The sequence below is a fragment of the Cydia amplana genome, chromosome 13 (assembly GCF_948474715.1).
Source record: "Cydia amplana chromosome 13, ilCydAmpl1.1, whole genome shotgun sequence".
Lineage (NCBI taxonomy): Eukaryota > Metazoa > Arthropoda > Insecta > Lepidoptera > Tortricidae > Cydia > Cydia amplana.
Window position 1 is genome coordinate 10,609,420 of NC_086081.1, and position 121,896 is coordinate 10,731,315.

Genomic DNA, 121,896 nt, shown 5'->3' on the forward strand with positions numbered 1-121,896 from the left:
TCTTTGTTCTGTCATTTTCAAAAAGAAATAAAGAAATTGAGAAGCATTGGAACGGCATTAGATCGAACCAACATTCTTTTTCATTCGCCTAGGCCCCGCAGGTCAGCCGGGGCCAGGCCGGGCACAGACCACTACGTTCGTGAATAAATTCGAGCAATTCCGCCGCTTTTACGATCTGAATGAAGTATGAACCCGGAACGTGCACGGGGGTTTACTACGCGGAAAATAAAAAAATCTAATGAATCCCACTTTATTGGCGTTAATAAAAACGTTATGGTTCTTAGACGCACTAGCACACCTCGTTGGAGCTTCGTTTGTAACGAGCTCAGCAAGGATATTTTTTCGACGATTCTGATGTTTGGATGTTCTATGCATGTATCGGTAGAAAGTTCTGGTTCAGCTTATATCGAGAAAAGTAAATATTTTTACCGTTCGACACTATCTTGATATATGTAAACACACAAATTAAAAAGCTTTTATGAATTTCTTTTTTACAAGGAGAAAATATGAGCATAATTTTTAACATACTTATGGCCATTTTGACCATTCCACTAACCCGGGGTTAACCGGTTAAACCTGGAGTTACCATGGGTACTAGTACAATTTGAGACTGGGTTAACGGTTTAACCGCTTTACCCCGGGTTAGTAGAATGGTGCAAGTAGCGCTTACTTAATAAGTAAATTCATCATGCCCGATTTGTTTTAGTGATGTTTTATAAAATTATATCGCTGATTCCACATATTGTGGTTTTCCTACCATATTAAATAAGTAGTTACTTCTAATGAATGAATGCTCAGATCTGTCCTAAATCACTGCTTTTTTTTTCAGTGCCAACTTATTTTCTAACAGCGTCATACGAAATTTAAATAGGGCAACGGGTTCAAGTAACGTTCCATCGAGATTGCCTTTAAAAAAGCTAGATTTGACTTAGTTTAAAATTCAAATAGCTATTGCGCATCTCAATGATTTCTCGCCTCTAGATCGTTTCTTTTCATTTGTAATTCTATCGTCTCCAAAGTAAACACAGATGTTAACTTATTCATTCGCGACACGTAACTCCGAAACTTCTCCATTAACTAAATCTCTTTTGTAATGTGCATCTAAATTGTTTTAATTTGTCATCGCATTCAATTCATCTACGTTATGTGAGCTTATTATGTAGATTTTAGTACGTTTTGCACGCACGGGGTCATAATGACGCATAGTTACGAATTATAGCAATGAACGATAATTAATATGCGGCTTTCTAGCTCGCGTTTACGTCATTAACCGAGTTAATTAAATTATGATCTAATAACAAACATTATTATTTTATTAATGGTTCATAAGTGGTAAACCAGGTATGTACTTAGGTTATTGTTTCATGCACAAAATATATACAACAATGTACAAATGGCAAGTTAATGCCAAATGGCATTCTCTACCAGTCATCCATAGGGCCAAATGGTGCAATGTACAATTGGTGCAGACTGCAGATAGAGAACAATAAGATGAATGAATTTAAAAAGGTAAACTATACTTATAGATAAACTACACAAATATATATAACCTACCTAGACACATATTTATAGAATACATATAATATATACAGGGTGCCCGGTAATTAGTGGATAACCTTCTAACCACCGACAGAGCACCTTAGGCTGGTCCAGAAAATGCACTTATAGGTCTAGTAAAAGTTTCGTGGTTTTCGAGATAATCGAACTTTTCTGTCTTTTTTAATGGCTAGCTCCAATTAAAAAAGACAGAAAAGTTCGATTATCTCGAAAACCACGAAACTTTTAGTAGACCTATAAGTGCATTTTCTAGACCAGCCTAAGGTGCTCTGTCGGTGGTTAGAAGGTTATCCACTAATTACCGGGCACCCTGTATAATATTGATTTTCTTAATTAAGTACCCGTATATTAAAGTCGTTCATCAGTTTTGAACCAAGGAAGATTAGAATTTACAAGTCAAAGAATATTTATTAAACCTAAACCAAACCAAGTACCTATATATAATTGGCCGGTCGGTGTGAAACATTATTTGTAGATACAGGCAAGCCCTAGTGTAGGAACCAGCTCTGTATGTAATGTGAATATGTTGGGTAAATAAATATTCTTATTCTTATTCTTATTCTTATTCTTATTCTTAATTACTATGAAATTGGGCTGAACAAGGCATTCATTTTGCAACGTAGCAAGAACATTGTGCGTCTCGGCCAATATCATTGTACGAACAACCAAATCGCCCTTACGGCACAACGTGCATTGCAGGATTTGCAGGCAACATCAAACTTTTTGCCATTTTACAGTTCTAAAGAAAACTAGACCGAGCAAGAAAGCGATAGCTTGAGAAACAATTTCCGCCGGCGCTGTAGTGTAGCAAGATGGATTGGCGTATAAATCTCCTATGTGTCTAATTGACGGGTGGGAAACCCCTGCACCCGTCCGGCAGACTTACTGATTTACTAACTTCATTCGGAAAGTCTTTACTTCACTTACTAACTTTTCGAGGGTGGGAACTTACACGCTTCAGCGTTCCAGGCCATATATGGATGGATGGTAATACTGCCTTTTTATTTGCTAGATTTTACTTTGCAAAAATGTCGTGTCTAATCCTAACACTAGGTTTTATTTCTCACTAAGTAAAAAATAACACGTCAGAAGCTTTAGATTTGCTGTTGAAATAAAAACAAATCAGAAAAATATCTTATGATTTTTTATACAAACATCGACTAACCAAATAAATGGATCATTTGTTATCTGACAATAAAGAAATTTGTATTTGTAAGGACCAACCCAGACATAACAGCTGCAACCTATTAACTAAAAGGGATGGAACACGTATGGAAACATGCGCCTATGAGTTGTCAATTCATTTGTCATATCCTGTATGAAATCGATCGACAATCTGACACTACACGGAAAACCAAAATCACTACAGGTAGGTATGTCTGTAAAAAATCAGCGCGTAGGGGTCACGTTCGGGGTAACGCCTCGCGAACAGATCGCTTACCTTTAGATGGAGCATATAAAACTATTCGCGGCCACTGCACATGTAGGAGCTCCTAAACTAACTCGGATCATATACAAACTCACAAAGTTGTATTGCGCACATTACATAATATTACGTACATAATGTGGACCCTTTAAAGGTACAGAAACCTCGTGATTGAATGACAAACTATGTATGCTACGATATTACAATATTATGCAACCTCATTTCATTTGCATTTACGGCCGAAATGAACTTCAGCATTTTATCAACACTTGTTATTTTTAATCCAAGTGGAAACCTCTTTTGAACTCCAGGATTTATTACAATTCCACTTACAAGATACTTTTACGTACAAGATAAAGTTTTCATAAAATTGACTCTATTTGTAGTATAAATTAGTGAAGGATTTAGATTTGTGCTCGGCTCGCGGCAAGACAAATTAACAACAAAAAGAGTGTCGATATGTGGTCAGCAAATTGATGTATCCACATGAGGTAGTCTCAGGGCTCACGTCACCGCGCGACTAACGAAGAGCGGGACGTGCCGATAATGCTGTCCCGCGGGAGGCCTTTGTGCAATCAGTGCGGTTTCTTCGGACCAAGCTTTTTTCGATACGTGCGTTTGGCTGATATTTTCCGTAGAATTGGGTGTTTTGTGATATACGGTTTATTTAAGAAGTTTGATCTAAAAAATTGTCCGATAGTGTTTTCGTTGGATAAAAATAATTCCGGGAATCCAAGAAATTTTTAAAATGTAATTAGATTTATTCTGCTCTTTCATTTCCACCCTTAGTCCGATAAATGAACTATACATGACCATACCAGCTTACCTGTAGTGAGAAATAGTTAACTGATATTTAATTTAACCGCTTATTAGACTTCTGTTATAATATTTAATAGCTTATTGTTACCCTAAAAGGTGGTAGGTTAGAATAAAACAGTCGGAACAATCGTGCTGCCCCTGGCGACAGAGGAGTTGCGAACCAATATTTTACTAGAACCGTATTGTCCTGCCGGCGCCCGCGTCACATCTTGAGGCCGTCTCGAAATAATAAGCCGTGTAATTAGGATTTATGGGCCTTTTACGATGATTAAATAGCAGGGCCGCTCATTAAAGAGCAAGAGTAATGGATAGCTTCGGGAACACACGAATTACAGATGAGATTTGTAATCGGTAAGCGCGTGAGTGATGCCGATGCGACTGACAATGTGAAATGGTAATTGGGTATGGAGAAAGGGATTAGAATTACTATTGTAGGATTTGTAGGTGATCGAAAATGGAAACTTTTCTAAGGCTATTTCAGCATAGCACTATTATATAGCGATTAGCAATTTTATTAGTAGGTACCTACCTACCTAATTCGTGTAGACCTTTTCGACTAAACTAATATAGCTCAAAAACAGTGAGATCACTTAACTGGTAGTTATTTTTACCACTTATTGGACTTTAGTTTATTTAATATTGTACAATATCCTAAAAGGTAACGGGTTAGAATAAATCCTGTACCTACTAGATGCAGCCAAAATGATCGTCTTGTGCAGCAAATTCTTGTTTTTATATTTTTAATTACCAACTTTTGCAAACGGAAATGATACGGTCATATTATCGTCAAAATACCATACTGGCATAAATATAAGTATTAAATAATATACCTATTGCATTACGAATAACTTATGAACGTCTTTTATTTTTACAAATAAACGTACAGAGTTACAATTATTTTGTCCACAGGATTATTACGAATTTATTCGCACTACATTTTCGTCGCTACATTATTCGTCTTGTATAATAATTACAAAAGTCTACTACATTTTCGTCTCGACATTATTCGTCTTGTATAATAAATACAAAAATCTAGCTACACATATCCGTTCCCCGAACCGCCAACATCACTCAATTACCGTGAGCAAGGAACAAGCGACAACCCAATTCTCCCACGATATCTCAACACTAACTTAATGATCCCTCCCATTGATCGTACCGAACTTCTCAATTTTATACAGAATCAGGCCTCCTTGCGGAGTCTCCGGGCTTTAACGAAATTCGGAGATTAATATGCCGCTGCAATAAGGAGTTCGTGCTCGTATGCTGAATTTACGCAAAATGTGTAGTTCATTAATAGTTAATTAGATCTTGCGAAGATGGGTGTTTTGCGACTACTGAAAGTTAAAAAAATTTAATGAATAAAATAAATAAATATAATAGGATTTTTTTTTACACAAATTGACTAAGCCCTACGGTAAGCTCAAGAAGCTTGTGTTGTAATACTTACTTATAATAACTAGTACCTATAAAGATGTAATATAAATTGTAACTCCCTACAATATTTTTTCACATAAGAGTTTTTTTTTTATTGTTGTACGGAAAAAAATCAGGAGATCAGAATACCGTAGTCCTTGGAAATAAGTGAAAAAAAAAATGTAATCTATGGAGGTGTCAAATACAGGCCTACCCATGTACTCCAAGTGCCGAACCAAATATTTGATTGTTATCATCAAATCTTGAACACGTAAACATTCGATCATTCTCAGTAAAAACACATTTACCGTACGTGTTTCGTTTCTACACCAAAGTACACGAAAAATTATAAAATAAATCACGACAAGCGCTCCGGATATGAACAGGAAATGAAGCTCATCGCAACGTTCGTTTATTTTTACAACAACGGACTTATACCTAATACTGCACCTGAAGATATCGATATAGGAAAAATAGTCTCTTGATGAATTCGAGGATACATAAGAAAGATTATGTTAAATCAATTATACCTGAACGAACTAGCATAAAACTTACCATAAAAGCAGCAAAAACATGAAATAATTCAATCAAGTGCACGACGGTGCCTTTTAAGAGTCTTTATAAAATAGGTTATCCCCAAGTTATCCCTAAATTACTACGCTGCGTGGAGTAAAGATTTCTAATACGGTTTCATATTTACAATATTTACGAAAGGTATTTTGAGACAAGTATTTATTTATGACTTTCCCTATTAGTTACGTTTTCCACTATCGTCCTGGCTGCTTATGATAATTATATTTGTAAAACTATTGGTTAACGTTTTTGTCTTATCGAATTGTATTTCAGTTGACTGTACTGACTGTATATTTTATCGCCATTGTAGAAGCTGCTATAAGAAGTGCTACGCCCGATCAACTCCAATTAATGCTTAATCACCTGATAATTACATTTTCCTGGTACGTATATTAAAGAACTTACCTAGGTATATATATATAAAACAATTACGTTAAATAAATGACATAAACCACGTTTTACCGCGGTTGAGCATACGCGAAAGAAAACAATTTGTTAATTATCGTTTAATTACCAACACAAAATGCTATTCAGATACATCAAACAACCAGTGCTAATTAAATTCAGAAAATTAATTACCAACCCTTTAAAGGAGTAAATTGTCTAACTGTAAAACCGTGGGGTACTTAGGTAGTAAGTAAACATCTAAAGAATTTTCTCCACACGCTTCAAGGGGTACTCGCGCGTGGGGTTAAGCAACTCTAGTAAATATTTTAAGTATCCCTAATTAAAGAGATTTAAAAATTATGTACCTACGGTAAAGCTCTCGCCCGCGGCGGCGGCAGTGCAAAAAATTAGTCCGCCGTAATCCGTTTGCACATTCGCTTTGTGATAATGAGAACAGAAACATGTATGCCTCGAGCTTGTATCTATTTCAAGTAGGTATTAAGCAAGTTAAACAACAACAAAATACGCATGCACTCGCCATATTTACTGATTATTTATATTTAGTTCCGCCGTGAATGTTTCGTTAAGTTTCTCTAAAGTGAAATGTATAATTTCTTTGAGAAAAATAAAGTTCTATAAACCTAAATATTTTCTTCACATATTTTTTTTATAAAATATATTCGTACGCTTTATGTTTATCCATGCCATATTTACGTACTATCATGATAATTATCAATGCATTCGCTAACGATAGCTTTTAGCCGAGTTTATGATAATCAAGATTTCAAAGCTGGCGGTCCCAGAAGGCCTTAAATCTGGTAAGTGGTAAGGGTAAATATGATATTAGTGAGACGAACGAATACTCAAATAATCTAAGCACTTACTAGTATATAGGTACTTATGTAGTATTTAATAACTGTGCCCGAGGCTCTGCCAACGTGAAATTTAGTCTATTAGACTGTCTCTTTCCAAAGGGTGTATTAAAAAAAAAGTAAATAGCATTAAAGTATAGTATTTAGGATTAGGTCGAGTTGTAGCTTAGACGATTTTTATATTATTTTGACACCTCATTGACCCCATTATCTACCTATTATTACGCTCAGAATAATAACACATGACATGTTACATTCAATATACTCTATTAAACAAGCTTCATACAGAATGTTCACTTAGCAAAACAGTAGATCACCAATTCCCCAAAACTTTGGTGCTGTTAGCGCCGAAAACCAAAAATCCAAGTTATATACAGACACTTCCTAGTTCCCAGATCGTAACTATTATTACACCGGTAGTACCTAAGCGCCGTCGCAAATTGCATTCCATCATTTGTCTGTTATTAAGAACGTTATACAAAGGAGCGGACAATGCAGCGATAACGAAATGAGAGGGGCTCCCGTAGCTTTGTGCAATCATCGCGATTCATTCGAAGGCGGCACCCTGCACCCTTGCTATAATTGTAACGAAAGCACGAGACTGCTGCGCTATTCGTGGAAACGTGATCGCAATCGTGAAGTGGCGACTGTGGCGGAATTGTAGATATTTTAATATTGATCATTTCTTAGTAGGCACTTTGTTACCGCTAGTTGTTTACTTAGATTGGAAGAATACAATTATTGTGGTAGAAATGGCAGATATGTATTTTAATAGTAATAATTTATTGGCAGGCTCCTGTTACCGCAGAGCTGTTTACTTTAGAAGAATCAGGCTCTCTCCAGATACTCACTATGCTGTACCTACCTAGTTATATACTACCTAAATAAAAAAAGGATGTGAACAATGAAATTCGTGCCTTTCATATTATAACAGTATTGTATTGTAAAACCACTTTTTTTAATAAGAGTAAGTACATAAGTATGTAGTTTTAACACTACAAGATAAACTCATTAAGAATGCTAAAAAACCTGAATTAATGAAGTTAATAATATGAATTTAACTATACTTCGTTTTTTTTTGCATTAGAAATAAGGTAAACAATCTTGATGTGTCTTTTAATTGAAAAACAGATTTTAAAAATAAGTTACGGTAAATATGTAAGAATTATGAATCTAATACGATCTTTTATAGTCTTCTGCTTTCATAAGTAATAGTTATTGATTTTTAAAAAGTGTTTTTCAATTAAAAGACATATCAAAATCGCTTACCTTTGTTCAGGTTCTTTCTAATGCTAAAAAAACGTACTATATAGGTACATTTGATTTCAAGAAAAAGCAACGTTATTTTTCGCAATCACTACAAAATATCTCAAACCTGAAGGTTTTGTATGACGTTAATTTCCGCTACACTTCCGTTAATGTAGCTCTTTAACGGGGAAAGAAGGCTACCCCAGTACGCGTAAAACAGACTACTTAACTTAGAACAACGACCGGCCACTAATGCACCTAACGTCCTTTATCCACTACTACGCCGATAAACACAGCTACCATCCAATGACCTCAGTAACTATTCTGTTTAAGTATCCACAGAGTCCGCTTAAAGTGCACGAACAGAGTGACAGCTGAATAATTAATTTGACCTGCAATAGTGGAGGAATGAAGTGAAGTAGTTAAAAACATCATTAAGCACATTGTCGGAGGCGTTTAAGTCGGCTAAAGCGAAAGTTTTCACGTTAGGAATACTTGAAAAGTCCATTACACGCTCGGCGGCGCTGACGGCGACCTTACGACGTTGTTTGTAATTACGCAGACATGGGCCCGAGATTTCATTTAAACTTTGTTACAGCACTCAGATCTGACAGATCTTTTTGAAATTGTCGGCCAAATAAATGGAAGAAACTCAGAGATTCAGAATACTGCGACGCAAGAGGACTATCTTATAATTATAAAAGCTTTCATAGAGAAGTTATATTTTAGACTACCCCTTGAACACACAATAGAATAAACCTCACACCGATAACTACTCAACATCTTATTCGGCTTTGTTTTTATTTCAGGTCTTGTTTAAAAAACTTATACACCCATATGATTTTTCAAATGATAGCATGCACAGCCTACTAACAACGTGTTACGCGCTGGTTATTCAAGCAAATCCATTTCCTCAGCAATTTTTCAGTCGCCATAATGTTGCCACAAAGAATCTGTGGAAAATAAATCGAACAAAGTAGGTTTTATTTTATTCAAATGACAAATGCCAGTAAGTAAAGACTGCAATACAAAACATCGACACAGTCGCCCGCAATGCAGATGTGTTCACATAAAGCACGGAATAAAAGTGCATTTGCCTGTTACACCGCAAAATGGTACTATTACTTAGGTACATACTATAAAGTGTCGGCGGCATAAGCGAATTCCCATGCCTACACCATAGTTGTGTAGAGAATTAATAAGTTAGCAGTTCATGCATATTAAGGCCGGAGCGACAACCGCGGCTTTCCATATTCATATGCACATAGACAGTTCCAGAGGTTCGTGTAGCTAACCGACTTACGTATACCGAGCTAAGAATTAGCCTCCACGAGTACATGTAGCCACTTATGTACAGCGAGTACACAGTTACGAGACAACGGTCCCTATCCTCTTGCCACTGACGAAGTGCCGAAACGGTATAGAAATTTTGAAACGTATTATGAAGTCAGAGATGTTGAACGAAAACTCCGGAACACATTAGCAGCCGGAATCACAATTCCCGCAGGGAAACCCTCCTAATCGCATACGCAGGGCGTCAAACGCCATTACGTGGATTCTATACATATGTTTAATCATAATGCGTTCATGCTAAATAATTCGATTAATTTCATTTCGGTAAGTTAATTACGTGGGAATAACTTGAGTGTCGCGCGTAAGTTTCTTGGCAGTTAGCTAGTTGCCTCGCTAAATATCTCATAACGCAACGTGACCTGACTTCGTGGAACTTCTCGAAACTATCATGACTGTGAGGTAATTCTTTTGTAATGGGTTTGCAGTGGTTGCACGCGACACCATGCCTTAGAAACTTTGATTGTATGATATCGTGTCACAATAAGTAGGTGGAAATTCTAACGAGCTATATATTGCTGTTCAAATATAACAAGAATTTCATTTTATTATAAGTTTTGTCAGGTAAATAGATAGCCAAAGAGAATGAATAATTACCTAGAAAAAGTTAAATAAAGGCTTTATAGGTATTCATGTCCGTGAAAGACAATTTGTCTCCTTTGATTAAAAGTCATACTTTAGTAATAAGCTTTAACATTTTCGTAGAGACGAAATACCTGAAGAAAATTAGTTACCTAATTTCCAATGATACCTGACGAAATCGAATTCACTTAAATAACTCCTGTCAACTTAGAGCTTCGGAATCTAGACTAATAATTCTTTCATGGCGGACTAAGAAATTCTTCTTGTACAAATAAGTTGGATAGGTATTTGGTATAATAAATCACATTTTCGGTAATATATTCCAACGGTACCGGTAATAAATTTCGTAGTACCTAGACTTCGTGAATAGGTTTTATTTTAAGGTAAAGGTACAGCCAAACGACAAAAAAAATTGGTCCCAATTAAAATTTATACGGAATAAGTGGCACTGTAGCGGCGGCCGATAAAAATCTAGCCATAATTGCTAAGCCTAGAATTGCCTGAGCGCTTCAACATTGAGAATTCTATGCGCCCGCGTGTTTTACAGCGAATTTCACATGGCACGCCAAAAAAGAAGCAACGAACAACTGTCGGAGTGGTTGGCACACGTGCCTATGTATATACATATAAATACTAGAATATAGGCGCGTGAAACCGATAACGAGGGATCCGTTCTAGCGTGGACTGTCATGTGGACCTCTAGTTCTCCACTTTTACTTTATTTTCTAGAAATACCATACAGTATCCATAGTTTAAAAGATCACATTTTAGCAGCAGGATTAACAGAATTATATGGAGTTATAATATATGTGACCGTGGGGAGAGTCACGCCAAGTAGGAAAACCAAAAATGCGTTGGTATGACGACATCAAAAGAACATTAAGATTAAACAATATTTTGTATACGGAAATCTCGCCTCGCCTTATTTTACAGCACAATGTCGCACCTTTTATTGTACCTACATATTTTTGCACATCTACCTGCATACTTACGATTTTAATCTATAAATTAATTTAACAATTCCAGTGTCTTGCGTCATTAGAATGATGGATGGATTCCGTCCTAATTACGACAGATGACGTCACTCAACGAAATTTGAACGGGAAATTGAAACGGCACTGTCGTTCTACAATTGAGTAATCAATCTACCGACTGTACGTTCTGAATCGACGGATACATTCAAGTTTGCTTTAGAACGCTCGCTGGATAGATCGGTGCAGGCAAGTTTGCTTAGCGGCACGGTAGTGGAAGCTAAATTGTGTCGTAAAGAGGGTTAGGTGTAAAGTGAATTAGTGCCCCAGTTGGCGAGGTCCAGCGGCTCGGCCAAGTAATCGTTTTTCCTCTGAACTGGGTTTAAATTGTGGACGTTGATTTACAACCGTTCTCGATAAAATGAAAATGATGGTGTACTTTTGAATAAAGTAAGTATTAATTACACAAATAAATTTGACAAATACCTAGCACCATTCTAATTCAAGACGATCAATTTGCTCATTCATTTTTCATGATATACTTTACAATCGTTTACAATACGTGGAGTTGATACTTAGGTATTTCTTTTAGTAATATCAAAGTAAGAATTTTTTTCACGGCTGCCTACAAAAAGGAGTGTATAGGGTTTATCGCGATCGTTACTTAACATTTTTAATTACATATTAAAATATATTCATCATTATGGTGCCACTACTTAGGTGGTAGGTGCAGTCGAGTTCACAAATATGTATACATTTCTTCATTATAATCCATGGAAATAAGGTGAAAAAGTTTAGTACACATAGGTACGTCAACGAGAGTCCTAGCTAAGAGTGCGAGTACCCTAATTACAAATTCAGATATACATATATGAGCCCATCATCGTAACATTACACATACAGACTAATCCTGGAGATCTCCTTCGCTCAACCAATATCTGCAGTGCTCCAATACCGAGTTCTGAGATGTACAGCCTCGACTTATACGTACCTATAGGTGATGCTGATTCAATTAAGGCTGTCTAGGCGATTGATCCCGGCCGCAGTCAGCTTTGCCTGCATTAATTTCGCTTTGAGACCAATAAGGGTGTTTGTAAACAAACATGCTTTGTACATGGTGGTCGACGCACAAACAACCGCGTCGTGTTATTGCTGGTCGAGTCTGGAATTGTTGGGAATGTCGGGAGGGTTTCGGGAGAACTCTGGGAAATGTCTGTTCAAAGGCTCTCAAGTTGTAATCAAAGATCTGAGTAGAAATTATTTCGGTTAACAGTTAACTAGGTACCTAGGTAAGTACATAACTTCTCCAGTTCTTTAACTTTTGTTAGTAATGAGCACCAACCTTTACAATCTTGTTATGAAATGGTTATGGACAATGGATATCCAGCCCTAGTAGCACGGTCGCATTTTTATCGTTTATCACCATGCCTGTCACGTTCTAACAAGTAAGTAAGTGCGAAAGTGACGGGCATAGTGATAGTCGATAAAAATGGAACCGTGCTGAGCCCGCAGGTGTCAACAGTGATATTTCTGGTTGAAGAATTTCTGGTTATCTGACAGATTGCCCTCCTGGGTGCCGATTTTTGAATTTCGATCGCTCGATTTCGTCACTCGAAAATCGGTGGAAAACGGCGAAATGCTAATTTTTGAAATACGAGCGATCGAAATTTGGAATCTATTGGTATTGACCACTCGATTTTAATTCTATTAGTAGAATTTAAATGCCTAGTAGTGGAGATATTATTTAAAGAAATACACGAAATCGAGTGGTCGAAATTCAAAAATCGGCCCCCTGAGGTATCGCAGAATCATGTAGAATGTAGATTATTATTCATGATAATGACACCCTTTCTAACTTATAGGTTACAACATATAAGTAAAATTTCAGAATCAGTACGAAATCAAGGAAATAATATAGCAATTGAGAGTTTTAGGGGTGTCGTAGCCAACCAGGAACCCTTCTTTCGCCATATCAGACTATCCGTCTATCCGTCTGTGACGTGACGTAGTACAGTATATACTTGTATAGCCATTTTAGTTATAAAGGGTGGAATTTGGTATGCCTATACAATACATAACACTCAAACCGAAAATACTCAAATCAACATTTTATAGAATTATCTTCAATATCCCATCACGTTGGGTGTTGCTGATTACTTTTTGATTTGTGTATAGTTTGATCTATCGGAAGAACATTTGGAAAATAATTCCTATAAATAATGGATATAAATAATCTAAGCCTTCTTGCATTGATGCAGCGTGACATCTAACGGTTTGCTGTCTATATACCTAGATTTTCGTTATTAATTTGACGATCTAGGACGAGTAATAGATTTGAGTGGAATGCCTGTGTGTATAACACTAATATAGACAACAGATTGAGTTTGTGTGTGGGGAGTGTGTGGTACACCCTACCTACCTATATCTATATTGTACATGCGCTAACTACCCCGTAATAACTTGTAGATATGCCTAACGTAACTACATGACGTGTATCTGCCAGTACTTCTAATGGGTGATTTCTGCCACATACGTCTATTTGTCTGTCCTTTATGAAAACTGTATCTTCGTACTTAACAGTCAAAGACAAACAGTTGAAAAATTTACAAAATACTAATCTTAATCTCTACCTAAAGTCTATTTTTTTATTCGGTAGACTGAAATGACAGTATAAACATGAAATGTCATTCCATACTATTAACTGTCATTTCAGTTTACCGAATAAAAAAATAGACTTTATGTCGACTTTATTTTTCGTTTCTCTTAAGGTGACAGTCCATTTCCAACCGCAGCTGCACTACTGTTCATTTTACTATGGAAATTGACAGTAACAGCGACGCGTTCAGTACCAGTAGTGCAGCTGCGGTCAGAAATGGAATGTTACCCTTAAGCGTTACAACCACTTACTTGTGAACATAAAAAAAACAACATGGCGCTGTAAAACTTTACTGTCATAGGTTTACCAATAAAAAAACTGTCAATCGTCTCACGAAACAAAATATGAGTAGGGTACGTATTAACAAAAAAAAGCCTAATGCCTGCGGAACTCTTGGCCAAATTTTGAATCAACTCGCACTTGACTGAATTAATTAACATTTTAATATTAATACAACTAGGTATCAGGTCACAGTTAGGTTTCTTCTTCTTTGTCGTTATACTCTTGGTAGAGTGTGGTGATCAACTGCTGATATCAGGCACAGAATGTTGCTTGGCGTACTATACACAATTAGAAAGAAAGAAAGAAAGAAAATACATTTATTTATGACAAACACAGATGACAAAAACTTGTTGACAAATATACAATGTATATTTGTCAACAAGACTACTACTAAGTATAATGTTATACATACAGGGTGCCCAGTAATTAGTGGATAACCTTCTAACCACCGACAGAGCACCTTAGGCTGGTCCAGAAAATGCACTTATAGGTCTAGTAAAAGTTTCGTGGTTTTCGAGATAATCGAACTTTTCTGTCTTTTTAGGGTTCCGTAGCCAAATGGCAAAAAACGGAACCCTTATAGATTCGTCATTTCTGTCTGTCTGTCTGTCCGTCTGTCCGTCTGTCCGTCTGTCTGTCCGTCCGTATGTCACAGCCACTTTTCTCCGAAACTATAAGAACTATACTGTTGAAACTTGGTAAGTAGATGTATTCTGTGAACCGCATTAAGATTTTCACACAAAAATAGAAAAAAAACAATACATTTTTGGGGTTCCCCATACTTCGAACTGAAACTCAAAAATTTTTTTTTCATCAAACCCATACGTGTGGGATATCTATGGATAGGTATTCAAAAATGATATTGAGGTTTCTAATATAATTTTTTTCTAAACTGAATAGTTTGCGCGAGAGACGCTTCCAAAGTGGTAAAATGTGTGTCCCCCCCCCTGTAACTTCTAAAATAAGAGAATGATAAAAGTAAAAAAAATATATGATGTACATTACCATGTAAACTTCCACCGAAAATTGGTTTGAACGAGATCTAGTAAGTAGTTTTTTTTTATGCGTCATAAATCGCCTAAATACGGAACCCTTCATGGGCGAGTCCGACTCGCACTTGGCCGCTTTTTTAATGGCTAGCTCCATACTTCACTTTAATCACAATCTAGGCCAAATCTTTGTCTGTAAAGATGTAATTAGCGTGTGTGATACCATTTTATAATCAGTATTAGATAAACTATTTATAAGAAAGTTGGCCATTCTGTTCTCCATACATTTTTTTTTTTCACCACAAACGATCAAACTTATTGAAATTTTTTAAGAAAAAATTGATTGGATTTTTTTATGTGGCTACCATAAAGCGACAACCATAGGTGGTAACGAAAGGTCCGATCGCTGTGTATCGCTCCAACCTATGGTTATCGCTGCCGCCGTCGTAAGTCGCTCAATGTCGTGGCCAAGCCGGTATGCGGAGCTCGCGGCCTACGGCCTCGTCCACATATCGCCATTGGTCAATTCCAAGCTCTGCTTTCTTGCAACTCGACCTTTGGCCTCATTCGTCCGCGCCTTCAGCCTTATGAAAAGCTCAGTGTTAGACATTGCCTTTAAAAACACTGATAAACTTTTACATTGCTACACATTATTATTTACGAAATCTGAACTTAATCGCGTTTAATTAAGTTTAAAAATTACCTCCAGTTGATGATGTAGATTAGGGCTTATTTAGGCTTAGGGCATCAAAATAACTTAATCCGGCATTAAATAAGTTTATGTACATCTGAAAGAATGAGGCGATGATCTATCTGCTAAATAAAACAACAAAGTCTCATAAAATAGTTACGTCTTAATACCTATTATAACAAATGTTCAAATTGCATATCCTGTACACGAATACAGGCTCTGCACCTTTTTACAAAATTTCTTTTCAGCATTTGAGAGTACCTTCTTCTGCTAATTTCTCGAGCAGCAACTTGAATATCGTCACGCAATTCTTGCAATGTATTTATTGGTTTAAAATACACCATTTCTTTCATACAGCCCCAGTAAAAAAATCCAGCGGATTTCATACAATTATTGGCCCTTTTGAATTGCCACAGACTTTAAATGGAGCTAGATATTTGGCGTTTCTTCAAAATGACCTTCCCATTTTATTAGAAGACGTGCCTTTAAACAGACGAAGAACCATGTGGCTGCAAAATGATGGTTGTCCTGCTCATTTTGCAGTTGGAGTTCGCCAGTATCAGAATCAAACATATCCTGGTAGATGGATCGGCCGTGCAGGTTCAATAGCATGGCCTCCACGTTCTCCGGACTTAAATCCGCTGGATTTTTTTTTACTGGGGCTGTATGAAAGAAATGGTGTATTTTAAACCAATAAATACATTGCAAGAATTGCATGACAATATTCAAGTTGCTGCTCGAGAAATTAGCAGAAGAAGGTACTCTCGAATGCTGAAAAGAAATTTTGTAAAAAGGTGCAGAGCCTGTATTCGTGTACAGGATATGCAATTTGAACATTTGTTATAATAGGTATTAAGACGTAACTATTTTATGAGACTTTGTTGTTTTATTTAGCAGATAGATCATCGCCTCATTCTTTCAGATGTACATAAACTTATTTAATGCCGGATTAAGTTATTTTGATGCCCTAAGCCTAAATAAGCCCTAATCTACATCATCATCTGGAGGTAATTTTTAAACTTAATTAAACGCGATTAAGTCCAGATTTCGTAAATAATAATGTGTAGCAATGTAAAAGTTTATCAGTGTTTTTAAAGGCAATGTCTAACGCTGAGCTTTTCATAAGGCTGAAGGCGCGGACGAATGAGGCCAAAGGTCGAGCTGCAAGAAAGCAGAGCTTGGAATTGACAAATGGCGATATGTGGACGAGGCCGTAGGCCGCGAGCTCCGCATACCGGCTTGGCCACGACATTGAGCGACATGCGACGGTGGCAGCGATAACCATAGGTTGGAGCGAGACACAGCGATCGGAGCTTTCGAACCCACCTATGGTTGTCGCTTTATGGTGGCCACACAAAAAATTCCAATCAATTTTTTCTTAAAAAATGTCAATAAGTTTGATCGTTTGTGGTGAAAAAAAAATGTATGGAGAACAGAATGGCCAACTTTCTTAAAAATAGTTTATCTAATACTGATTCTAAAATGGTATCACACACGCTAATTACATCTTTACAGACAAAGATATGGCCTAGATTGTGATTAAAGTGAAGTATGGAGCTAGCCATTAAAAAAGACAGAAAAGTTCGATTATCTCGAAAACCACGAAACTTTTACTAGACCTATAAGTGCATTTTCTGAACCAGCCTAAGGTGCTCTGTCGGTGGTTAGAAGGTTATTCACTAATTACTGGGCACCCTGTATAACCTATAGAGCAAATGCCATAAAAGGGTCACAACTCAGCATGTAGCTGGCAAGCCAGCGCTGTTCTTCCGTTGTTACACACATTAGGCACAGTTAGGTACCAGCATAATAAATATGCAGGTAATTTCAATGTAGCTTTGGATATTACTGGGTCATCACCTAGTAAGCTAAAATATTTCCTACCTATTAAAGGCAATAGTGGATGGATCAATCGCCCGGAGCCGCAAAACCGCGGCGCCCAACTTTCTTAATTAACCCGTTATTGTAGCAACACTTTCCTGGCAACACTCGGCCCGACAAGAATGCTAATAAAGTACACGATTTACTAGAGCTTCTTAAACATACTAGTTTCTAACATAAACTTATTTAAGTACGTGTAATTTCATCTGACAGAACAATGCGTTAACAATTTCTGGCAGGACTCTATTATATTGGTTTTAAGACCTCTTTTATTGGATATGGTGTGTTGTGTGTAGTGCAGTTGCAAACAAACAATGATGTAATTTGTATTTTACTTATGATAAAGATAACAACCATCATTTAACTTATTAGGAATGTAAATAGACTCAAATCTAAATTGGAAATCCCGCATCGAAAAAGTTAACACAAAGCTGTCCCGATTTATATACGCTCTTAGTGTGCTTAAAATAAATACAAACTTTAAAACGGCTTTGTCAGCATATTACGCATACGCGAATTCCTGGCTTAAATACGGTATAATACTGTGGGGTGACAGCACAGAAGTACACCAACTTTTTGTTTTACAGAAAAAATGTATACGCATCCTTACATACCAACATACCACACGCAATACCTACATACGCAACGCAAATGCATACGCGAATACCTAATAGCTGCCGTCCTCACTTTATAAGGCATAAAATTCTAACGTTGGCATGTATATATATTATGGAAGCGGCGATGTTTGTCAGAAATAACGCAAACTTATTCCCCTTACAAAAAATCACCTCAATTAGACGGAACAAGATTCAGTACCATTTGCCAATTTCAAAATTAGCTATGTACAGAAACGGCCCCTATTGTAGATGCGTTATCATAGCAAACAAGCTACCCCAACCACTTTTACGGGAAACAAACGACAAAGTATTTAAAAGTAATTTAAATAAACTACTTCAAGATAAATGCTATTATACCATTGAAGAATATTTAAATGATGACGCTTTGCCAAATTAGTATCAATAGGACATCCAACACACCTATTAAATTTTTATATTTTTATTATATTTCTTTAATTTTATTAATGAGCTTTTATAATGATGAATGGTACAATTATAAAATAATTAAGTAATGCCGCATACATCCTATTTAATTAAGATTTTCTATTATTTAGTATAATGAATTTTGCAATGTATTCTCAAATTATGTTATGACAAGTTTAGTATTATTTGTAAATAGTCACCGTTAATATTTAGTATTAAGATTATTGCCATGCCCTAACAGGGTACCATGTACCGACTTTATAATGTTGTAATACCATCCTATGTAAACATGAACATGGACGCAATAAAGATATTATTATTATTATCCCTTTATTTATTTTTCCTCTTACGTTAGGTTATTTATAATATGAATATAAAAGTAAAATATAAAAACACTTACAAAACAATAAAAAATACATATAAACACATTATAAAAAACCTAACCTAGGATGCCGCCGGCAGCGGGGCAGGGCCCAAGCTACCGGTGGTCAGGGCCGCAGAGAGAGGAACCGGCGGACTATCCGCGCCGTGTCCAAGATCACCGCCTTCTGCATCTGGCCCTTGATCCAACCACCTAGCGAGAGTCTCTCAAGATGTTGGTCGAGACTCTTCGCTATTAGACCGTTCGCTGAAACAACTATCGGGACAATGATCGTCGAATCAACATCCCACATGGCGGTTATCTCGTGAGCCAAGTCTAGGTACTTACTGGACTTGTCCTTCTCGGCTTTCACGAGATTCTCATCATGGGGGATGGTGATGTCAACGAGCACGGCCCGGCGTTGCGCTCGATCTATTATTATTATTATTATCATTTAGATATAATTTGGATGTCAAAAAATTTGTTTTGGACTTCGCGGGTACGATTGAGGGTGGACTGTTTACATATTGCTACTGGACAAAGGCCTCTCAACTATCTCCATAACGATCAGTCGTATGTTGCCATCGTCATCCAATCTACAATGGCTGCAATCTTGACGAAATCTGCACCATTGTAGCTAACGATTGCCTCCCACTGGCTTCGATTATAGTTTCACCGGACTTCCATCAGAAATTCCTCGTGATTTCTTTAAAGAAACGGCCGTTTTTTGCCCCCCGTTGACAATGCTTTAATCTCGCCATTAATGATAAGTGTCTGCACCCCACTCCTTATTAAGAGGCCATCAGTGAGTAGCTTTATTTTAAAAGTGGACAAAAACACACGACGCTCATGCAAGTCAATCGACGTATTACTTATACCTTAACAGGAGACAAGGGAATAAATAGATAACTTTTATTCTTTTGCCATCGGAGTAAGGTTCAAAGTTAGTTTGTTGCTTGTTTTTCAATGTAAAATGTATCTTTGCATTGTAAGCTTCCCTAGCGAAGTGACAACCTTGTCCGTTCACTTATCTCAGATTTATCTTCATTTTTAAATGCTAAGCCAGCCGCTGATTCCACAATGTTGCTGCCCAGTGCCCAGTGGTGGACGTATCGACAAATATTTCAGCGATCTCGATTGTGTAATGATACCAAAAAATACTATTATAATGACTTCGGTTATCTGCTCTCGATGAACCCGGGAGGCGTATTCAGATTGTAAAACATGATACCAACGTAATTCTTGTATCATCAGGAACAGGCGAGCGATATGTATTTTTGATATAATAATCTTAATTAAAATTCGATTAGGCTTACAACCAAAATTTGGCCGACACACTCAGTATCATCAAAAGACTATTTCCCATCCTGACTGTCAGGTAACGAGTATTAGCTCATTATAATCGCGTTAGTATAAGCTGCAATGACAAAAAGGTGAGTAACACAAAAAAAAATATTGGTGAAGTTATATTTTACGGAATCGCTGGGGAATCATATGGAAACAGCAGGATATTTTTCTCCGTACGCCGACCCCACTACATCGTGCGTACACTCCGCTATCAAGGGCTAGGGCACACGCACTAGCCCGCAAAAACACTCCATTAAAACGATAAGTTTTTCAATGAAGGATTTAGTGGACGGTTTTTTCAACCGTCCTCTCCGTTCACCCATAAACGAAGGCTGTCAGCCGTCAGCATTGAAATCGGTCTCCTTTAATTTTGAAGCCAATAAATTTCGTAATCCGCCAACGGAATTTATATCGGCCATTTAATGTCAATAAAGAGCGGAGACGCCAGCGCGAGCTTTTTGCCGTCCCGCCAAATGTCACTGCGCTCATTTTACATACAAAGGTGACGTGTCAATGATCATACTTACTTAAAAGTCTTTTGATACCCGCGCGGTATGTATGGCCGTTGCGGGTCGCTAAGGTATGCATTCGGTTCGCTTTGACATTTGTTTAAGCTTAATTTAAATATCTAATCATTAGTGAGAAGGCTTCTCATTGAAAATTACCTGAGCCATGCATTACTGAGAGTAGACAGCCTGAGACTCTATTCGAAAGGTTTTATGGCAACGTCGTTACATTGCCCTTTTCATAATTGCACACTTCACTCCACTTCTACGTAGATATTGTTAAATACGTGATATGTGGACTTTACTTAAGTCCACCTTTTAATATAAAAATACCAGCCTTAATATTTTTTTTTTACCTAATGTCGTTACCTGTTACTATCAGGCAATTTTTACAGGAATAAGGAAGCTTAAAGTCTATTAAATATACTAGTGGCTCTGTGAGCTGTAGACCTCGCGAGCAGAGCTTAAAACTGAATAAATGTATGGCAAAAATATTTTTTAAAATATAGGTATAGTACATGTTAAAAATTAAAAAGTACATAAAGCTACAAACAAAAATTAAACGAATACGCTTAACCCGCGCTTGATAAATAAAAAATACGAAATTTTTCATTTTTTCAAAATAAAAAAATAAAATAAAAAACAACTATACGAAATTTAAGTATAAAAAAAATACAAAAAGTTATGTAGCAGTATACAATTACTGGGGATGGAACCAGGGACCTCCCGATGCAAACAAAAAAGCGAACGTTTGCAAAATACGCCATTATAGTTCTTACTAAAGCTGACGAAATTTAGCTACTCATTCTCAAAAAAAAACTAAATATCGAAATACCGCCAAAACCAGCGATACAAATTTTCTGAATATTTGGCCATTTAATCTATAAACATATCTCAAAAAGAAAAAAACTCTTATGATACCGATACGACTATTTGTTTAGGCGGGAGCTATCACGACTCCGCCATTTTGAAATATTTCCAAAAACCGGATCGACAAAAAATTTTTATTTAGTCATAGAATTCGGTCACAAAATTTCACGAAAATCGGTTAAGAATTGCGACCTGTAGAGGAGAACATCCGGACATACAAAAGCAAAATGCCCGAGTCAAAACGTAGACCTTCGCTACGCTTCGGTCAATTAAAAACGGGTCACTCGCGTAAAGTCGAAAACGCAGACACCTGCGCCGGTCCGCCACCGTTAACGCAAGCTCCTGATGATATTCCTCGGGGTACGGAGTGAAACATGTTGTAGAGCGTTTTCGATTTAAATACGTGAGTGACCCGTTTATAATATATATGTCGTAGTCAGATCGTATAATCCGCCGTATTACATTACGGCTAGCCGTTTTACAAAACAGGGGCGTTTTGAAATGCGGCGGTTCGACGATTAGCCGGATTGTCATTGCGATACGTTCTTCAATAAGGCGGCCTACGTTTAGCCGCATCGTATCTACTATTTAGATTGTAGAGTGACCAGTTCTTTCGGTCGCCTACGTAACCGGAGTTTGACAATGTTTGCAATTTAATTTATATTTACCATGGTCCCACCGCGCTACATGTGTTTCTTTTCCAAAATATTTCCTTCACAACTTAAATAGACGGAGCCCCGCAAGCGGGGCTCCTATTTCTGGGAGGTTTGCCCTTCGGGCATCTGAAGCTACCTAATGAACCTAACCTACTTACCTACCTACGCTTTTTTCCCCAAAGTGTAATGTTTTCACGGACGTCTCACTACAAAATACACTACCCCGCGAAGCGGGGCTCCGTCTAGTTAAGTTGCGAAGGAAATGTTTTTGAAAAGAAACAGTCCGACGAACTCTAGATTTGATGGACACCCCAGCGTTTTTCATAGTTTGTTTTGTTGTTGTTATGTCAGGCAGTGCCACGAGTGTTAAAAATGGGAACTAAAACTGTCAAAGCGGCGGCTAATGACTCGCTGTATTACATTACGGCTAGCCGTGTTGAAGAACGTATGGCGCCGAATACATTCCGGCGGATTTTCATTCAGCCGCATTCAATATGGCTAATCGTCGAACCGCCGCATTTCAAAACGCCCCTGTTTTGTAAAACGGCTAGCCGTAATGTAATACGGCGGATTATACGATCCGACTGCGACATATATACCTACCTATCTATGTCTCACGGAAGTTTTGTTATTAAACTATATTAAGCTTAATGTCTAAAATGTCATACTTACATCAATTTAAAAATAAAATTGTTTTTATGGTGTGCCGTTAGGTTATATCCGACCCTGCAATGTAGGGTAGGTACCTAGGTACATAATGGATTAGATTGTCACATATCCCGACACGCAAATTGGTTGAATCTACCTACGACGCCTAAGCGTAAGCGCACAAGTATGACTCACTCAATTTTTGTACATCGTTATAAGCTCATGACAATTGATGCCTCTAGATGCCTACGAACATCGAAAATCGAATAAATATCTCTCTCTCTCTGTCTCTCTCAAATTTCGTTATGTCCTGCTCTATCACACTTGCACAATTTGAGTGCAAGAGGTGCATATATGGAAATTGGGATTTTCGCAGTCTTAGCCCCGCTGGCCCTCGCTTTGAATGTTTAAGATTGTTTAATTCTGGAATCCTTCACTTGCTCGAGTATCAATACTCTAGCACGGTTAAATATCTGGGAGACCGAGCTTTGCTCGGAAAACATATAAAAACACAAAAATGAGCGTTTTTCAAGATAAGCCCTACCGAGATCGATTTTTCGCCCCCGAATCGTTAGAGCCGTTTCCGAGATCCCCGAAATATACAGAGTGGTCCAAACAATGACGTCCAAAAATTTTTTTTTGATTCCTCACATCATGGGCTATCAGAATATAACCCATGAATGTTAGCCGATTTTTCGTAGTTTTCGAGTTATGAATTTTTGAACTTTTAACTTTTGTTAAGAAATTCCGGGGTGAACCAATTAATTTATTTAAAATAAAAACCGGCCAAGTGCGAGTCGGACTCGCGTTCCAAGGGTTCCGTACATTAAGTCCGACTCACGCTTGACTGCACATTTCTAATAGGTTTTCCTGTCATCTATAGGTAAAGAACTATTTTGTGTATTTTTTTCATAATTTTAGACCCAGTAGTTTCTGAGATAAGGGGGGGGGGGGGGAATGGTCATTTTTTGCCTATTTTCTTGAATAACTGCTGAACTATTTATCCTAAAATTACAAAAAAAAAATATTTGAGATTCTTACAATGAGCTCTTTCTTTTGATATGTATAGGTGAACCATCTATTGAGGGTGCGCCATGTTGCGGAATTTCACTGGAACTAATTTTTTCATACTACACTGAGTTGTCACCCTATACATGAGAATAACAGCGCCCTCTTGACAATTATCATATATTACTGGTTAGGCTATAACACGATATAGTTTAAAAAAACTTTATTTTTTAATTTTCTCATTTACCCCCCAAAAACGGCCTCGATATTTAAAATTCATTTATTTACGTTACACGTCCATCTTTGGGTCACTAATTTACATATGTGTGCCAAATTTCAACTTAATTGGTCCAGTAATTTCGGAGAAAATAGGCTGTGACAGACGGACGGACGGACAGACAGACGCACAAGTGATCCTATTAGGGTTCCGTTTTTTCCTTTTGAGGTACGGAACCCTAAAAAACTATTGAACTTTTTTGAATGTTTCTTTTTGTAACATATAGACGGTCAACCAAATCTTGTCAGTAGAAAAAGGCGCGAAATTCAAATTTTCTATGAGACGATATCCCTTCGCGCCTACATTTTTCAAATTTGCCGCCTTTTTCTACTGACAAGATCTGGTTGACCAAGTAAGTATAATCCTGTACAAACAGCGCAGTAGCTAAAAAAAATCCGCATCCTCACTTGGCTGCGAGTTGAAAAAAAAAACCAGCCAAGTGCGAGTCGGACTCGCGCAAGGAGGGTTCCGCACCATCAACAAAAAATAGAGCAAAACAAGCAAAAAAACGGTCACCCATCCAAGTACTGACCCCGCCCGACGTTGCTTAACTTCGGTCAAAAATCACGTTTGTTGTATGGGAGCCCCACTTAAATCTTCATTTTATTCTGTTTTTAGTATTTGTTCTTATAGCGGCAACAGAAATACATCATCTGTGAAAATTTCAATTGTCTAGCTATCACGGTTCGTGAGATACAGCCTGGTGACAGACGGACGGACGGACGGACGGACGGACGGACGGACGGATAGCGAAGTCTTAGTAATAGGGTCCCGTTTTTACCCTTTGGGTACGGAACCCTAAAAATACTAAAGTCAAAGTTTTACGTTCAAGCATGTCAAGTTTAGATTTTGCGCTTACCTAATTAAAAATAAATTACAAGCGATTTCAAGAACTTTTGGTTATTTTCTAAACAACATTCAAAAAACTTTAATAGTTTTTTTTAAATAAATTCATGTTTAATATTAAACTGTTCGTACTTTTAATTTTTCTTGCACCTATTACTGCTTGCTCTCTGTTTGGCCCGAGGGTTAACTGGTAGAGAATGCCTTCAGGCATTAAGTTCGCCTTTTGCACATTTTCTACTGTGCAATAAAGTTTAAATAAATAAATTGGTTCACCCCGGAATTTCATAATAAAAGTTAAAAGTTTAAAAATTCATAACTCCAAAACTACGAAAAATCGACTAAGATCACTAAGATGACATGGGGTAGGTATATTCAGATAGCCCACGATGTGAGGAATCAAAAAAATCTTTGGATCAACCTGTATATATATAAATAAATAAACAAGAATTGTACAAAGCCATATAACTCTTTAGGGAATAATCAGGGAGGATACAATTAAAAGTTCTGCGGGATATGATTGTAATGACAATCGGAAATAATAATTGATTTATAGTCTCATGGGACCCACAGGAAACTCGAGGCGGTGTAGATAAATAGGTAAGAATTATCTATCAATACTAGGTATGTACTTATATATAGCTTACTTATGGTTATCACAGCCGAGCAAAGTTTCTTTAGCCTGAAATTATTATAGGTAATAATATTTTACGTGTCATGTCCTTTCTCAGTAGGTAGCTAATAAGTATGTAGGTACCTACCTTACTTAGGCATGTTTCTATGAGGTCGGTATACCTACTTATCTTGTAACTGAGTAGGTACTTCGCAACCATACTGCAAACTTGCAAGCTTTTCATTCGCATTACTATATATGACCAAACAACTGATAACTACATGCTAACATACTTTCCCTTCGTATCTGCACTTTTCATTCATCAATCGCGAGCGCGGACTCGTGCCAACACAGATATGGCAGTGCCAATATCGCAGTTCTTTGTATCGCGCTGGTATTCTATTCACGGCGACTGCTCCGTACGATATCGAATCCAGCCCTTTCAATCCGGAGGTAATGCCTGCCAACAAAGAGCCACGACTACCATTTGCTCAATGGAAATACCATTTGGCTCTGAAATACGCTGGAAGTGATTATTCACATTCTCGATTTTAAGCTTTTTAGGGTAATTGTGTCTGTTTGCCGTCCAGTGCCTGTTTCCGTCCACTTGGCGGAGTTGCTACAAAGAATTGCGGAAAATTTGAATATAAACAAGCCTTCTCACACATGTTTGGATTTGTTGCAATCCATAATGTCTAAGCAATATTTTTACCAAAATAAAAGTGTTATTTGACAAATAGCGGCTTTAAAAAAAATTATGTAAGTGGCGGCATTGCATCCAGAGCTTGAAAACGTCATTTTGCAAGAAAAAAAAAGTGTTGGCGGCAAATGTTCACGGTAAGTTTATTAATTAATTTAACTAGTTTAAGTTACGTTATTGGCACATACTGCAACTTAAAAGTATAGTAAACGCAATTTTAAGTGTTTTTTATAGTTTTTTCATAATAATCTTTGATAAATTTAGTGGACGAGTACTGACATACTAATTTTGAAAAATATTTAGTTTCCGACCACACGGACGGTAACTGGAACAGCTAGGTGAGTATTTGTTATGATCGTTTTACTTCAAAAGACTTATAAACTACTATATATTTTCTCTTAAAATGATGTTTCTTGCTTATAAGATTATACATTTTAGTTTTCGTCCACGATTTTGTCAGTGTTGCTTGATTAAAATCATGTTTAAAATACGTGGTCGAAAACTAAAAATAGCTTTAAATATTGTTTCAGTTTCCGTCCATGTACTATGAGTGGTGTAGACGAGATTTATTATTACATGATTACTGAGGGCGAAAATAGCAATTCGTGGATGAGTTTCGATTTTGTTCGACGAAATGAAAGAATTGAACTGAGTCCGACAATGAGACGATTCCACGAATTGCTATTCCCACCGGAGCATAGTGGTTTACCCCAAATATGCGAGGAAATAAGTTAAAATAGGCAATTAATTATTTAAGCATCAAGCATTACTCGAATCTTAATATAAAAAATGTCAAATCTTACGATTTTCCCTCCTTAATATCTCGCGCACGAGTGTGGAGCGGGCTTTAAAATAATTGAAATGTCTATGATTATTAAGCAGTATTTACACGATGTTACAAAATAGTCCTGCAAGAATGAGACATATAATTGTCTCCCTATCTCGCTCTATATCCTACAGCATGAACTGATAGCTGTACCAGGCCGTGTGGATGCTGGTTTAATAAGTATCTGTTTTTCGCTCTCACTTAAGCCCCGCATTCACACTCCTACCGTGTAGGCCGCCTCGTAGTCCGCCTCGTTGGGTAGGATTGTGTATGGGGGTTGTAGACTACGAGCCGTCCTACCGTTTAGCCGTTTGTAGGACGGCTCGTAGTCCACAACCCCCATACACAATCCTACCCAACGAGGCGGACTACGAGGCGGCCTACACGGTAGGAGTGTGAATGTGGGGCTTTATAAAACTGCGTCCTTAAAAGCCATCTCTTTCTCGCTCTCACTCATGGGTGCGGTTGTCTGTTACACGGCTTTAATGGACGTACATACGGCGGATCACCTTACACACGATCGAACGTGCGCCGGACCGCAAAGTCACGGTCCGGGCGTCTGTAAGGCCAAGCGCGCACCACGATTTTAATTTTTGCGAGACGATTTTAGAATCGCGCTGTAATTTATCGCAGAAAATTCACTGCGCGCACTGCGATGAAAAGTCGACGATTTGTTCATTCTCGACATGGATTTCGTACCAGTCGCCAGGCGTGAAACAATATGCAATCGCTGTATGACTGAGTATTTATACCACAAAGGTGATCTCCTTCTATTTCTATAATTAAACGGTCAACATCTAGCGTCTCATCTTGTGACTCCATTGGAGAAGCAGGTTCCGATATGTTGACTCTTGGAGAGCGAAATGCCGACTGAGGTCCGGGGTACGATTTTATTATCGCAGTGCGCGCGGGGCCATACAACTCCGTATGCTGCAATTCACTTTGTGACAATGGCGTCGCGAGCAGTCGCGGAAAAATGTGACAAATCACAATTTTAAAATCGCTGCGATTTTTTTGTCGCATATGCAAAACAAAACTAAGTCGGTACTAGTAACGTACATAGCTTAAAAATAAATGATTCCTTATTATATTGATATTATATATTATAAATGCGAATGTAACACTGTTTGTCGGTCTGAGTCCTGAGGAAGGAAATATATATAAATATTTATCACGAAAATAACCATTCTACGCGGTCGAAGTCACGGGCAGAAGCTAGTAACTAACTAAGAATTATCTATATAACATAAAAACAAAAAATAAAGATAGGTATAATTGATTTTCAATGCAATAATGCACCCTACAGTACTTTTTCATACAGTGGACGAAAACTGACTCATACGTGGACGAAAAGTAGCTCACAGGCGGACGGAAACTGAAATAACCCTACTTTTTCAAAATATATTTTTTATAAAATAAACCGTAAATATTATTTAAGGTCACGTAATATTAACCTAAAATAGACAATATGAGCAATACAAACAAATATAGCACATTTAAGTAAGACTACTTAAATATTTTTTTTTAGCATTTCAAAGTAGACATCTCCTATAATTGGACGGTATCTGACACAATTACCCTAACTTGTTTTCTATGAGTGGAGTATTTCTAGAATGAAAGTACATTTATAACAGCTAATCATGGAATCGTTATAGGTAGGTACGTATTTATAAAAATACACATTATTTATTTTTCACCAAAAAATGCATGTAAGTAGGTACGCGGAAGGAGGGAAAAAAATCCTGTACAACTTACCATGAACTTACCTATTTATTATTCGCCACAACCAAGGAGATTGAATTTACATAGGTATAATTACAATCGAAGGCGGTACGTCATGTTGAAAATGACGGGGGTGTCAAATTATTTAATTTCACGAAAATGTGACACGTAAAAATTTCGTGTAACAAAGTCACTTACCAGTGATTTTATTTGGCATCAAAATTCTTGTATAAACCCCATCATGTATCTCAGTAGCCGGATATTCAAATGCAGTAATTGCTACAAGCCGATAGAACGACGGTTGGGCTTGTTCCAAGCTCAGGACGATTACGAATGCTATTCCGACAGCTACGTCAAGTGTTTCTGGGGGCTGTGCGATGTGCGGCATGACAGCAAGGAGTGTCTCCGACCAGAGCCTGATTGCCAAGGTTCGTTTAATTAGGTACCTACTCGTGTGATCCGTAACCGCGCCATCTTGGCGCGTATTTTCATAACATGCGAGTAATCGCATGACACTCTTCACTTTTTGCCGTAATGTTATCTTGTGGCCACGGTCTATGCCCAACGGTGTAGGTGTAACACAAGTGTCAACTAAAGCCAATTACTGAGACAAACCACTAAAGTCAATCCAATATTAGCATCTAATTCCCCCTCAGATTTTTTTTTATGTGTGGTCTCCAATCAAGAATTTAACCTTTAAGCACCAGCGGCCATCGGTAAACATACCTACCTATGGCTATAAGTATGTCTTCGGTAGGTACCTATATTTATTATTATGTTTGATTCTATCAATCACTTACGTTCTTGAATATGTTTGAATAGTCACTGAGTTGAGTTGTATAATATTCGGGCCTGTAGGTACGAGTAAGCTGTAGGTGAGATGCTGTGAGGTTTATAGTCCGCCGAATGCACCGTGCGGCCAAGCGAACGTGCATGAAACACTCGAATAGTTAACAGTGATTGCTTGAGCGGAGCTTCCTCGACGATTAAAGGATAACTCCACTTAACCCGTTTCACCGTATTAGCTAGTAGCTACCTGCCAAACGACAATACAATACAATACTTACTCTTTATTGCACACCTCATATACACGTAGTAAATTACAATAAATGTACAATAACATAGACAAAGACAATAGAGGTAACAACAGGCGGTCTTATCGCTTAAGAGCGATCTCTTCCAGATAACCTTTGGGTATCGGAGACAAAAGAATTAGAATTTCGACAAGGAGAATTTCGACTTACCTTTTATTATCTAGCCACTGTTATTGCTACGCTCGTGGTTCAATATTATAATCTTTCGCTTGCTCGGGTATCAATATTAGCAAAACTTTGTAAATAGGTACTTCCTAATTTTTAGATAAATCTGAAACAGGACTCTAATATGATTGAATTTTAGGTGATTTTTGGAATTGCCTGACATTCTAAAGTATTCGGAATTACCTGAATATACCTACCTTACCATAATTCGGTACACGGCGGGAAGAAGTTGATAACTCGCGGGAAAAAATGGAAGAAATTTGAACCTTATGTAATTTAATTTAAAGTTCTAATTTATTCAACACAATATCTCGAGTTATCAGCTTCTTCCCGCCGTGTACGGAATTATACGTAGCCAATATTTGAATAGTAACACTAACTTAGTATTCCTCTCTCTTAATTTCAGTTATAACCATCCAACCAAAATGCAAGGAAGTACCGTGTCAAGCCTAGTCATCTCAGAACATATTGTTTATTCTCTAAATTTTCTAAATAAATACCAATAATATAATTCAAGACTTTATTTCATGTGTCATTAAAATGATAATCCGTTAAACTGCTCTGTCTTTCATTTAGCACTTGCCGTACATTCATATTGATTCGTGATTCTTGTATGTAATCTTGGAAGGGGCTCCATACTGCTTCATCTATATTTTTATTCATATCTGATACCAATTGTTTTTTATCCGATATGTACTTGAAATTGGCATCACTGTAGCTGATCTTGTTTAGATCTTCCTTGTCTGCCCAGGGAGACGTTTGTGCTGGTAGGATTTTTGGAACTGCGTGGTAACAGAGCCTTGCCTCCTTTGACATTATCATGACATCTCCGCTGTCAAGTAGTATTGCTGAGGGCTCTACAGACTTGTCTTTACCTCCAATAAGGAAGATTGCTGATTGACCAAAACTGTAAGAGAAATATGTGTAAATTTAATTCCCAGATAATCTTTTAAATTGCTCATTGCAACAGGACAGGGGACACGGTATGGTCAGTTCTTAATCTGAGACTGAAATCTGGCAAATCAGCAGATCATTGTATAACATGACAACCTTTTTTAGGGTTCCGTACCGAAAGGGTAAAAAACGGGACCCTATTACTAAGACTTCGCTGTCCGTCCATCCGTCCGTCTGTCACCAGGCTGTATCTAATGAACCGCGATAGCTAGACAGCTGAAATTTTCACAAATGATGTATCTCTGTTGCCGTTATAACAACAAATACTTAAAATAAAATAAAATAAATATTTAAGGGGGGCGCTAGGCCGGGAAAACGCTAGGTTGAAGAAGAAGAAGAGATTACATCTCCCATACAACAAACACGATTTTTTTCCTCTATTTTTTGTTGATGGTGCGGAGGAACCCTCCGTGCGCGAGTCCGACTCGCACTTGGACGGTTTTTTTTATTCTACAATAAAAACATGTAATAATTATGGTAATAATTTTAAATCTATGCATACTGATTTATATTATTTATAATGGAATCCAGTCGCTATGTGGTTCACGCACATAGTCTGAGGAAGTAGAAGGGTGTATTGCGCGTTGCACTGATTGCAGGCGCATGGGGGCAAGCAGTGTTGCCCTACGAATTCTTGGACTATATGAGCTGATTGTATATGTAAGGTACAGCATTATACATATGAGTTAGTAAATTAGGCGCAGTTGCAGTTATTTTTGGAGAAATATTCTACAGGCACCACAACTGATGCCTATAGAGTATTTCTACAAAAACAACTGCCATTAATAGTATACCTCTCTTTGGCTACTTAACATTGTCTTATTTACGGTATTGTTTTACATAAATACAAACCTAAATGAAAACAGTGGAGCCTCTAAATTAACTTCCGAATGGTCTGTATGAGCAGACAGTGTTGAATCCATGTGGTAATAGTTGACTATGGCAGCCTCGGCCCTAAAGCCCGTGTAGCCAACATACTGTGCCACTACATCTGACAACTCCGCCAACTCCTCGGGAAATGGGGATCTGTTGTCATCTGTGTATACCTGGAATTTATTAAACAAATAATAAATTATTTGAAATTATTTACTTAAGATTTAACTGATTGTTAGAAATGTAAAGATGCAAATAAATAATTTTAGACTAAAACATTCCATCAAGTTCTTGATTGTTGCTACATGAAGAGACAGATTAAACAACCCCAATTCTTCACAAGGTAATTTTCAGGAAATACTTTCAAGTAATATGGAAGTACTTTCTTGTGTTCCGTACTTTATGGAAGTACTTAAATTGGAAATACTTTCAAGTAATAAGCAGCAGTCATACAAATAAAACTAACTAAAAGACAGACAAAAAGCACACGGAAAAAATATTAACATTTTACTTTTGTATCCCAGTTGTGCTGATATCCCAATGTAGTCCATCTCAACTTCTTCTGAAGCGGTCTATTACATGCTCCATTATCAAAACACTCCGCCCACCAATCTGGCAACAACACTTCAATATCAATATTCAACTTATTTGGCTTTCTAGGGTATTTCTCCAAACACTTTCTAATCCAATACCTTTGTCCTAGGGATGTAAATGGATTTTTTAATATAAATAATCCAGGGTGACTGTAAAATGAGTATAGTTCCCATTCTTTAGTATTCCTTAAACCTAGCAAGTCCGTTCTGCTGTCTTCACTGACTTTGTAGGGATTAACATTAGTGGCCTGAAAAAAGTAAAATAATAAAGGCTTTCACGAAAAAAAAACGGATAATACGTAGTTCTGGAGAAGAAAATGTAGAATTTACCTACCTTATCGGTATGGTTACTAATATTGACTAGAGATATTACTTCACTCAGCGACGGCTTTGGTTTATTCAATTTGTAGTATTTAAATTTTGACTTAAAATTATCAACGGATTCCATTTTTATTACGTACACGTATTCTATTTTACTGCAAAAACTTAAAATAATTAAATAATAATGCTTCCCAAGTCCCAAGTTTTGGTTAAATTAGTTCCAGTTGCCATTAGGAATATTTAAAAAACCAACAATCATTAATTCGACGGTTGCATACATTTATTGTATATAAACTGGCTGATATATTTAGTTATATGCAGACAGATTTAAGGTATAAGTGAAATGTGTTTTCAATATCTAATAACAATGTTTTTATACATTACATTTATAGAAGAAAACCTGATTTTTATAAGAATCTAGGAAAATATTATAGCTATGGCAACATTGTAATTAACTGTCACTTGTATTGTTTGAGCAATATTTCAAAACGCTACTGTAAACCACGCACTTGAAAATAAAAACGAGCAGTTTTACTTGCTAAACCTAGTATCAGCGATAATAACATTATCCGAAACAACATAACACATTGTCAATACTGTCAATGTCATGTATGTCATATGTCATGTCATCTCAGCAGTCAGTAGCAAGTCCAGTGATATACAAAATATTATTTAATACAAAAATATAACATATAGACATTTTATTATTACAACTTTCGAGCTAATAAAATAACCTTCATACAAAAACTATACTTCTTTTCACTAGTGATATCATAATATGAGCCAATCAAATACTGCCGCTCATATACCAGAATGTTTGAGGGTAAATTTAGTAATTTTACAAATTCTCAATCATAGTGGATTATATTTGTTTAGAAATCCTTGTGTAGTTTTTGAAGAATATTTTCATTTTTAATAACTAAACTCCCCGACTTTGATTTTTCAGGACGACTCTGAAGATGGTAAATCCAAACTTAGAAAATGGTTGAACATGAACTTCCGAATTGAAATGACTGATGGAAGAGTCCTCATTGGTGTGTTTCTCTGTACAGATCGGGATGCCAACGTTATTTTAGGTACATATTTTATTTTTATATTAAAAAGTTAAATAAATAAAATAAAATAAAAATAGCCTTTAATACTGAAGTTTTGTAACATTAAAACTCTATCTACTTAAAAAAATATATCTTATCACTATACAATTATATATTACTATTTTCTAGTTTCCATCGACAACTTCAGCTTGTCCTCCGACATAGCCCTCTTCCAAGTCCTTCCAGGTACCGCGGTCTCTTGGTTTCCTGGGCCAGATCACTCCGCCTATCCTTTTAATGTCATCTGACCACCGAAGAGTAGGCCTTCCTCTCTTCCTTTTGTGCCCCCTTGGGTACCACTCTATAAGGTCTTTTGTCCATTTATCTCCCTTCTCTGATGATGTGGCCAGTCCACCGCCACTTCTGTTGCTTGACCTTTTTAACCTGAACTTTAGTACATGCTGGAAGAACTAGACACACAAAGCAAACTGGTCGGCCTGTCCATGAACATGTCACAAACTAAATTAATGACAAATAACTCCGAAGACCTAATCAAAATAAACGGAAATAAAATAGAATATGTATCTGAGTATGTATATCTCGGACAAATAATATCACCATCAGATCAGTCTAAGGGCCACCCCACATCTGGCGTCTTTCGAGCGTCGGCGTCGGTCAGCGCTATGGAAAATGACGTCGCTGCGCAGTTGCGTCGACGTTGCGTCGAGCAGGGCCATAGAGTTGTAGACGCCGACGAGACGCCGACGCTCGAAAGACGCTAGATGTGGGGTGGCCCTAACAAGGAAATTGAAAAACGAATATCAAATGCATGGAAGAAATTTTGGTCACTAAAAGAGGTTATGAAGGCGAAAGAAATACCAACAAGCCAGAAATTTAAAGTTTTTAATATGTGCATTGTACCTGATTAAAAAGTTACATGTTAATTAGTTCTGGTATGGTAATTCTGGTAAATGGTAATAATTCTTATTTTGATGTATGTGTAGCATGTAGGCACTAACTTCTAAATGTAAGTACTTTACTTGTAATACTTAGTGTTCGAAGCGGAGCGTTCGGCGGGGCGTGCAGCGTGGCGTCGAGCTCCCAAGGGATTTGAGCAGCGTGCACTAAGGCCGCTCCTATACGTTTGCATTTGTTTAACATGCACGCCCCGCCCCGCTGCACGCCCAACTCGAGCGTCCACTCAGGCCTTACACTAACAGTCTCAAATTAATATATTGAAATTGAAATTTATGGTAATTATGATCTTAATTCTAATTTAATTTTAGTACCTGTAGATTGGTGAAAAATACCATCAACTTCCTGAACTCAAAAGAGTCACCATTTTTTTAAGCCAGTCAATATTAGGCATGGTAGGCAATATTGTTGGAAGTTTTCATAATTATGTAGTACGAAAATAATCATAATCTCGACATTACCACATTTTAATGCTTAGAAAAGTAAATATTATTTATTTATTTGTTAACCTGTTGTGTCCCACTGCTGGAAAAAGGGCCTCCCTCTCTTTCTTCCAAGCGTCTCGTTCTATGACAATATTAGGCCAATTCCAAAGCCAAATTCTGGCCTAAGAAAAGTAAATATAAGTACAATATAAAAATAATAATTTAATAAATATTATTGTAACATCAGTTGTTTTTTTTTCTGTGATTCCAGGAGCTTGTTCCGAGTACCTGAAGAGTACTGATGGTGAAACAGAAGAGCCCAGAGTACTGGGTCTAGTCATGGTGCCCGGCCGGCACATTGTCTCCATACAGATTGACGACATGGCCGCACAGCGCAGAACTGCTCCCATCATGAATGATTCTATGTGGTTATAATTGTGAGTGTAATATTTTTATTTATTTCAATAGGAGAATAAAATTTCAAACCCGTCAAAATCATTTATTTAGTACCAAAGTATTAAGTTACTGACATACTAACATTTAAATTGTGGAGTAGTTGTTGCAAAATCTCTACTTCTAAATAGATATTCTTAGAATCATTAGCAAAAGGATTGTAGCTGTCACTTGCATTTATATTATTAGTTTTAGTGAGAAGTGCTGGTAAATCTTGACAGATTGTGTTTATTCCTCCTTGAGGATTTGATAAAACATTATTCAAAAGTTTAGATTCCAATAATTTTTTCAAACATATGTATGGATGAGGTAGTATTTTTGATTGGCTAACATTTTTATAGAAAATGGTGCTCAATATCCTTACATCCTCATCTTCGTCTTGTAAAAGGATAATGGCTGACTTGATCATGGTAACTTTTACGGAATCTGGTAGTCTATGGAATGCAATTGACAATTCATTATTTGCTAATGTTGCAATGTATCTCATTTCTACATCAACAGCCTCCGGGTTGCATAATTTTAAAATTTCGGTTGTCAAATATACAACACCTTTTTCATCATTTTTGCCTAACAAAATCCTCACAGTAAATGGCAGTAAGTAGCGCAATTTATATGTATGACCATTTGTTTGTATTGCTTGCAGTAAATGTTCAGTACAACAATTTATTTCTACTGATTGAGATATCTTATAGAGTATTTTCCATATTTCGCTACTGCTAAATTTATTATTACATGCCAACAATAATTCTGCAATCTTTTTTAACACATCTTCAGGAATTTCTTCATTCTCACATTTTATTTTGTCTAACAGAGCTTTACAACAGTTCTCAAATCCAGTTCTATTTGCGAATATTTCTATCACATGTGATATTTCATACCAAGAAATATTTCTAACACATTTTCTTAATCGCGCGTTTGCCCAAGAGTGAATTCCGGGGGCATAACCATTGGCATCTAATTCTGCCATAGTGTCCAGTAATGTATCAACACTTGCATTAAATTCAAAAATGTCTTCATACAGTTCCTTACACAAATAGGAATGTCTGCCTTTGTAAAGTTTACTCTGAATAGCCTGCTTTATCACTTGGAACTGAGCATTTATCCCTTTGTCGTTATAATGTTTATAGCAATGTGCCAACAATATGAGCACTCCATGCAAAAAGTTTTCTGATACCAATCCATGTTTCAACAATGCTTCATAAATTACATCAAATGAGAAAATGTTAAATATGGATTTGGCAGTGAGGCGTCTTACAGTGTAGATGGGGCTATCCAGAAGACAAATTAAGCTTTGTAATAAGTTTGAATTCGTTGACGTTTCCTCAGTAATGTCAGAGGTAAAATTGTACCTCATAGCACTATTCGCCAACATATTCAGTATGGGCACTAAATTGGAATGTGACAGTACTTTGTCAGATGTACTGATGTTTCCGAGTTGATGATTAATGTACATCCATAATTTCGGTGAATGCGTGCGTATTTCATCACATGCTACTGTAGCTATGGTCTCATCTCCTGTCCCTGATGCTTTTTTCTGACCTATTAGTTTTGGAACTAAAGCACCATAGAGTTGGAGAGCAGCATTTCTGAAATAAAATTATATAAAAATATGTTACACGGATCGACTTAGCCCTAAACTAAGTAAAGTATGTACTATTGGTACTAGCCGACAATCTAGGTAGGTATCATCCAATATGAAAATAAATAATACCTAACAATAAAAATATTCGTGATAAACACACTAAAATGGAATTCAAACCCGGAACCTCCTTGTAGGCAGGGTCACTACCAACTAGGCGTTAAAAACAATGAAATTTAAGTTTTTATCCCCTTGTACCCCGTACATAACCAAGTTACATAACTCGTAATGTGAAAGGACAAATAATTCCTATTCCAGAACTGGGTTTTGTAAAAGGAATTTTTATTTCCTGGTAAAAAACTTAGATCACGTGCCGGTAATGTAAAAGGAAAGAAAATTCCTACTACAGTACCCGGTTTTGGATTAGGAACTTTAATTGCCTCGCACATAACCAACAACTACAATATGTTAATAGGAATGGGATTTCCTGACGCATTAAGCGAGTTATGTAACAGGATCTTAGCAATCTCATGTCTGTCCATTTAACTGTTTGGTCCGCATTAGTATAGATAAAACTTGTGCATTAATAAAATATAATATATGTTACACTGGTTTTCCTTTTTAATTTTAAATCTAATAAAAACCTAATAAAAAAAATCAGTATAAAATTGTATATTAAGTACGTATTATTTACGGGTACCTACCTTACCTAAAAATATGTACACAAATATATGTACATATTAGTAAAATTTTTCTTGTAACCAATATTTGACGGCTGTCATTTCGATACTTATAACCTAAAACGCGAAAATTGTATTTAGATGATAGCTGTCAAATATTGGTTGTAAGAAAAACTGTACTGTAGTATATGTATGTTCTATTGGTCAGTTACTTAAACATATTGTAGTAATTATCCTGACTTGTGCGTCAGGAAATCCCATTCCTATTAACATTGCCAATTATTTTGTAGTTGTTGGTTATGTGCGAGGCAACTAAAGTTCCTACTCCAAAACCGGGTACTGTAGTAGGAATTTTCTTTCCTTTTACATTACCGGCACGTGACCTAAGTTTTGTACCAGGAAATAAAAATTCCTTTTACAAAACCCAGTTCTGGAATAGGAATTATTTGTCCTTTCACATTACTAGTTATGTAACTTGGTTATGTACGGGGTACAAGGGTTTTTATCTCGTAATAGCTATGGTATGGTATGGTAACGTTATAAAATCTAGTGTAGCGTTCATATAAAAATGAAGTATATACCTTATTTGCCAGTGGGGACTCGTCAAGTTATCAAATGCAAGTTTGGCCAATTGTGGAGAGTAGTACATAACATCAGAAGCTATACTGCTATCTACAACTATTCTTGTCAAAAAGTGAATGTAGATGGCTTTTGGCAGATCCTTTTCGTTTTCAATATCTGTATTCCCATGTAATTTCTCAGGTAGGTCTTCGGAATGACTGCAGGTTTCCAATATCATGTTCATAAAGTAATGAAATAAAGGCTGTAAAAAGCAACAAATAATTATTTGTTACATACCTAATCATAATATACTACCAAGATAAGGCACACCAAGAAAATCTATAAGTCAGAAAAATTCAATTATGGTCTTACCTTTCCCTTTTTCATGTCACTAGATACTATTCTATGGACCATAATAGATAACCCAGCTCCTCGCCTGGTTATAGAGGCCATTTTACTTGCCTCCGTTATCAACTCCTTAAGCTTATTTTTGAGCAACACATGAGGAATGCTAGAAATGTCCACTTCATCAGGTAGGGATGTTAAATATTGGATGGCTTGACCTGCAAATGTTATACAAAAGTAATGTAATACAAGAGTAGTTTAAACAATTTGTAAACAAGACCTATACCACCAACAACGAAAAATCGCCTCTATTGCTTTTGCATATTCGAGCGATAAAGGCAGATAACGATTTTAAATTTTTCGATGTTGGTGGTAGACCCTCTGGTGAAGCTGTTTTTTGGCGAAACCATTGTTAATACACTACGCGTCCATACTTTACATCGTCATTAGATAATAACAATAAATAACTTAGGTACCAAGAGCGGCGCCCGCAGCTTCAATAGCTCCTTTGTGGCGTGAACTTTCCAAAACGCGAGTTATTATGATGAGGAACTTTTCTATATACTGTACTTGATCACAGTGCCGAATCATAAGCGATGCCAAATCACAGCATGCCTGCAACAAATGATTTTTTAATAACATAAACTTAAAGTAACCGTTTTAAATTTTATTTAAACGACATAAGGTCACTGTGGTCAGTATGGTTTGTCTTCGTGTGGTCACAGAAAAACAAAGCTCGTCTTATTTGAACCTTGATTTTTTTTTAATAACCTTCGAAAAAATGTATTTACCTACCTTTACATTTAGCCAAATACAGTTGAGGACCATTTGATAAATACCAGATATCTTCGTGTTATCTTTTTCGTCTTTTGACGCGTAGCCCGATTTATTGATGATCTGCTCCACCATATCATTAATTTTAGAAAAGTCTGAACTTGATGAATTTTCCTCCCAGGCAAAGTGGTTTGATATATTGTCCAATGTTTTAAGGAGCCTGATTATTTCTTCATCCGATATCTTAAAGTTATAAGACTTCTGGTCACATACATCTAATACGACTAGCATGATATCCATGAAGGAGTGTAACTGTTTTCCGTTTTCAATTGACTCTAAAATATCCCTATTTAACTCGTTTTCATTTGTAAGCTCATTAAATGCAAAAGTAAAAACATTTTCAACAGTTTTGAAGGTGGCTAGTTCAAGTTTTTCTTTTAGCAGAATACTAACAATTAATTTGAACATGCTCTGACCACAACTTATTTCATAGAAAAATTTGCTCCCAATACTTTTCAATGCTTCATCTATTACATGATTTATCAACAAGTTTGTTTTCTTGAAGGCAGGAGAGTAATAATTTAAAAGTAAATGCACGACATTTTCTCTTATATCATCGGATGGGTCCTGTAGGAAGCTTATTAACTTTTTAACAAATGTTTCGTCTGATAGTAGCCATTTCCCGTCATCATGTAACAATTTATACAAAGTTGTGTCACAGTGTCTAGTTTGATTCTTTTTGTTTTTTGGAATGTCGATCAAGCACTCCCACACAATACTGCATACCTTTACAGATGTAATCTTTCTTTGATAATTGCCCTTTACATTTAAATTAGAGACAACAAGTTCCTGCAAGGCTATCAAAAATTTCTGAAGAGATTGCAAGTCCACAGGGTCATTATTTTTACAGTGTGTCGTGAAAGCAGAATGATTTTGCATCAAGAAATTTTTAAGGCACTTCAACATGCCTAGTCTCAGCACAGTACAGTCAGAGTTTATATTATTTTTTAGATAATTTAACACAAGTTCGAATTCTAATTGACTAGGTATAGTTTTGCCTTGAAATTCGCAAATAATATCAAATGCAGCCATCCTAATATCCACGTTACTATGCTCTATTCCTTGCAACACCATTGATTGAAGTAAACTGTAATCTCTTGAATTCCAATTCTTCTGAACAATTCCAAGCTTATTTGCTTGTTTCAGAATAGACAAGCTGTTGTACAGTTTTCTTTCTAGTTCTTCAGTGTTTTCAAATATAACTTCAAACTGAGTTACTAAAGATGGAAACTTTTTGAAGGTTTGTAAGCACCAGTAGTTGTTAAAATGTTCAATTGGTTTTGTACTTTCACCATTTAAAATTGTGTCAACAATTGGCAAGAACATTTGAATCCAATCATCTTCAGTGGCCATGTTCTTCAAAATTGCGAAATACATATCAGTTCCTGCTGAAACTAAACCTGGTTTTTCTAAGCTGCTTGATAAGCCAGTTAACCAATCACTTTCTTTCATAAGTTTTGAGATGTTCCCTTTGCATTGTCCTATAATTTCTGCAAGCATTAAATACTTAGCTTTATTCCAATAAAATCTATCAATTTCTTTAACAACACTTTGGTATGTTGTATCATCCATTAGAGATATCAATCTCTGGAATATGATTTTATTTAGATCCCTCACCCCTGTGATAGGGTTTTCCCAATTGTGGTTCACTAAATTTAACAATTTAACTTGATTATTATCTGTAAATATGCAATCTTGAAATTTCGTCCCACATACTTTCTTGAGAGAGCTTATTGTTTTGAAAACAATAAAAGTGTTCCTCGAGTAATCATATGCCATCTGAATGAGCAAATCAACAATAGAATTCAGAAGAACCTCTAAAGTTGTATTTGCCTTACGGGATTTAGTTAGAAAGTTGGATTGAAACATTCCATACATCAAAGACACTGTCCATGTTGTCTTTGGATTTATCATTACATCATTATTCCTCTGGTTGATTTCATGATCAATGGCTTGTAATACTTCATTTAAATAGAACTCCTCTTTTCCACTCAAAGGCATGACAGTGTATAAACATGTTGAACACAATAACTGGTCATCTAACTTGAAAAGCCCTGATTGTTGTTGAAACCAAAGAACTTGTGTTATTTTATCCCATGTCTCACTGTTTTGTTGTTCTGTCTGAAGTTTCTTTGCAGATATGAACACTTCCTGAAATCCATCAATAACACTGTGTAAAGATAAGGTGGATTGGGTTGCAATAAATCTAGAACCACATATTTTCTAAAATCATACAGATACAGATTTTTCATAACTTTAAGATTACCTCTACCTTTTAACCGCCAGCAATTTTTGATCGAGCATGCTCGTGTCGCCACCAACAGTAATTGTACCACGCAGAGTAAGGTTGGCATAGTTACGGGAGTTATAAATGTGCTGTAAAAACCAAATCAGATCTTTGTCTTATTTATCAGACTGTGGCGAAATGAGCTGGATATGTAATGTCTTATATATCAGACTCTGGCGGTTAAAGGGTTAAACTGGTGATAATTGTAAATTAAAATTGAAAAACCAATCATTTACATTTCAAGGTACTCAATTTTGTAACTGAAAAATTTTAGGGCCGGTACAGATGGAGGGCAACCCAACTGCAACTTGTATGGGAACTACAAACCAACATTGCAAATTGCAGTCGGGTTGCAGTCCGACTCGTCGCCCCTTAGTCAAGATACCATACACACATTAGGCAACATACACACAACTGCATTTATAACAAGAATACTCTAGACAATATAAAAATAACTTCTACTACTTGCCTGTATCAATGCACTAGTAAGTGTTTTTGCCTGAATCAATTTCTGTATTAAATCCTCCATTATACATTCAATTGCTCATTGCCTGAAATGAAAGTTGGAAAAGGTTTACAATAACAGGTTACATTCCCCATTTCATTTAAGATAAAGTATGGTATAACTTCCCTGTATATTATTGTAAATCCTGAACAAGGTATGTGACAAGGAAGACAAATTAAAAGCCAATTGCAACAAAAAATAATTTACTATTCAAAATCTAACATTTACAATTAAACATTAATCTTTATTGTTCTTTTATAGGTTCATATCCTTCCTTCTGCATTTTCTCTTTAAACACATTAAAATCCCGTTTCCTATCAAAGTGTGAGACCCACTGTGTGGGGCACGACTTTTCGAATAGCTGTCTTAACTCCAAACACTCTTTGGGTTTATAGGAGCTGTCTTTTATATTCTGCTTATCTAAACACTCCCAGTAACGATCCCTGGAGTCCCAACAAGTCTTTCTTTGCTCTTTATCGGGAAAAGACATCGTTCGCGATTGGATATAAACCTAAAATGGAAAATATAAATGCTTTTTATAAAAGATCTGTTACTGCTAAGGACTTACGAATACCACTTAAAAGGACCCTTCAGATATAACATAATCAAGCAATGCATATATTAAAAACTTACGTACTTATTTGGTATTTGCTTAAGAAGTTGTAGTAATATCGCCTGAGAGAGCAAGTCAATCAATTTATTTTAGTTTTTTCGTAACTATCTTCCTTATTCTGTTTAGCAATATCGCATAACCTCAAAACATGACTGATGAACATTGACAGCTGAGCCATATCGACAGCTATTACGTTCGAGACATCGATTAAAACGTCAGTTCGTCCAGAAAAATATTATTTTGTTATAGTATTTTATGCAACCGTTGTTTAAGAGAGGTCAAAAAAGGCGAGTGGCGTGAGTAACAATTTGAGGCGAAATTGTAAATTTAACAAATATTTGTAATTCAAGAAGTAGCAAAAATGGAGGGTACGGGCGGGAAAAGAATGAATGAATGAAATTAAAAAACCATGTCTATGGTTCACTTATTTGTCAGAGTTGACATTTAAAATAAGGTTGACAACACTGTATTTCATTCAATATTTTTTAAGTGGTTATTACACGAAGTATCGTAAAAACGCCAAAAAGATACTGCGTGTAAGCACAAATTCTTTTTTGGGGAATAGACTAAAGACTTGTCTTGACAACTAAAGTAGGGTTTTAAAGGTGTGCGCACGACCCTTTAATTTAAATGACAAATAAAAGTACGGGAGTAGAAAAAAAATATTACAATTGCGGCTGGCGTTTCTATGTAGGATAAAAAAAAATAGTTTTAATTTGGAAATCCGCTCTTTTGTGTATGGCATTCAGTAAAAAATCGTACTAAACGCAGTCTCTTATGCTGGCCTTATTATGGGTCAACGTAGGCCAACCTCGCAGCTATGCGGTAGAACGTGAAAGCAATATCGCTTGCTCCCTTTACCGAATAACACACAGTTATTCGGTAGAGGGAGCAAGCGATATTGCTCCCTCTGAAAAAAGGCACTTTATTAAATATTTCTTTTGGCGCTTCTTTTAATGACTGAATTGGTTGGCTGATTGACTAGATCAGGGCTCTCCAAACCCCGGCCCGCGGGCCAAATGCGGCCCGCGACGCGTTACAATCCGGCCCGCCGACACCCAAAGCGTCCGGCCCGCCAAATAAGTAAAAAGCAAGTAAAAAGTATAGCAGGGTTGGAGTGTAGGAGTGAATATAGACTAGAATATTATTTTTATTTTTTTTTACGAAAAAAACTGAATTTAACAATAGTTGTTCAGTGTTCTAAACATAATTATAGGGTAGGTACTTTCAAGATGACTGGGCTGAAATAAAATATTGAGTAACCATCCGTGCCAGTTATTCAGTGACGATGACCACCGAGATTAGTGCTAATCAGATTCAAGTGGCCAGCTGTAGGTACTAGATTAACCAAATACATTTAATTTATTAAAGTTTCTTAACGAAATCGGACACAATATTCAACTTGTTCAGAGTAAAAAAATGGAAATGTTTTAATTCATTATCGGCAATTAAATCTTGCAGTAACTTCTTTACAATTTCCAGTCCATTTATGCTCGATTCTTCTTTGATTTTTACTTGTTCCAGTAAGTTTTGCGAAACTTTTACCTTGCAAAGATTAATGAAGCCATTAAGCTGTTTTAAATTTTCGAACAGGAATACACCCGGTATTATGGGTACTGTGATCCCGATCTCTTTGCAAGTTTTTGCAAAGTTATTAAAAACATCTGATTCAAAAAATGCCTGTGTGAGTATGAAATCTGCTCCACTGTTGATTTTTTCTTTGAGGTTTAATAGTTTCTCTCCGGTATGGTCGGGAGATCCAGCCACTCCTATGCAAAAATAATTTCCTGCACTCGCCCTTATGTAGGCTACTAATTCTCGGGCGCTTTTAAAATCCGAAGTGGCGGCGTCATATTTTTCTGGAATACGTAAATTATTATTTAGGTACATGGGATATTGCTTGTCTGTTAAACCTTAAGTGGTGATGGTCTATGGACTACTGCACGTAAACGTCACGAGATTTAAATTAAATCCATAAAACTAAAAAGCCATGTTTTGAAATAGAATCACAACAATAAGTCACTTACTTACCTCCTAACATAACAAGCAGGTTGCAAATATTTTGCTCCTGTAGTAGCGCCAGGACTTGGTCCAAGTAATCCTTTTTCAACATATCACAGGTCAAGTGCAATAACACATGATGTTGATTGCTTCTTAAAAATTTAGCCATCCTTAAAGGTGCTATATCTAAATTTTCGCACTTGTGATTTTTGGCGTGCCATGTCACTGAGAAAAACACTGGCTTTACCTTCAGATTGTTTATTTCTTCAACTGTCACATCTGGAGTTACTTCAAAGGAATAGGAAAACTTGTTTGTTTGATTTATCAAGTCAGTGATTTTACCTGAAGTCATGTTTCCGATGCAGACGACAAAGACAACGTACAGTGTCTTGTAAGTTTAACCAAAAAAGATAGGTACCTAACAAACTCTTAGAAGCTTAATGTTACTGTGTTGTTTTACGACTGGCTTATCGATTACACAGTCGGTCTTTATTTTATAAATGATAACGCCCAATTTGAAATGCAAACAGAGCTATTATAGTCAAGTGACGCGATGAATTCGGTATCATAAGTTAAAAGTCTCAATCGAACTGAGTTTGTTATCTCTCGTAACAGTGAAGTCGGGTCGATTATTATTATCCGACATAATATCCATTTATGATATGCCACAGAGCTAAGTTGGTGAGTTGAGTGCTAACCCCACAAAAAAATCGTGACGCCTTAACAGCAGTATCACTAGATGGCGTTCTTAGTCACTTGATTTGTAATTTGTATACCTAACAACCAACTGTTTCAATTTACAAATACAATATTGTACAACGTAACGACTAGGTATGAAGAGTACGACGACACTTTACATATTTACGGTACTGTACTACCCGTAGTTCATATTTTATGAATGGGATACATAGGGATGGTTCAAGGATAATAAAGGAAACAATACACATCCAAATCATGTAGTGTAATTACTGTTTTATACATTGATTACCAATCAGCCATAGGTATAATAGGTATCACAACCAAAATTAATTACTACGAATAACTTAAAAGATCTTCTAGTGTAGGTAATCGTTACATAAAGCTGCCTCGAAGCTGCATGTCGAATACATTTATTGCCGTCTCTACAGTCTACGTTTTCTTTTACACGTATAAAATCAACTACTTATCTATTAGGTACACTAAAAATTGCGATTAACATGAAGTTCTTTCGATAATGACGGAATAGGTATGATACAATGACCTTTTATGTCTATTCGTGTAAAAGCCTCCAAACACCTAATTCTACGAATTGTCTAAATTAATTACTTATTGAAGCCTACTATATTATAAATGCAATATCACTTACGTATGTTAGTTATTGTTACGGTTTAATAAAGCTTCGGATTAATTAACTTATATAAATTTGGTACTAGAAATGTTTATCTTTGATATTTTAATTGTTTTTAGAAACAATTTGACGAGATCTTGAATTACGGAGATTAATGTTAACTTAGATATTAATTAAATACTTATTAACATTATGGTTAAACGTGCCAACATTATCTGCCAAAAGTGATGCTGATGTAACTATAATTATCTAAAAGTCCTTATGATAGATTTTTTAACATAAGACTTAACCCCAGATAAAACGATCGACGGTACCTGAAGGTACTCTATTCTACTTAAAGCAGCATTGACGTGTTTTATGAAACATTCATGGGAATATCTTTGTATGAAACTGGCAACATTGTTTCAATCTGCAAAAGTAGAGGTAATTGTTAATCAGTGGCTTTCCTGCAGTCATAATAAATTACTTACGTGTATTTATCTAATATATTATGTGCAGTAAAAGTACATTGCCACTACAACATGGCGCTGTGATATGTCTACTTCATGTTAAGCTTATATTTTGATAATATTAAAAATCGCTAGTAGTTACTCAATTTGTTCCTGGCAATTATATATCATTAATACCTACGCAGCACAAATCTTTAGTCATTATTTTAAAACAAACTATTTATTATTTTGAGACTGCACCATTAACCTAGGTTCATTCTATAGGACTGGATGAGTGGCACGGTTCATTTTGCCAGGAACAAAACTATGTATTGAGTGAGACACATCCACACTGAAGAAACTTCTGCCAAAGGATAGGGAAGTAAGCTATGCGGTTCCTATCGGTTATACTTATGAGTAGTAAGAGAGTCAACGTACATATGTTTGTTCAGTATGGAGCATCATTACTAGATGTCAACACAAACACTGCAAGATCCCTATTTAATGTTAATTAACTACGCTATACATTTGCAACAACTAACTTTTCCCCACAAATCCTGGCCGTGATCGTGTGGTTTGATTTATGATTTGACGGTTGGTCTGAATTGACACCGAATTCAGTCTTTTTTCAAAAGATGTAACAGAGGTAATTTATATACAAGGGAACTTCTTCTTGACGAATGACTTTCACTTGGAACCTTGGTGCTGTAACTTATGCTCGGAATATAGGTACGTATGAGGATTTTCTGACCGGGCTTTTTGCACTGGTAGGTCGTTCTGAGACGTATTGCCACATCACAAAGCTCGAATGTCGGTCAACACCAATTGGAGAGCAAAATAACTCTATTACAGTCTCTTGCAATAATGGTCAACAGAGAAAGAGAAACTGGCAGCACTGAGTAACCAGCTTTAAACCTCTGTAAAATTGCTTGTTTTCTGAAAGAGCTCTACGATTGTAGTGGCACGTCGCTTCCAAATGAACATCATTGTATCAATTAAGGTGTTTTAGGATTATTCCAAACGGACAATTCCGTAAATCTACGTTAAAATGAGTGAAAATTAGCCTACCCTTTTAGTAGTATATTAGATCATATACCTACTCGTACAGTGTCATTAAATCATAAAGTTTTCAAAGTTTTCGAACAGCAGATTTCCCTCGGAATTGTCTTATTTGCAGAATTATCCCAAACCACTTATAGTTTACATATTATGCAGCATATTAGGTAGTTCATAAAAAGTCATGTAACAATTTAACCTATTTTGATATTGTCGCATTGTTTATCACTATTACACAATATTTAACAATTCATCAGTATCCGGTAACACCAAACTATCGCCGATCATTAGCACGACAATTGCAATTTATTACCAGCACAGAACAACTCAACTGTCTGTCTGATAAGGGCAGTCAAAAACCTCAAATTAATTCGGAAATTGTTTTTATCGCGATGGCTTTAGTGTCATTTTGTCCGACATATAGCATTCTTACTATCAAATCAACAGAGACAAGGTTAATTCTCTTTGTTGGTACCAAGTCTGCAAATGCAAGAGACACGGGGGCGATTCGGATTTTGTAATAGACATCTATGAGATATCTTTTAGACATCGCCAAGATACGATAACGATATGTTTAAGATCTAATCTAACCTGTCAAATTTGACATTTCCGCGATTCTGGAGATACTCTTGAACGATTTCCACAAGATATTACTTAGAGATCTGATTCACATCTAATAGATATCTAACACGATCTATCGTAAAAGTGACATTGGTTGCCCGAATTGCGCTGCAAAAGAGAACTAGTTGAAATCTAAACTATATAACGTATCTAGAAAGGATCTAGTACGTGTCGTCTCTTGTGAATATCTTGAAGTTCGAATACGGCAGACGAATGCTTTATATCGGACTAAACGTGATTTAGTACCTATGCAGAATTACGGAGAGTATACTGCTCTCCTGTTTAGCCATATTTGCCCTTTTTATAAATACATGTATGTTTAAATGACAAGCACTTGAAAATAAATTTAATTCAATAACACAAAATATAACATTGAAACTAAAGTAAGCACGAAGAATTTCGTAACGAGCCTGTTCCTATCTCTATCGCATGATTATACTGCTGTCCCGCATTTCATGCCGGCGGTCAATGGCACTGCGAGCGGGACAGCCATATAATTATGCGGCGGATCAATGTACAAAATTGTTCATGCTTGGCGTCCTTATTTTAGATTCCATTTTGTTCAATATTGGAAACATGTTAAAAAATTATGTTTAGCTCTTATTTTATTTTAATATAATGGCGGTGCATCTCAATTCGGTTATTAACTTACATTATTAGTAATTTATACAAAATTCGGAATGATGATAATTTGTTTAAACTTATCATTATACTGCATTAAATAAGAACTATGCCTAGGCTTTTCCATAAGACATGACTAGTCATTACTCGTATTATTATTCAAGCTCTAAGTATAAAAAGCATAGTTATTCACAAATTAATACTTTCTCGCTACGATTGAGCTCCAATATTGCTGATTTTCATAATACGGACGGTCGGCAAACTATTGAAAAAAGTGCGTGCTATCAAATTATCAACCAATAAGTGCTTACCAGAGATAAGTAATTAAGACTGCCAATCGTAAGTCGTGTTTCTTGTCATTGTTGTAGATGGCGCCACCTCTATGATTTGATCTCTGCTCAATACCGTAACGCCATCTAGTGTTTATTCAACAATTAAAATAGATCCATTACGATGTTTTCAGATTCAAACAAGAATGAAAGATAAAGTTTATTATTCAATATTCAGTTACCTCTTACCTCTGGCGCTAACGAAAGAGCAAAAGTGTGGATTATTATTATAAGTCAGTCACCAATACTTAAATACGATGTTTAATAGCTAAAAGTATTATAAGCATAAAACTAACGCGGTTAAGTACATACAAAAGTCTTAAAGATATTTAAAATAATGATACTTTTAAGTACAAGTACGTATTAACCCCTCGTATGCGGCCTGTCAAATTTGATCATTGAAAAAGTGACCTTGACATTTACAACAATAGATTAAAATCCCCACGCACGGATCCGTGTCTAAGCATACGAGGGGTTAAGACCGTTGCCTTTTTATAAAGAGTAGGTAGTTGCAGAATTATTTTCACTTTTTCAGTCGTATAGTGAATTGTTGCAACTAATATAAAAGTAGCGCACGAAAGGGTACAACAAATGTTTATTCACTATAATATTGACTGAGATAGGTCACATGTCAAATAGCCTCGTAATGTAATACCGAATTATTATAACAAAAAAATTGGTACTAGGCGCTTTTACTACAAATAGGTTTACCAATTGCACCTATATGGAAGTTCGTTCTGTATGGTACCTAATATGTTGCCTCCACTAACATAACTTGTTTTTGATTTTCGGTTAAGTTTTTCATCGCATTAGTTTTTTTAATTGGTTTAAAAATGTATTGCACTAGGCCTTAGGCTTTACGAGGCTAAATAAAAGTAGGTAACTAATGTTTTCCTTAAAATAACTTAAATTGACTCCATCTGCTCCGTCAGCTCGAGTATGGGGCTCTCGCTGAGCGGCAGCATTCCCGCGGTGGGCGGCAGACTGTGGCCTTGCCAGTTTGACTGCAATTAGACACGATCATGTCATTTATATTTCAATTCTTGAAATAAGTTTTTGACAAAAATTTCGTTTTTCGTACAAGCTTTTATCGCTGACTGTACTTTTCTTACGACAGATAACTAATACTCATTGAGACAATTCTAAAAACCCCTAACACAATTAGGTCGCGTTGTTTCATCACAGAGTTCCTATGGCCACCTCCTGTCTCCATCATCAGATCAGTTCGATGGTACCATAATATTGCATTGTCACCCGACTTACATGTGTATGCAAAATTTCTGCTCAATCGGAAACAGGGAAGTGGATCAAATTTAACTTGCAAGATTTGATTACAGACAGACAACGGGACAGGTGAAACTAAATAAAAGCTTGTAAAAAAAAGTCGATATCTTGAACATAGTGTCACGTTTACACTAGACCTTCCACATTTCACAGAGGCTGTTAGCAGAAAACCTTTCTAATTTACCTGTGATGTAGAGCGAGAGTGAACGTCTACTTAGCTTTTACGGTTTTTTTTATATCATTAACCTTAATATTTAGTATGTTCAGCATACATACATTTGATTTAAGTTTTATTGTAGTCGTGGTAAGAATAAAGACGATAAAACGGTTAAATATTTACCGGGAACAGCACATAGAACAAATAGGATTCGACAAAAATTGTATTTGAACTTTCAATCTAGTATTGCACAATTACTTACCATAGCTAAGACTATTTATGTGGCTGTTTATTTATTTATGGGGGGATTTTTTTATTGATTTATTTATTTATTTTATTTATTTATGCGGTGAACAGCTAGTATAGCTACATTATATTCAGGGGTCACATTTATTTTTCTGACAAATCGGCGTAGCTTTCTATTTACTGACTGTCAAATAAGCAGTTGAGTTGGTAACACTTCTGTCCAATTAGGCAAGGGGGCTGACGCATGAGCATGATAAAGACAACGAATGGCATGCATGACTTTCCTACTGACTATTTGATACTTGACATTCACTTCTCCCGAATGGGGTTGGCCCGTCGAAGTATTTAGCAGATGGCGCCATCATAGCTTGCACTGTCAATGCTTAGAATTGTGTCAAATTTTTGTTTTAAAATGCCCTGGATGCCAGCCCTTTACACCAAATCTCATAGAAAAAGGGGCAAGCTATGATGGCACCATCTATGCAAACCTTTGACAGTTGCCAACCCCATTTCCCAACTTCTCGTGATGCATCTTTCCTTTTACCTCTCGTGTCGAATGATGGTCCCTATGACAGTTCCTTCAAGTCTCTTTTGGCTGGGCTTGACAATTTTTTTTGTAGAAATATATTATGTATTTACCGTATTTTTATTACATAGATAAACCACATTCTAAAGTTCATCCCCTTATAAGTTGACTTCTTATTAAATTCTGGTGGGTGTGGACGGTGCACCACAAACAAATGATTGATGATAATTGATTACCTACTGATTGCTACTGATGCTTACTTTCATGCAATGTAAAAAGCTAGCTAATAACGGTGACAAAATAAAACAATAAATCTGAAAATCATTACATTTATTTAAATAAAACTTTCTCTAAGTAAAGCTGTCACATCTTACATACGTAACTATAATAGTTATATGCAAATAATCACAAAATGTATATACAAACTTTCACAAAGGAAACAAAGTTTAACTTAAAATTTCCATAAATATTATAAATACATAAGTACTTATTCTAAATAATAATCATGGAAGAACTTTAAATAATAAATATAATAAACATAGGATTCTCTTAATGTGATGTTCATAAAATATACTTACACGTGAAATGCAACTTTTTTTACAATAAATACTTGGCAAGTGAATGGAATAATAGTTAATGTGATGAAATATCTTCTCCGTCTCAATAAGGAATGAAAATTTCAGTTAGATTTAGTGCATTTGAGTACAAGATTTACAGCTTTTGTTGTTAAAACTATAATTTTCATATCGAGTGCATAAATTCACTATCATAATATTGACACTTAACTACATCTACAATCTATTCATATGTTTTCAGTCGTCGATTAATCATCGACAACGGGTGACGGTCGTCTACGCACTAATTATTGTCATGCACTCGTCAGTAATATCATAAGTACTGCGCGATTACATCAAGTCATGCACCCACGAAAATTTCATACCGGCAATGATTACCTACTCTAGATTTCATCACTATAATTATTATGCTACAAAACGTGTACAGCACTACCGTGCAGTCGGTAAGGCGATAACGCCCCGGCTCGACAGTCGTGCATTACTAATCTACGGAGATCTAGCTAGTTGATCTGTTGGAATACCTGGAAGCAGGGATGCGGCTGGAACAGGCCGGCGCCGCCGCTCCACTGCGCCGGCCACAGCGCGGCGTCCCCGCCCGCCACGCTCGCCACCGCCAGCCCCGCGGCTTCTTCCCCGCCCGCCCGCCGCTCCGAGATCTGGCACGCGCTCTGCAAACTCGACGGCAGGTTCGACCACGTCTCGTTCCCTAGCCTATCTTTATTCATTATGCTTATTTCCATCGATCCCTGGTACGCGAACTTCGCCAGATCCTCGTCCTCTTTGTGTTTCGGCGACCGGTTGGGCCCCTCGACTATCGCCTGGAAAGCGAGGAGGTCGCGGTTCTCGGTCTCCGTTAGAGGCAGGGGCGGGAGGATCTGCTGCTGCTGGGCGATCTTGTAGCTCTGCTGCCTCAGCATCTGGCGGCGGCTGAGGGAGTGCAGGGCGCCGATGTCGTGCGCGGACACGTTGGGCGGCGTCATCTGCTTCTGTAGAAGCTGTCGTTTTTGCTGGTAGAGCCGGTGCTGCATGAGCTGCTGCTGCAGCGGCGGCTTGGCCTGCGACGCGGCCCCGTGCAGTTCGGGAGGCTCCTGCAGTTGGGCGACCATCTTCGGACTGGCCGGCATCGGCGGCGAGGTACTAGAGTAGTTAAACGTTTCGGGGAGACTTATCCGTTTGGGTGTCGGGTTCTTCGTGTCTAAGTAATGAGGGGTGAAGGATGCCGCGAATTGATTATGTTGTATTTGCCTCTGCGTCATCTCCTCCGCCGGAATAGAAGACTGATACTGAGTTTTTAACTTCTGAGCCTCCTTTTGGACTAGATGGAGCTCTAGGACACCTTTAGCTTTGCAATTTTCATTTAATCGTTGGCTGTTAAACGCTAAGGTGGTAACTTGTTGCTCGTTGGCCTGCGCCACTTGTTGTGCGACCAGTCCGTCGCTCGCTCGCCGCCCTTCTCTGAAATCGACGGGGCTTCGAGTCATCGCTCGTGTGTTATTCTTATTAGCAGACTGATAGTTCAATGGGTTATGCCGCGCTATGGAACCGATGCCCGGAGTTTTACTATTATAAGAAGATATATACACGCAGGGGTGCATCGGACTAGTGTTCACAAGGGAGCTGTTCTCGTACGCGAGTTTATCTTCGTTCGACGTACAACTGGGAAGACTACTTGCTAGTTCACTAGAACAGTCCGAAAGCTGATAGTCGAGGCTTTCGAACGTGGAGAAATTGCTTTGGGATGAGTCACAGCTAAGGTTTTGGCTGAGGCTTTTGTTATTAAAGAAAGTTACGACGCCGCTACTTGAGCTGGAACTAGCGTAGGAGCTAAGCCGGTTCTGGACTCCGCTCGGAACGCTCGCGACGTCTTCCATATCCGTCTCACAACCCTCATCCGTCGACGATGAATACTGTTGTTGAAATTTTGTCGCATCTGCCGCGTTACTTTGAAGATTCGGACCGGAGTAAGTCTGCGTTGTAGTATACCTATTCAATGAAAACTTGCTATCCGGCCTGTAGAGAGTATTTGGAATCAGGTCACTAGTTGCTGTGGAAGTCGTGGCATTTCCATCGGAGTTAGATATAGGAGGCAATACTGTGCTTTGTAAATACGAGTAGGCTGGGAGATGGTGATTCATGTAGTCTTTAAACGGCGGAGTGCTAGATTGCAAGCGACTTAGATCTTGTTGTTGCGCTTGTGAGACGAGCCTGCTTGATTCAAGAGGCTTTGGTTGCTCTAAAACGCCTAGTTTAGCTTCCGCTAGCTGCGTTGGTATTGGACTAGTACTTAAGTTCACAGTCCCTTTGAGAGGTAAAGGAGACTGTTGCAAGGTATTCATAAGTTTTGCTGCTTCAGAACACATAGTAAACGTCGTCGAACTTGGCAGTTTCACAGTTTCTACACTAAAATTAGTCGCTGACGCAGAATTTTGAAGGAAATTCGCTATTAGATTGTGATCTGTCGCTGACGAACTTCTTCCGCCGTCTATCGCACATTTGGAATCAAAACTCGATGACGTCAAGAGCCTAGTGCCGTCGGCAGTGTTCTTGCCACTGTCGGGTCCGACCGTGGTCGATTGTTGGAGCAGTCTCCGACAGTCCTCACTGGATTGTTTCAGGATGTTCTGCTGCTGTTCGTAAGTGGAAGCCAGCAGCCTGTGTGTCGGGACGCCGTCATTTAACTTAGCACCTAGCCTCTGCGTGGACTGAGTGACGTCATTGTTTCTCATGGAGAGAAGCCTCGTGGATTCTGTTTCATGACTCCGACTTGAGCCTACGTCGAGATTGCCGACTAGAAAGCTCCTGTGCGTATCCGAGGGGTCGGAGTTTCGTTGGAGCAGTCTTTGTTCAGTCATGTTGACGCCCGCTAGAGATAGTAGGCGTTGGGTTTCAGAGGAGGACGAGTCGGCCGAGGTGGCGGATATCATCGGGGGCGCTCTGCTAAACTCTCGCGACTGAGGATCGCCGGCGTGTAATATTCTGTAAGCAAGCAAAAAGCAGACTTTAACAATAAATAACTTAATCAATGTTTATAGTTTACAAGAAGGGTTTATTAATTATGTTAGTTGATCCTAACCTCAAGTCGTTCAAACGCGAGCTTATAAGGGAGAAATCCGAAATTCCCAACCAAAAAAACGCTGCTTCTCATAGCTCAGTACGAAGGTTGCGGGAGGTCGACGCCAGCAAGACAGGAGTGAGGCGTGGAAAGGAAGAGGAGGACCTTTACACAGCAGGGACAGTTCAGGCACTTTGAACAAAAAAAAAATTACATGACAAGTTTTTCCTGAGTATCCATCAAAGATTACTTGGTACTGCCATTTTGTGGCTATTATCATATCATATCATATCATTTATTGAGTAATAGTCATACATTGTCATTAATTATTTACAATTCACTTAGTGAGCTAAGGAATAAATAAAAAATTTACATTATTGTTGAAATAAATATAAACTTTGTTAGTAGGTTTAGGTTAGTAGGTACTTTTTAGTCTGATTATTTAGTTCAGTTCATCTACCCAGAATCACTGATCAATTGATCATACCTATCTAATCTGATTAGTGAAGCTATATAGTATTTTGGTTAGCTCGGGCACTTTCTCATTATTTTATAAGTTATACACTCGGTGTGGTGGTGTCATCCCCGCAAAAACAGGATTAATTATTGAAAAATTACAGTAACACTCGGGCAAGACAACTTTGTCAGTAGAAAGAGGCGCGAATTTAAAATGTGTATGGGAGATCGCCTACATTTTACAAAAGTAGCCCCTATTTCTACTTGTTTTCTATCAACAATATGGCACTCAAGTCAGATAAAAGTAATAATAGAAATATTTAAGATTCTTTGGCGAATGCTTGGTTGGATACCGGAGAAGATATATGTTAGGTTTTTAATTACCTATTGTGCTGCTCTCTCCTAGCGTCATGCAGTTCCCTGGCGAGCGCTTGGTCGGCCACGGAAGACGGCCGCCGCGAGGGTCTCCTGTCTTGGCTCACTGAACCACTGGCAGCCCTGGCTCGCAGCCGTTCTAGCAGGAGAAGGTAGATTGCTGCGTGGTGGTCGTAGCTGTTTGAGCGGAGGCTCTGGAAAGTAATTGATAACAATTAAGAATTGATAGGAGATTAGAATTATTGATGTGGAAAAACTCAGGTCACTCCCACGGATAAGAATCGGATATGTAAAGCAAATTGAGACTTATGATCAAAGTGTGACCAAAAGACGAATTAATCTAAGAGGATTGGACCTCGTTTTGATTGTGGTATTGACGACGTCGTTTGACTTGACAGTAATGCCAACGTTATAGTTACAAAGAGCAATTTGTCAATGTTGACTTGACTGTGCGACTGAGACACCACCCTCTGGTTTGATGCTGATGCTCCCTTTTGGACCATTTTCTCTAGTGCCCTATGATAAACTGCCTTGCGTGATTATTATTAGCAAATAAACAACATTACTATCCGGGATAGATATAGGTCCGTGGTCACTCCTAGTTCCTACTATTAGACACTAGACAGTCCCGCGCAAGTTATAGTACAATCTATAAGCAAAGACATCGCTCCGTAAACGTCACTGACCTCGCTAGGGTTCAACTCGCGCTAGCAAATACCGTGTCACCTAGAAATCATTATTAGAAAAGAACAATCGTAACATTCAGAGAACCTGACACTGTTCTACGCGCGTGCCTTTAAAAACTTTCGGCTGGGTCACCTTGGAACACGTATTAAATACATATACTTACATCTGTATACGCAAATACAATTATAAACTTTATTCTCAGTACCTATCTCGTATAGAAAATTTAGCACATTTCCACACGAATGCTGGAATAAAGTGTATACTCAATCGTGCGAAATTATAATGCTAAATTCTGATTACATTTTCTACGAGTAATGACATACCTGTCATGTTTTTTCATGTCACGGGCTTTGCATAAACCTGAACGCCTCGCACTACTCTACCCACTAGACTGAGCATAGTAACGCTACCCCCTCTGCCACTATATACGGTAGTTTTACTCCATCTTCGAGTCAAAGTGTCAGGATCCCGTGCCGTGATTGGTCCGTGTCTTTGAACGGACCAATCAAGGCACGGGATTCGCTCACCTCGTCCCCCCGCACCCCATGTATTTTTGGCAGCATCGGTTTCATGAAATAAATTGCTCTAAACTCCGTCGAGAGGATTCCTAGTCTATGACTCTACCTAATGACTACCTACCTCTTTGGTCTTAACGGGGTCGATGCCCAAGCTCTGCATGAGCCTGAGCACCTGCTCGTTAGGGTCCGAAGGCACGTGCGCGGGGCTCCGCGCCGGGTCTTGCGCCGCCGCGGGCGCCGTATAGGGCTCCGCTGCCATCCACCGGTGCTTCTTGATCTGCTCGATCGTGTACCGCTTCATCGGCTCCAGGACTAGCATCTTGCGGATTAACGATTCGCAATCTGTAAATAAATAAGGTTAAGGTTAAATAAATATAATATTCATACCTTTTGTTTTTAAGTTCAACAATAATCGTGATGGTTTTCTTGTTCAATAATAAAAACATCGATTTATTTAAGTATACGTAGGTACTTAAATAATCTATGCATTTTTCCTTAAACATCAGTTAACTTTGGAATGTGATAACCGTTAGGTACATCAGGGTAGCTTTGTTTTATTAAACTTAGGGCCACTTGCACCATTAACTAACCTGGGGTTAACCGGTTAAACCATGGAGTGAACCATGGATGGAGTTACCATGGTTGCCAGTACAATTTGACACCGGATTATGGATTTAACCGGTTAACCCCGGGTTAGTGGGTTGGTGCAAGATGGCGCTTGTTCAAAAGAACATACGCTTTAACTGGCCGAGACGTAGGATTTCACTAAGTAGATTGCGTTCGGTTTTGATATCAGTAGGTAATTTTGACATTTTTCGCTCTTATTAGTAGCTCTATACATTAACCATTAATCTCTAAAGTAAAAATGGTTTTTCATTACCTACACTCAAGTAAATCCGAAAAAGGGATCTATCGGTCAAGTAACCTCATCCCGTCAGGCTCGAAACTGTGTCACTAGTCCGACGACCCGAAGTTAAAAGGACAAAGGTCGCCGCCGTGCGCTACCCACTTAGGGCGTATAAGAACGCGCAGCTACCTTTTTAATTCTATTGAGTATTCTTAAAAAAAATCATTAAAAGCTCTACCTACGTTTCTTTAATAATAGACATTTAATGTGCCTTTAATAAGTCCTTTAAAATCGCCCTAACGCTGTTCGGACGTCCTAAAGTTCATTCACATTTAATTCGATGAAAATAATATTTATGTAGGCATATTAAAACACCTAAAATATTAATTTGCAACTTTATCCTCTGTACCTTAATTAGGTCGCCTCGGATACTTAATCGCAGAGAATATGAGCTAAGATTTACTTTTAATCTAAGTTACGTAACTACTCAGTGCAACCCCTAGACCTCATCAACAAGTCATCCGTGATATTGGTAGCGTAACATTAGTTATCCCGCATCGCTACCCGCCATAATATTAGCTCGGTAGGATTTATAAATAAATAATGAGCTGAAACTCTACTGTGAATATGATTAGGAGGTTCTAAAAGTGGTAATTAAGTATTAGTTTTACGTCATGGTAACCACCATGGTGACACGGCAAGGTTTGCAATTCCCATTGCTCACCAAACGCATTACTTCAACAGAAGCCAATGTAAAGCTGATCTCCAATTATGCATTGTTTTGTTGTTAACAATGTGAACATGTCTTATAATTGTTCAATTGAAGCAAACGGTCGGTAAGCTATGGGTGTAGCACTCAAGGTGATAGAAAGCATGGAAAGGTCAGGGGCCGCGATACATTGACGTCATGCAATGTTCATGACACTGGAACAGACGGTCCTAATTCGGTGGGAAGCGTGAGGTTGTTCAACGCATAGTAAGCGTAGACTCTACAAAGCTATTCAAATTAAGGCAAATTGTTCAACAATGTACCTACCTAGGTACCTAGACTTTTCATAATTGTCAGCGTAATTCTTAAGGGGCCCACTGATTATCAGTCCGCCGGACGGTATCGGCCTGTCAGTTGTTCGGAACTGTCAACTTTTTGTTCTAACTGACAGGCCGATATCGTCCGGCGGACTGGTACCTAATCAGTGGACTCCTTTAGTTCGTTCTAAAATCCAAAAAAAAAGCAAAGCTTTTTTGTAACTAACTAATTAATCAATGTGAGAATTGTGTGTAGCGGACTATTTTCATTTTTTGAAACGTGAAAAAAACTTGTTATCTACTTTTAACTATTTCTGTTCCACATTAAGCCGTCGGATCCGCGTACGAGGAAAATATTAGAAAAAAATAATCACGGCACACGAGAGGTTAAATGAAGACACTATTAGTTTTTTTTAAGGCGGCCGTTATACAAAAGACCTTAAGTATAGCTATTCTAGTAGTAGCTATTCCTAAGCGCAAAACTGTAGGTAACCAGGCTAGTAAAAGTTCTTAACACGCGCTCGAACTATATTTAGTTCCTAATGCTAACTAAATGAACTTGATAATGGAATTTAACCGCGCAAGGTGAGGTTTGACGGCAGCAAAAAGTACGCATTCGATCTGCGAGTGACGCACGACGCTGCCTGTAAGAACACCTAGGCGTGACACTCCATGTAGGTATTACTTATTAGCACATAGGTTTAACTTAAACGCTTATTCCTTTGAAACTAAGGACCTCATTCACCTAAGTTGCAACTACACTTAGCACGATGACGCTCAGTTTTGTACAAATATGTATTGTTTAAGTATTCTCAACCTACTATCGTAATCTAAATTGACTAATTAGTTTAAAGTGTGTCGGGCGATATGAAGACGCATTCCGTTTTATTATAAAACGTCTACTTTTAATACGTTAGTGTTATGTCCATTCATTCCGATCATGCGTCATCCAATCGGATATTAATTGCTTTCATCTGCAGCAAGTGAATGACGCTCGCTAAGAAATAAATAAACCGCCCCAAAAATAATCTAATATAAATAATTTAATCGCAGCACTCGCTCTTTACTTAGCTTTATCAAAACATATTCGATCGGCAGTGACGAATTCGATTATAAATATTCGCCAAACAGTTTTCGCACTCTGGATTTAGATCGCACGCGTCCAAATCCTGCACTTAACGAAAACAAAACAAGACGGGAATCAACCGGGAGTAATTTCGTACTATTTTATTTACCTTCCTTTACTTCTAAAATAAAGTCGATGAGTAGTGGAATTCGCCAGTCGATGCTATTAATAATCGTTTGGACGCAAATATCGCGTGCTGTGCTTGACCATTGACGCAATAGCGGGAAAAATGTGCGGGTGTTATTTAATAGTAAGTATGGAAAGCCGAACGGGCAAGGCGCCTGGGCGGCGGCGGTATTAGCTGATCCCTGGTAGATTAATTGCTAAGGAATGGAATTCGCTTCAATTGTGTGTAAGTATTCGCTAAGAAATACAATCGAAGGCTATTACTAACAGGCGATACATCTTTGCGTTCATCGTCACTTATTGCTATTAGGCGATACAATATGGCCAATCGCTGGACAGTTTGTAATAAAAAAAATATTCCACGGCATCGTTTATTGACTAGTACATACATGTAAACTTGCCATACACTAGAGCTGACGCATTTCAGACATGCTAACGATGGTTTCTTCATTTTCCGCCAATAGCCAAACTCGGTACCTATAGCCACTGACGTTAAGAGTTACGTGTCCCTTGACGCTCAACTCTGTTAACACATGTCAGTCTTGTTAATTATGGTTAGGTACTTGTCTTTGGAAAGTTAACAGTCCTACTTATTAAGACTCGGGTAAACAACGTAGAGAACATTAGCAAAAACGCGAATTTAGAAAACAATGTAGATACCTTGTCAATAACGCATTGTTAAGCTATGGAAGCCTCTAGACGTTTAACGACAATATTTACGTTCTAAATGATAATCTATTGTTTGTTCTAATACTCCTTATTTATGGTAATAATGCCAAGCCTAAAAAGAGTAACTCCTACTTTCTTGATTGACATAAATGACACAATGCACTTATTGTTCGAAACATTGTTGTATGCTGTACCTACTTTTAATGCCATTACTGGCGTAACTGGTGGTAGGGTGCCTACCGATACGTATCGGTTAAGCTATTTACGTAAGACCTTTACATGTTCTAGTGTTGTTAAACACTATATAATGAAAAACTCATAATATACATACTGTGCAAACTAGCCTAGAATAGGTACTACTTAAAGCGCTTTATAGGGAATAAACATTAATAATTGCCAATCAAATAGATTTTTAGCTATCGAAATATCACGACGACCTCATAACATTGTCTGCGAAACCACGAAACAGTGTCTACCCTGAAATTCAAATTCACTGAAATTTGAATTACCAGCGTGATAGTAAAACCGTCAGATTTCATAAAGACTGAAATTGCATGACTGGCATGGCTACGTTGAGCAGATGGTACAAATTAGCGTCCACGTCTCAAAATTATTCCTCCCATACAGTTTGGTGGTTCACCTTTGTGCCTAAGTAAATACATGCGTAATGTTCTGTGGAGCCGCGAATATCAAAGATTGATGACTCATTGCAAATAATGGACTTTAGGTACATCGTTGCCATTAGGTACGCCCCCTAAATATGTGATATGATGACTTCCTCTTCGACTAAGAAAATGTACCTCAAACATTAATAACAGTATTGTGATACAATCCTTTAGAAAGACCCCCGCAGAATCTTTTTTCCGAGCTACTAGGGAAAATGTAACAAAGCGTCGGTCTAAATCTGAATAGAAAAAATGACAATTGAAGTAGCATTTACTGCGACAGTGAGGTTTTAATAGGACTTAATTTAGACAGAGAAAGATTTAAATTGAATATATAACAAATTTTCATCGCATTGTACATCAGTTGTCGCGTGGCGTGCCCTCGTTAACGATATTCGCAAACATTCGAAATACTCGTCGGTTTGAAAATTCACGAGCCGAGAATGCGTGACGTCAACGCCTCCCGAGCGATCAACTCTGAAAGAAAATACATTTTTCATGATGTCCTCCGGTATGACGACACTCCGTGCGCAATACGCCCGTGCCTGTTTAGATAACTTGGCTCGTTACAGGCATCCCGTTTTAGGTTTTATATTAGGGCTGCTCGCTCTCTAAGACTTTCGCGACGTGACTCTCTTTATATGTTTTACGGTGCTAGCGCAAATGGAAGTACGTGCAAAGAAACAATGAAGGAATTAAGTGATTGTAAAACCAGAGACGGAATCTTTATACGTATGTTTGCTTACCTACAGGCGTAAAAATTAAACCTACTAATATTTTACGTAATGGTCGTTGTAAGCATGTTTCGCACAACGAAAGGAAATAGTGAACATGGATGAGCATGTACAGAAACAGTTAATTATACGCACATGAGAATGTACTTTCAGGCGTTAACCGGGCGGCACGCAAGTATTTCTATATATTAACGTATAAGTGAGACATTTTGAGTACCTACGGGTCGCGTGCGTGCTGAGTGCCACGCCAAAACACTAAAACATAGGATGTATACTGGAATATATTTCTAAACATGGAATTTGTGAGTCATCAAAACTATACCATTTAGGTTTTAGTTCAAACTGTTGATTTCAATTAGAATATCACTTTGTCTGTCACGTTCTAACATTCCTTAGGTGGACATTCTTTATTTAAAACATTGTGACGCACGTGGAAAACGTGCTTATCCCCGAGTACTAATTAATTATTTCAAAAATAGACACAATTAGTACCTACAATTACTTCTCTTTTTGCGAAGAACCTCATATTAATTAGCTATATTAATTAGCGAAGAACGGAGCTAAACCCGTAAAAATACGTAGGTAGAGCATACTAAGAGCTGCTGTCAAGTTAGTCGGAAATAAATAAGATTTATTTTACTGTCCATGTCCAATTTATTTAATAATATGCCGAGTCCACCTAAATATAATTTTTAAGTTTGTATTTTTTACGCACAGTAATGTGATAGAGCACTCTACACAGAGCAACGATTTGCGAGTAGCGAGTTAAACTAAAACCACTCAGAACATAACCGCACAGGTTTTATAGCCCAGTTTAGAACTCCCAACAAAGTTTCAGGGCATCCGGGTCGGCCAGCATTACCCAGTTTGGAGAATAAGTCCGATCCGCCCTTAGGGCGCGAAAATTATCGGAACTTCTAAAGACTAAATTTTCCAAACACGAACTCGACATTAGGCGTTTTGAATTATTCATAAATAGGGGTGCTCGGCAGTGGCAATGTTATTTTGTCCTTGGCGGTCAATACATTATATAAAAGCGTTAAAGAGTTCAGGGACAAGCGAGTCTTAACGCGCGCCTTTGGGAGCGAGCGTCTCCTTCAAGCGACCTCAATCCGTGTGTAGCGTCCTAGAAATGTAAGCGTTGATAATCCTTCGTTAGCAACGTTTCGTGCTTGTAAAAGGCATTCCAGATTAAACCCTCTGGTTAACATGGGAATGTCGGAAGTCTACTAAGTACAAAATTGAAGCAGTAGATACAGTCAGCAGCAGAAGGTGCTAAGCGGGCGAGGTGTTCAAAATTACCTTGACACGCTCTTAGTCGCTTAACAATAAAGTCGCGTCAAGATCATTTTGAACACCGCCCGCTTAACAACTTCTGCTGCTGACTGTACTTGTATAGCCGCACATGCTTTGCTAGCAATAAGATGACAGTCCATTTCCAACCGCAGCTGCACTACTGTTTATTTTACTATGGAAATTGACAGTAACAGCGACGCGTTCAATACCAGTAGTGCAGCTGCGGTCAGAAACGGAAAGTTACCCCTAGGTAAGCCCGAGAGAGCGGCTTGCTTGTTTGCCCAAGCACTTACCCCTCTCGCGGAAACTCTTGGAAAGAGATATGCGTTCTCATATTTACGTGAACTAGCTACGCAACGAAAAGTGTAAATTACTTGCTTTGACTTCAAAATGATGTATCTTATGCGGGGTCCCGTTGTTTCCCATAAAGTTTTGAGTCATAATGTATTGTTTGTCATATTATCATTAGTCATAAAACTGAAACCGTTAACATTTCAGGATCGTTATCCTATAGATCGTTAGGTTATCCTATAGATAGGTTAGGTTAGGTTGGTTTTTTGGCAATCCTGAAAAGTGACGCGTTTCTGAACCAAATGAATTATGACTAACGGAAATTCGGGCAAACAATACATTATGGCTTAAAACTATTTGGGAAACAATAGAGACCCTTCTTATGCACTTAATTATTAGTCACTTTAAGGTCCTATTGTCTTTAAGTATTTTAATCTATCTAAATAGAATTAACTGAAGTTTGTAGGTACTTTACTTTGGATCTTAATTAACGTTACATGTGTAAGTGTTCCGTTCCAAGATACATGATTAGAGTAGGTAGTCATTTTTCGAAACGTCTCGCAATTTAGATCCCTAGCACGTTCCTTCATGTGTCTTATAAATACAAGAATGAAGCCCACGAGGCCTCTATAATAACCTCCAAATAAAATACATACAGTCGGCAGCAATAGTTGAAGCGGGCGAGACGTTCAAAATGATCTTGACGCGACTTTAGTGTTAAGGAAATAAGAGCGCGTCAAGGTAATTTAGACCACCTCGCCCGCTTAGCAACTTCTGCTGCTGACTGTAGGTACATACTTGAACTTCTGCGACATTGTTGAATACGTTAAAAGTTATACATACAACAGATTGTGTCTAGGGATTAAAAAATTTAATTCTAAAATACTGGCAATTTTGCCCGTATTTCAATGGGAGCCCACTAATAAACATTTATTTCAGAAACATTCTTAGGCCCACTTGCACCATTCCACTAACCCGGGATTAAGCGGTTAAACCGTTAACTCAGTGTCAAATTGTACTGGTAACCATGGTAACTCCAGGTATAACCGGTTAACCCCGGGTTAGTGGGATGGTGCAAGTGGCGCTTAGTGAATGAAGATAAATGCCGCAATGAAGTTTGAATTTATTTTCCTGTTGATACCTAGCTTTTATTTTAAGATAAGGCATGTTTATATAAAGTCATTAACGTTTCGCGCGTCAAAGCGGGAGTATCGACACTCGGGACTTCTCGCCCGAACTATTTCTGGCACCCCCGTCATCGATAAGGTACGTAGGTAGGTACTTAAGATAATTTGAAAGAAGAGAAAAAAATTACTATTCATAGCTACTATATCAAAATAATATATTATACATTTTTCAAGCGTTAAAGGGGCAATGGAACTTGGAGGCGAAGGAAAAATAGGGAGCTAGAGGAGCTGGTTGCGATGCCCAATATAATAGGCGAGATCAAAGCCACACGACTCCGCTGGCTTGGTCACCTGGAGAGGATGGGGGAGGATCGTGCTGTAAGAAGAGCGTATGTGGGGCGCCCGGGCGGAAAACGTCCGTCTGGACGTCCCAGATACCGCTGGAGTGACGAAACCCAAAAAGACCTGTCCGCCCTTGGAATACCCAACTGACGCGAAGTGGCACAGAATAGGGTAGAGTGGCGCTCTCTTGTGTCAGAGGCCAAGATCCTCTTTGGGTCTCTGAGCCAGTGATGTATGTAAAGGGGCAATGGGGCTAAATCGAGCAAGATAAAATAATTCTTTGGCGTCATTAATACTGTCCACTATTTACGCGAAAATTGTGCTCATCAGTACGGTTACCATCAGTTTGTCACTGACATGAACGCCGTCGAGAACGTAATTTACTTTCTATACATCCCGTTTGCACGAATATGCGAGTGCGAGCGACATATATAGAAAGTAAATTACGTTCTCGACGGCGTTTATGTCAGTGACAAACTGATGGTAACCGAATAGTTCTAATAACGAAAGCCTACGATCACTTAAGTACCTACTCCGCCTACTCGTATTTATAATAGGTAAACCTAGCCTTCAACTCGAACAACATATAATTATGATTCATTATTTATCTACTAAGTACCTACTGAATGCTCGACGCTCTCTATTGTTATTGTTTGGTGATTTTATACTTTTATCTGATTAACGCACCTATTTATTTTAATCTTAATTTGCGTCAACGCTACGACTGCTCGTGCGTATCCGACAGCCGATTACCGTGTTTTTTCTAACTTGCTACCGATAATATGTGACCTAGATGAATAAGATAACCCCTGAAAGAAAATATACACAATGAATGAACGTGTTTTTTGTCGAGCGTAGTTTTTGTGTTCCGTGTATTGTGCCCGAGAACAGAGGCTGGAGGCGTTATTGCTACAGCATGGTAGAGCATTCGCCTCATAGGAAACATTATACATATGTGCTATCCTATTATGCTTAGTCATTAAGGGTACCCGAGGCACATTTGTAATGGTGATTAGAGTCTAACACTCGCCATGAAATTCAGGCGTGTAATTACAATCACTCACCAAACACAGACCAGTGGAAGGGTCAGAGGAACCAGTATAGTGCCTTTTCCGATTCCAAATAGTTGTTACTAATCTCATAGTCACGATACACTGGTTCTCCTAAGAATTCGACTCGCCAGGGCTCGGTAACTAATGGCAACACGTCCAGGGACTGGCCGGCCACGGGATGCATGATTGAACACGGCTCTGACGCAAACACCTCTATGCTTATCGATTTCATTATTTTTTTATCATCTAAGTGCTTGAATGAACACTAGCCACACTGCTGGTGCGAACGATTCATTAAGAACAACTAATTACGGTTAATCTTTTCGCATTAACACTCAAACACCATTACTCTAATTTAAATATAGGTACCTACGTCATACGGTCTTTTGACGTCTCGAAAAATTATCTTTATAATCGGAAAGCGGCATTTATATACTTAACTTTTTACTTTTCTCTGGTATCCAGAGAATTCCTTTAGTTATTCCAGAAGTTGTTAACACAATTCACTCGAAGCTAAAGCTTCAAAGGTACTTTGACCAGAGTAGGTGTTAGATCAAGTAGCCCATATTTGGCCGCTGAGCTACATACAAAAAACAAGTGACGATAGGTACATATTATATTCTCCATGGACACAGCTACATTAACCTAGATTGATAGAGACGAGCAGTTGTTGCGTCCAAAATTTTACACACTTACATACGAATTTACAAGTGCTACAGAGAGGCAACACGTCGAACGTGGTTCGCGGTAGGCCCTCTGGATAGGAGAAATAGATACGCATGCGACGACATATTTTTCTAAAGTTAAATATTGAACGTTTAATTAAAAAATATATTACGCCAAACAAAATTCCAAAGAAACATTACATAGATTTTTGTTTTGCAACAAGTAATGTAGCCAATATCTTCGTTAAGTGGCATTACTCGGAAAAGTCATTACCCGAAAGAACCATCTAAACTTTGCCGCCGAAATCTTCCTAATTAGAAAGAAAATGGGCAAAGTTGATGAAGACGTGACCATTAGATTGACCTTTAAGAAATCTCTTAGTGGGTTTCTAAATAGGTCAATCAACGAAATGTATGTCAACGTGTGCTAAGTCGCTCTAAACCTTCTTTTTCTTTTTGGATAGGTAAATATTTAAAAGACCAAGATCTTATCTTGATTTTGGGTAGGTAGGCAAATTTAATTAAGTAGGTACTTTGTTTTTATAAACAACTTTTTTTTTGTCCTACGTGTGGATGTTTTATTAACGACATTATAAATAAAAAACTTTGAATTAATGGCCAGGCAACATTAATACCTAAATTTTTGAACATTTTTTTAACTAAATAAGTACCTAATACAGCGTAAGCTACGAGTAACAACTACTTTCGATTACTTCAATAAAATTTTACCTTTTATTTTCATTGAAACATAACATTTAAATTAGGTTTTATTACCGTAAAACAATAAAAATACGATTTCGCTTCCTATCAAATAGGTACATTTTTTTTTAAACCAACTCGATTGTAATGAATTCTAAGGTTCCGTTTCGTTTGAACTAACCCCTATAAAACCTAGACACCTATTTAAAAATAAGGCAATAATACGCACTTACCTTGGCTCATAAAGTAAGGTATCCTAAACCGTCCGGACAGCACCCGGTCCCGCAGCGACTGCAGCGTGGACCCGTCGAACGGCAACGCGCCGCACACCAGCACATACAGCACCACTCCCAGGCTCTGTAATACAAAATACACATTAGTACACATCACCATTCATCATCATAGCCGTAAGCCCACTGATGGACAAAGGCCAGGATCTTAACAACTACTGGGGCCTATTTCTCGAACGATATTAGTCTAATATTATTAGTGTGTTGTCATGGCAACCCATACGATTTGACAGTTCGTGGACTAATAATATTAGTCTAATCCCGTTCGAGAAATGGGCCCCGTCTTTCGCTGTCCTCGCAATAAGTGCTGGCCACTCTGTCTTAGCAAAAAATGACTTTTTGCAGAAGATACTTTACTAAATACACGTTGCATAGTCAAAAATATTCACTATGTCGGATTCACTATATCCTAGCTAGCCGAACCCTCTTCTAAAATCGCTAGGTCGCGGAACAAAGTCAAACAAGTATGTAATATAAAAATATTAAATGAGAGCGTGAAATCCTATATGTATTAAAAGCCGATCAAGGCTGCTATAGTAATATGCATTACAAATAACTACTACAATCAACTTCAAGATTACGAATTCGACTCATTTTGTAATATATTTCTGCGCGGTTTTATGGTTATAATGTAACGTGTAAAATAAAATTTCTTTTGCAACGGTACAAACACGGCATTGCAATTCGAAAGTTAATTGAAATTTTCGTCACAGTCATTATTTTTCTGGAATAAGGGCTCATTTAGCGGTGCGAGAACTCGCATGCGAGTTTCATTACTTTGCGTCATTTGATCGGTCGGCTGAATTGATGTAACCTCAATGGTCCGCAATGTAACTAAAATCGTATACGAGTTCGCGCGCCATCTAAATTAGCCCTAAGGTTAGCCTTAGCCAAGTAACCACGCGAACTGTCCATAAATATTCGTAGTCGTCAATCAATGTCACTCAATTATAGTTAGCATTCAATAGAGTATCTTTACAAACAAAACAAAGTCAAAGCAAACTACCTTTCTCGTTTGGAGGACACTAAAAATCTGCCAAGTGACGTTAACGCCCGTCACTACTAATTACGTCAGTCTGAGGACTGTAAAGATGTTACGGCAAGCCAATATTGTTTCAAGAACAAAACAACGCAAGTGAGGCCTATTCAGTTTTTAGAATTTGGTAAGTTTTTTAACGTTTAAATCGTCCTTTACGTCGTGTGAGTGGTGTCATTAGGCAGCGTTAACGGCTCACACTGATTGTTGATGATTTTGATCTGGATCAACAAATCCATTCATTTCATAACCTGTTATTACAATCATAAGACACCTCCAGAAGTAGTCTGATTACTCACCACGCTCACACGATTATTCGTCGACTACTCGAGACAACTCAAGGTCGTATCAAAACAAAATGAAAACCTTATCAAATGTTTAAAACAGAAACACCCTCCATGTCAGTAAAGAAATAGTGGAGAGAGAATTTTTAATATCGTACCCATATGTCGATCTCAGGGCCGGTGTACCGTTTGCCTTCAAAGACCTCCGGCGCAGCGTAGGGCGGGGACCCACACCACGTGGCCAGGAGCTCGCCTGTCGCGTAGTAGTTGCTGAACCCGAAGTCTGCGATCTTGATGTTCATATTCGCATCCAATAACAGGTTCTCCGCCTAAATGGAAAAAGTTTTCTCATTCAACAAACTTGGTTCGGGTTTTTACGGACGTGTAGAAATTGATTGAATACGAAAGTAATATGAGCTGCTTTGTGTCCTCGATGATAATAGTGATTTTTAGATCAATCCTTTGACTCGCTTACTTACGTTTATATAGTTCAGTACTAAATAAGAAGCAGGCCAATAAGTTAATAAATAAGTACCTAGTCAATGTTTAACTGTATACAAAGCGCAGATTATTGTACTCGAAAATTGAGAATAATAAAATGCAGCCTCAAACAATGCCATCAAAATAACAGCTTATGAAATACTGTGGAGCATTTGGAGTGGGTAATTAAATTAATCTGGTCTGCTGCTTGTTGGCGCTGTTGGTCGGCTTAAATCCGTTTTTGATAGCTCATTTTCATCAATTTGTGTATTAGCTTGTTGAATTGACTTCGGCCCTATTCAACTTAATTAGAATAAAAAACTAACTTCCGATTAACTAAACTTTAACATCGATTACATGAATGATTCTGATAACTTTATAAGAGAGCACGAAGAGGAGTAGCTCCAAGAAGGTATATGGGGCATTATCTATGAAAAGGGACCTTATTGTCGATGGCGCTTACGCCGCACAGCGTCGCGCGGCATTGTATTTATATCGGAGCATCGTTAATAATGGTGTAAGCGCCATCGACAATAAGGTCCCTTTTCATAGATAACGTCACATATATACATATTTACAGCTAATCATCAGCTAATACATTTTTTACAGTTAAAATATCTCGTAAAATAAAAATACTTAGATAACACAGGGTTCAGATTTTTGTGACCATAAAATTTTACGACCACAAGATTAAACTAAACCATCAGTCTTTTTGATGCGGTGGGGTCTTGTGCCCCCCTAAAATTTTATGGTAGCAGATGGTAGTAAAAAATAAGAAAGTCTACATCTTATCGTGCACAATAAGCGGACAGATTCTATAGATAGAGTATAGACTTACGGCCTAATAGCATGTGGTTAACCGCAGACTAAATTCACTATTTTACTACTCCACAAAGGACAAATCTTGCTAAATTTTAATGTAGACAGACACGAACCTTGAGATCTCGGTGCACTATTCGTCGCTCGTGGCAGTACTCGACCGCAGAGAGGATCTGCCAGAATTTTCGGCGCGCCGCCTGCTCCGCCATCCGCCCGTACCGAGCGATGTAGTCTACAAGGAAATTTACTTGATTAAACTTGGTCTACGGCGCGCTTCCAGGTTTCATTCTTATTTTGTGATACAGGGAGAAATTTGATCTCATATGTCGGAAGGATGTTATTGTTATGGATATCTCAAGAAAGATTCTTATTCGTAGTTTAAAAAAATGTTTTGCTTGGTTGATGACGAATGCAAAAATTTGATACCTTTGCAATATTTTTATCCTCCTGACTCATTGGGACATACATATACTTTTCATACCTCCACATATATCTTTACACTTGACAAATTATGTTATTTCGACCCAAAGCTCGCCACGAGTACCTCTAGTAAAAATGTTTACGTATTATTTTAATCATCCCTTCATCAACCATCAAGGATCAACCAACCCTTTTAATTTAAATGAATAGTTTTTTTATTATAATAATAACTATGTTTTCTCAAAAACATGTCACATTAAACAGCAGTTTAGCACTCCGGAAACCAATGGTTTTGTTATAAGACTATAATGGTAAATATTGTATGTTATTGCTGTAACGAGTGTGCCCGGAAACCTACGCTTATTTGCTTATTTCGAGACCGAATGACATCAGCCATGCAGGTGCGATTATAGTCTGGTCCATTATTCATGGGCTTGTAAACATAATGCAGGACCACCGGAGTTAGTATTGGGTTTATGTTTAATTGATATTACTACGGTGTACAAGTGTAAGTGTCAGTGACTTGATGGTATAGATGGAATATAATAAGCGGTTGGTTCCCTCCGCTTCGAAGTCAAATTTTGGGACCTGTTTTTCTCATTTCTGTACATTTTATGTCATATTCACTACGCTACCTGATCCAAAATACATTGAACTGATATCGTAACTATACAGTAGAGACTAAATTTAGCGACTGGGCTACGCCGGATATTCACGAGAAAAGACGCCGACTCTACGACTTATATGATTTAAAAGCAACTGATAAAAGGCCGGAATTTCTGGAGTACGTTAAGAATTTTTCTAAATCTTTTAAGATGATGTGTGTCGCCGCGAAAGCTGATTTTTTGTCCAAAAAGATCCTAAATTCTAGTGATAAAGTTAAAACTGTATGGCAAGTAATCAGCAATGAAACTGGAAAACGTAAAATGAAGGATCCGCACTACAACCTACGAATTGCTGACACTTTAGTAAGTTCCGATCGTGAAGTGGCAGATCATTTTGAGCGGTTTTTCTCGAATATACCGGTAGAAACGACAAAGGCTCTTAATTCATCGCCAGACGTCGCTGAAGAAATTTTGAAGACAAATGTGGCGGCATGTACAGAAATCTTCAAATTTTCATATGTCACTCCGAACACTGTTCTTAAGACTTTTAGGTCATTAAATTTAAAGAAAACAGAAGATCTTTGGGGCCTGTCAGTCAAAGTATTACATTCCATTATTGAATCGATTACACCATACTTGGCTGAGATTTTCAACAGATGCATTGATGCTGGTATTTTTCCAGATATTATGAAACATAGTAAAATCATCCCGCTGTTTAAATCAGGAACGAAAACAGATCCAGCGAACTTTAGACCAATTTCAATACTACCGGCATTAAGCAAAGTGTTCGAGAAACTTATTCTGAATCAACTATTGTCACATTTCAACAGAAATAAACTGCTGGATAGCAATCAATTTGGTTTTACCAGAGGTCGATCTACTACTGACGCCGGTGCGGTACTTCTAAAACACATCTTTGACGCTTGGGAAAAAGCTCAAGATGCTGTGGGAATTTTCTGTGATCTGTCAAAGGCATTTGATTGCGTTGATCACGAAAATTTAAAGAGAAAATTAAGCCGCTATGGGATAAAGGCTAGTGCCCTTGACCTAGTCTCATCGTACCTTTCGGATAGAACTCAGCGAGTAGTTATTAATGGAGCTCAATCAGCGGGGTCCCCGGTAGCCCTCGGAGTGCCTCAAGGTTCAATTCTTGGTCCCTTCCTGTTTTTGGTATACATTAATGATTTACCAAAAGTTGTGCAAGATAGACATGATATAGTGTTATTCGCAGATGACACTTCCCTTATATTTAAAGTGGACAGAAAGGAAAATAGCTTCGATAGCATTAATGAAGCGCTATCTACCGTAGTAAACTGGTTTACGGCAAACAATTTGCTTTTGAACGCCAAGAAAACCAAATGCATCAAGTTTACGCTACCTAACGTCAAGCAGGTAACTAACAGCAAGATTAAAATAAAAGGTGATACGCTGGAATTTGAAGATCGAACTGTTTTCCTGGGAGTCACTTTAGACTCAAAACTGCAATGGCATGCACATATAGCCACTCTAGCCGGCAAACTCAGTTCAGCAGCCTATGCAGTGAGGAGAATCAGACAGCTAACAAACGTAGAGACGGCCAGGCTGGTATACTTTAGTTATTTCCATAGTGTTATGTCGTATGGAATTCTGTTGTGGGGAAAAGCGGCAGACATTCAGACAATATTTGTGCTGCAAAAACGAGCTGTACGTTCCATCTATGGACTGGGCGCTCGAGTATCTCTGAGAGAGAAATTCAAAGAGGTTAACATTCTTACCATTGCATCTCAATACATACTTGAGAATATTATGTATGTTCGGAAAAACATCCACGAATTCAAGCTTAACAGTGACATCCATAACTATAACACTAGAAACAAACATAAACTTGCTGTGCCCGCCCACCGCCTCCGTAAGGTTAGTACGTCTTTCGTCGGGAACTGTACACGTTTTTATAACAAAGTCCCTACTGACATAGCGAATTTACCACTTACCAAATTTAAGTCACACATTAAGCGCTCCTTGTTAAGTAAGGCGTACTACACTGTAAATGATTTTATACACGATAGAGATGCCTTTAAGCCTGTAGCTTGATTTCGATAGTATGATAAGAGTTCAATAAATATTGTTTTTTCATTGTAAATTAAATATGCTAGTGTCCAGTAGAATTGACACATGAGACAATCATGTTCTCGCTTGATTATATTGTTTAATTTAATTTTAGTTTTGGACACTTGGAGACCATATACATCTCTAAGTAATTATTTATTTTATTTTTAATGATTCTGACACTTGGAGACCTTTACATCCCTAAGTATTTATTCATTTTATTATTTTTATTTTATTGTACATACTTATATTTTTAATGATTCGGACACTTAGAGACCTTTACATCTCTAAGTCAATTTAGGCTAGTAATTATGTGAAGCTATACCGTCTTTTATGTAACATACGAGCACAAAATGCTGTGTCTCACAGCTAAGTGTTATCACTATTTTAATATTAATATAGGCCGGTAGCTTGAACATGTCATGCTCGCTTAAAAGTCTTTGCTTACGGTGGCGTCGTTGATCGGGTCGCCACTTTCCCGAATGAAGGTTGAGGGAGGCGATGGCTGAGATACGCGTCGTACTCGTGAACGGGTGCTGTTTGTGGAGACGGGTCTGTTTAAGCTAACACGAATATATTTAGTAACTTTATTTTTTAATTTAATTGCAGTGAGACGCCTCATTCGGTTCTCGTATGTTTTTTTTTTTCTCGTAATGTGTTAATCATACAGGATTGTGACTCTTGGAGACCCTATACATCTCTAAGGATAATTTGATAAACTATGTTATTTTTTAGTTCTGACACTTAGAGACATTTACACCTCTAAATAAGTTTAGATTTTTTTTCCATGTATCTGTTTTGTTTTTATTTTAATATTATTATTATAGTTTTTTTATGTAATTCGACATTAAGAGACCTTATACATCTCTAAGTAATTGTATTACGTTAGTTTGATTTGGTAGTTGTAGTTGTATTTAATAATTGTTGATGTATAATTATTATTATTTTGCTTTTATGTAAATTCAATGTTGACGTGTAAAAGTGCCCTTGTGGCCTATTTGCTGAATAAATGTTGAAGTTGAAGTTGAAGTTGCCACTCCAATATCTTGGAGCCTAATCCAAAAAAAAAAAACGGGAAAACCTCGGCGTTGAGCTTATATATTATTGGCCTAACTAGTGATATCTGACGGAAATTGTTTTAAAATCGATAGTCATTATGCAACAATGACAATATTTAGTATCAATTCAATTATCAAAACAAATAGACAAATTTTGCATCGTTTAAACAATTAGCTCAATATAGGCAAGGAAAAGGCAAACTGTTATATCATAATGTAAGAAAAAATAGCAGTTATTTCAATAAGTACAATAATATATGAAGTCATTTAAAGTACCTATGTAATTGCACAAATACTAGTTACCAATTTAACCGCGACACATACGAATAATTCGGGAAACCAAAATTAACACTCAATTGATTATTCTCTGGTTGATTAAAACCAAACAATAAACTGATTCACTCAAAGGGCAGACTAATTAGACAATTCTATCCAGAGCGAGATTAAAACACGATTCACAATTGTAATTGCTAATTAAAAACAGGGATTTATCATTTTGGAGTGCTCTTTGATGAAGTACATTTTTCATTCGAGCCTACGTCCGTTGGTGGAGGTACATTCACAGAGCCTGTATTCTACTTGTCTGAATCTAGTCCAAACCTTTTTATGAACAACGCTCCTATAAATTTGGTTGCACGTTAACAGAAGAGGACGCGCGCGGGCCAATACGATTCTAATCTAATACATGTACGTCAACATTTTATTCTAGAGTTCGCGTTTGGTTTTTCGGGAGAATGTAGTCAGCTGTGCGCGAAATTACTTCCCCCACCCCTAACCCTTGCGCGCCCCACGGTAGTGACGTCACGCTCAGGCGTCTGACGTCATGGACGAAGCCACGATCGCGGGGTGCCCTTAATCGATTTCGAGGTTACGCTTTTGGTCGTCCGGATTTATTGAAGGCAATGGTTTCATTTAGTTCGAAGCACGCAAGTCCAAAAACGAGTAAGTGTTTAGTAGAAAACAATGGAATTAAATGGTAGGAAGATTGCTTTGCTCTAACATTAAACCCAATATCTATCCAATACTGTACCTACTTTAAAAAAATATATTCAAATATTCAGGATACTCAATTACTCATGAATAGTATTATCTACCTTAAAAAATCCAGTAGGTATGGTACAGGAGAGTACCTACTATTTTTTCCGGTAGGTTACCCATACCAAATGTTCACCTTTGTATGTAAGCCTCAATCAATGATATTATATAACTCATATTGTACTGAAATAGTATCCAATGTATTCAAACAGTTATTGCGAGTTGTGAGTTTAAAGGGTTCTGTTTGACAAGTCCCTTAAACACTTCATGTGTTCGAACCTATTGAACACAATCGGGAGCGAGGTACCTATACAACTTATTTGATGGAAAGGAAATTGGGTATCGAGATTGGGAACTTTCAATATTATTTAGATACGTGCGTAGGTTTCTGAAATAGGCCATCAGCATTGCGCGAATTCAAAGGAAAAAGGAATAATTTGTTAAAAACAATGAACATTATTGGCGTTATTGCGTTATAACTACGGTTGTTTGTGGTACAATAAAATAAGCGTTAAGTGAAGTTCTGTCGTAACCATTTACGTCTGTGGTCGGTAGCTTTTCCGAATGACGTTAAAGCCGAGCAACTCGAGTGAAGGCAACGTCAGTCGCAGACATCGCAGTCCACCTGTCCCTTATCTAATTTAAGTTTCTTCCTACACTGTGACGCACTTAGTTCAGGGAAGTAATGTCTAGGGATGTTGGATAACTAAGCTTAGTCTACCTTTGTTTATGTATTGTAAGTTTTTTTTTTACTTTTCCTTTTCATGCACGACAAGAACGTCCTTAGGCACAGAATAAGTAATAGTATTATCATACAGAACGGACACGCACCGCCCCGCCCCGATTCGGATTACCTCGCCCGCGACAGGCCGCGACATGAATGTGTGCGTAAGTCGCTCTACTGAGAACATGTCAGGATTCCGTCAGAAACTCAATGACGCGTGTACAGACGTGCCGCGCACACATTAAACGCAAATCATTTTTGATGTATGTCGTGTCCGCCCTGTGCCTTAGGTTAGCGGTGAAGTTTGGCATATCGCGTTTCGGGAGCTTTGAACCAAGACACAGACCTAAGAGGGATTAAATTATTGATACACAATTTAGCCAGCAGTGTTCCTTCCTTGCGTGCCGCATGTTACGTTCCGCGACAGGAATAGGAATTGACTGCTTCGTGTTTTTAATAATACCCATTATTAAAATTTTATGGCACACTTAAAAAGGGTTCCCTTTATTTTCCGGCTATTACAATAGTATAAACTAAGTATAGTATAGTATAGTATAGTATAGGTACATATGTTTATATTGTTCATTTTGTAGAACTTTATAGTTATTATCGCTATCGGACGAAGGTTCCGTTGCCAGCGACAGGGTAATTAATGATTAATGTTCAGTTTTTCCAAACACGTGATAAATCGGCTATCAAACAACACTAAGCCATTGTATGGTCAATATTGCGGCTAATATACGTCATCAATCAAAAGTCGGGCCGGTTGGAACCCAACGAAAAATGTAAATAAAGAACGATATATTTAGACCTTTGTTCTTGGCGGATCTACTTACCAAAAATCTCTCCTTTGCTGGCGTATTCTGATACTATGTAGATCATGTTTTTCGTCTCCATGACCTGTTGACAATAAAAAACATTAAATATAATATAAAATTGTTATTAATCACAGTCAGAAAATACGTAACTACCGAAAAACGAAATGAGTAAATAGAGGGCGTTATTTTGAACGTAATGTAAAATCAGTATAAATATGTCTGTATAAAAAATTCTTACCCGGGAGAGTAAATTTACCCAGAAAAATCATGGTCAAATACGTAACGGATGTTGGTAGGTACATAAAAGAAATTCTAAATAAAATAACGCTCCCCAGCTTAAGGTTTCAAATGAACTATATAAGTATACTCGATAAAAACCTTCGTTTGGTTTAAACATTTATCCACTAAGCTACTTAAATACGCGATTCCAATCAGTAACTAGATAAAATAAAAAATAATTTCAGCTGACCCCTTTCAATCCCCAAATTTTCCCCTAAAATAATAAATAAGCGGTTTTGACTTATTAATAATGTTAGTGTTGGTAATTGCTATAACTGTTCCAAATTTTAGCTATCTACGTCAAATGGTTTCTGAGAAAAACAAATTTAACTGATTTGTAAGACGGATGTGATCCCATAAGTGTACCGCGAACAAATTTTGTGCGGTACACTAAAAATCCGAGCAATATTCTTAAGATCCCGCGTTCAACATATAAAGAAGACTACATATTGCGAATCCATTCAAGGGCGTCTACGTTTTAGATTTGCCTCGGGAATCTTTTAGCTATCAAATGAGCGTCAATTTTGCAGATAGAGTCTGTGAGATATCTTTTCTTTCCAAACAGACTCTATCGCTGGAATAGGAATTGCTAGTCTAACTATCTAAATCTCGTATTTACGCTGCACAACATATACGAATTTAAAGGCAGGTCTTATTTTTGTGTTGTACTTTTTTTTTAATAGTTTTTGCTTAAAAAACATCTCGAGGTTTGACACTACTAATAAGTTAAATATTTATGTAACACGAAGTCCAAAATCATCCGCGAAAATAAGTTTCCTATTTCGGATAACGAAAAAAAGTCTCCCATTTTTTTAATTCTGTTTTTTGCATAATAATATTTATAATTGATTACGTCGTTGAGTGAAAACAATAGAACGGTTACCTAACGAAGTTTACACAAAGCGAAAAGGCTTTATTCGTAAAGGTCGTGTTACAGACGTTACAGTTCGCGTTTGTTTTGAAAGGTGTTATCGTAGACATCGCCATCAGTGAGTCACGCGGAGGTATTTTTAGTCGGTTTACATTTTTACGGCGTCCGTGCCGCGGCCAGTTCACGGGCGCGACCCTCCTAAACTTGCCTCACCTTACATCATTAGCAATTTCACTAGTTTACCGTTTGACATAATCTGAACAACATAGATATATATTATTTCTAAATCTGGGTGTTAATTAATTTAACATCTCTGTTCAGATTTTTAAGGATCGTGAGATGTCTACACACAGCTACAACTCGAGATTCTGAAGTTAGCCCGTGGAGCATTTCGGACACCTTATTTTTACGTACCTACCTAACATATTGATATATTACTGGCGGATTTAATGAGCCCTACAGCTATGACCGAGATGCAAAGCATCATTTCCGATTGTCGTTGACAATTTTAAAAATTGTCTCACGTATTAAAATCCGTGACCCGCCCGACCCGACTACGTCCGGAAGAAACTACGTTCACTCACTAGCTGAGCCGATTTTTATTTGCTGTCAATATTATTTAGTCAATTTTGATAAAATTTGGTAAGTTTGAAGAGCTCCTCTTTCCGGGCGGAATAAATACGAAATCCCAATTTCAATTTGGGATTTCGTAGGTATACCTATGTATTTAAGTTCTATTATTTCCTAACTCAGAGGAGGACATACGGCGAAATTGCGCTTATATCTTACAGAATAGGAAACTATTCATCCACCTTTTATCGAAATCTGACGGGAAAAATCGAAAACTAAATAAAAGTTGGCCCAGCTGTGTAAGTATCGGTAGGTATATCAAAACCTGCCTTTACGTTATCATACATTAAAATTCACATGGAGGAAAATACTTGTACCGATTTATAAATTTGACTTCAAGGTGCTTCACGACATTTCATGCATAGGTCATTGTATGTAATGCAACCACAATTTGTATAAATAATGTAGATCCGAGATTCCACTAGCTTCCAGCTAGGGCTTGCAATATCCGCCCATTTTTCATATCCGGATATTTCGAATATTAATTATTTTACTATCCGGATATCCGGATAAAACGCATAATTCGAATACTTACTTTTTATTCAATAAAACTTACATGAACTTAATAAAACGTGTAATATGATACAATTTTATGTACATGAGGCTGCGTAACAGCAAGTATTAAGTATTTTGGCGTTCTACCTTTTTGTCGATACTTTTAAATTGATGTGCAAGTGAGGTTAGGTTAGTTAGGTTAGTACCTACGACCTACAAATTATTGTCTTGAGTTGCCACGTGACGTGATAACATATGGCAAAATGAAATTACGAGTAGGTATACTCACCAAAACCTAAAAAGGAATATCGGCAAAAATTTCTTACACAACCTTTAATAAAATTGATTGACTATATTAGATATGGCTTTTCCAACAGGTTACACAAACTATTTTTGAAATCATTTACTAGGTTATGGCGATACTTAAACTCTCTATTTAATATTCGATTCGCAGTCTGCGCTGCGAAATTAATTTCTTGGTAGTGGTTTTGATAATATTTGGAGAATCGAATATCTTCTAACTGTTACAACAGTCTCTTCTTGTTGAGATTTTACATTGCATTTAAAGTCAATCAAGGTTTTGCAGATTTATTCAAATAGAAAATGCTAAAACCTTCGTCATAATATCTGCTAAACCCTACTGCATTTCGTTCGGCAGTTCAATATCAACCGAAGTCCTCATCCGTTGGACTCATTTTAGTTCTGTTCGCACTTTGTTAATAATGTATTCGGACGCTAACAATAATGACAGCGCATCACGTTTGACAAGAACACGGTACACTTACTTTGGCAAATTTCACATAAAAATTAAGTTAAACAAAAATCCGCCGCTTTCGAGCATCAACTTTGACAGTGAATTTGTGTTTTAAAATTGTATGATTTGGCAACTTAGTGTTGCCAAAAGAAGGAAAAATATGTCTAAAATTATAATCAAATTACTTTAAGAGCAACCTGTGCCCGAATATTAATGTAGCTACTGAAAAAAGAAATTCTGGATTCGCATCCCTACTCCCCCCGCAATCCCTACCAGGGATGTTGCGAATATCCGCATCCGCAACCGCGGAACTTCCGCATTATTTTCAACATCCGCATCCGCATAAAATCGATGCGGATTTAATGCGGATGCGGATGTGGAACAGGTCGGAACAGGAACGTCTTAGCATCGGCGTAAGTGCTAGACTGCTAGGTAATTTAGTCATTAGCCAATAAACCTATTAGAAATTAGTAGTCAAGCGTGAGTCGGACTTAATGTACCGGCACCCTTGGAACGCGTGTCCGACTCGCACTTGGCCGGTTTTTTGAAATAAAAATTACTAAAATGTAATATTTGACGTTTTTTATGTACCTATCTTGACATCCGCATCCGCATCCGCGGATTTGAGCCTTTAAAATTCCGCATCCGCATCCGCGGATGTCAAAAAATCGGCATCCGCAACATCCCTGATCCCTACTCACCCCATTTTACGGTACAAGTACACTCAAACCTAAATTAAAAAAAAAACAATGTATCCAAATAAATAAGATCATCGGACAACGTAATTACTATTACAACTTTCAACGTTTTTTTAAATAATTTTCTTAAAAAATGTAGTATTCGAATTATACGTTTTATCCGGATATCAACTTAATCTAAATCCAGATAATAAATTGGGCGGATATCCGGATAAAACGGATATCCGGATTGCAAGCCCTACTTCCAGCAGTTATGTACGTATTTAAGGAGTTTTTTTGGTGTTCCATTCATAAGCAATTTACCTCTAATTTAATTTAACAGGATAAACGCCATTTAAAAAAGTGGAAATAAAAATATATGTAGTAGACATAAGAATAGTTATTTATTGATAATTAATTTCATTATACTATAATTTATATTACCTACGTAGGTATAAGTTCTATTGACTGGCTGACGCCCAGCCCAAACCGTTTGTCCTAGAACGCAGATTCTTTACAATAATAGGTTTATATAACATAAGCACAAAGTAAGAAGTGATTTTGAAATATTCAACCCGTAAGACGGTTAAGAAAGGGCTGAAAGTTTTTACCGGGAACGACCATTTATTAAGCGGGTAACGTTAGTATCTATCTATACTTAGTATAGTTTTTAGACTTTACTTTCTTGTCGGTTCATCATTCTCCATGTAAATATGTCTCTTTTTCTATTTCTGTTTCTTTTACCTTCCTTTATTTATATATCTCTTTATATCATCCTGAATCTATAATATAAATGCTCCTATTGAATATCCAGCCTTGAACTGAAACCCACTGCGCGATCCAGTCTCGAACTTTTCCGCCTTTCTTGGAATAACTACGCACATATGGACCAACTGACTGCCAACTTGAATCAAACATGAGTACATGAATAATAGATTTCTCCTTCAAATCAAAATAATCAATACATATTGGATATTTTCTTACACTTGCGCGTAAATGTCCTAATAGTTATAATTCCAAAACCGCAATTATTTATATTATATATTATACCGCTATTAAAATTTGGCGACAAAACAAACAGGACACTATGATGTCATCTGAACTTTTACTTAAAATATAATATACATTTAGGTACTACCAATAACATTTAAGAGAGTGAGGAGAGCAATAAAGTATTTTCTAAAGAAATATAGAAATCAAACGATATAGCTAAAAAATATCAAGTACTTATTACAAAACAAACGCGAAATTTCAGAGAAGAACTTTTGCAACGTTTGAAATGGATTTTGTACTTGAACGCCCTTCTAAACATTAAAAAAACCTTAAATATAAAAACGTAAGCCAAAATAAGTATTGTAATAGTGACATTGTTCTCTTCCACAGACTATGTTTTGCGTCATTCTGTATTACAGAAACTAAGTGATTAAATCTTAATCAAAGAACAAACGAATGCGATTGCATCATCCTGTGTAATTGGAGACAAAACTAGTAAATATAGACAAAACTAATTCTTGGAAATGTTAGAATCCGTCGCGCCTGGTTCTGTGAACATTGGGTCGGATCGGAACGGACGGTATTAATCTTATTTAGCTGGATATTGTTCCCGGATAAGCGAATGCGACGCGGTCTATTTCTGTGGTATATATGTCAAACGAATTAGTCAAGTGAAGTTAGACAAGTAGTGTTTGTTTTTAATTAGCCACAGTAAATTAACGTTCACTGGATTTTTTCATTGGATTGTTCACATCTGAATATAAATTAGGTACCTACTCAATAACTCAAAGTAAAAGTAAGTGGCGGAGTTATTGCTGAAACGATCTCTTACAGACAACTAGGTAGCAAGGATTACTATAATAGGAATAAGTTGTCTAAACGTTTTTACGTACTAAATTAAAGTAGGTACTTTGCATTTGCACAAAACCCTTTTAGTTAGAAGTTCAATCTTCTCGTAAGATAATTTTGGTAAACAAATCTGCCGGGGCCTTGCAAACACGTCCAAGATTGTTATCTTCCTTAATGTTGTAGGAATTACCTTGTAAACAAACAAAGATAAACAGTAATTAATCCTTTCAAGGATATTTTGATTGTTCACAAGTAGCTAACAGCGGACGGAAAGGCTTCCTTTCCCGGCGAGGAAGGACGTTCCAATTGTTTGTCGATTGCTATTCAAGGTGTCAGAAATGTTTGTACACGAGGAACCTCCGCGGGCTCATTCAAACGCCCAACATGCCACGATTCATGCAGGTTACGAAATCACATGCAACGTTCATTGTTTCAATTACTGGGAGGAACAATGTCGGGCGTCAAGTCACAGTCATATCGAAGATCAATCGTTATTACTTATGTTTTACGGTGTACCTATTGGTAAACAATTTTTTAAGCTACCACTTGCTTTGTTTTATTATTTTAAATATTTTAAGTTTTATAAGTAGCACCTCTTTGCTTCTTTTAACTTTTTTTTCACACTACATTTGAAAAACCTAACCCGGAAACCTTCGTCAGACTGGTAACGGCACCTAATCCATAATTGGAGGATGTTGACTTGTTTTATTACCACGCGGTGACCGCGTGATTCGAGGCCCAGAGTTAATTAACCCACCGAGTGTGCCGAACGACAATCGCAGATCCCTAATCGGTCATCGGTCCGATAAAATATTATCCCGATTCGATACCTATTATTCAATAATGAAGAAAGTTACATATCCGTCTTGATATTAAGTACAGTCAATTGTAAAAATATGGGTGTAGAGTAGACAACTTATTCAAAAATATGTCCCATAGTTCTTAATTCGCTGACATAAAAGTTATGGGACTTATTTTTGAGATGATTTGTGCACCCATATTTTTACACTCGACTGTACAATAACTGGAACTGTTTTAATAATTGTGCGTGACATCAGCGACATTATAATGATGTATGACGTGATATCGCAGCAAACTGTCAAATTATGCTGCATTAGGTGGAGGCTTAGGAAACCAAAGACATCAATATTGTAATTTGTTGTCGCAAATCTTGCAAAGCACTTTTGTAACAACATTGTCACATAGTAGGTACCAGTCTACAAGTGCACTGTGGAGGAATCATCGACAATTTTTTAGAACATAATAATAAAAGAAAATGCAGTGCAGTACGTATTTATATACTCGTCGTTTATGAACTAACCAAATCTGAAGGGAACAGGTAATGAAAAAAGCAATATGGCGCTATTGGCGCACAATTTTTGATGTCATCGGCTATTAAAAAATAATGCGTAATCGCGCGCCAGAAGCGCATTGTACGTGACGTTTAATACTTAAACAACTGGATCTACTCGATACGATAGCTGCATAATGTAAACGTAATTAACATAAATGATACTGACAAACGTCTGATAACTAGAAACGTAACCAATTTCGTTGGAATTGTATCAATACTATGCGTTCGAAACTTTAATGAGTTATTGATTGATTGCGTGTTTCGAATTTAATTGGATGCACTCCAATAAAAGTGTTTAAATTGATCCACACCTGTTGCGTGAACGATATGAGAACGATATCTGCATACCTAATACTCTTTTTATATGGATGTTTCAGATAATATGACATCACCGTGATGTAGGTAAATTATCGCTATGGCAAAAACATGTTTTCTTATTGTAATTGATTGCGTAATTATATTAATTATACATTTCTTTATTGGTGATATAAAAATAAACCGTTATAATTTTCATTAACCGTTATTACAATGTCACCTCTAAAGTCTAAAGAATTCAATTAAGAAGAATGGAAAATAAGTTTTGTAGTGTTAGGCACATGTTAACTAAGGAAACTGTCTATTTTGGTTAGCTGTGCCGGTGGGACTGTTTAAATTCTAGCGATGTCCCCTGACTCTGTTCAAAAATCGAGAAATTGTGCCAGGTAAGCAGTAAACCCTTTATTTTACAACAGCCTATACTATTGTACGCAAACCTACCTCAAATTTCTTTGGTTAATTGGGGCTATCCGATAACGCCGAAATTTAATGGTCTAATATTAGAATAATCAGTTTTTTTTCTTGTTTATCTTGAGAAAATGTAAGACCATTCGCCGGTTATACCGCCACTTTTCACTAAAGTGATGTTATGATACTTAATATGATCAATACAACTCAATTAGTCAAGCTTGTATCTTTCTAACAATTAAGATATTATTCAAAAGAAAATTTTGGTATCTCTAACGTGCACCGTATTTCGTAGTAATTAAGCAATTCATTACATAATGAAAAGCTTAAAGGGACAAGGCAGGAGATTTATTAAGCCACGGCCGAGTGATGGAAAGCTGCAGCGGAACAACGAGCGGTTGGCACTTGGCACTACACCAAGTGCCAAATGACAGTGCAAAAAACACTAGACTTTCCCACTCGTTGTTTATGAAAAGCCCCGTACGGCAAATTAGTTGACGTCGTCAGAAACCCTGAATATGCAGTTTTATACACGGTAGTATTTCTTGCAGTGGACAACTAACTACCCACACATTAAAATGTGCGTGAGGGTTTTTCACAAGAAATGTTTAATTGAAAATTATGCCTGCCACAGTTAGTCCCATTGTCAGTTAGCCAGGATTTGAAGATAGAAGCCTGGTGAAATGGAGCGAACTCGTTAAATATGATTTTAAGTAATTTAAGTGCACAAGCGCGAAATCCACAAGTTACTAAGTAAATTTATTGGAAGCTCCATTAGGTGAAGTAGAACTACCGATTGTCATGATTTTTGGTAATTGTATCAAAAAGTGTAAGCAAATATGAATTTTACTTGGCAACTTTCTGAAAATACCTGAATTTAATATTAGGGTAATGGGTAATGTTTAATGACTTACCTGGCAACACTTGAGTTAGCAAGTGGTAGGGGTAAGTGGGAGTTAAACGGACAGTTGTGCAGACTCGTTCACTTGGATTGGGGAGTCAAAGAGAGAACATCTTGATGGTAACGGGTGAGCAAAGTTAAAGAGGCACCACCATTTTATAATTAGAACAATCATAGATAAATTTATAATATTTCAGAAGTGTTAACGTACCACTAACCCACAATAAGATTTTTAGATTCGATCGGTAGAATAAAAACGTAAGTTGTCTTTATTTTATTTCAATAGTAGGTACCTAAGTACCTACATAATGGATTGATTTTATGAACCTCGAGTAGTTTATGTGTTTCGAATGCAGTTTTGTAGCTGTAAGAAGCTTAGACTTTCTTTACATTGTTGCTTTGTAGTGTTGTTTTAAATTATCAAGATATTTTAATGCAAAAAAAAAAAATATAAGGTAGTTTTATTATACATGAGTGGTAGTTGTATAATCAGCGACAAAGTAAAATTTTACATCAATTCATTGTAAAAGTATTGAGTTTAGTTTGGTTTGTTTTAATGAAGGTAGGTAACCTACATTTTGCTAACGGTAAAAAGTTATATATTTAATTATATACTCTTAGATGGATGAGTAATTAGAGTATCTGATCTAGGTACGTGTTCTTTGCAAAAGTATTTGGAATATAACCATAATTTTCGATATCATTTGAATGGTACAATTATTTTAGTCGGTTGCTATTACGACATCTACCTACAATGAAATTATAATTATTGTATTAGTATTAAAGCGGCAGACTTTTGATTTTGGAATGAGTTCATAAGTTAATAGTTATGTACCCGTCGATTTAATGGCTATTTAGCACAGATTATTGTTTTATATGTACCTATTATCTACTATAAATGATCAAAATTATTGTCATCAAATTGCAACGCCGTAAGAAATTTGATACATTTATGAGTAGATAAATACATATTTGAAATGCCTATTATTTTGATCTTTTTGTGTTTTATGATTACAGATTGATGTGTGGGCTTGTGCTGGTGATCAGTGATCGGAAATTTGTGCTATTGAATTATGTCTTATTTATTTCATAAAATATAGTACATGTGTAGCATATCGCGGTTAATTGGGACGGAATAAGCCTTGTTCATTGAAACTGAACTGATTAACTATAACCTATAGTTTTTGTCCAGCAATTTTTAGTGACAACGGTACTTTGTTCCTCTCGGTTAAAGCCTATTTGATTTTTTTTTGTCATATGCAAACTAATAATATTTTATGATACAATATAATCATTACAATTAATTTAAATGAGTACCGTATAAGTAGTATTGTGCAATGCAGTGCATTTACGAAATAAATATGACATTAGTAAGATAACAATAGCACAGGGATCCTGATACTTTAAATCGACGTTAATATGAGCTTGCCGCGTAGCCAAAATGCCAATCGCTTACGCTTCGTAGCGATCGAAACGCAACTGTCACTGTCGCACTAATATGGAAGAGTGATAGAGAGACACAAAGCGTTTCGTTGTCGAAGCGATAGCGAATGTAACCTTGGCTAGGCCAGCTTGTGTCATTTGTGTTTGACGTGAAGGCGTCTTTTGTGTGACGTGGAGGCGTCTTTTGTGTGACGTGGAGGCGTCTTTTGTGTGACGTGGAGGCGTCTTTTGTGTGACGTGGAGGCGTCTTTTGTGTGACGTGGAGGCGTCTTTTGTGTGACGTGGAGGCGTCTTTTGTGTGACGTGGAGGCGTCTTTTGTGTGACGTGGAGGCGTCTTTTGTGTTTGACGTGGAGGCGTCTTTTGTGTGACGTGGAGGCGTCTTTTGTGTGACGTGGAGGCGTCTTTTGTGTGACGTGGAGGCGTCTTTTGTTTGACGTGGAGGCGTCTTTTGTGTGACGTGGAGGCGTCTTTTGTGTGACGTGGAGGCGTCTTTTGTGTGACGTGGAGGCGTCATTTGTATGACATGGAGGTGTCATTTGTGTGTGACGTGGAGGCGTCATTTGTGTGACGTGGAAGCGTCACTTGTATGACATGGCATTGTCATTTGTGTGACGTTGTGGCGTCATTGATGTTGTTTTGTATGACGTGGAGACGTCATTGAAGCTGAATTTTTGACGTTGGGGCGTCATTGAGGTTAAGTTCTATATGACACGAAAGTGCGTCATTTGTACTACTTAAGCATGCGTTATTGGAGTTTCGTTTTGTGTAACGCGGGTATGCGTCTGATGAAGATGACTTTTTATTTAAATTTGAAAATTTAGAGATGTTTGGAACAAGTAAAATACATAGTATAGCGCGCGTGTACGTTATTGAAAGTTAAAAAATAAACTGATGTGGATCTGACAGGCTAATGTTGATCATTTATTGCAGATCATGTTAAAATGTTTATAGTGGAAAAAAAGTAGGCATAGATATCGTGAGAGTGCAGAGGATTTATGTCGTACTAGCGACAGCTCCACAGATTTTTTTATTAATATTCTGGTAGTTCTTGTTGTGTTTTTGTGATAACAAGCATTTTGAATCTATGTAAGACTGAGTCTGGAAGGTTGTAATGTAAAGACATGAAAAGGGTTTGAGTACTTACATTTCAAGTATTTTAAATATTTCACGGATAAGTACGTGTATTATTTCGATCGGGTTGCGCAGTAAATGTTAATGTCTTATTCCTCTTTTAAAATGTCGACGTGGTTAATGAGAGATACTGCAAATAGTTTCAACATAATGAACAAATTGAAATAACATTAAGAACAGTATGGGAGTAATTCTCTTAAAAAGGACAGAAGTTAATGACAAGTAAAACTTTACCAACCATATGACTTGGTCAGTCTAATAGGATGAGTTCGGAGTTGATTTTTTGATCCCTGTCTTGTGCGAGTGATCTGTTTGCACGGAAATGTAGTTATGTTTTCATTAACGTGTTTTGCAAAGTCATATTAAATGTATTGAGAAGGAAGTGTAAGAATTTTGTTTATTTTAAAATGATCATGTGCTGGAGTACGAGGTGGAACAAACGAGATACGAGAAACGTTGAAAGCATCAAAGGAAGTTGATATTGGTTTTGACCTGCTCAAATAGCAGTGAGGGGTCAAGGTGACTGAGAATTGTTGAATGAATTGTGAAATGGGGTCAATGAAAATTTACAGAGTTAGTTAAAATGTCACATTTGTGCTAACTTTATAACAAAGGTCAGAGAATATTTTTTTATACCAGAGAACTCTTGTCATTGGCGGAAGATTGAAAAGAGTAGTTGATTTTTACCTCATCGGGTTTTTCTAATGAATATATTTTGACTATGAAATGAATTCAATAAAATAATATCTGTGTTGAATATTAAATACAATGATCTTTTTGAAGCTATAGTTGACTGATTGATGTCAGAAAACTGTTTGATTTAGAATTTTTCACACTAACGCAATTGGCAATAACTTATTGTATAAATTAAATTAGTATATGTACATGCCATAAGTGAGTGGTAGTTAAAATATTTCAAACCCATTTTAATGAACTATGAAGCAGTAAATGTTCAAAAACTAACTATAAGTAAACATTTTTTTTTAACATTACGAAATAGTCGTTTCAAAATTAGTGGTGATAATGAATGTAATTTTTAAAGTAAAAACTTCTTTGGCGGCGCCGAGCATTTTTTGTGATGAAAAAAAAAAATGTTAAACTCGCGAGAGCGTAAGACGTAAGATTCGTAAAACGTGGGACGGGCACGTGGCCTGGTCGAGGGACTGTTACAATGTCATTGAGTTCTTCTTTGTTGATTTGAATTGAATGCCATCTGGTGACTTTCCCTCTAGCTGGTACTGGTATGGCTCGAGTACTGACAGCGATGTGTTTGGGGGTTTCAAGTGATGAGACGTAATAACGCTGGTTGTGTTGGCCTCAATTGAGACAATTGTCATTTTGCACTGGTCATTGAGTTTTCGCTGCTGGCGCTCCCTGGGTGCAGCCCGTTTATACTGTATGCAGTTGTTTTTTTTTTTCTTTAAGTTGCGTTACCTATGGAAACATAAGGAACATTTTTTAGTATCTGTTCCGCAATAACTTTGGTACCTAATACCTATACATACAACGTTATTCTGATCTTTGTGAAGTTTGATACGATTATAGCTTTATAGCTAGCAGGATTATTAAATTGAGAGAGTTACCTATATGCAAATGACTCAGAGGTCTTGATGTAAGTATTAGTGGTGATCTCGATGACGATAAGGTGCGATCGAGTTTGGTGTCATGTAGGGGTTGGGCTTGATTTCCTCTCTTACAAAATAGTATTTAAGTATCGTTACATGCGGTCTCGAAATATTTTGAGATAAAAATGTACTTTCTCTATGATTGAAAGTTTGATGCGAGTTTATTTTTGAAACTTAGAATATCCAAATGAAAAAAAAAGCTCTAGTAAATTAGATATCAATGTCAAAAGGTATTTTATTTTTAGTTGTCTGTACGTCTATATGAAGAATATTTAGGGTTATATACAGTTACAAATCACGTTATAAAAGCGAAATTGTAGAAATGGCTGAGTTTGTGAAGAAGTTTAGAGCTACAGCCTCTAGATACGTAATAATATGTTTGAAGCATAGAAATAATAAAGTACATGTATAGTCGTAAATTAAAAAAATAATATTTGAATTAGGTATTTGACTTAGATTTTGGTTAGAGACATGAAATAGGTAACATTCATTGCCTATGCGTGATTTCAGTAACTGATTTGCTTTTAAATTATGCGAATTGTGAGATTAGTCGTATTTATGCCAGTGTCTAACTCTAAACATACTCTGCTTGATTATTATTGATTTGTTAATCGATTTAAAAAACAGTGTCTAGAAGAATAGTTTATCTAAATGATGGGATAGCATTAGTAGTTGTTAATAACTGTTCTAGCATATCTAGAAAGGGTTATATAGGGTAACATATACATCAATGATCGAGACATCCAAAATTAAAACCATCCTATCTCTCTCGTATTCAAAGTTATGATTGTGATGTTTCATTCGTATCAGGATCAGGATAAAAAAAAATGTAATTCAAAATTCATAATTTTCATAAGTTGTAGTTGGTATATCACATGACTTTCCACATTTCCGCTTTTAATATCTAGTTTCTGTATTATTTACGTTCTATTTTCAAAAAGTTAATTTCGTGTCATTGTGTCGTTTGTTCATTTATTTATTAATGAAACACTTACATTTTGAAGTTCATCTTAACAGAGGTAATAAAATAATATTGAAACGGTTATTGATTAGGTACTTAACATATGTCGGTACGCTTAAAAAATGTATGTCACATAAAATTGTTTACTTCAAATTGAATTTTAATACTGTCAATAGAGTTGAATATTATAATTGCCATAAATGGCTTTATATGCACTATAGATAGGTACTTAAAATCAATTAAGTTAGTATGAAAGAAGAAACCAATTGCACCAATAAGATTGGTTTCGTCAGAAATGTTTGCATTGATTTGAAAAATCTGCTATCTTTGCATGATTGCTGTGAGAAATAATATTGAAAGAGTGTGAAGAAACATGTTTTTTTTTGGAAAGCTTACTTTGATTAAAAACAAAAAAAAAAAAAGATAAATTGCCATCTTTAGAAGACTGCTGTAACGAATGATATCAAAAGGGTGTGTACAAAATGCAAATCTTCCGTTTGGTCCGACCAGTTGATTTATTTCTGTTACAATAGATGAAATAAAATAAATCTTCAAGAAAAACTGGTAAATTATTAGATATATTGGGTGTCAAATAGACTTTGAAATTTAGAAAATGCATCAAAATATTGGACATTATACAATTATTTAATATTATTTGCAAAAATAAAAATCTACAATTATGCATGATAAAATTGATAAAGTCTGCGTTTTGCTACTGAAACCTGTCTCAAGTGTTTCTGTCGACTTTGAGTTTAATATTCGGAAACAGGTTAGCAAGGTTATATGCTAATAAAATAAAGAAAATATGTATATCTTAAGTAACACCAATAGCTAAAGACCTGTAACGTACGAGCTGAAAATAGTATTACAGTTAAAAATCATAAACGATAAATAATGAAAACATTTTTTTTCCTATAAATGTAGCAGCTACGCTTTTGTAAGTTTGAGAATTGTTTTTATCCCGTTTTTTTTTTGGGTACCTATTCGGAAATAAACATACCAATATGGATTCTAGGATTCTAGGTTCAGCAGCATTGCAGCAGCACTGGTAAGACATGGAGCGAATACAGTTATGACCCAGTGGATAAACAACATGTTGAGCCAGAGGGTCATAAAACTTGGGACAGGCGAGACACAGCAGGCATCAGTGGCAAAGGGATGCCCCCAAGGGGGCGTTCTATCGCCACTTCTATGGAACCTAGTAGTGAACGACCTAATCACGGCACTAAACAACAATCACTACTACACAATCGGCTATGCTGACGATATAGTGATACTAACGAGCGGCAACCACACAGGTACGGTATGCGACGTTACCCGCTCTGCACTAGCCATCGTCCACGATGGCGTACCAGCGCTCCAGCGCTGGTGCATCAACAACGAACTCACAGTCAATCCCCACAAGACGGAGCTGGTAATGTTCACCAACAAACGCAATTTGGGAAACTACCGCCTTCCCAAACTGTTCAATACAGAACTCCAACTATCTGCAGAGGTAAAGTATTTAGGGGTAATACTTGACAACAAGCTAAATTGGAGTAATCACTTAAATGGCAAAATTGACAAAGCTACAGTCGCGTTCTGGCAATGTCGTAGAATGGTGGGTAGAACCTGGGGATTAACTCCCAGGCTAACTCTATGGCTTTACCAGGCAGTTATAAGACCAATAATAAGCTACGGAGCGATAGTATGGTGGCCACGCACCAAACTATCCACAGTTGAGGCTAAACTACAACGACTCCAGAGGCTGGCCTGTATGGCGACAACGGGCTGCATGAGGACAACACCAACCGCGGCCCTGGAAGCCTTACTGGGCCTGCCGCCGCTGCACCTCTTTATACAACAGGAAGCGCTAGCTGCGGCGGTACGTCTTAAAAAATCTAATCTCTGGAGACCGCCTAGGGTGCCACACACCGAAATCCTCTACGAGGCCATAGGTAGGGAACCGCTCATAGAAGCGGTGACTGACAGGATACCCAAGCAGTTCGTCTTCGACAAGAAATACAAAATACAATTACATGAAGAACCCCATGAAGGACTCAACCCAAGGGAGCTGAGAATCTTCACGGACGGATCAAAGACAAGGTCAGGCACTGGCGCTGGGGTTTTCTCAGAGGACCTAAACATACACATCTCAACACCACTTGGTGCCCATAACACAGTCTTCCAGGCGGAATGTATGGGCATCATAATGGCAGCACACGCAATCGTCTCAAGGGAAGTATTGGACTACCCCATCCGCATACTCTCTGATAGTCGATCAGTACTGCAAGCTCTACAAAGTTATACTCTCACTTCAGGGCTAATTTACGAATGCCACAAAGCTCTGTCAGAGGTATGTACCACCAATGGCGTAACTCTGCAGTGGATCAAAGGACACAGCAACTCACGAGGTAACGATGCAGCCGACATCCTGGCGAGAGGTGGCTCGGAACTGAAGGTGGCAGGACCTGAGCCAATTATACCTCTGCCATTTGCCTGGCTCCGGAACATGCTGCGTCATAACACCAAGGTAAAACACCAACAATACTGGTCTAACCTAGGCACCTGCAGGCAGGCGAAGGAAGCCCTCCCGACACTCAACCCCAATCTGTCACGGAGGCTGCGACAGCTGAAGAGACCACAGCTCCGGCTTATAGCTGGGGCCATAACCGGCCACGCCTCATTTAACAAACACCTACTAACCCTACGTGTTACAGATAGCCCCCTCTGCAGGGCGTGCATGGAGGCAGAGGAGACAGCCGCCCACGTCATTCTCGAATGCCCAGGGGTGGCAGAATACCGGGCACAACACCTCGGCTCACCGGGGTCGCTCCCAGAAGTCGTCGGCAACGTCAAGGGTCTGCTAGGCTTCCTGGTAGAGCTGGGTTGGCAGGAATAGGCCGCCAACCCATCACGCAAAATAGGCGCAATAATATGACGTCGAGTTGCGGAAACCAAGCCCGCGAATACCTATAACCTATAACCTACCAATATGGATTTACACTCAAGAGTACCCTAGTACATACATACTCGTTGATACTATAAAGCATAAAGGGGATTGTAACAGGCCAAGTTTCTTCCTAGAGAGGTACCAAAATCTGATTTATTTGTCAGGTCTGTTTCAGAGAAATACAATAAAAAAAATAGTTTGTGTTCATAATATTAAAATTTAAACTTTTAAAGGTACAATATCATATTTTACTTGAAGACTATCGAATTCATTGAATAAAATCTATTTATTGCATAAACTTATATCGCTGTATGATGAAAAATGTTTTAAGCGTTTGTAAGACATGTAGTAAACATCAAGTAAATAATTAACTACAAGTCAAATTCTCATAAAGCTAAACATATGCAATTGACAGTAAACATAAAGAAAGGAAAGAACTGAAGGCCGAATGTCATGATAGACGCGAGCTCAAACATATTGATTTAAAACAAAGTTTACACATTTAATGTTATTGTTTACAACTAGGTATAAGAAGCTGAATAAGCATTTCGATCTCAGAGGAATTTCATGGAGTAGGTACGATTTATTTCAGTGTATAAGAAATGTTTTATAAGTGTTTCTAAAGGCGCTTTCTTAGCTATTTTCTTTTCAACCTTAAATTGAGTTTCGTGCGCCGGAGTCATGCACGAAGTAGGATGGCCGAATGTCATGATTTTTGGTAATTGTATCAAAAAGTGTAAGCAAATATGAATTTTACTTGGCAACTTTCTGAAAATACCTGAATTTAATATTAGGGTAATGGGTAATGTTTAATGACTTACCTGGCAACACTTGAGTTAGCAAGTGGTAGGGGTAAGTGGGAGTTAAACGGACAGTTGTGCAGACTCGTTCACTTGGATTGGGGAGTCAAAGAGAGAACATCTTGATGGTAACGGGTGAGCAAAGTTAAAGAGGCACCACCATTTTATAATTAGAACAATCATAGATAAATTTATAATACGATTAAGACCATAAAATGGTGTTTTATTGTGAAATCAATTCTTGTTTTGTAAAAGATCTTTTGTGAACATTTATTAGGCTAACAGTTAATCTCTAAAAAAAATATATACTTATATAAATATATAGTGTTGTTAAAATGAGGGCTTATACAATTAGTGCACCATCAAAATTTTTACCCTGCATAACATATATGAGACACTACACTTCCAATTTGCATATGTGAATACTTAAAACACGAGGTGTTATCTGAGATATCTCCAGTGTCACTGGATGGGCAAGTGGTCCGTCAGGCATGGATGCATACGTAACAAGAAGCTACTGGTCACGCGTCAGTAATGGTAACTGTACATGCGTGCATGTAGCTCCAATCGCTAGCACAGGCTTAGAAAAACCAGTATACGTGTGCTATTCGATTACACACAGTTGTTAAAGAACGGAGGTCATATTACACACTGTACGTCTGAGGACCCAAACAATGGGAATATAAATATATACGGCTTACTAAATCACAAAACCGGGGTCGACCACTATAACCATAACGACTCTTCTCACTTATATACTGGTTGACTTAAGGCGCTCAAACTGTCTAGTTAGTGAACAATAGCATTATTAGTAACGTCAACTGCAGTAACGAGCGGTGAACGGCCCACCAAGCGGCTAAGTCGCCTAATTCATACGCATTTGTTCCGCCGTCTAACGGAATTCCGTTTTTGCAAACGGATGACCTCCCTGTGAACCTGCGATGACCTGAATATTGTCCCGCTATAATGTAACGTTTCTGAAGTATGTATTGCAGTATTTACAGTACGGTGACTTGTAATTTGTAATAGCTACTTACTGTTTCAATAAACATGCCTGTTGGGACATGGAACTAGTAAAATTTCGTTTAGTATCCAACCTGAAGTAAGGCGCTATATGAAACATAAACAAAGCAGTCGCAAATTGCAAAGAAAACGTTCTTACTAGGTATCTACTTAAGCAGTTGTGGTACGAGTGTACCTATGCTTATTAGTACTAAGATGCATTGTGTTATGTTACCTCGTTAAAGAATCTTAAAAGAAATGTTCTCAGAAAAAACAAACCACTTGCTGGTTGCAAAATAGATGGTTTCTTAGCAGTAAGAAATGTGAATGTTTTATCTAAGAATATACAAATATAATAGTGTAAAGGATAGTTGCTTACCTGATAAAGCTTAATAATATGAGGATGGTCGAGCCTCTTCATGATGTCCACTTCTCGGTAGACCTTCTGAAGATTGCTAGCATCTAACTGCGATTTATCTATTATCTTAATTGCTACCTGTAACAATAAGACGCTTACGTCAATGATAGGCACACACACACAAATAGGTACATAATTGAGCTTGATAATGCATGTTAAGTAATTTATACGTCTTTTGTTATCATTGTCACGTGCATTCTTAATTATTGACGACTTTAGAGTTAAATTTAAACTATAGCGAGTCAGTATTTGTAAACACGTATTCAATTACTACGTTTGTACTCTAGCTATGTACGTCAATACATTAACAACACATTTTGAACTTCTTAGAAGTAGGTACTTTCTCAGGCAGAGTCCGAAGAGTACTTTGCACGGCCGCGAAGCGTACTAGTAAAGTATACTTTTCACAAGAAATCACTTAACATATAAAAGCACTAACATACAATAGTTTCGTAACACATGAACTGAAAACTGTTTAAGTATTAATTAATCAATAATCGATTAGGTGGTTAGACTAATTAACAGGGTAATTTATTCTGTATCGTGGTGGTTGGATTGCATTCACGCGACCAATCCAATTAATTTCTCCCAAATCGAGTTCGAGAACTTTTAAATGGACTTTAATAAATACTAATGAAATGAAGAGCTCTGCAAATACAGAAGAGACAGATGAAACTTTTAGAAATCGGAGGGGGACTAATACCATGCTACGATTTCTAATTAAATCGTGGTATATTTTATAACTACCTATTCAAACAGAGCTACGCAATAAATTGTATAGTTGACAAATGAATAAGTAAACATTTGGAAATCACACAAACCGACATCATTCTCAGAGCTAGACACAAGCAACAGTAGGTATACATAACTAGGCTAATTATGGTACAATGTTTAATTGGTGGTTCCTAAACCGGATAACGTTTGGATAATCAAAAAAAGTCAAGATTGATCTGTGCTCGCTTCATGTTATCTGGTTTTATTCCTACGCTTTTTACATTCACAACGGAACATTAGTTTATTCGCTACTCCTGACGGGCAGACAAAGACGCGCTGACGTCAACTCGCGTCACTGGGCGTACAGACGATTGGGGCAATTGACGTGATTGCTCGGCGACCGATTCACCGATCCCGAACCTAAAGGAAAGGTCTGGGGAAAGGATGAAAATAAGTAAACTATCCGATTTAATGCGGCTAGTGACGTGGAACAGTTATCTTACCATTACCTTAAGGGCCTGTTAGTGTTTACACATTGATTAGTGTTTAGTGCGAGTTCTTATATTTTGTACTAAATTCAAGTAAGTACTTAACAAATGTATGAACTTGCACTAAACACTAATCAATCTGTAAACAGATCTTAAGGGTCGGTTGTACGAAGACCCCTATGTGAATGTCATCTTGTTGTTTTAAAAATTAGACAGCCGCCATATTTAATGTTGAATTGATCACAATTCACTAGGTAATTATTTTGTGCAACTTGCCCTGAAACTCTTAAACGAAAAGTCCAAATATTCTAAAACAAATTGGAGGTACATTTACACATTACACAAACGTTTTAGAATGACTATCATTATGTAAAAAAATACTTTATTTAATTAGGCTGTTGTTAATTTAACTTTAAATCCTCTTTTAAACTATAGGTACCTCCATTTTGTTGTTCGTGTGAAAATTCTAAAAACATATTTTCTGTTTTTAAGTTTCACAGGCAACGTGTTCATTGTACGTATAGTCTACGTCGTCGAGAACACTAGTCGCCTTAAGTAGAGCCTTAGAAGCGTGGAGATTTAATAATAAGTCGGAAGGCGCGAGTGCTCCTTTGATAAGATTTCAGCTTTTTGCTTTGTGCTTTATGGGCAGCTAGGTATTGGAGATAGATTAAACAATAGTAGCATTAACAGCGCTAAATGGGGGTTTAGTTTAGATAACAGACAAATGTTAAATGCGGAACGGATATGAAAATTTATAAAATCACTGTAAATTAGACAATTGTCAGTTTAAAACCAACCAACATGTACCATGAGATAAGATAAGATTATACTTCTTTAAGTTACATTTTCTCACTGATATCTACGTACAGTTTTGATCTGAAAAGATATGTTTTATGAATTCCCCAAAATCAACTCTCATCTATTGTCAAAATTCCCAATGACTTATCATGTCCGCAAACTCGTCTATCAGTTGCGGTTTCTCAAAATCAGAACGGACGCGCGTAAATCACGAGGAACAAACCGTGAGAACACGTCAGCGTCACTTCAACTACTCCGACATTGACCCTGATTAAGGCTACTCTGTATGTGTGCATAGAAACTGTTAAGGATGCCTCACGCCACCACGTGATCACCGATCGGCCGTCGTAGAAAATGACGTGTCGGACACCCCGGCCCGGGCCCGGCCCGGTCTAGCGTGAGTCATCCTTTATTCGCTAGCGTTCGGAAGGCTTCATTCCCATGGCCACACTTATTTCCGAACTTTTAGAAGAACGATTTATTAGAAACTAGCGACCCGCCCCGGCTTCGCACGGGTTAATAAATTATACATAAACCTTCCTCTTCAATCACTCTATCTATTAAAAAAACGGATCAAAATCCGTTGGGTAGTTTTAAAGATCTAAGCATACATCCAGACAGACAGACAGCGGGAAGCGACTTTGTTTTATACTATGTAGTGATGTGAACATTTTACATAATGCTTTAAATATCAGTTGTGTGTGTCTTGAGTCTGTTTATCAGTTTCTATAGTACTTAGATGCCAATTTTATGATCTCGTTCATGACCTAGCTTAGGTCCTTCAGTAGAACGTACATAACACATACCACATAGTACATACTGTAATTTGAGTATTCCATGGTCTATGAAATATACGAATCAATAGGGCTAATTTAATCGATGGTTTCTCATGATAACGTATATTTTCCTCGTTCGCTATTATCCTGGTAATGCGCATTGAATCCTTAACACTGTTTAGGTTGTTATTATACCAATATTGAATACTTTTGTAAATGTTTACTTATATTCTTCCCCATTTACTTTGCCGGAATTGTATTTTACAGTTTTCCTGCAACTATTCATAAAATCGGTTTCAAGTGCTTCTGTGAATTACTTAATATAGCTACTTAAACCTAAACTTTGAAATGCTAAGTGACTCATAAGTCAAGCTCCAACTTTACATCATCTCATCATTGCCAAACCTTCAGCAAGTGACACGACATTTATTGTAGATAATACAAACATGTCTCGAAAATATTTTTTTGTACTTTGGGCATTCAATAATCGATGATTTCGGTGGCTCATTCTAAAATTGGTGCTTGACGAGCAATCTCAAAAAAGGTCTTACGTGAGGGCACTAAACTTGATGTCTTCACGTGATTGTGTATCGTTTTCCTTGTAGGTATTTAACAAGGACTGTTTATGACAGAACTTATAGCCTATTTAATATTTAAACCTAAACAACAAAGATGTGATGTGTTGATATGACTAATTTTGCAATTGCATCCCTGATTATGGTATTTATTGTTTTTTTTTTGTTATTAACGCAGCACTGTAAGCACACTCTCTTAATATATTTTCTCTTTATAAGATACATAGGTAACTAGTTTCCTATGAATTTATTACTGGCTTTAGATGGCGCGATGTCAGTCAGTCATAAACTTGGGTATTCCGGAATGTATGGACTGAATACGTAATCACAAGTACGCGTTTTTTATTAAGAAGTTTGTGTATTCGCTGTAACTGTTTCAATTACTTTGTACAGGTGGTATTATACTTCGTGTATCAATCGAGGATGATATCTTCAATATTACAAGCAGCAGTACGTATCGTACCATCTTCGTACAGGTAAGTTCGTCTGATTATTAATTATTGACATGCCTAAGCGGAAACAAAGCTTTACCGATGTAAAGCCGATGCTTGATATGCGTGTAATAGTTTGATTAGGTACTAATGATTGTGCATAAAAGTACAACGGCGGTAAAATTATAAATACTTTGGGCCCGTCAATAACCGCTCGTGCCGACGACCCCTCGCGACCCGCCACGCCTCAAAATTACTTATTTATTTAATGTAATTCTGGACATCACGAGGGGTCAAGCTGAAAAATGCTCCCGTTGTGTTCCTGGAAGTAAAATATCTGATAAATAAGGAGATTAGGTTTGGGATCGCTTTGTTTTACAATTCGTAACTGCATGCCTAATAAATACATTCCGTGAATATCCCACTGAACTTAAAAACAAATTGTTGATTACTCTGTATAAACACGGGTATAAAACCATATACCTACAGTAAGTCGAAAGAACGGTTATAACGGATAGAGGTACTAATATCTGGGAGACCGAGCTTTGCTCGGAAAACATATAAAAACTTGAAAATGCGCGTTTTCCCAGAGATAAAACCTAGCTAGATCGATTTTTCGCCCCCAAAAACCCCCATATAGCAAATTTCATCGAAATCGTTAGAGCCGTTCCCGAGATCCCCGAAACATATACCTATACATATAAATAAATAAATAAATATACAAGAATTGCTCGTTTAAAGGTATTAGATAGATAAAGTTAATGTAGATAATAAATCTAGAGTTGAACATTTCATATGGGCCTACGGCACATCAGGAACAAAGTAATACGCCACAAGCAAGGGCCATAAATAAAATTAGTAGGATATACTTCAAATCTGCCTCGGAGAACATAGAATACCTACACGAAGGTCGTAATTATAAACAACCTAACCTATTAGGTTACTTTTAAAAACGAATCGGTTTCGCTGGCCTCGTCTATATCCTACAAGTAATTTATTTGCTAAAATTTTGCACTGTGTTGAGTTAGGTACTTACTCGAGTTGCGAAACTAATAATAATAACATTGCGTGTAGCCTTCACTTAATTTACTGACCGGTAAAATACTAATGATTTAAGTATTTTTTTATTAATCGCTATCTATTACAGCCTTTATTTATTGCTTTTTGGTATTATTTACGTAATAAACTTATTGTTTTGTTTTTGTTTTTAATTTTAGTTTGTCCATATTTATAGCTGCGTATAATAAACTCAGAATTAGATACTGAGAATACAACACTAAGTATAACATAAACGCTTCTACTCGATAAGTGGAAGCACAGAATAAATAATAGTACTAAGTACAGAAGACTCACTCTCTAACAAAACGCATCTGTTACGATCAGCACAGATATGGCCGCTAGGTGGCGACAGCGCCACGCGCGGCTTATGGCTTTCCCCAAAATTGGGGCCGAACGAATGTACTTTTAGCTACCTGTAGCAAAGCGACGAAATCGCGGAGTGAGACACGCCTGGTGGAAGTGGCAAACTCTTTGGCGTGATTTTACCAATAACCAATTATGTTTTGAATTGGAGCTCAAAACATTCAATAATAATAAGTTGACAATAGTATTGTGAGTTATATACGGTTTTATATGCAGTTATTTATATACGAATGCGATTGCATATGAATTAAGTGAGTAATCTCTCTCAATCGTTCAAGGCGAATTAATATTCTTAGAAGGTTTAGTTAGGCTGACACAGCATTGCATTCGTAGCTATGCGAAAGCGTAGCTATGCTACGACATATCTACGACGTAGCCAGCTACAAACAATTAAAATTAAACGAAGCAACCGGGTGACTTACCATTGTATTAAGTACATATCAGTTTTAGTAAAATAAATTCAAACTCCTAATATATTTAACGTTTCAATTTCAACACTGCTAAGATTTACCAGTCAATATAAATCCTTTTTTCTGCAGTCTTTAGTCTTAGAAAATCATAACTATCTGTGTATAATGTGATTAGTAATAACGGTAGGTATACATTCTGTACATAGTCGTTATAATAATAGGTTTATATAACAAATAAATAAGTAGACCAAATATTTGAAAACACTACATTATACCAACAACTTTATATAAATACAAAACATTTGCAGCACGTCGTCGTGGCTCATAGTAGTGTAGTAATTTATGTCTCATAGCATAAGTATGTTTAGGTATGTATAATACCACTGTATTAACACTGTAATCCTAACGAGAAGTAATAACACGGCACGGTAACAGCGTGCCTAGAAATGTGATCACACTAAAGTGATAATTTATATGGCCATATGAATGCAACGTGAAGTTGTCACCCACGACATATTTACACATCTTTAGAACTGTACTTAGTAGAGGATATCAAAATAAATCATCTCTCTACTCAGCTAACTACTCGTCATAAAATTAACAGTTGTCAAAGTATTTATAAGGGATATCGGATCATTTTATTAGTAGTTTATTATTACATACATTACATACATATATTTAATTTCACAAACGGGTCTACCGCGATATAATTTCATTGTTTTTACCTTAAATTCTTTCCGTGACCACAGCTGGTGCAACTCAGCTGAAACGTCGGAATTTAAATATGTGTACAAAACGCGAGAGTTTAAAGTGTTATACATATATGTACCTATATTAACACAATTTACCTAAAGCGTCAAAACAGAAGAAAATTCTAGTTGAAATTCTATCAGGATTTGCGAAAATTGACATTGGGAATACCAATAATCTTTCTTGATACGAAGCGACGCGGCTTCCTCGAAGCATATTTAGATTTCTGAAATACTATAACCATGTGATTTCAATATCAATGAGATCAGTTCGTCACGCTCACGCAAATCCATAAGTGCGAGCGTGATCTACCTACTGATGACATACTAAATTGGTTTCATGTTCTCTAAATCGGAATAACTCCTGGTAAAGGAAAATTCAGTTTATGCGTGTGAATTTATTCCCAAATGAGTTCTGTAATACGTTTAAACCAGCCCTAGTAGCACGGTCGCATTTTTATCGTTTATCACCATACCTGTCACGTTCTAACAAGTATGTAAGTACGAAAGTGACGGGCATAGTGATAGTCGATAAAAATGGAACCGTGCTGAGCCCGCAGGTTTAAACTGTGAAACGCTTGAGGCGTTCGTCGTAATATTGAGGGTATTGGATAGTTTTGATGCTTAAAGTTGGAGCTATATCTCGTGGAATAATCTAAATGAATGGGTTTTCATGAATGAGTTTGTAAATATATATAATAAAAAGTGAACCGACTCTAAGGAAGTTTATAAGAAAACAGAAGTTAAGCCAATTACGAACATCTAATCTATAATATAAAGTATATAATCAGAAATCAATAAATCAAAAACATAACAAAAACACAAGAGAAAGTATCTAGCAGTATAATAATGCGATAACATGTTGACATTATAATTCTATGATACATAATCAATATGTTAATAAAATGAAGACCGTAACGATTATCAATTTATTACATTATTTTATACTATCTTATAATTACATGCGTCAATTGTAATCAGATGATAAATCTAAGCCAACAGGCAAAATACACGATAATTATCACCAATAGGGATAAATATAAACCCATATTATGGAGTCTGCACTCGGCAGACGTAGGTAAGTAACGTCATAATCTAAATCCTATTGTGGCAAGTTATTTTATCGCAATCAAGATTGCCTGTAGTCCTGTGTCGAATGAGCTAGAGCAAACTGACAGCAAGATGTGTGTTTTTCGCATAAGTATAGGTATGTAGGTACATATCAGATCATATCAATGACACCCGTAGAAAGTTAACAGTGTAAGATTTGCGAGTATGCATGCATTGCAAATCATGCACTAGTTATATAATGCAATAATTTTGGTTGAACTAAGCACTTATCATAAACGTAGACTCCGTAATGGTTGAAAATGTTGAAATAAATTATTTTAACAGTCCATATAATTATTTTTAAAAAAATCCGCTACAAGTGGAAGGAGATTATGCGGATAGAATTGTTTTAATCATCCTTATACAGCGTGACTCCCACTATGGGGCTTTAAATGCAGGGCTCGATTCTACTTGCTAAACCGAGCTACTTTTACTATGGGACCAATCCCGAAATCCCGAATAAAATGTTGACTTTTCCATACAAAACATCGACATCTGGGAGCCAAGATGCCCAAGATGCCAATCGTTTGCGCCGTAACGAACTAAACGCTACTCTCTCTGTGGCATTTATATGGAAGTTTTACCGTTTGGCACGGCGCAAGCGATTGGCATTTTACCTATGCCCTCTGACCAGCAGACATATAAGAAAAAGGCAATATTTTCTTCGTGATTTCGGGGGTCAATCCCATAATAAAAGTAGCTCAGTTTAGCGAGTAGAATCGAGGCCTACATTTAAACGCCCGTGGCGGGAGACACGCTGTATAAGCGGACAAAGTCATGACCAGACAGTAAAACATGTATTCCGACAACTACTTCCAATAATTAATATTTACATATATTATATTTACTGTCAATATTTACGACTACTATCAAACAGTCCCAGTCCCAGTCCCAGTCCCAGGGGTTGAAAATAGCTTGAGACGACAGTAACCCAATATTTGCGGTATATCCTAGTGTGCTGAATCAGGTCCAGTGATTGTAACGCTTACACCGACACGAACAATTTAATTAATCGTAGTCCGACACGCTGTTACACTGTGTTGCCAAAGCAACTGTGAGCAAAAAATATAAATCTACACAAATCGGTCACAAACTTTTGACTGAAATATGTGCCAAATTTTTTTTTAAACCTCTAATAACAAGGTTCTAGATGACTTCTAGATAAATGCTGATTAATGCGAAACCTTATGAGCAGTTTAAAACGGTTAGTTCATTTTGTATCAAGGTTTCAACTGCTGAATGGGAAAATAAAGACACTAGAGTAGAAAAACAAGCAACAACGGTTGCACTCCGGAGTGCCGATAGAAGTGAAAACTCACCTCACTATGTTACCGACGCCCGGTAACACGATACATACGTTTAGCGGAGGTATTCTATTTATTTATTATATATTATTATCATTCTCAAATAAGATCACACTTTTTCATTGACATGTTTATTTACATACTGCCATGACAACGTCAAATTATTTGAACATAGGTAAAGGTAGTCTTGAAAAGGAGTCAGCAACATAAACGTCAAATAACATTGAGTTTTTCTTTATTGATTTAATTTTTAAATCTAAATTATGAGTGGCCACCTTACGCACCTTACGCCCCTTACGGTCACATGATCGCCTTACGCTGTCTCGAGTTTATCATTTCCCCCCCACCTCATAAAGTGCCCAGAGCGCCGCTAAAGAAGTTTTCACTTCAAAAATACTTAAAATCATTTATTAAATATGCCATCTATTAATGTAATGGGAATTGGTATTAAATATTTATAAATACAGATACTTAATGATGTCAATATGGCAACACTGCTAGTAAACCGAGGGACCGTGCGAGGAGAGATCAACAAGTCCAGACTACGATCAATATGCCCAAGCACTCCGCTCGAGGGCGAGCAAGACGACTATACGTCCCCCTTGCTCTACTAAATTACAGATCCTTACAATTCCGACCCTTATTTTCAGTTTCACGCCATAGATTTCATGTTTCAATCCTGATGCCCGTCAAGCTACCGCTTGCGTAAAACCTTTGTTTATAAAATGGCGTTTTCCTGTCGTAGATAAAACTTAAACTCTGCTGATTACTATTAAATTATAATGCTTCTATTCCTACAAGGCTAGCATCAATTTAATTCATACGTATCTTAATGGAAATCTGATTATTGTTTACATGGAATAATTGCATCTTTAACATAATTCGGGTACGTCGATCGATACATGACTGGCCTAACAAATGTTTATTGCTCTTGAAGTTAGCCTTGTTCAATGATTCATTGTCCATCCAAACTACGTTCTTGTTACGTTATCAAGTCCTTTATGTGAGGAGTGTTGTCACTGTCACATCATATTTCATCATGATTTTGAAAGATAGAATATTGTAAACGTAGTTTGTCGGTTGTCAGTTAAGGACGGCTCCTTTATGCATCTCTATTATGCCAGAAGCGACTTAAAGGCAATGTACAAAGGTTTGGCCTGCGGGCTCAGCACGGTTCCATTTTTATCCACTATCACTAAGCCCGTCACTTTCGCACTTACATACTTGTTAGAACGTGACAGGCATGGTGATAAATGATAAAACTGCGACCGTGCTACTAGGGCTGAACACGGTACACGGTACAAATACATATATAGGCAAGGCAGTTACTCTATTTTTACAATACGCTCTCCCCATGCAACCCGCCGGCAAAGACTTGCTGAAAGAGTATCTATCTACTCCGTATACGCATAGCACAAATGTGTTACGTGAGTAAGGGCCGTAGTTTCCCGTCTGCACCCCTCACTCAATCCACTTTTATAGGGGACATTTTTCAACATGTAAAACTTTTCTAAGCAGCACTGATAATACCTGACTTTGTTTCTAGTTAATAAGACAGAATAGACGAACGCCATTATACATATTTACCATGAGTTACTTTGTATCAGCTAACCTTACTAGCTATTTATTTGATTCAATTCTATATCTGGAACCAATTAACATGAATAATATTGATCTCGTCTCCTACTTAAAATATTAATGGCTTAACCTACAAATACCGACAGAATGTGTCGCTTGATAAACATAATATGGAATAGACAAATTTTTCAAACATTTCAAACAGATTGTGACAAATGTTAACGAAGACATCATTACAACAGACAATGATAACAGACAGTAATAAAACGACCCCGATCCATCTTTATTGTGCAATAAATGTATGGAGATACATTTGCTAGTTTGTCTTCATAAATGTACTGAAATCAATCTTACGAATACGTAGTTGTTACAACATATTGCATAATTGCTAATATCTAAACACGGAGACGGGGATAGAATAAACATGAACTAATTAAGAATAAATAGATAAGTGTAATGACCCCGTTAGTGCGGTGTGGTTCGGTTCACCTTTAAAAGTAGTGACGCATGAGCCACAGAGATGTACAAAATGGTTTAAAAAAAGCATTTAAATACAAAATGCAAAATACTTTTCAGATTTACTATTTCAAATGCACAATACCAAATAGTTTTGCGTTTTGTATTTTAAATGCTAAATGCAAAATAGGTATTTTCAAAATACTTTTTCAAAATAAAATACCTTTTGACCAAATCTCAGATATTTTTATTTATTTTAGGTATTTATCATGAGAATAGCCATAGAATAGATAATGTTCGTCATTTTCGTTTCACATTGACACTAGTCAGACATAATAGCCAGTTTAGACTCTCGTGGCTCGCAAGCTCATCGAGCTAATATAATTTAAACACTAACGGCACGGCATAAGGTTTATAACCAGGGAGCGTACATTTCATGCCGGTTTCGTCATAATGACGTATTCATATAAACACACAGGATGTTTCAAAAAACGTAGTGACACAACTTAGTAACCAGAAACGTAGTGACTTTTATTTTATTTTTAATTATAGGCCACAACAACGTGTCTATCAACGTTTGATTATTAGTAACATAATAGTTTCTGAAATAAAACAAATAAGTATTTAGTGGGTTGGAAACAAAATGCTTTATTGTGTAATATTATATTATTAAGTACTATCACTCAGTTTCGTCTTCTACGTAGTCAACAAGTTGGAAAAAAGAATCGCACCATCGTGTCAATTCAAAGCATACTATGCCATACAATTTAAACGAAGGGAACACCATATCTTCGCTATCCACATCGACTTCATCGTCCATTGAAATACTTAATTCATACCTATTATATTTATACACTGTATATTTTGGATTCATATTATGTTCAGTTTTTGTTATTCAATTGTTTCCATGGTATATTCGATGCTATCATGAAATTGGTCAAGTCCATGTTAAAATCAAACTGTGTTTCTTTATGTTCCTCATGTTCTTTGTGTTTTATTGTTTGCAAATGTAACTTGATGTTGCTTTCTTTTGGTGGCAAACTTTGCTGACAGCAGGAACAATAAATTTGTTTATTATCTATAACTAAACATGGATTTATTTGGCACAATAATTCTATAGCCTCCATAGCGACTTTGGCAAAGCATTAAGTTTCCTGATCTTATTAAATTTAACTGAAATGTTGTTTCCGCACGTCTACAATTTGTGACAAAGAGTAAACTTTGATGTGAGTGATGTGACAATGTCAGATAATATTCTTTCAATGTCCGTCTCAAGTGTCAATATATATCTACTTAAACGGAAGAGGTTGATTAGATAACAGTGATTAATCATTGATTAATCATATTTTCCATTATTAGGTACGAATAAATAAACGTTCGTTATTCCATTGCCGTTTTCAAACTTTGTCCATCCTGTATGTAGGTTGACGTCATACGCCTGTCATCGGCATGAAATGTACGCTCCCTGTTTATAACCGAATGACAAGCCGAATACGAGTGTGTCGAGGCGAGCCACGAGACGCGCCGCGAGCCGAGCCGCGAGTCTAAACGGCTATAAGGCGCGCACTCTGACCAAAGAAAAACCGGCCAAGTGCGAGTTGGACTCGCGCACGGAGGGTTCCGCACCATCAACAAAAAATAGAGCAAAACAAGCAAAAAAACGGTCACCCATCCAAGTACTGACCCCGCCCGACGTTGCTTAACTTCGGTCAAAAATCATACGTTTGTTGTATGGGAGCCCCACTTAAATCTTGATTTTATTCTGTTTTTAGTATTTGTTGTTATAGCGGCAACAGAAATACATCATCTGTGAAAATTTCAACTGTCTAGCTATCACGGTTCGTGAGATACAGCCTGGTGACAGACGGACGGACGGACGGACAGCGGAGTCTTAGTAATAGGGTCCCGTTTTTACCCTTTGGGTACGGAACCCTAAAAAAAGGGCGCGCATGGCTAGCAGACGCCTCTGTCGGTCAAATTCGGCAATACAAGCGTCATTCGTTCATTTCATTTTGTTTGACTGGTAATGTTGGCTAAACTTAATCACAAAGTATTTTGCATTTTGAAATGAATATTAAAAATGCAAAATACATCTCGAAAAGTATTTCAAATAAAATACAAAATGTTTTTTACTAAAAGGCATTTAAATGCAAAATACAAAATAGGTATTTTGCATTTTGTATTTGCATTTTAAATAGAAGTATTTAAAATAAATCGCATCTCTGATGAGCCACGGGCTGAATGACTTTTAACAACTCGCATACCTAACTGATACAAAAAAATCGTTAACCATAATGATAAATGACCTCTAATACCAACCAAATTCGGCCTATAGTTCTTGAAAGAAGGTAAGCAATTTTGACATGTCTTTTAATTGAAAAACACTTTTTAAAAATCAATAGCTATATTACTTATGAAAGCAGAAGACTATAAAAGATCGTATTAGATTCATAATTGTTACATATTTACCGTAACTTATTTTTAAAATGTGTTTTTCAATTAAAAGACACATCAAGATTGTTTACCAAATTTCTAATGCTAAAAAAAACGAAGTATAGATGGTAAAATGTCCTCAAGTATTAAGACGTTTGTCCAGTTCTATTTGAGTACGCTTAGTACATGTACAGTCAGCTGCAGACAAAAGGTACCACCCCTACATTGAAGTTTGTATGATATCTAATCATCGTATATACAGGGTGGATTTTCTTTTTGGGTCAGTGAGGGCAGCTACCAGATCCCGTGCTGCTACGAGAAAACGGTCTTAGAAGACCTTCCCTCGATTTCAAATTAATGAATAAACCACAATGAATAAAACGCGCCTGATAGAAAATCAAAATACTACTAATCGGCCTTGGTATACCTTTTCATACCTCTTTAACTATGGATAAATTTAGTAAAGCGAACCATTTACAACTCATAACAAATAAAACGCGGCAGGTTTAAGGCAGGTGTGAGGTACGCTATTAACAACTTTAAAAATAAACATCCCATAACTAATCTGATTAATATGCATACATATAATATCAGTAATATGTAAATCAAAAGCTCTTCCGCTTTTTTGAATAATTATACAACCAGAAGTAGGTAGGTACTTAAAGAACGTCCTTGCTTAATGTATCTCGTAGCAAGATCCATTTTAGTTATAAAGCAAACGTCAGGTCAATATGAGGGATTGACGTCACAGTTGCTGATAAGGTTGAAAGCAAACAGGCACGCGTGTCTCCGCGCTATCACGAATTATCTCGTGATAAACGTAGGTATCCTGGTTATTGACGCCATTGTGTCTTTTTATTAAAGACATTACAGGACAGGTGCGTTTGGGATTGAATCCACAACCTAGCGGCCGCCGTTTTTTAATTTCACTACGTTTGTGTGTGGAGCCAGCGAAGCAAAATACCTGCATGTTTAACATTGACATTCAAAAAAAAAACATGGATAAGTTCCAGCAGCTGACGTCATTTAGAGTTTTAGCCAATTTTTTATACGTCACAATGGTCTATTCTTGCGATAATTCTGGCTAGATAATCAGAAGATTCCCGGTTCGTGAATCATTTTGCAAAATAAAGATACTGGTAACGATGAAAAAATTCACAACAATGTACATATTTTCTAAATAACATTGGAGCCTTAGATCAACAAACGAATAATAACATGTCAATACGATCACCAAGAATAAAGAGAATTCCAAGATGAAAGCCCGTATAATTTTAACTTTTACTTTTAGAATAGGTATATTAAATTTTAGTCAAATTAAGTAGGCCGAAAGGGGTAAGGTTATTGCAAGGGTCGAAAGCAATGTTGAAACTACCGAGCATGGCAACAGCGTTCATCTTGTGGCTATATTTGGTGTGATTCCGGACTAGGACGAGAAGACGCCTACGAGGGTGACCGCCAGACTGCAGAGCAGATAACACCAGGCCACTGACGCAAAGCTCTAAAATAGATAACGCATTTGCGTCAAGCGCACATTTTTCAAGCGCCTCAATGTAAACGAAGCGCGTGCCATACGAAAAGATTTCCTGGCCAAACACTCGCCATCACGCATCCTAGCTTGCGGCGCACAAACCATTCCTTGATCAATGAAAATAATAGATGGTCTGGCTCGGATACCTGTCCGGCAGAAGCTACTTTCTCGTGAATATTGACGCAATTAGCTGACGAGTTTTTTAACGCACCGATTGCTACCGTTTTATATAATTAACAGACAATGTACTTGTACTTACATAATTCCAGTGGTGAAAAATACCGCTAATGCTAAATCAACGGTACGTTGTTATTAATTATTGTTGAGATGAGATAAGTGATTATTTCGAAATCGGTTAATTTATCGATGACAGCTTTGCTCATTATCATGTGGTTTGGTACAGGTTTCGTCACGAAACATTTTTTCTCAATACGGTCAGGCGTGAGGCAAATCATTTTCTTTTTTTTTTCTTCATTTTAATTATAGGTTTTTTCTTTTTTACCGTACCTACACATGTAGTCTGCGTGTGGTAACATCAAAATGTTAGGCAGATAATCAGTGTCGCCTGCGTGTGGAACTGAATTTATTGGAGCAAATGGGAAATCTCGCAATCGAAATCTTCGGTGAGAGTTTGCCACTATACGTGAGTGCTAGAGAAAGCAAAATCATTCTTAGTTTCTTGCTGAAACGAAGAATTCTACCGTATCAAATACTAAATTCTTAGTAGTTAGCTCATTAAATAGACTCTAATTACACTAATTAGGGCAAAGTTCTAAAGATGCTGAACGATCCTTTCGTAGAAGAAGCGGCAGTTTAAGAATTCGTTAAATGTTTAACAATCAGCCATAATCTTTTTATCTGCAACGCAAAATCTTATAGCATGTGAAATTCTCACAGTTAGGAGTGGTACAGTCACCAGCATAAATATATGACTGTGGGCAGCCGTGCAAAAATATCTGATGCTCCATTGGAGCTATAAGTATATGACGACACTACCTTGGTAAAAATATGTGATGCTTTGTGGCCGGCAAAAATATCGTTAGTCTGTATCCGCATAAATATCGGATCGGGTCGCTTTAAAAATATTTGATTACTCTCATCTGGCATAAATATCTCTCCACTGTGAAAGCAAATACATCGGGTGGACGACGGACCGCCTATTATATATCTGACACGTTGGAAAATCATAAATATGTTATCCACCTTCAAAAACGAATCATACATGTTTGGTATAGAGCCGTATATTGTATGAAGTGATTTGACAATTCACGAAAAGAGTGCAGACTTGTCATTGTATATGTCTGTCTCACATTCTATTTTATCATCGATTTGACGGAATAAAATGGATATACCTGGTCAACCAATTCTTGTCAGTAAAAAAAGGCGCGAAATTCAAATTTTCTATGGGACTATATCCCTTCGCGCCTACATTTTTCAAGTTTGCCGCCTTTTTCTACTGTCAAGATCAGGTTGACCGAGTATATAATTTATTTGTAAATTTTAACGTATCATGAATCTAGTATATAACTGGATCTGGCATGAGGGGTGGGGGAAATGACCGAACGGGATAGTCTTATGTATCTTTCAGTAGGAGTAGCAGCGAAAGCGCTATTATTGTTTGTCCTTGTCACAGTCTCACAAGTTGACCTCTTCATCATTCTTTTTTATGTAAGAAGGAGGTTTATTACACATCATCTATTAAAAGTATACCTGATTTTTTATTATGTCACAATTTAAAATTGCATCTCTTCTTTTCGTGAATTGTCAAAACACTTCATACAATTTAAGGCTCTATGCTATCCAGGTATGGTTCGTTTTTGCCGATTGATGACATATTTCATAATTTCGTGTCAGATATATAGGCGGTCCGTCTGCCATCCGATGTATTTGCATTCCCAGTGGAGAGATATTTATGCCAGATGAGAGTAATCACATAATTTTGATTTTTATGAGTCGTCAAATATTTTTAAAACGACCCAATCCGATATTTATGCGGATACAGACTAACGATATTTTTGCCGGCCACAAAGTATCACATATTTTTACCGAGGTAGTGTCGTCATATACTTATGCCTCCAATGGAGCATCAGATATTTTTGCACGGCTGCCCACAGTCATATATTTATGCTGGTGACTGTACGTAAGGAAAGACTTAATAAAAAAAACTTGAAACAGTATACATCTAGCTTAGCACTACAATAGCTTTATAGAACCATAGAACTATTGTCAAGTTTAGTCGTTAGGTAGGTAATTATTTCACTTGTGTTGTGGGATCGGAAGGTGGATAGTAAATCACACGAAACACAAAGCGCTGGAAAATCCGGCAAAAACTGATGACAGATTACAGATTTATGAGATCCCTACAACAGGAACCGGAGTAGCTTAAGTGTACAGTTAAATTATTGTTATTTAGTGTAGTATTTATTATGTCTAGTTAAACAAAATGTCGCAGGTTCGTATAAAAACAAAGAGTTCACTGTTTGCTGCAGACAGTCTAAATTTATTTGGCGTCTACGTCTCATTCGGATGGCTGGCCATCACCTTGGTGGCGATGGCGTTTCGTTGAGAAAAACGTAAAATAATAAAAACAATGTTGAGCGTGCATCCCGCACCACGCAAGGTCGGTGTCGAGTATTTGTGGACGCGGCAGCGCTCCCGCCGGCATGCCGAATGATTGGTTATATTCTGCAGAACATTTTGGCAAACACTCATCGACCATCCGTGATACTTACCTACGAGTTTAGTCTTAGACGAAAGGTGAGATCTTTTTCTGTACGTTCTGCTTAGCCGTAACAGTTAACACAATTTGTATTTTATTAGTTACAGCTCTATTTATTATCTGCGTTTATGGATATATGTATTAAAAACAACTTTACAATAATAGAGCTAAACAATTTACTTTTTACGAGTATACCCAGAAGTGCGTAAAGAAAGTCTTGCTCGTATCGGCTTTCCGGTCATTGCTAAGTACTACATTCCTAAATAACGAGTTGAAGATACCAAACATTTTAAACCGTAGACTTGAACCGGATTTTTGTGTTTACTCATAGCTTGTTCCATCGCCGGCGCGCACACGGACGCCGAAGGCCGAGGGCGTCCGTTCTGTTATTTCGGTGCATTCATTCAACACGGTGGCTCCGTAACCTAACGATGCGTCACCCTCGCACCTCCACGTCCATCAAACACTGCCGTTACGCATGATACGTGTTCGGTGCATCTCGAATTAAAACCTAAAACTGATCGGTAAGTATATATCTACACTAAAACGCATCAAATGACTCATTCACGAGGACGGCGCCGTGCGGCCAACGACCCACTTTAAGCTTCGGCGCGGTACACGCGCATTTACGCCCAAGCTCTTAACCAGGTACTCCGAGGCTATTAAAACATTAACTACACATCATTATCACGCTGCCTGTTTCTATTTACTTCCCGGATGATCAAAACGGAAGCTACCAAGGATAAGTATCTGCGTGAACTACCTAATTAGAAACTGCCATTTTTAGGGTTCCATACCCAAAGGGTAAAAACGGGACCCTATTACTAAGACTCCGCTGTCCGTCCGTCCGTCCGTCCGTCTGTCACCAGGCTGTATCTCACGAACCGTGAAATTTTCACAGATGATGTATTTCTGTTGCCGCTATAACAACAAATACTAAAAACGGAATAAAATAAAGATTTAAGTGGGGCTCCCATACAACAAACGTGATTTTTGACCGAAGTTAAGCAACGTCGGGCGGGGTCAGTACTTGGATGGGTGACCGTTTTTTTGCTTGTTTTTTGTTGATTGTGCGGAACCCTCCGTGCGCGAGTCCGACTCGCACTTGGCCGGTTTTTAAGATTCCGAAGTGCCGTTAAATTTAACAACTGCGTAGTTAACGCTCTACGGCGACATACTTAATAAGGTCAATTTATACAAGTGATAGCTCTTTCTCATGTTTCGAAATGTACCGCTAATGACAGAATCTCACGGTTCACATTTGAAGATATCTCATGCAACATCGCTCAACGGCTTTGCTAGTAGGTAAGTTTGTAACTAATAAGGATTGTTCACACGAAGGCAAAAGTCCAATCTAACATTTTATTCGAAAAATTTGGGTAGGTAGACTTTACTGTAGGTCAGAGAAAATATGTAGCCAATTACTTACTTATTTCTTAATTGACGTGCATTACATTGTTCAATAACCTCGATTAATTTTCGCTAGCGAGTCGGGATCGATACATATGGAAGGGTTTATTTGTTTTTTCCTTTCTTCCATTCCAATACGTAATTAGGGGTCAATGTACGCAACATACAGCCAGCTTCTTTTGTATTTAGGTAAGGCATTGAAGCTTTGCCTCGGCCTCCTTTCCAAACAACAAACAATTGATGATTTGAAACTGGTTTCAAGATTCCACATTATCTGTACATATACATATCTTGCTGAAACCAGAGTGTGTGACATGTATGATGGCTGTTCTAGCAAATTTGGCAAAAAGTAATCCATTATCATTTGTTTAGAGTCTTCACTATTGACAGTAACCTGCTTGGCCTCTGGAATTCTCAAAAAAAATGTATAAGTAGGTAATTAAATCTCGATGACATACATCCTATAAGTAGTATCTATAATCAAGAATAGTCACATTGATTCTAACTAAAATATGTGTCATCTAAATAGACAATCACCAAGGGCCAAATACTGAATCGTGTTGTTGAGGGCAACAACGTGACTTCCCCGTCCACCCCGGGATTTTGGAATTAAACTTACACGATAAAACTAACGACGCTCCTCTTGATCCCCAACGAGCGATCTTAAGGTCAGCAACAATATTGACAATATTGTTTTATCAGAAGTTGTTTGGCAACTGTTTTATTTTTCGTATTGACCAATTTGTTTTTAATCGAGTAGGTACGTACGACTGAAATTCTTACTCATCATGAGATTTGTATCTTTCTCTCAACAGATGCAATCTCTGAATACAAATACGATTTGAACAAGGAAGAAGTCAAAACGGTCGGAAGTCGGCGGAATCTGTTTATTTACATACGTTGATTAATAAAGTTCTTACAATATATTTACTTAGCAGCTCAAACTGCGTATAAGTTATTTATAAGTCCGCATTATATACTGAGGTCTCATGTAATATTAGATGAGGAAATGCCAGCAAGGTGACCATTAGAGCCGATGAATAATAATGATTATGTCCGTTTGGTAACGTCAGTATTTCGAACTCAACTTCCCACTGATTACCTAGGTACTGGGGAATTAATAAATTAATAATATGTTATAATCATAAACGGAAATGAATAATGATGAAAGGTCAGGTAATTTATTTTTAAACTAAAGTATTCTGAAGGCTTTAATTCTTACTCCTACATTTCGTTTGTTATATTATTGGTTTTGTTATAGAATAGAAATGTTTTCGTACAAACGGGACAATTTACATACAAAATTAATTTAGTATGGGATAGCGCATCGTTACTGGTGAATTTCCAATATGATTTGGAACTCTGGTAGCCGTTTAAGAAGTATAGGACTCTTACGGTAGATGTCGCTATGAGCCTCCCTAGGGCTCATATATGGTGGAAATATTCGCTGAATTGGGTACGGTCTTGGTAGCTCAGATGGCAGAGCATTGTACTAGTGATCCAGTGGTCGTGGGTTCAAGTCCCACCCAAGACAGTGAATTTTTCCACTATTAATTTATTTCGAAGCTTAATAGCATCGTTCGTCGACGTTTCTGCTTAATACAAAATTAATTTACATACTTAGGTATAAGAAGAGAAGTCCTAAAAATAGAAAGAAGACAGTGCCACGAAATGGCCTCATCTCAGCGTGTTATCAGGGTGGAAGAGTCATGATAGGTAGGTAAGGTACCCTCTTATGTTCCGGAAGTTAAGGAAATTAAATTAGGTACTTTCTGCCTGGGTGACTTACATCAACGCCTAAACCAATCTCAACGAAGTTTTGGACTGTATCAAAATTGAGGACATTGTATTTTTCAATCACAACTGATTTTGGTCAATGATCGAGCTACCAAGTGAAAGGCGTAATCTCAATCCTCGGTCCTTAAACGCCTGAGAGACGAGAGACACTTCCTTCGGTAATATAAAGGGGACATAGGGAAAGGAAATAGCTAATAAGCAGTTTGGCGAAAAAGTGCAACATAACACAACGCCAGGCCAATTGCCTCTTCAATTAAGTTGCATAAAACCCGGTTTGTAATGTAGGAAGTGGGAAATTGCGTATCGCTTAAATTCGCGTGTTTTGAAAGTGGAAACGAGGATTGTGTCATTCGCTTGTCAATTGTTGGCTTTGCTAACAATTACAAGATTTTGATAAGTGCAGAGATATAAATCAGATGAAAGAAAGTGTGTAATTAGTTACTAGAGATGCCCCGAATAGTGGTTTTGGCCGAATACCGAATATTCGGCGACCGAATATTCGGCATGACATGCGAACATTTTGAGTCATAATTATGAAAACTGATCGCTAACAAAGCTCAACGTTAGATGACGTTAGCTGACGTTAGCTAAGATATATTTTTGTTGAACAGCGTTAATGAATAGAGTCAAACAAAACAGACACATGATTTAAAAAAAAATCAACAAATGCTCAAAAAAGGGTCTTCGCATTTAACAACTTTCCAAGAACACATTCTAAATAAATATACCTACACAGTTTTTGGTTATTTTTATTGTGCAATTTTTCTTTTTAAGTAGGTGCAACCAGGGTGCAACAGATATTCGGTATTCGGCCGAATAGTAGGCAACATTCGGCCGAATATCGAATATTCGGCAAAGTGGCCGAATAGGCCGAATACCGAATAGTTGCCGAATATTCGTGGCATCTCTAGTAATTACCCGTAAGCAAAAGTGGTAGCCACAAATTAGGATGGAGCGAAAATATTTTAAAACCTAAAATGTGAGTCATGTTATTGATTAATGGAGGAGAATGGAGAGAAGAGAACCTTTCTAGTTTCTTATTTTACGACGTAACCAAGGAATTGTTATAGGTAGGCGTCTGGATGAAACAATAGTAGGTAACTTTCCATACGCATTATGAAATAGGAGTCGGTTGATAGTTACGAGTACAATCAAGTGTTATAATGACCCACATTGATTTCTTCATTGCGTAAGTCTCATAAACAAGTGCAGTTCACTCAAGTAAGTTCAAAAACAAAAGCTCTTATGTTGGTATTTAGTTAGGCAAAGATAGTTATGTATTTGTACAACAAGAGATCAAAGTTTGATATTTCTTCGAGTGCTTATTTTGAGTCCCGTGCAAGCGAAAGATTCTATACTAGATTCACGAGCGTAGCGAGTGAATCTAATTTAGAATCTTGAGCGTAGTAAGGGACTCAAAAGCGCACGAGATGTAAATAACTTTGATCTCGTGTAGTTCACAAAACTTTTCACCTCAGCAGTGAGAACATATTAGAGAACCCGAAAAATGTATTCCTTCTTCATCACTTACCTATTCACTCATGTTTTCTTAAGATATACCAACAATTAAGGTTTCACCTCAGCAGCTCGAACAAGGGTACTTTGCTACTTAAAAACAGTGAGCAAAATCGCATTTTGCTCATTTTGTCTCACTCAGTGAGCAAAATGCGATTTTGCTCACTGTTTTTAAGTAGCAAAGTACCCTTGTTCGAGCTGCTGAGGTGAAAACAATAATATAGAATTTGTATGTCTTCACGTCAACGTTTGCTTAAAATTTGTCTATAAAGAACCAGTTGTAGGCGCGTTTATAGTACATTACATACCTAGGGAGGAGAATGCGTGAATGCTCCAGATCGCAGGTGTTTGTGGCCCGAACCGAAGGTGAGGCCATAAATATGCGATCTGGGGCTTTACGAATTACCGCCCGTGGTTTGTCTAAAGTTTTACGTCTTGCCTTGGCCAGGAAGTGAGAAAATCCCACTCACGGGCCTAGGGTGACGTAAAATATTATACTGTTATGTTATTGCCTAAAACTCATCATTTCTGAAGGTGGCTGGGTCAACATACATTTAGGTATTAATTTGTCTTTTCAGTTCTCAAAAGTTAAGAATGGTGCTGAAACAATACCCTGAATTTTGGTATTAATGCTCTAAACTAAAAGGGTCTCTAGTGTCCCTATCCTATTTTAAGTCATCATAATTTATGCCTTCGCAACCGCAACACGCTCAAATAGGTAGGTAGTATTAAAATCAATGAGGTTTTCAGCCGGAATGTGTAAATAATATAAACCTGTGCCTATGTGTTACAGATGTGTAATGTATAGGTATGTTCGTCTGACTGTTTATTGATGTTTACATGGATATACATGATGCAAACTAGGTCCTTGAGGGTGAAATTGATAGGTCGGTACGTGTAGAGCGATAAGTACCTAGTAGAAGTAGTAGATCAGAGATAAAATCTACATCAGCTGCGACGTTTACTTACCTCAGTCTTCGTTATTCGATGTCGTGCTAATTTGACCACGGCAAAATTACCCTTGCCAATAGTCCTTTCTATGTCATAAAATCCCACCCTAATAGGGGTTTTAGCGGGACGTTCACGGTCCGCCATTGTTGATTTTTTAAACACTATTGTCTCAACACCTCACTACAAATCCAAAAAAATGTGTCATAAATGTCATAATACAATAGTATTAGTAGTATTTCAGTTCATTGAATACTATAAAACACTTTTGTTCTTCAGCCAGCTCCAAGCCTCGCTACCGCTCATAGCAGAAGAAAAGCTCTCACTAGCGGATCGTATTTACTTAACGTCATTCAGTAAATTGCATTACACGTAGGTATTTGATCATTGCTGTAACGTGATTACGCACGGTATTGTTGTTATTCATTGGTAAAGTAAATCGTATAAAAGATATTGCAACGGTTCGATGTTCCATGGAAATTATTTCGGGACTGTAAGAGTCCTCTCTCACATTCAGTAGATTTTAAATACAGTAGAGTTTTGTGTAAAATTGATTTAAGATAGATTATAAATCGCGCAAGTGGCGGCGTGCGTGTTGAACAGTTTGAGTAGCGCGTAACGCCGCCGCCTCGCCGGCTGTCAACCGGGTACTGAACTCGGCCGCTGAACGCTGAACACACGGCGAGCGACCGCCGAGCAACCTGCGGCACGCGCGCGCTTTCAGCCGCCCGCCATATTACTTTGCGTGACGTCAGCACGACAGCGCGTGTCCTACCTACCTTTTCGGGTTGGTACTTCGTAGGTATGCACGTAAATGTACTAGTTACATAGTTTACATATTGGTACCTAATTCATTCTTATAGCATCCTATTTGTAATTTCAATAATCTTATTCTTCTTCTTTAGTTTTTGGGGATCGTAATCGTAATCACTTGATGGTGAGTCTTCAACGGTTTCGGTTTATATTTTTCCTACCGCGTCACGTAACGAGGTGGCTTTTGCTGGGCTCAGTGCATCCGCTTCGTATTCCATCGACAGAAAAAGAATACAGGTTACTACACTACCTTAACAAATTCACCGCTGTGCTACGGTCGTAGCGCTACGTCTTAGCCGATAACATGGGTTTTCCGGTATGTACCTAGCGGAAATGCTTCGTAGAGGCAAAACGACAACGTGTTACCTACCACTTATCTTGTGGTTAGCTTAGCTTGTCGTTGTTATAAAATCGATTTTTGTACCCCGGCCCACCTGAAAATTACTTAAAATGGCAAGCGTCGTGTGGTGTGATAACATGTGACAAGTTAACATTGACCACTTTCTCTCTAGGAAACACCAAACACCCATCTGCTCGACAGACAGTGAAAAAGCGCCTGAAAGTTTGTAATACTAAGAAGTATTACAACGAGGGATTCAATTCAATTCTACAAATAGTTAGGTACCTACTTCAGTCAGGCGCAAAGTATGAAGGTATGTAATGTACAGTCAGCAGCAATAGTTGCTAAGCGGGCGAGGTGTTCAAAATGACCTTGCGCGACTTTATTGTTAAGATAATTAAGAGCGCGTTGAGGTAATTTGTAATTTTGAACATCTCGCCCGCTTTATAGCCACTTCTGCTGCTGACTGCAGAGTCATGGAATTTGAAGGTTTGTCACTTTTGAACTTTAAATTCCATGACTGTACTTCTTAAACATTTCTTAAATCAAAAGTAACAGCACAGATATTTAGATGATGATTATGATTTTACTTCAAAAAACTTTTAATTCTACATGACATAAAAGCTCTCCAAGGGGCCTCTACGTGTTGGATCTGTGTCCCCACGCAAGCCTATCAAAAAACCGGGATTATAGGCCCGTGATATCCAAGGAGATACAAATAATAATAATACATCAACAATTATAAAATAC

The 121,896-nt window shown here is 37.3% G+C and overlaps 6 protein-coding genes across 6 annotated transcripts; 1 reads left to right on the forward strand and 5 right to left on the reverse strand.

Annotated features, from left to right (window-relative positions):
- Positions 1 to 30,882: 30,882 nt before the first annotated feature.
- LOC134653473 (nucleic acid dioxygenase ALKBH1) lies at positions 30,883 to 33,305 on the reverse strand. The gene is made up of 4 exons (XM_063508841.1): positions 33,131 to 33,305; positions 32,715 to 33,044; positions 32,183 to 32,376; positions 30,883 to 31,283 (listed from the first exon to the last, which is right to left on the reverse strand). Exons 1-4 carry the CDS (start codon positions 33,242 to 33,244, stop codon positions 30,902 to 30,904), a joined length of 1,020 nt encoding a protein of 339 aa, XP_063364911.1. The 5' UTR covers positions 33,245 to 33,305; the 3' UTR covers positions 30,883 to 30,901.
- A 510-nt stretch (positions 33,306 to 33,815) lies between these two features.
- On the forward strand, positions 33,816 to 36,046 carry LOC134653482 (N-alpha-acetyltransferase 38, NatC auxiliary subunit). Its single transcript, XM_063508852.1, has 3 exons — positions 33,816 to 33,940; positions 34,064 to 34,193; positions 35,823 to 36,046. Exons 1-3 carry the CDS (start codon positions 33,896 to 33,898, stop codon positions 35,984 to 35,986), a joined length of 339 nt encoding a protein of 112 aa, XP_063364922.1. The 5' UTR covers positions 33,816 to 33,895; the 3' UTR covers positions 35,987 to 36,046.
- LOC134653475 (uncharacterized) lies at positions 36,030 to 42,921 on the reverse strand. Its single transcript, XM_063508842.1, has 6 exons — positions 42,756 to 42,921; positions 39,965 to 42,150; positions 39,646 to 39,784; positions 39,197 to 39,387; positions 38,845 to 39,086; positions 36,030 to 37,590 (listed from the first exon to the last, which is right to left on the reverse strand). Exons 1-6 carry the CDS (start codon positions 42,817 to 42,819, stop codon positions 36,069 to 36,071), a joined length of 4,344 nt encoding a protein of 1,447 aa, XP_063364912.1. The 5' UTR covers positions 42,820 to 42,921; the 3' UTR covers positions 36,030 to 36,068.
- A 60-nt stretch (positions 42,922 to 42,981) lies between these two features.
- LOC134653484 (cytochrome c oxidase assembly factor 6 homolog) lies at positions 42,982 to 43,328 on the reverse strand. The gene has a single exon (XM_063508853.1). It carries the CDS (start codon positions 43,283 to 43,285, stop codon positions 43,040 to 43,042), a length of 246 nt encoding a protein of 81 aa, XP_063364923.1. The 5' UTR covers positions 43,286 to 43,328; the 3' UTR covers positions 42,982 to 43,039.
- A 1,445-nt stretch (positions 43,329 to 44,773) lies between these two features.
- On the reverse strand, positions 44,774 to 45,775 carry LOC134653282 (methylenetetrahydrofolate reductase (NADPH)). The gene is made up of 2 exons (XM_063508606.1): positions 45,440 to 45,775; positions 44,774 to 45,267 (listed from the first exon to the last, which is right to left on the reverse strand). The coding sequence occupies exons 1-2, from the start codon at positions 45,759 to 45,761 to the stop codon at positions 44,774 to 44,776; spliced, it is 816 nt and encodes a 271-aa protein (XP_063364676.1). The 5' UTR covers positions 45,762 to 45,775.
- A 7,080-nt stretch (positions 45,776 to 52,855) lies between these two features.
- On the reverse strand, positions 52,856 to 120,665 carry LOC134653540 (serine/threonine-protein kinase SIK2). Its single transcript, XM_063508917.1, has 9 exons — positions 120,015 to 120,665; positions 96,788 to 96,904; positions 78,005 to 78,068; positions 71,358 to 71,473; positions 70,101 to 70,271; positions 68,566 to 68,689; positions 57,789 to 58,009; positions 56,472 to 56,656; positions 52,856 to 55,555 (listed from the first exon to the last, which is right to left on the reverse strand). The coding sequence occupies exons 1-9, from the start codon at positions 120,138 to 120,140 to the stop codon at positions 53,080 to 53,082; spliced, it is 3,600 nt and encodes a 1,199-aa protein (XP_063364987.1). The 5' UTR covers positions 120,141 to 120,665; the 3' UTR covers positions 52,856 to 53,079.
- Positions 120,666 to 121,896: the final 1,231 nt, after the last annotated feature.

Bases quoted from the DNA above. Each gene is read 5' to 3' on its own strand.
- LOC134653473 (XM_063508841.1), bottom strand. From the start codon at position 33,244: ATGGAATCCGTTGATAATTTTAAGTCAAAATTTAAATACTACAAATTG. The intron at 33,045-33,130 runs GTAGGTAAATTC...TACTTTTTTCAG, and splicing joins TTAGTAACCATACCGATAAG to GCCACTAATGTTAATCCCTA. The intron at 32,377-32,714 runs GTAAAATGTTAA...AATAAATTCCAG, and splicing joins AGCACAACTGGGATACAAAA to GTATACACAGATGACAACAG.
- LOC134653482 (XM_063508852.1), top strand. From the start codon at position 33,896: ATGAGCCAATCAAATACTGCCGCTCATATACCAGAATGTTTGAGG. The intron at 33,941-34,063 runs GTAAATTTAGTA...TTGATTTTTCAG, and splicing joins ATATACCAGAATGTTTGAGG to GACGACTCTGAAGATGGTAA. The intron at 34,194-35,822 runs GTACATATTTTA...CTGTGATTCCAG, and splicing joins GGATGCCAACGTTATTTTAG to GAGCTTGTTCCGAGTACCTG.
- LOC134653475 (XM_063508842.1), bottom strand. From the start codon at position 42,819: ATGGAGGATTTAATACAGAAATTGATTCAGGCAAAAACACTTACTAGT. The intron at 39,087-39,196 runs GTAAGACCATAA...TGCTTTTTACAG, and splicing joins GTGACATGAAAAAGGGAAAG to CCTTTATTTCATTACTTTAT. The intron at 37,591-38,844 runs GTATATACTTCA...ATTTTATTTCAG, and splicing joins AGTCCCCACTGGCAAATAAG to AAATGCTGCTCTCCAACTCT.
- LOC134653484 (XM_063508853.1), bottom strand. From the start codon at position 43,285: ATGTCTTTTCCCGATAAAGAGCAAAGAAAGACTTGTTGGGACTCCAGG.
- LOC134653282 (XM_063508606.1), bottom strand. From the start codon at position 45,761: ATGACTTCAGGTAAAATCACTGACTTGATAAATCAAACAAACAAGTTT. The intron at 45,268-45,439 runs GTAAGTAAGTGA...TACGTATTCCAG, and splicing joins CCTGCTTGTTATGTTAGGAG to AAAAATATGACGCCGCCACT.
- LOC134653540 (XM_063508917.1), bottom strand. From the start codon at position 120,140: ATGGCGGACCGTGAACGTCCCGCTAAAACCCCTATTAGGGTGGGATTT. The intron at 58,010-68,565 runs GTAAGTGCGTAT...ATTTATTTACAG, and splicing joins ACCTTACTTTATGAGCCAAG to ATTGCGAATCGTTAATCCGC. The intron at 56,657-57,788 runs GTAGGTAGTCAT...ATTACTTTCCAG, and splicing joins ACCCCGTTAAGACCAAAGAG to AGCCTCCGCTCAAACAGCTA.